Source organism: Pongo pygmaeus, chromosome 8, assembly GCF_028885625.2.
Source record: "Pongo pygmaeus isolate AG05252 chromosome 8, NHGRI_mPonPyg2-v2.0_pri, whole genome shotgun sequence".
In the NCBI taxonomy this organism is placed as follows: Eukaryota; Metazoa; Chordata; class Mammalia; order Primates; family Hominidae; genus Pongo; species Pongo pygmaeus.
Genome location: NC_072381.2, coordinates 30,054,511 through 30,198,689, shown reverse-complemented (window position 1 = coordinate 30,198,689; position 144,179 = coordinate 30,054,511).

Genomic DNA, 144,179 nt, shown 5'->3' with positions numbered 1-144,179 from the left:
CCTGGTGGGTAGAGGCCAGGGATACTCCTCAGCATCCCACAACACTACAGTGCACTGCACAGCCCCTCAACAACAAGGAATTATCTAGCCTGAAATGTCATTAGTGGGCTAGATAATTGAAGTTGATGTTGAGAAATCCTGGGTTATAAGCATGCTGGTAACCTACAAATGAGGATCCCTAAAATCCTCTTTTCATTTTTCTTTTTTTTTTTTTTGAGATGGAGTCTTGCTCTGTCACCCAGGCTAGAGTGCAGTGGCACAATCTTAGCTCACTGCAACCTCTGCCTCCCAGGTTCAAGGAATTCTCCTGCCTCAGCCTCCCGAGTAGCTGGGACTACAGGTGCCTGCCACCACGCCCGGCTAATTTTTTTTGTATTTTTAGTAGAGATGGGGTTTCACCATCTTGGCCAGGCTGGTCTCGAACTCCTGACCTTGTGATCCACCCGCCTCAGCCTCCCAAAGTGCTGGGATTACAGGCATGAGCCATCATGCCTGGCCTCATTTTTCAAAGAGAGACAGGGTCTGTTGCCCAGGCTGGAGTGCAGTGGCATGATCATAGCTCAATGCAGCCTCAAACTCCTGGGCTCAAGCAATTCTCAGCCTCTGGAGTAGCTGGTACTATTGGCATAAGCCACCATGCTTTGCTAATTTGTTTATTTGTTTGTAGAGATGGGTCTTGCTATGTTGCCCAGGCTGGTCTTGAACTCCTGGCCTCAAGCAACCCTCCTACCTCAGGCTTCCAAAGTGCTGGAATGACAGGTGTAAGCCCCCAAATCCTCTTCAGGTCTAAGCTTAGTCATTGCAAGGAAACAAAAAGGGATAGTCCCACAGTTTATAATGACGGATCAGGAAAAAGCAAAAACTAGGTTTACAGTAGTGAAGCAATGGAGAACTTATCCAAGTGTATTTGTTATTAAGTGATTTTTCTCTGCTTTTGATGCTGGAGCTGGGACCTGCAAATCACATTTCTTCAATGCCAGTTGCTTCCTGCTAGGTGCTGCTAACAAAGGACACTGGGGAGAGGCTTGAGGAGAAAAGTCCACACTCCTGCCACATTCTTTCACTCCTACACTTCCTGTTCCCATCAGAATCCCCCTGGCAATGCTGCTTTGCCCTGGCCATGACTGGCTGTCCCAGTAGCAGCAGTTGAGTCCCCTTTGCAGTTTTTTCAACACCCACAGACACTGCCTCTTTGCATCCCCCGAGAGGCAGCTTTCTCAGCAGGACAGGGTCCCCTTTGAAGAGGTCAGAGTTTCAGTCCAAGGAGCCCTCCTCCAAACTTTAAGATGTAATAATTCCAGCCTCTTCCTTTGCTTCCTCAGGCTGAGGGCAAAGTAGCTGCTTCCTTCAGTTTTCATCTCCTTGATACCCTAGTGTTTCATGGTTGCCTTTTCAGTTCTTTAATGGAGTTTAAAATTCTATTTTTTAAGACAGGGTCTCACTTTGTCACACACATTAGAGTGCAGTGACACATTCATGGCTCTCTGCAGCCTTAACTTCCTAGGCTCAAGCAATCCTTCTACCTCAGCCTCCCAAGAAGGTGGGACCACAAGCGTACACATCACACCCTGCCAATTTTTGTATTTCTTGCAGAGACGGGGGTCTCACTATGTTGCCCAGGTTGGTTTTGAACTCCTGAACTCAAAGGATCCTCCTGCTTCAGCCCCACAAAGTGCTGGGATTACAGGCATGAGCCACCATACCCGGCCAAGGATTCTTTACAGCAAATTCCCTCTTACACTAACTGATGTGCTTCCTGGATCCTGGATGACTGCTGCCTGATACAGGAATGAGGCACAATCTCCTTGCCACAGTGAGGGGACTCAGGGAGGTCCATGTCCCACCTCGCTCCAGCTGCCTCGCATGGCAGTTTCCTCGGTGGGAGGGTGTGGGTACTTTGGTCGTTTCTTCTGAGGTTTGCAAACAGCATCATGGTGAGGTGTCATCATCAAAGGTGACAATATATTTCACTCCATCAAAACAGATTTGTGAGGTTGAGGTGCTGCAGACAAGGAAACAAGAAGCTTGTGAGTTCTTGGGTCTCAACATGGTTTCTCTGGACTCTTCTGGCCAGTGGTCTCATTTGGACTTCACCAGTAGACCACATCCAAACACAAAATCACCTCTCAGTAGACACCTTCATATGGTGGGAGCTCCTCTAAACACAAAAGCACCCCTCAGTAGCTCAAGGACTGAGCCTGTGGTCAGTCCTTCTGGGTTTCTCAGAAAAAGAAAGAGAACCTGTTTGTGTGTGTGCCTGTGTATGTGTGTCTGCATGTATGCGTGTGCATCCACATGTGCATTTGAGTTACAGAGAGAGTTACAGAGTCCACAAGACAGGGCAACCCAAAGCTGCCTCCCAGTAGAAATATCCAGCTTCCACCATCTTATCAACAGCTGTTTGTATCTTCTCTCTCTGAGTCTAATATACAGGAAAGCAACTTTGTGTAGAACATATGAAGGCTTCTCTCCATAAAAAAAAAAAAGTTAAAATAAAAAAAAAATCTATGGTAGAAAATCATTCATCTGCCAGATCTATAAAGACAATAAGAAATGCCCCAGCTTTGGAACACATATCACTTGGTTTATGGGAAGAAACGATGAGATACCTATCTTTATTTTCAATAAGTAAATATTTAAAAGAATATACTGCTTGTGTATATTGCTCTGCCCCAGCTGGAAACAGTAGTTGCAAAATAGTCCATGAGCAGCCACCGAGGAATGGAGAGGAAATGAAAAGGAAGCCACAGGGCTCCGTTGCGGTGCGGCCAATGTCCTCAAGTCATTCCTTTCCAGGAGGACAAAAGGAGAAGAAAGTACACACTTGAGGGATGTGAACGTGCAAGTGTGTCGTTCCTTGAAGCCTGGAGTCACCAGGGCTGGGAAGCTGTGGCTCCAAGGCTGTCTCCCGTCCGACATCTCCCCTCTGACAGCAACAAGCAGATGTCTGTCAGGGACCACATCACTGAGGGTCCTGGGCTAGAAAGACCAGAGACCACCTCGGGGTGCAGAACGTGGAGACTGCTGCTTTTCTTCCCTGGACAACTCCCTCCCCATGATAATTTTCAGAGATTCAAGGAGGGGGAAAGCTTGTACCTAGCAGTCTGGCAGCTCCTAGGGAATCTGCGTTCAGCCAGTAGGAACATCCATATGGTGAGACCTCATCTAAACACAAAATCACCCCTCAGTAAATACATCCATATGGAGTGACCACATCCAAACACAAAAGTACCCCTCAGTAGACACCTTCATATGGTGAGACCACATCCAAACACAAAATAACCCTTCAGTAGACACCTCCATATGGTAGGAGCTCCTCTAAACACAAAATCAACCCTCAGTAGACACATCCATATAGAGTGACCACATCCAAACACAAAAGCACCCCCCGGTAGATACATCCATATGGTGAGACCACACCCAAACACAAAAGCACCTCTCAGTAGACACCTTCGTATGGTGGGAACTCCTCTAAACACAAAAGCTCCCCTCTGTAGCTCAAGGACTGAGCCTGTGTTCAGTCCTTCTGGGTTTCTCAGAAGAAGAAAGAGAACGTGTTTGTGTGTGTGCCTGTGTATGTGTGTCTGCATGTATGTGTGTGCATCCACATGTGCATTTGAGTTACAGAGAGACAAACAGCTCTGTCAGAATGCCAGGCTAGTTTCCTCATTATTATTATTATTGTAATCATAATACTTTTCTAAGACTAGAAAAGGAAATAAAAGGCATACGGATTGGAAAGGAAGAGGTAAAACGGCCCCTATTTGCAGATGTCATGATGATCCATCTAGAAATCCCAAAGAATCTACAACAAAACTAAGCAACAAACATGATTCCTCTTATGATTCCTATTTCCCTGAGGTCTGTTCCTCAAGCTCTCTGAGAATTCCCAGAGTCACCCTGTCTGGACCCACATCTTCACTTTTAATTTGAGGCCCTTCTTACTGTTTTCTCTGACACAGTTTAGGGGGAGAGGCTCTCCTGGAACACTGAGGGCTCCTCTCCCTTCTCTCTGAGCAGAAGCCTAGGGCCCCAGGCAGAAACTTCTACCTTTCTCTTCTCACCTCACTCATGCTTCCATAGGGCTTTCCTAGAGGTCGGGGAAGGTAGGCTGGGGGCAGAATGGGCTCTGGGAGTGACCAGAAACACAGTCTCTACACTCTCATGTCTATCCTGGTTAATTTCTGTGCAAGACTTCTGGTAGAACAACTCTGTGATCTCTTGGGGATGCAGCTAATCTGGGGACCCCCAAAGCCACCATACCTACCCTCCTACAGGGATGAGGGTGCCACCCCTGTCAGGCTAGACAGTGCTGTGGACTGAAGGCTTGCATCCCCCACCACAAAATTCATTATGTTGAAACCTAATCCGTAGTGTGATGGTTTGAGAAGGTGGGAACTTTGGGAAAAGATTAGGTCATGAGGGTGGGGACCTTGTGAATGGGACTAGTGCCCTTGAGCAAGATCCTGTCTCAAAAATAAGTAAATAAAATTAAATTAAATTAAAGGGACTGGTGCCCTTATGAAGGACATTTTGGGAGGCTGAGGCAGGAGGATCGCTTGAGGCCAGGAGTTCAAGACCAGCCTGGGCAGCATAGCCAGACCCCCATCTCTACAAAAAAATTTTTAAATTAGCTGGGCATGCTGGTGTGTGCTTGTAGTCCCAGCTACTCAGGAGGCTGAGGTGGGAGGATCACGTGAACCTGGGAAGTTGAGGCTACAGTGAGCTATGATGGCACTGCTGTATTCCAACCTGAGCTATACAGGAAGATCCTGTCTCAAAAATAAGTAAATAAAATAAAATACATAAAATAAAATAAAAGGGACCCTAGAGAACTGTTTTATTCCTTTCCACCATCTGAGGGCTCAGCAAGAAGACGGCCACAGGAAGCAGACCCTTACCAACACCCAGTCTGCTGGTGTTTTGATCTAGGGCTTCCCGCCCTCCAAACTATGAGAAATAAACATTTGTTGTTCAGGCCACCCAGTCTATGGTACTTTGCTATAGCAGCCCCAACAGACTAAAACAGCACTGTAATGGCCTGAATGCCCAGTGAGTCTGGGAACCCAGGTTCTCCCTGGAGGCATAGGCCTGGAGTCCAGGCTGTGCTCCTGCTCACTCCAAACCACTTGGCACTCACCAGTAGGATGGTTTCTGCCAAACTTGTGGCCAATCTGGCAGCTACTGTGAAGTCTGGGAGATTGCTTCTCAGACATCTGGTTCCAGTTTCAGCCTTTCCCCACCAAGGACGGGACTGGTGCATGGTGAGTTCATGGGCTCTGCACTTGCCCCTCCCAAGGGCAGAGTTCGAGTCACACTCCAAATTAAAGGACATTGCATACCGTCTCTTCACCCCAGGCTCATCCAGGTTCTAAGTCCTTTATGTACCTTTATTCCCAAAGCCTCTTGGTCAACACAGGCACTGGGAATAAGTTAACAAACAAAAACATACCTTGGTGCTGCAATCCCAAAGACACAGTTTGGCCATGGTGTATGTGGGGAATGTGCCAATTCTTTATGAGAATGGAAGGTAAGAAAGACACATGCATGAACAGTTTCACCTACTCCAGGGCCACACCAGGGTCTCCTGTTCTAGTTCTTCTACTTTCAATGACAATGTAATGCTTATAACTTGGTCAAAGCAATTTTATATTATTAATTTTACTTTATTTCTGAAATAGGTAAGATTGATAGAGCAGGTACCAGTCATGTATCACTTAATGTTGGAGACACGTTCTGAGCAATGCATCATTAGGCAATTTCATCGTGCGTGAACATCACGGAGTGTACTTACACAAACCAAGGTGGTAGAGCCTATGACACACCTAGGCTGTATGATATAGCCTATTGCTCTTAGGCCATAGATCTGTACAGCAGGTTATTATACTGAATACTGTAGGCAATAGTAACACAATGGTAAGTATTTGTGTGTCTTAACATATCTATATAGAAAAGGTACAGTAAAAACACAGTATTATAATCTTACAGAACCATCATCATATATGTGACCTGTAGTTGACCAAAACATTGTTATGTGGTGGCATGATTGTATAATTCTTAATTGGACATCTGAGTAAACTCAGGCATCAAGTGATTTAGTGACTCCTAAATGTTGATTGATGAGTAGTGGAACTAGGATTAGAACTAACTCTCACTCTGGTCTATTTCTACTATGTTGCCATTTCTCCTTTTCTGGGTTATGTAAGTTTTTGACTTTTATGTTATAATGAAATAGAATAGAATTATCTTTGTATCAGGAGTGCAGGGATCCATGAAAATTGTATGCTCAATTTGACGTACATGTAAGATCCTCCTTATGAGACGACTTACAGCTTTCATGAAGTTTCTAAAGGGGTCTGTGTAACCAAAAAGATGAAGAAAACTGACTTGCTGTGTTATAATGGGACTGAGGTCAAGTCTAGGGTGACCTTCCTATGGACTGTAAATAGGGGAGTCCTTCCTGGTTGTTAATACCCGAAGCCCAGAGAAGATGAATGTTGGAAATGGGAATAATCATTTCATTTCTCAGAGTCAGAGAGTGTTGGTGTAGCCAGCTTCCAGAGAAGGGGATACACAAGCTCACAGCTCCACAGATGCAGACTCATACAAGCTTGGAGCCTTACGTAGATGAAGGAGGATCCTTGAAGATCATTAAACCTGAGGGTCCGCAATCTGGCTACACATTAGAATCACACAGGGAGCTTCAAAAGATATCATGTCTGGGACCAACCCCCAGGGATTTCTATTTTAATTATCCTAAGCTAAGACTCTGGCTTCCGTAATTTTTAAAGTTCCTTAGATAGTTCTCATGTACCAGAGTTGAGAACTACCAGTCTTCTAAACTAGCTGTTCTCAACCTTGGCTGAACATTGAAATCACTTGGAGAGCTGTAAGAAGTCCTCTTGCCTAAATCTCACCCTCAGATCTTCTGATTTAATTTGTCAGGGATGTGCTGGGCATCAGGAATATTAAAAGTGACCCCAGGAGAATTTCATGGGCACCCAAATTTGAGAACCACTGTTGAGATCTATCCCGATATTTTCTACTGCAAAGAAAACCAAGCAGAAGAGAAGAGGCCTAAGGCCATAGGGCTAAGACAGAACCACGATTAAATGCAGGACCCAACTCTAGGCCTGGATTCTTTCTGTGGTTCACCTAGTCACCGTGCATGGAGTTAACTTAGACAGTTTAGGGTGTATCTGGGAAAGGGAGCTCGTAAGGGAGAGGCCTTGCTTCTCTGGTTGATTAGAGAAGAAATCTATTTTTCTAGTTCTAATACCTCTGGGGTACCTGGCCAGCCTGAGAGAGTGTATATACTTAATATAGCCAAGAGTGGTGTATAATTAATAATAATAACCTACATTTAGTGAGCATCTACTACCTGCCAGGCATTCTCTTAAGTACTTTATTACTCCTAGTTATCTTTGATTATAGGTGAGGAAAGAGAAGCACTCATCAATTAATATGCCCAAATTACCAAAGCTAGTAAGTATCAAAATGAGGGTTTCAATTCAGAACCTGCTTTCTTAAATACAACATGCGGTTCAGGGGTCTATTCTATACTGGAGGGGAGAGATGTCCAGAAAAAAATCATGTTGGGATAAGGTTTTGTTTTTAAGCAGTGATGGGAAAGGAAGCTGGTGAGTGACTAGATTTTATAAACTTGAAGTGATAGGGGTTAAGAGGCACACATATTGCAGAGCGAGGGTTATCACCCCTTGTGCTGGGTCAGAATGGGAAACTTGCAGAGAATTTCTTTGCCTTCTCTGCTTCCTGGAATTTCACCCTGTCCATGGGATAATAGGACTAGATCTCCTGCCTCAAAGCTCTGAGGACCCAGATTAAAGTGTGAGTTTGTCTTTGGGGTCTCCCTTCTGCTTTTCTGTCCTTTCTCTGTGCCTCTGTGCCCTCTCCCCTGCATGTATAAATGCGCCTATGCAGGAGCCTCTTCTTACAGGGAGAGAGAGAAAGCCAGGGGCCCCACGGCACTTCAGATGCCCGTTCAGTGTCAGGAGCCCAAGTGTGAAGCAGAAAGCTGGAAATAAATCATCTTGATAGGGAAATCACCACTGGTCAAGTGTTGGAACGCAAGCTCCGGGAGCTAACATCGCATTGCTCTACATTACAAGTACTGGGTCAGGGAGAAAAATCTAGGGTAACATGAGGGACTACAGGGACCTTCTTACCCCTTCATACCACTCCTCTGTGTAATTTTTCAATATCTATTGTGACTCATCCCACAAACATCCACGGAAACAAAGATAAAGATTTATAGTGACACCTAACATTTTGGTATTGGGCTCTGCAGTTTACAAAGCCCTTCTCAAGTTTTCATCTTCATTTCGTCCTTGCAAATATCACAAGGCTAGCATAACATCTGCTTGAATGGGCAGACACTGGGAACCAGTGGACACCAGGGGACGCACAGGGAGCAAGTCATAGGGCTAGAACCCCAGGGCAGGTCTCCTGACTCCAGGTCTTGGGCAACTGTCCACCATGACCTTGATTTTGAAGTCAGTATCCCTCTTAGTCTGTTCAAGTTCAAGCGGATGGACCATCTGAGTCCAAGGGCAGGGATAGGACAATGTTCACGCAGGAGAAGATTAGGAGATCTTACATCCAAATAGAGAAGCCAAGCGTTCTGGCAGTTGCATTTTTTTTCTTGCCTCTAAGAAAGACTAAAAAAGACAAATCTCATTTCAAGCCTCTTGTGTCTATTCTTTGACCCCTCAGTGAAACACTCTGAAATGCTTTTTTTTTTTTTTCCTTAGGAGAGTACTTGTCATTGTGGAATCTATTTGAAAGACTAAAGCTGTATTTGTTGTTTTGCAGCTTATAGGCCAATGTCCAAACACATTTTCAGCGAAAGAAAAGAAATGTGCTAGAATGTGGTCATAGAAACTTCTCAGAGCTTATACCAACTGTGTAAGACTGATAATTGCTTCCAATAAACCCACCCTCCCTCTCTTTCTTTCTTTCTTTCTCTTTCCTTTTCTTTCTCTCTTTGGAATGGTGAAAACACTATGAAAGAAATGGATGCATACTCACAAAGGAATAGCCTAGGTAGGCACCATTTTTTGAAGGATGTTGCTTTTCTGCTTTTCCCACTTGGGGCACCTGTTAAAGCCAACTAAATATGGCCTGAGAAGAAATTCATACTTCTATATTTGAGTCCTTGTGAACTAATAACTAATTGTAACCTAACTTAATAGGTAAACGAGATTGGAAACCTAACTTAGTAGTATGCACCTGTAACAGTAGCTGAGTCTTGGCCAATCCCAGCAACCATACATCAACCACTCGTACACTGCTGAGTGTTCAAACTGTGTTCAAATAAGGCAACCGCTGAGCTGTAAGCAATCCAGCTGTTTCTGTGCCTCACATCCGATTTCCGTACATCACTTTCCTTTTTTTGTCTATAAATTTGTTCTGAGTACAAGGCACCCTTGGGGTCTCTCTGAGTCTGCTGTGATTCTGAGGGCTGCTTGATTCACAGATTATTTTCTTTTTCTTGCTCAATTAAACTCCATTAAATTTAATTTGTTTGAAGTTTCCTTTTAATACACTAGAAGAGAGACAAATTTTGGGTGAATTTACCTACTCCTTAGCAGCCCCCTCTCCTTCTTTTGACTTGGGACCTTAGAAGAAACATTAGAAGCTTCATTGAAAAGAATTGCACACACTGTATGAAATGAATTATATAGTATGCTAAATATATATGGTAAAAATGACAATAGCTAAATCAGTTCTGGTAGAAACTACCAATTTCTACTTTGTCTGGTATTGCTTCTGAAGGTGCCTGTCTTGGATGGGTCCAGACACTCTTCCTTCATCATCTTTGATCTGTGGCACTAATCACCTTCTGCTTCTTACTCTGGTGTGCGTCTTGTTGATTTCCTGATTTCAGAGTTCTAAGTTGAACTGTCCGCAGGTGCTGAAAGTTACATCTGTGTAATATCCAGAAGCATTCTGTTCAATGACATAGACTTCATCAGCTCTTTTATTGCCTCGTCAACTGTATATTGGAAGCAATTATAATTTTTAGGCAATTGATATAAGCTCTGAGAACTTCCTATGACACAGACTTCATCAACTCTGTTATTGCTGAGGTTTTTCTGTTTCTAATTGTGTGATACAAATCACTGCAAATTCTGAAACTTCTGAGCGTATAAATGTACCTACTCATGCCATCAGTCAGATGCCTGTAAAGCTTCTCTATAAAAGAGTCTGAGGACACCGAAATGTCACCAACATGTCTCTGATGGCTCCAAATCTAAGTAAGAAAAAAATGTGTCTTCCTGTTGACTGTTGCCTAGGACACACACATGGAAACACACATACACACACACACACGTTATTCAGAAATCATTGCCTTCATCCTTTATTGTTTGCAAAGTCCCACTTTTGAAGTTGTCCCCTGATTGCAATAGATGGTGTCGGATCTGCCTGTGTTCAACAGAAAGCTACATTTGCTGAAATTTTTTGCTTCATTTTCATTCACTTGTGAGTAATGATGGATTACTCAAAATAATTGACAGTGGTAAATTATTTTTATCTATTTTGTGTATATTAATTTTGAAAAATTATAGACAATAATTAAATCTTCAGATATGTAAATATTTACCCTGTATCTACTTCAAATCCTAGATGTTTGTCTGCTTGTGTCTTTCTCACTGCAAATTCAAGGGTGCAGAGGATGCTATGGGTGCTGTCCCGATGCCCCCTCCAGGTCTGAACGAATCCTTCTCTCCGCTGTTGTGAGTGTGGCTGCCTTGGCTCACAGCTGAGTTCCCCTTAGGGAATCGCCCTCAGCCTAAAAGGAGTTGTGTGTCCAGGATTTCTCCCTTTCTTCCCTGTGATGAGAGCAGCCCACTGGCAAAGGGAGTGAGGAAGATGGGGAGGGGTTTATAAGCCCGGCCCTGACACCCCAATTTGTGACAACACTAAAGGGCCCCCCCCAGGTCCAGCACTTCCTGTTGACACAGCCGAGGCCTCTGTCACCACCACATCACAGCCCACTTTCTCCCCACCCAGTCCTGCTCCTCTCAATCTCTTATAGGCCTTGGTATTGTTCCCTAGAGCACTCTCTCAAATAAACCATTTGCATACAAATCTCCATCTCAGAACTGTTTCCCAGGCAACCCAACCCATGACAGAGCGGAAGCCTATCCTTCACCTGTTGTTGTAGGTAGGTCAACCTGATTATATGTCTCTGCTTTAATTTTGTGTAATAACAAATCCATTTAAGTTATTTGGTTGTTTTCCAATTTGAGGTGAGTGCTCTCAGTTTTAAAACCTATGCCCTTGGATTCCATGTCAAAAACTCTTCCTTTGGAAAGGCTTATACCTGCTGGTGGGAATGTAAATTAGTTCAGCCATTTTGGAAAGCATTTTGGAGATTTCTCAAAGAACTACAAACAGAACTAACATTTGATCCAGCAATCCCATTACTGGTTTCATATATATATATATATGCAAAGGAAAGCAGTGCACTGTACCAAAAAGACACCTCTACTTTTATGTTCATCACAGTACTACTCACAATAGCAAAAATACGGAATCAACCTAGATGCCCATCAATGGGAGATTAGATAAAGAAAACATGGTACATATACACCATGAATACTATGCAGCCATAAAAAAGAACAAAATTCTGGCCTTTGCAGCAACATGGATGCAGGTAGAGGTCATTATTCTAAGAGAAATAACTCAGGAATAGAACACCAGGTACTGCATGTTTTCACTTATAAGGAGGAGCTTAATCTTGGGTATTCAGGGGCATAAAGATGGGAACAGTAGACACTAGAAACTCCCAAAGGAGAGAAAGAGAGAGGGGGGCCGAAAAACTTCCTATTGGTTTCTAGGCTCATGATCTGGGTGACAGAATCAATAGAAGCCCAAACCTCAGCATCACGCAGTATACCTTTGTAACAAACCTGCCCATGTTCCCCCAAATCCAAAATAAAAATTATAATTAAAACATAAAAATAAAACAGGAAAAAAGAGTTTTTTTTTTTTTACTTAGAAAATGGACACTACAGAAATAGAGTAAGATGCAGAAAAAGAAACCTTCTTGGGTTGCTCCTCTGCACAGCCACATGACAAATGACACAGCCCAGCTCTCCGGAGATGTCAGCTTCCTTCTCTGCTATTGTCTGGGAACTTCAGCCCCCAATAAGCAAGTGGCCTGAGGGATTGCAGAAGAAATGCCTGTGCCCTGCTAGCCACGCTGGACCTAAGAAAAGTCCCCCTCCTAAAGGAACTTTCTCCCTCTACGGCAGGATTTTGAATATTTTTCTATTAAGTTGGTATCAACTAAGGTTCTGGTCTTTACAACCTTTGCTTAGAGAGCAGCTCCTCTATAGACTTAGTCGCTACAGAAAAAGAGTAGAGAGAGAGATGATTTTAAAATGTTGTAACTGGAGGGTGAGGAGGAGGATGCCTCCCTTCGTGCGTTCTCTGAGCCTCCTCACATTCCATAGTTTATGTGTGGCAACTGGGACATGTTTGGGGAAGAAAGTCATACTTGACTAAATTGTCCTCCTGACGTAAACCTGTAATTTAAAAATTATATATATATATATATATATATATATATTTAGAGAACAAGTCAAAACAGGAAACGCATTCCCAACGTGGATAAAGCTATTTATGCATTAAAATACCTCCTGTTATCATAGTAGACTTGTGTCCCTATGTTTAAATAGAAAAACTCTGAAAAGTACAGAGAGAAAGAACAAAGAAGTCAGCCTACACTGGCATTTCTGGACAGGGCTGTGGATGCTTTCCCTGGATGGGAGACATTCTCTCTTCGCTTCCTTCTTGGGGGAGGCTGTGGTACCCATTGCTCCATGCACAGGGTTACTGCAGACACAGAGCGTGAGGTCAGGCAGGCACCACAGAAAGGAATACGTGTTTTTATAGAGAAAAAAGGAAGGGGCAGGAAAAATTAATCTAAACTCAAGAAGAGCCAGAGGGGAAGGAAATAATCAAAAGTGGGGCAAAAATAAGATTGTGCCCCTATAAGCCCTTCAGCTAATGATCCCATATTTGTTCTGTGTGTAAATTAGGTCCCTCTGAAAGGGGCATCCAGGCAGAAATCATTTTTGTACATATTCATTGTTAATGAAACTTGTTTGGATGCAAAGAAGGATGAGAATTAACTTCTGCTCTCAGAGAACTTATCTATTAGGGAGACCAGAAGGACACACAGAAGTCAAGTAGGTTGGGTGCAATGACTCACGCTTGCAATCCCCGTGCTTTGGGAGGCCGAAGCAGGAGGATCACTTGAGGACAGGAATTTGAGAACAGCCTGGGCAACAAAGTAAGACCCTGCCTCTACAAAAAAAGGAAAAAATAAAAGTTCAGCCAGGAGTGTTGACATGCGCCTGTAGTCCCAGCTACTCAGGAGGCTGAGGTGGGAGGATGGCTTGAGCCCAGGAGATTGAGGCTGCAGTGAGCTATGATTGCGCCACTGCACTCCAGCCTGAGAAAAGAGTGAGATCCTCTTACAAAAAAAAAAAAAAAGAGGAAAAGAAAACTCAAGTAAAAGTCTAGATTGTAACAATAAATAATATTAGAAACGATGATGGATTGTGCCAGGAGAGATCATCTCTATTTTCCAGTGTCCAGGAACTGTAACCCTCAGTTGTTGTCTTGGAGAAAGAGAATCAATGAACAGAATTGGCACTAGGAACTTCATATAAAACTACTTAAAAAGTGGTGAAAGGCAGGCAGAGCATCTCTTTTCCATTCTAGAGCTTTCCCAAGGTTTCAACTGATGAGAAAGTGGCTGGAAGCGTGAAGGCTGAATGTACACCTGCTCTACCCCGAGCAGATCTGGTTGTCATCGGATGGTGTGTTACATTTCAATGAAGGAGATGACTTGACTACCCAAGGGTGATTTATGCTACATGAATTGTCAACTCTTTTATCTTTGGCCTTGTCAGAGCGCTCCTCACGGTGCCTTGTAAATAGCAGGTATATAGTAAATGTTTACAAATTAGTGAATAAAATTTTTAAAATGTATTTTTGAAAGGGCAGGAAGTGGTGGCTCATGCCACTAATTCCAGCAGTTTGGGAGTCCAGGGCAGGTGGATCGCTTGAGCTCAGGAGCTGGAGACCAGCCTGGGCATGAAATAGTGCTAGTAGACCCCATGAGGTTGGAAGCCACCTGTTGCCTTCCTTGCTCTCCCTTGACTTTCTTTTTTAATCTCTTTATAGAGTGACCATTCAGTACTGAACTTTTTCCCAGGTAATATTATCCCTTTAACAATACAACTTTGTCTTTTGTAAAAGACAGAGATTCCACGCATTCAGTGTGCACAGTAACAAAGTGAGATGCTGAGGCATGGGAGGAAAAGGACTTTCAAATAAGCACATAATGATCAAGTAATCCTCTCTCTACCTTTCATGCTGAGAACAGTCACAGATTTTTCATTCCTGAGAATCTCGTTCCCAAATTGACAGTGCTTCAAGAAGTAACTTCTTAATTACACTTTCTTCTTACTTAATCAAGTGGAAAGAAAAACCATCATAAATACAAGAGGAGTATTTTCCCTTCTAGTGAAGTGTGGAGCCAGGACCCCCAGCATTCTTTCCACAGAGAGAGAATATGGTTCTAAACTATCATTCATGCAATTGAGCATGACACTTAGATAGAGGAATGCTTTATGTCAACCAGGCCAATTTTTAAAAATCGTTGAAGAAATCTAACAGGCACTTAAAAAAGAAGAGGCATCTCATATTGTAACATTCTAAATGTCTAGACATATATATTAGGTGTGCCTTTCTGAAAATCTCTCAAGTATATAATTAAAACAAACCCTAGAGTCTTGATGTCTTCGAGTCCTCATATTCACCGGCCATGATTGGCAAGTTGAACCTGGACAGGTTTCAAAACAAAGACTATTAAAGAAAGGCTTTCATATATTGAGTGGTCAGTAAGTAAGGAACAAGCAGATCTGGCACCAAAAAAAAAGAACTTCCGCTTCTGGGAGAAAACGCTAACTCTAGTACAACATTGCCACTAAACCTATTGCTCAACGCCGATATGGTCTTTGCAGCACCTCAATAGACTCAGCGCTCTGGGCGGGCATGTTGACAACAACCATATCAACAGTGAAATGGATACCAGGAATGAAGCTTTTTAAAAAAACTTAATATGTTTTACTTCAACAGCATTTGGGGGTACAAGTGGTTTTTGATTAGATGGATGAATTGTACAGTGGTGAAGCCTGAGATTTTAGTGCACCCATGACTCAAGTAGTATACATTGTACCCAATTGTAGTGTTTTATACCTCACCCCCACAACGCTTCTCGCTTCTGTGTCTCTCGTGTTCATTATACCAATCTGTATGCCTTTGCATACCCATAGCTTAGCTCCCATTTATAAGTGAGTACATGCAGTATGTGGTTTTGTATTCCTGAGTTACTTCGCTTAGGATCGTGGCCTCCAGGTTCATCCAAGTTGCTGCAAAAGACATTATTTTATTCTCTTTTTATGGCTGAATAGTATTCCATGGTATATATACACCACATTTTCTTTATCTACTTATTGGTCAATTGGCACTTAGATTGGTTCCATATCTTTGCAATTGTGAATTGTGCTGCCATAAACATATGGGTGCAGGTGTTTTTTTATATGACTTCTTTTCCTTTGGGTAGATATTCAGTAGTGGGATTGCTGGATTGAATAGTAGATCTACCTTTAGTTCTTTAACAAATCGAGAGAGGTGTTTTAGACCAATAATCTCATTTATCCCCCACAATGATCTATCTTGGTATGTAAGTTTTACTTTTCCCATTGTACAGGGAGAAAACTGGAGATCAGAGAAGCTGAGTAACTCAGCTAAAGCTGTTTAGCTAGGAAGGACTGAGGCAGGATTCAAGTCCAGATCTCTTTGATTCAAATGTCTGGGTGTTCAGAACTTTGCTATATTGATTCCAGAAATTCTGACTTCGAAGGCAGTGGAGCTTCAGATCTTTGAGTGCATGGCTTTAACCCATGCTGGGACACATAACTGCTCTTGGTAAAAAGAGTATGCATGAAACCACAATGTTTAACTATGTTTAGAAGGACATGATTTTCTGAGAAAAATCACCACAAAAGTAAGATTGAGAGGTGGAAAATTCGAAACAGTCTTTGAGGGAGGACTGTGAGGGATGTGAGAAAGTTATTAATGGGGGTGATTTTCCCAGAGTGGTTCAGAGGAAGAAGCCCAACACTTTTTTCCATTTTTTCCAAAAGAGTTCACATGAAGGTTTAGAATAACATAAGCACATTTTATTAAAAGGCCTTGTTTTCAATCATTGTCTATTCATCCTTATTAAGAATGCTGAATATTTAATATTTCTAACCTCATTGGAGAATAACGTGACTTTTTTCCCCATTAAGGACACTCACTGTGATGTATTGCAACAGCAAACTGCTATTTTATGTGTCATTTTTCCAGCAAATAAAATAGTCTGACTTGCTCCTTAAGAAATTATTAAGATATTCTTTTTCAAGGGAATACTAATGCTTCTTGGACACTTTGTGTCAAAGAAGGAAAAAAAAGTGATAAGTGCTTGAACTAGTTTTATATTTTTGCAGCAATCCTAGTTCCTCTTAGCCGTGCCTCCTAGAATGTTCACTATTATTATCATTGAACAGAAAGTCACTCTACCTACAGGTATTTATTTATTGTCTACTAAAAATCACTTTAATGGACATTATACCCTGTCAGTCTGTCCTATTTATGGTGAATTTTTTATATTTCCTGTAATTCTTCAGGCAATTTTCTCCCCAGACCGTCTATTTCCCTCATTAACTCTTCAAAACCCCTGGGAGGTAAGAGTGTGCATGTAATTTCTTCTTATTCTAAAATACTGTTTAGAGTTTCGCTTTGAAATGGCTTTTAGAGCTAAATGTTTAGCTGTCTTAAGTGAACCTGCAATAAACACTGTTGAATTCTCTCCAAATTATCTCGAAGAATTACCTGCTTATCTGGAAGAACCATCGGTGTAATTTTAAGGGATTTTGTTTTTATTCTGCAGCCCCGTCTTTGAACTTCCCTGCTTTAATTTTTCAGTCTTTCCACAGGAAAGACTGCTGCGAATGAGCCCTTTGCAGGACTTTCCCTCATAAATGCTGAAGAGAGTGTTTTTGTTTCTACTTTGGTACATGTGATTCCAGCTCCAAAGGAAGCAAGATTTCCAAGATTAGGACAGTTTAGTCTGGAAAGGAGACTCGTTAAAAGGAGTGTGATTAAAAGCTACTTAGGGTTTTGAGAATGCTTGTGAAAACTAAATGATCCATTTTTGACCTTTCAAAAAACTCAACAAGGAAACGCTCCATGAACTAAAGGAATGGTAGACTTAAATCCAAGTATAAATTTCTTATGCCACTTTTGGAGGTGGGTACTATTATTAACCCTATTTTGCAGAGCAGGAAACTGAGATGCAGAAAAGCTAAGCAGCCTGTTAAACGTCACAGAACTGCAGCGGTGGAGTAGGCTTTCAAATGTGCTTGACTGGAGCCCAGAGCCCAGGCTTTTAAATATATATATTATTAAAACATATGCATATTTATTTATTTAAACATAAATATTTGTATACTTAAAACATATACATATTTTAATTTTTTTATATTTATTTTATTTTAAGTTCTGGATACATGTGCAGAAGATGCAGGTTTGTTACAAAGTTAGATGTGTGCCATGGTGGTTTGCTGCACCTATCAACCTAGGTATTAATCCCCACATGCATTAGCTATTTATCCTGATAGTCTCCCACCCCCTCCCTCGCCAACAGGCCCCCGTGTGTGTTGTTCCCCTCCCTGTGTCCATGTGTTCTCATTGTCCAGCTCCCACTTATGAGTGAGAACACGTGTTGTTTGGTTTTCTGTTCCTGTGTTATTTTGCTGAAGATGATGGCTTCCAGCTTCATCCATGTCCCTGCAAAGAACATGATCTCGTTCCTTTTTATGGCTGCATAGCATTCCATGGTGTATATGTGCCACATTTTCTTTATCCAGTCTATCATTGATGGGCATTTGGGTTGATTCCATGTCTTTGCTATTGTGAATAGTGCTGCAATAAACATATGCGTGCATGTGTCTTTATAATAGAATGATTTATATTCCTTTGGGTGTATACCCAGTAACGGAAAGCTTTTAAATATTGTGCTCTGTTTCTATGATCTGATCATTACTTTTTAACATCAGCTAGCAGCTATCATAAGGGTTTTTCAGTTAACAATTGCATACAAATTGCTCAGCAATCTTTCCTGCTGATCCTCTAGTTCACAAGGCTAAGCAGAGCCAAGGTGCTCCCTAGGATAGAGCTTGGCACTGCAGTGGGTCAGGGAATGCCATTTTTCTGCAGATATCTTAGTGCAGCAAAGGAGAGGCACCAGCAGACAGGGTGTAAATCATGCCTATTCTAGCTGTGCGATCCTGGAGAGATTATATCATCTCTCTGAGCCTGCTTCTTTATATGTTAAATAAATATATGAATAGTAGCCAGGTGTGGTGGCTCATGCCTGTAATCCCAGCACTTTGGGAGGCAGAGGGGGGCAGATCATCTGAGGTCAAGAGTTGAGACCAGCCTGGATGACACGGTGAAGCCTCATCTCTACTAAAAATACAAAAATTAGCCGGAGATGGTGGCACGCACCTGTAATCACAGCTACTTGGGAGGCTGAGGCATGAGAACTGCTTGAATCCGCAGCCTGGGCGACAGAGCAAGACTCTGTCTCCAAAAAAAAAAAAAAAAAGATATGAATAGTAATTATCTCAGAGGATTCACTGGGAGATGGAGTGAAGGGTGATTATTTTCTCAGAGAGGGAAAGGAAAGAATGATGATGCTGGCAGGTGAGCAGTGGAGACAGTAGAGTCGGGGACATTTTATTCACTGTTGTCAATATGGAATTGGTGTGCAGAGGGCTATGATTTTTTTACAGGTTTTCCTACATGATGGATTTGCAAAGACTGGTGAGAACAGTCCTCATGCCATCTTACAAATTTTTCTTCGGTTGCTGACTGATGATTTAGAACAATACACTGAACCTTCAAGTGAAAGGATGAGTCTGAAGTTAAAGTCAAGTAGTGAGACTGGAAGCACCCACATGGGGTTCAGGTTCGAGCAGCAGCAGTTGTAGCAAAGGAGATGCGAGGTCAAGAACCAAGTTCGACTTATGTCTAACCTAACGGGTGTGGGAAAGCTCACTGAGGCTTCCTAGGTCAAAGTCCAGAACAGCAGTGACCAGAGCCAGGAGACATACAGGCGTCACAGTAGTAGGCAGTTCCTGTGTGAACTTGGGCACCGTTACCCTTCCTAGGCCCATGTTCCTTTGTCTATACAATAAAGATGAGATAGTGTTGCCTTCAAAAGGTCAGTGAATGTGATTCATAATGCCTTGCTCTCAGAAGGCACTCAAAAATTACAAGGGGACCAGGTGCGGTGGTTCACGCCTGTAATCCCAGCACTTTGGGAGGCCGAGGCGGGCGGATCTTCTGAGGTCAGGAGTTCAAGACCAGCCTGGCCAATATGGAGAAACCCCATCTGTACTAAAAATACAAAAATTAGCTGAGCGTGGTGGGACACACCTGTAATCCCAGCTACTTGGGAGGCTGAGGCAGGAGAACCACTTGAACCGGGAGGTGGAGGTTGCAGTGAGCCGAGATCACACCACTGCACTCCAGCCTGGGTGACAGAGGAAGACTCTGTCTCAAAAACAAAACAAAAAAACAAGTCTACATTAAGGAAAATATAAAGTACGAGATAAGGAAGATGACAATGGGGTAAAGGTAAGGACTGACTTGTTAACCACTGAATCACAATGCCAGGCACAACATAGGTGCTCAATAACTATGTTTTGAATGAAGGATTACTCTTAAAAGAGGCAGAAGAACCTGGTTAAAATGAATGTCAAGGGTAGGAATGAGGGGAAAGAGGTATCACGAGAAGGACCCATGCAACTGTGGAGGGCAGCAAGTAGGAGAGAAAGTGAGGCAGGAGAATAGTGTCTGGAGACAGGGAACCTAAGGCTGATTCATGCTGACTGGATAGCAGAGGCTACTCCCTCTTCAACTCCACCTTTTTCTGTGTGGCAGTTGGAAAATGAAAGTACCTGATTAGACCCCTCCCACAACCAATCAGGCTGGTCACAGGCCTACTCTTCCCCTCCTACAACCCATCAGACTGGTTGTGGGCCACTATTCATTTGCATAGGGTGAACCAATAGAAACCTCTACAGGGTATTTAAACCCAGGCAAAAGCTGTAACTGAGGCTCACTGTGCTTTCTTTTAAAATAAATCCCTGCTTTAGCTGCCTTGCTTTGTGTGTGCGTTTTGTCCAATTCTTTGCTCAAAATGCCAAGAACCTGGACAACTACCCTCAACTGGTAACATTTCCAGTGAGGATAGGCTTTCCAGGGAGAAAAATTTTTCATAGGAAAGAGTTTTGCACTGTCTTTTAAAATCAAGCAGAAGTTAAAAATATAAGTTATGTTTTCCATGCTTATGTATGTTTTAGGAAATAAATCAGGAGATTTTTTAAACTTTTTATTTGGAGATAATTGTAGATTCACACACAGTTGTAAAAAATAATATAAAGGGATCCAGAGTATCCCTTCCTCAGTTTCCCTTACCACCAATCAGTTCTTCATTTTTATAATTTTGTCATTTCAAGAATGTTATATAAATGAAATCATACTGAATAGAATCTTTGGAGGACTGCCTTTTTCACTCAAAATAATTCTCTGTAAATTCAACCAGGTTACTATACATATCAACAGTTCACTCCTTTTTGTTACTGCATAGCAAGCCATGGTATGGATTTACCACAGTTTGTTTAACCACTTATCATTGAAAGTTATCTTAGTTGTTTTCAGTTTAGAGCCATTATAAATAAAGCTGCTATAAACATTCATGCACAGGGTTTTTGTGCATACACAAGTCTTCATTTATCTGGACTGCTACATGAGTGAAAAGCAAACTTCTTCAAGCCATTTGCATATTTGGGTCTATCTGCTACAACATGTCTGTATGTGTTACATACGTATCCTAAATAACCCAAGAGTTTCTTCTATACTGGCCACTGCAATGATGTAATAATCACTATCAGTTTTCGAATGCTTATTATGATGCAGGTATTGTGTGTAATCACATGCTAATAACTAATAATGGAGCACTTACAATGTACCAGGCACTATTCTAAATGCTAGATAGACTAATCCACAAAATCATTCTATAAAGTAGGTATTATCTTATCCCTGATTTTACAGATGAAGACACTGAGGAACAGTGATAACTTGCCGAAGGGCATAGCCAGAAAAGGCTGAAATTAGGGTTAAAACTGAAATGGACTGATATCAGAATTAAAACTGAAATGGGGTGGGTTTTTCCCATGCTGCTCTCATGATAGTGAATAAGACTCACGAGACCTGATGGTTTTATAAAGGGCAGTTCCCCTGCACACACTCTCTTGCCTGCTGCCATGTAAGACATGCATTTGCTCCTCCTTTGCCTTCTGCCATAATTGTGAGGCCTCCCCAGCCACATGGAAAAGTGAGTTCATTAAAGCTCTTTTTCTTTATAAATTATACAGTCTCGGGTACTTCTTCACAGCAGTATGAAAATGGACTAATACAATGTCTTTTATCAGTTTTCAAACATTTCTGCTGTATCTCTTCAAATAGTTCTTACGCCCCATTCTCTCTGTCTTTTCCTTTATGAATTCCAGTTTGTTTAGTCATGTGCCACCTAACAACTTTTTGGTCAATGACCGACCAATTATACAATAGTGGTCATAAGATTATAATAAACCTGAAAATTTCCTATCACCTGGTGACGCTGTAGTCATTGTAACATCATAGCACAATGCATTACTCATGTGTTTGTGAGGATGCTGGTGTAAACAGACCTACCTCACTGCCAGTCTTAGTACATGCAACTATGTACAGTGCATACTACTTGATAAAATGATAATAAATGACATTACTGGTTTGTGTATTTACTACACTATATTTTCTACTGTTATTGTAGAGTGTACTCCTTCTACTTAAATAAAAAAATACATTTTAAAAACTTAACTGTAAAACAGCCTCAGGTAGCTTCTTCAGGTGATATTCTGGAAGAAAGCATTGTTATCATAGGAGATGACAGTTCCATGCATGTTATTGCCCCAGAAGACTTTCCAGTGGGACGAGATGCAAAGGTAGAAGGCAGTGATATTGACGATCCTGACCCTGTATAGGCCTAGGCTAATGTATGTGTGTGTGTTCCTAACAACAACAACAACAAAATCAAGTTAAAAAGAGAAAAGCATATAGAATAAAGTTATAAAGAAAGAATATCTTTGTACAGCTGTACAATGTGTTTGTGCTTTAAGCTAAATATTCCGACAAAGAACCAGTAAGTTTTAAAAAAAGACTATAAAGTGAAATATTTACAGAAGGTAATATGGTAGGAGTTATTAACAAATTATTTTAGGTAGATAGAGAGGAAAGCGGTCCTTGGAAACTTTTCATTTTTAAAGCAGCTCCAGAAACATTTCTTGTCTAGTTGGAAAGCTCTGACTCTTAGAGCCAGGCTGACAACCTTTGATATGCAAATGCAAGCCATTAGAAACTGGGTCCACCCAAACATGGTGATTCCCGTGGCCTTCTTGCCCTTGCCCCACACGTGCCTGGCAACATGGCTGCCCCCACATAACCCCACGTGTGTAGAACATCATGGTGCCCTGCATTTGCAAATTAAAAGGCTAGGGTGGGAGAGCCAGTGTTTCACAGGCTACGTGAATGACATGCCTGGTCAAACCAATCCAGTAAACCCTATGCAAATCAAACACCGCCTCCTCCAGCGTTTTCATATACCTGGCTGGTATCAGTGGCATATGGGGCTCCTCTTTTGGCTTTGGAGCCCCCCTCCTTCTGTCTTTGCATGAGGGAGCTTCTTACTTCTTTCTTGCCTATTAAACTCTCAGCTCCTTAAAACCACTCCATGTGTGTCTGTGTCATTTTATGTAATTCAGCTCAAGACAAGAACCATGGTGTTCTTCCACTCATCAGAGCTGAATCAGTAAGTTTAATTTATTACTGAAAAAAAGAAAAATATTTTTATAAATTTGTGTAGCTTAAGTGTACAGTGTGTATAAAGTCTACAGTAATGTAGTAATATACGCTAATGTACAGAAATATCCTAGGCTTTTACATTCACTCACACTCACTTACCAAACACCCAGAGCAACTTCCAGTTCTGCAAGCTCCATTCATGGTAGCTGCCCTATACAGGTGTACCATTGTTTATCTTTTATAGTGTATTTTTACTAAATTTTTTTGTGTGTTTAGACACACACATACTTACCATTCTGTTCCAATTCCCAATGGTATTCAGTACAATAACATGCTGTACAGGTTTGTAACCTAGGTGTGTAGGAGGGGATACCATTTAGGTTTGTGAAAGTACACTCTATTATGTTATACAATGACAAAATCACTTAACAACACATTTCTCAGAACATATTCCTGTTGTTAAACAATGCATAACTGTATATAAGATTGTTGATATTGGCCGGGAGCAGTGGCTCACACCTGTAATCCCAGCACTTTGGGAGGCTGAGGCGGGTGGATCACGAGGTTAGGAGATGGAGACCATCCTGGCTAACATGGTGAAACCCTGTCTCTACTAAAAAATACAAAAAAATTAGCCAGGCGTGGTGGTGGGCATCTGTAATCCCAGCTACTGAGGAGGCTGAGGCAGGAGAATGGCATGAAACTGGGAGGTGGAGCTTGCAGTGAGCCGAGATTGCACCACCGCACTCCAGCCTGGGCAACAGAGCAAGACTCCGTCTCAAAAAAAAAGATTGTTGATATTGTCTCATGGATCTCAGAGACACTTTTCTCTCTTTCTGTTTCCTCCTCTCTCCTTCTTTCTTTATCACTCACACTCTCTTCCCCTTTCCTAAAACTTAGAAAAAAATCATTCTTTCACCGTTAAGCATAATGTTAGCTGGAGGCTTTTCACAGATGTCTTTTATCAGAATAAAGAAATGCATTTCTATTCCCAGATGACTGTTTCTATTAGGAAAGGGAGTGAGATTTCATTTTAAAAAATCTGTATTTATGAAGATGAACTTATGGTTTTTCTTGTATATTTAATAGTTTTTTAATGAGTCACATTGATTGATTTTTTAATGTCAAACCATCCTTGAATTCTGGAGATAAATCCTACTCAGTCATTGTGGTAGACATATCTTAAGGTGGCCTCCAGGATTCCTGCCTCCTGATAGTCACATATGTGTATTATCCCTTCCTTTTGATTGTAAGCATGAACTGTGACTTGCTTCTAACCAATAAAATACAGCCAAAGTGATGGCATATATCATTATGTGATTATATTAGATAAAATTGTAGCACTTGTCCAGGAGTCTCTCACTTCCTTGTTACCGTTCAAGAAGCAAATGGCCATGTTTCTTCCCCACATGACAAGGAATGACAATTGGCCTCTAGGAGCTGAGGCTGACCTCCAGCCAGCAGCCATAAAGAAACAGAATTTCTCAGTCCCATAGCCACAAAGGACTGAATTCTGCCAATGAATGTATGACTTTGGAAGTGTATTCTTCCCCAGGTGAAAAGTTTGCCTCAACTGACCCTTTAATTGCAGATGGACCAACTAACCACACCCAAACTCCTGACCCACAGAAATTGTAATATGATAAATGTGTGTTGTGTTTTAAGCTGCTAAGTTTGTGGCAACATTGTTATGCTGCAGAAAGTAAATAATACAGATTTTATACTGGAAGTGGAGTGCTGATATAATAAATACCTAAAATGGAAGTGGCTTTGGAACTGGGCAGTGGGCAGAGGCCAGAAATATATGAAGAACATTGAAAGCCTGACTTGCCTTGGGCAAGCCGTTAACAGAAATGTGGGCATTGAGGATGCTGCCAGTGAGGACTTGGAAGGGAGCAGCACGTGAGTGGAAACTGGAGGAAGAGGGGTCCTTCTTAGATAAGTGACAGAAAGCATAGCACAATTGTCTCTTGAAATGTATGAAAAGTAGAACTTGAAAATGATGAACTTAGTTATCTAAAGATAATTCCAAGCAAAATGCTCAAAGTTACCATTTGGTGTATCCTTGCTGCTCACAATACATTGTGTAAAGAGAGAGACAGATTGAGGGGAAAAAAACTATTGAACTAATAGGAAGCAAGACTTGATTTTGAAAATTCTCAGCCTTTCCAAATGGCAAAATGTGCTAAAATGGAGAGACAGCTTCCAAGCACTCCAGAAAACCACACACATGAGAAAAAGCCAAGGCTATGACTATACGATCTTTTCCTAAAATCTCAGAAAGAGCAAAAGGCCAGAGAGTTCAGCCACACAAAGGGCTCTTTCAAAAGATTAAGGGTGTGCCTCACAGATCTTCTCAATCAAACCACAGGGTCTCTAGGAAAATGAAATTCATTGTCACTCAGCAACCTCGGCAGAAGCCCAAGGTAGAGAAGGACTTTTCTAAAAAACATCTGTGGGTGAAGATGTGTCTAATGGAGTAAACCCCAGGGAAATTCATGGAAGGCCCACAAAGTTCGTGAGAAAATTTTTTCAGAAGAAACACTGCCAGCTTGGACTAAGAGGGACAGAGATAGGATCAAATGAAAAGAGACCCTTGTAACTCCAATTCTACCAGTAGGAAGCAGGTTGATAAAATGACTCCAAACGTGAGCTGACTTTCATTTAGAAAAGGAAGAATGACTCAGATGGTAGAACTAAGATCCCGGGAAGCAGATTCTAGAGCCATGGAGAATTATTCCCGAAGTTTGAAATTTAATTTAAAAAATCTGAATATTTTCTCAGTTGTATTTTGGCATTATTATGGACCAGTGATTCCTTTTTATCTTCCATTTCCCCTTTTTTAAAGGAAAATGTCTGTAGCTTCTTTCCTATACCTCTCCCAGAATTGTATCTTGGATGTTGGGGGAAGATAATTTGTCTCTTTCATTTACAGATTCATCAGTTGAGAGGAACTATGTGTCCATGGAGCCTCACCCACACCTGGCCTGATTTAGATAATGAAACTCTGGTCTTGGAGCAAATGCTGTTATTAGATTACATTCTTGGGGATCTTGGTGGGGGGGTGAAAGTATTTTGCATGTAGGAGAGACATGAATCATTGAGGACCAGAGGACAGACTACAACCACCACCAGTTAGTATCCATCCCCTTGCATAATTCCTGCTCCTTGAAGGTAGGTAGAAAGTGGGACTTGCTTCTAACCAACTGAACATGGCAAAGGCAATGTGTGATTGGGCACTATATGTGATTGCATGTGTATGACTGCCTTCCATAAGAGTTTAGCACTTGTCTTGCTGGAGTCTTTCATTACCTTGTTGGCTTTAAAGAATAAAATGGGCCAGGTGTGGTGGCTCATGTCTGTAATCCTAGCACTTTAGAAGGCTGAGGCAGGCGGATCACCTGAGGTCAGCAGTTTGAGACCAGCCCGGCCAACATGGTGAAATTTCACCTCTACTAAAAATACAAAAATTAGCCAGGCATGGTGGTGTGTGCCTGTAATCCTACCTACTTAGGAGGCTGAGGCATGAGAATTGCTTGAATCCAGGAGGCAGAGGTTGCAGTGAGCCAAGATTGTACCACTGTACTCCACCCTGGGTGAAGAAACGAGACTCTGTCTCAAAAAAGAAGAAGAAGAAGAAGAAGAAGAAGAAGAAGAAGAAGAAGAAAGAAGAAGAAGAAGAAAGAAGAAGAAGAAGAAGAAGAAGAAGAGGAGGAGGAGGAAGAAGAAGAGGAAGACGAAGAAGAAGAGGAGGAGGAGGAGGAGGAGGAGGAGAAGAAAGAAGAAAGAAGAAAGAAGAAGAAGAAGAAGAAGAAGGAAGAAGAAGAAGAAGAAGAAGAAGAAGAAGAAGAAGAAGAAAGAAGAAAGAAGAAGAGGAAGAGGAAGAGGAAGAGGAAGAAGAAGAAGAAGAAGAAGAAGAAGAAGAAGAAGAAGAAAATGGCCCTTTTGGGGAACCCCAGATGGTCAGGAACTGTGGGTGGCCTCTAGGAGGTAATAAAAGGCTCTACTCAATAGTCATCAAGAAATAAAAGCCTTCAATTTTACAGCCACAAAGAACTGACTTCAACTAAAAATCTGTGTTTGTAAGCAGATTTTTCTCCAGTCAAGCCTCCAAATGAGGGAACCTTGCTGTTACAGGCTGAATGGTGGCCCCAAAGATATGTCCACATCCTCACGACTGGGACCTGTGAACATTACCTTATGTGGAAAAAGGATCTTTGCAGATGCAATTAAGTTAAGAAACTTGAAATAAGGAGATTATCCTGAATTATCTTGGTGCACCCTAAATGCCATCACAAATGTCTCATTATTTTAAAGATTGCCTTAGGGTGTTGGTATACATCTCTAACTTATCATAGTACACCTTCAAGCAATATTATATCACTTCATGTACAATATACCTTACAATAGTGTGTTTTATTTCCTTCCCTACTGGCCTTTGTGCTATTGTCATGTATTTTACATCCATATGTAAAAAACCTCACCTTATTATTTTCATTAAACAGTAAATTATCTTTTAATTAGATTTAAATAAAAAGAAAAACATTTTATATTTCCTATGTATTTACCATTTCCAGTATTTTTCATTCCTTTGTGTAGAACATATTTCCCTCTGGTATAATTTTTCTTTGGTCTTTATTATATATATAGTAATCTTTAATATCCTGTAATGTAAGTCTGGAGGTGATGACTAAAAGAACTAAATTCTCTTAGTTTTTGTAAGTATGAAAAAGTCTTTACCATCACATTTGAATGATTTTTCTTACTGGATATAGAATTTTAGATTGTTTTGCTTTTCTTTTCTATAAATTAGAAGTGTCACTCCAGTTTCATCCCACTTGCATTGTTTCTGACAAGAAATCTGCTGTCATCCTTACCATTGTTCTCTATATACCTTCTCTCTTTTTTTTCCTGCTTGCTTTTCAGATTTCCTTGGTTTTATGCAATTTAATTAGGATGTTATTTGTAGTTTTTGTAGTTTTCCTTAAGTTTTTTTTGTTCTTAGAGTTTGTTGAGTTTCTTGGATTTGTGAGTTTATAGCTTTCATCCAACTTGGAAATTTTTTGACATTATTTTTTAAAATACTTTTTCTGTTCTTCATTTTCTCTTCCTCTTCATAGACAATTACGACTATTTTAGTTTTCTTGCTATTTTCCTACCACTCACTGGTGCACTGTGAATTTTAAATTATTTTATCTCTTTGTATTCCATTTTGGATGATTTCTAGTGGCAGGTCCTCAAGCCTGCTAACTTTTCTTGTGATGTATCTAATCTGTTGTTAATATCACCCTACATATTTTCATCACAGACACTGTAGTTTTCATCTCTAAAAGCCTAATTCAGGTCTTTTTAATACTTTCTATGCCTCTACTTTATTTTTTGATCTATGGAATACAGATGAAATGACTGTTTTAATGTCATTTTCTGCTAGTTGTAACACTTGTATCTGTTCTGGTCAGTTTTCATTGATTGATTTATCTCTTTACTATGTGTTATATTTTTAAGCTTTTGTACATGCCTGGTAATTTTTTATTGTGAGAACTATGAATCTTACCTCATTGGATTCTGTACTTTTTTGTACATCTATAATATTCCTAACCTTACTTCTAGCATACAACTATATTACTCAGAAACAGTTTGAACTTTTCAGTTCTTACTTCTAAATTTTGTTACTCAGAAACGGACCTACTTATTATCCACTTCTGAGACAAGACTCTTCCAATTTGCTATGGACTGACTTGTGTCTCCCCCAAATTCATATGGCAAAGTGCTAACCCCCATGTGACTGTACTGGAGATAGGACATTTAAGGAAGTGATTAAGGTTAAATAAGGTTGTAAAAGTAGAACCCTGATCCAATAGAACTTGTGCTTATAAAAAAGGAAGAGACACCAGAGGTTGGTGTCATATGAGGACACAGCAAGAAGATGCCTTTCTAGAAGCCAAAGAAGAGAGCCCTCACTAGAAACTCAGCCTTGCCGGAACCTGAATCTTGGACTTTCCAGCTTCCAGAACTGTGAGAACATGCATTTCTGTTGTTTAAACCAATCAGTCTGTGGTATTTTGTTATCATAGCCCAAGGTCACTAGTATATAAGTACACTACCAAGTGTGATGTATAAGGCTTTCTTCTCTAGGCTGTGGGGGGAAAACATCATTTTTATCCCTACATGAACACCAGTTACTATTCCTTCTAATATTTTGGGGTGATTTTTTTTCCTCCAAGCCTCAGGAGAATGCACAGACATGCACTGATCAATATTCTCCTTGATACTTAATGGAGACTCTCTGTAGCTCTCCAGAGTTATTTCTTTATTCAATTTCCCTCTCTGGTATTCTGTCCTACACACTCTAGCCAAGTTGGTATCCCAGACTTTCCACTCCATCTCTTCAACTCAGGAGTCTTCTGGGCTGCAGCTGAGTCTCTTTCTCTGTGTCACAGCCTGGAATCTGTTACAAGGCAATAAACTGGAAAATTTGTAGGATTCATCAATTTTATTATCTGTGTCTGAGGCATCATTGCTCTTGTTGTTAATGTCCATTGTCTTGGAAATCATTGTTTGCTATTGTTTGTTTTTTTTTTTCATTTGTTTCACACAGAAGAGTTAATCAAGTCATGATTACTCCATCTCAATCAGAAGCAAAATCTCACTAGCATTTCTTTTACTTCTTTTTCATAGTTTCTATTTCTATACTAAAACTCTCATCTGTTTTCCTACAATGTTTTTCCACTTTTCCACTACATCCTTTAAGCATATTTATTGTTATTTTAAAATTCCTGTCTACACTATCTCTAGGTGTGTTTTATTGACTCTTTTTTTTTTTTTTTTTTTTGAGACGGAGTTTCACTCTGTCGCCCAGGCTGGAGTGCAGTGGCGCAATCTCAGCTCACTGCAAGCTCCGCCTCCCAGGTTCACGCCATTCTCCTGCCTCAGCCTCCTGCGTAGCTGGGACTACAGGCGCCCACCACCAAGCCCGGCTAATTTTTGTATTTTTAGTAGAGATGGGGTTTCACCGTGTTAGCCAGGATGGTCTCGATCTCCTGACCTTGTCATCCGCCCGTCTCGGCCTCCCAAAGTGCTGGGATTAAAGGTGTGAGCCACCACGCCCGGCCTTATTGACTCTTTCTTCTCTTGACTATGGTTAATGTTTATTTTCATCTCAAAGTTCCCACAAATTTTATTGCCTAACAGATATTTTATATAAAAAGACACTAGAAAGGGAAATAAATAATACTCCTAAGAAATGTCATGCCCTTTCTTTTGCCAGGCTTCAAGACTGGAGGGCTAACTCTATCTGATAGTTGTCAGTTTGGGTCTGAGCTTTGTTTCAGTTTTAGTTTCAGTTTCCCACTGGCTTCAAATGTTTTCAGACAGAGGTAAGTTTTTCCCCTTCAGCAGGTTCTAGAATCTGATAATTTGAGAGTCCACAGATTTCTTTATGTTATACACAAAGCTGTCAGTTTTTCCAACAAACCATAAGAGATCTCCCTCTGCCTTACAGCCTGGCTGCAAAGATCACTGATGACCTCTCTTTGCTCTCTGTGCCTGTCCTCAAATTTCTGTTCCTCTGAAATCTGAAAGAAAGGTGTGCCTGCCCCTCCCCTAATCTTTGGTCATTAAAAGCCCATAGTGCCTTAGTTGCTTTTCTCTCTGCTTTCCTGGTCTGTCCTCCACCTTTAGACATCGGCTGCCTTGCGCTTGGGGAAGACCCATCATACTTCGTGAGGATCTCTCTAAGCTCTCTGTTCCCAGTGGTTAACAAAACCACCCATGAACTTGGTGAAAACCTACATTAAAAAGCTGATAAGTGGATACAGATTTGCTCTGTGGATAGAACTCCTTGACATTCTAATTTTTCACATTGTCTCACACATAGCCATTAAAACTTTCTTGCAAGTTTGAAGGGTTTCTCCCTACCATCTAAAGTAGATTTCTCCTGTCCCACTGATTCTTCTTGATTTGGTTTTTAGGGCAAGAGTGGCAGACAGCTTCTTTTGACTTTCTACATCATAACGAGAAATAAAGGTCCCCTAACCCTTCCTTGTAACCCTCTGCCTCATCGAAAATGAAAAGTGCCTCTTTCTTACAGATGTTTCTGTCATAGATGACGTTCCATCTCTCACTGTGTTTGCCTGACTCCCCTGAGGGCTGGGAGGGCTGGACAGAGAACTGGGGATTTCCAGATTTGGAAGGAAACTCTGGAGTCATCCTATCCAGGATGTTTCTTACTTGGGAACTTCTTCCTTGGGCTCTCTCACACCCAGCTACTTTTCTGTCTGTGTGTTTTAGTGTCCATGTGTCATCTTCTGGTTGCAGGTAACCTGGTGATTCCCACCCTACTACAGTGGGCTCAACTTTTTTTTCTCCCTCTGAATTTTGAACATAAAATCAAAACAACATCTAGAAAACTTTCTATGTGCCCAAGCAGCTGTGTCTGGTTTGGCCCACACTTTGGGCTGGGACTTAGTCAGTGCCATCTTTTTATCCAAAGTGGCTCAATCCATCTGAATTCAGTATCCCTGGTCTTATTCGATGATGAAGTGACTAAGTGCTTAACTTGGGTTTGGAGTTTTATTTATTGTTTTTTGTTGTTGTTGCTGTGATTTGAACTATGTCCATTTATTTTGGTTTTGTTTTGTTTTTCACTTGGTAGCCTACTGTGGCAATAAAAGTTTAAAGGAAGCCCAGCTCCTAGTTATAGCAAAACACTCTTTAATAATGACTTTTTACATAATTAAAAACAGGACTTGCAAATTTCTGAATAATTCGTCATTTTATTGGCCAAATGGAACTGTACTATGGTTAATGCAGGAGAATCACTTGAACCCAGGAGGCAGAGATTGCAGTGAGCCAAGATCTTGCCACTGCACTCCAGCCTGGGCAATAGAGTGAGACTCTGTCTCAATTAAAAAAAAGAAAGAAACAAAGAAAAGAAAACCATTAACTAAGAACTGGGATTACCTGGCAGCAGTAATACAGCTACTATCACATATGAAATACCTATTATGTGTCAGGCCCTACAATAGGTGTTTTATTTGCATTATCCCATTTAAACTTCATAACACCCCTAATTAACAGTCCAAATGATTATCTCAATTCACCAACACAAAAGCTGGAAGCATCCCAAGATGACAGAGCTAGTGAGTGTATCTGCAATGCCAGGGCTGTCAACCCCAGAGCATTTCTCTGAGGCCAGGCTGCCTCCTGTCTTAGGGGCAAATTTTTTGCCTCCTTCTTCTCTCCTCCTCTGCACAAAACACTCCTTAATCCAGCAAGATTCCTCTCCCATCCTGGTTACTTGGAATCCAGCTTAATGCCTGCCCAAGGCAGATCAATGGCACTTTAGCTACCATCCTCATCTCTGAGCTTCTTCTCCTCCTCTTTTGTCAACTTGGCTATACACTCTGCCCCCACAACAGGTGTATTCAAGGAAATGCTGTTGTAGGAGCTGTTAAGAAATTATTTTAGGCAGATAGACAGGAAAAAGGGGTCCTTGGGAAGTTTTCGTTCTTAAAGCAGCTCTTAAAGCCAGGTCAACAACCTTTGCTATTCAAATGCCAGCCATTAGAAACTGGGTCCATCCAAACATGGTGATTCCTGGCCTTCTTGACTTTGATCCACGTGTTCCTGGCAACATGGCCGCCCCCACATATCCCCACATGTGTAGAACATCATGGCGCCTGCATTTGCATATTAAATGGCTAGGGTGGGAGGGCCAGCTTTTTCAAGGGCTATGTGAATGTCATGCCTGATCAAACCAATCCCCTAAGCCCTATGCAAATCAGACACTGCCTCCTCCAGCCTCTGCATATACCTGGCTGGTATCCACCACACTTGGGGTTCCCTCTCTCAGCTTTGGAAACCTCCTCCCTCTGTCTCTGTACAGGGGACCTCTTCTTTCTTTCTTTCCCCTTCTTTCTTGCCAATTAAACTCTCCACTTCTTAAAGCCACTCCAGTGTGTCCGTGTCGTTTTATCTAATTTGACTCCAGACAAAGAACCTGGTGTTCCTCCACTCTTCAGAGCTGTATCAACGTGGGCCTGGCAGAGAAGGGGGAGGGTGGAGGGCTAGTTCCATGATGTGAGGGCATGGGATGCAAGCATTCCACCACTAATGTCTACCTGGGTAGACAAAGGCTGTGGAGAACAGAAATCAGAACAATGATCGTCTCTGGGATGGGATGGGGGAGCTGGGAAGGACAGGTGGAAACTCCTGGGGTGGAAATGTCCTAGATCTTCTTTGGAGTATTGATAATTTGGATACATTTGTCAAAACTATAGAACTCTACACTTAAAATCTATCTATTTTATGCATAAAACTATACATCAATAAAATTTTTATTTATTTGTGTATTTATTTATATATTTTTAGAGATGAGGTTGTGCTCTGTCACCCAGGCTGGAGTGCAGTGGTGTGATCCTAGGTCACTGTGGCCTCGAACTCCTGGGCTGAAGTGATCCTCTTTCCTCAGCCTCCCAAGTATCTAGAATGACAGGCACATGCCACTACGTCCAGCTAATTTTTAAAAAAATTATTTTAGAAATGTGGGTCTGGCTATGTTGCCCAGGCTGGTCTTGAACTCCTGGCCTCAAGTGATCCTCCCACTTTAGCCTCCAAAGCATTGAGATTAGAGGCATGAGCCACTGATTACAGCCCAAAATATTATATATATATCTATATATACACACACACACAGACACACACACACACACGCAGACACACATATATATATATATTTTGAGATGGAGTCTCGCTCTGTCACCAGGCTGGAGTGCAGTGGCATGATCTTGGCTCACTGCAACCTCTGCCTCCCAGGTTCAAGCAATTCTCCTGCCTCAGCCTCCTGAGTAGCTGGGACTACGGGCATGCACCACCAAGCCCAGCTAATTTTTGTATTTTTAGTAGAGACGGGGTTTCACCTTGTTGGCCAGGAAGGTCTTGATCTCTTGACCTCATGATCCACCCGCCTTGCGCTCCCAAAGTGCTGGGATTACAGGCATGAGCCACTGCACCGGGCCTAAAATATATATTTTAAAAGAATGCAGGTGCTATGGCACCCAGATGGCTACCTTTCAAATGGCATGGCTTTTGCCTTTGACAGCCTGCTCCCATCCTCACACAGCCCCCTTGCTGCAGTTATACTCTTGAGCCAGTTTGGTGACCCCTGATTCTCATCAAAAGAGCTTTACAAGCTTTTGGGGGAGCGGGATTCAAGGACACCAGGCCAAGAAAGAGCCATGTCCAAGAGCACCCGAGTTCCTGAAAGGAGAAGTGGGCACTGTACAGAGGCATGAATGGGGCACCTACAGTGGACAACCTTAGCAAAAGGTTCTCTGGTCCCTGTTATGACTCAAGAGGGACAGGCCAGCTCTACCTGTGCTCTTCTAGAAACCAGAAGAGGTGAGGGCTGAGGGCAAAGGCTGTGGATCAGAGGACTTCCCACTCATCTGGCCACTGGACTCTGCCCTGAGGAGGTGAAGTCTCCATCATTCCCCTCACCTTCCCTTCTGTGAAATGCTGGTTCTCTAACCTCAGAGGCCTCACGCCCTTGGAAGGAGTAAGTGACCAGCATTGTGAGGCTCCAGATAAAGCCATCCCCTGATTCTTGGCGAGAGTGACTCTGAGGAAGCTGGTGCCTCAGCTGCTGAACAACCCACCGGTGTCTCTTTGCCGCAGTGGGGTCAACCCTGCCCCAGAGCAGTGGAAATCCCAGAAACACCCTTTACTCGGCCCTCCTCTCTCCTACCTCTCTGCCCACCATCTCCCAACTGGTTTTCCTTTGATCTCAGCATAAAAAACTCAGCCTCATTATAAACCTGTTGATACTCTAATGACAAGAATAGAGACAACAGTAATTAATGATGAACATTAAATGGCCCAGCCCAGCTGCCCAGCAGAAACTGGAAGGATAGTCATAGTGAGTCACCAGCTCTGGCAACAGGAGTGTGCTGCAGGCTGTCTGGGATGTGGCTTTGTTTTGCCCAAGGTCTTTTCTTTGTAGCACAACACCTCAGTGAGGGCCACTTTAACAGAACTGTGAAGCCTTCTACCTGCCTCCAGTTTCCCCTTTAAACAATTTCCAAGGACTCCACCAAGCTCTTGCTCCTATTTCAGGGGCCTAGTGAGACACAGGCGTCTTCCCCCTTTTCCTCTCCAATTTCAAAAACAAACTGTGATATCAGACATTTACATCTTAGTGAGAATTGAAAAAATAAAAATAACCACCAAGTCTAATGTGTGATAACTGAGGCAGGAGAATAGGGCCTGGAGGCAGGGAACTTAAGGCCCATCCACACCTTTAGTTCCTAGAACTAAATCAAATGAAAGCACTTCAGCAATGACAGGAATGTGAATGGCTTTGTAAGCTCTCTTCCTCCTCTCCATTCACGCCATTTACACTTTGTAACTTCACATTCATCCTCTCCATTTGCATAGACCACACACTCCAAGTAACAGCCTCTCCATTTACAATAGGGCACATTCTGAGTAAATGACTCTGTGACTTCACTTCGTTTTTTTCATTTACATAGAATATTCACCAAGCAGCCAGGTCAGTGGCTCACACTAGTAATCCCAGCACTTTGGGAGGCCGAGGCAGGCAGATCACCTGAGGTCAGGAGTTCAAGACCAGCCTGGCCAACCTGGTAAAACCCCATCTCTACTAAAAATACAAAAATTAGCCAGGCATGGTGGCACCTGCCTGTAGTCCCAGCTACTTTGGAGGCTGAGATGCGAGTATCGCTTGAACGTGGGAGGTAGAGGTTGCAGTGAGCTGAGATCATGCCACTGCACTCCAGCCGGGGAGACAGAACCAGACTCTGTCTCAAAAAAAAAAAAAAAAAAAAAAAAAAATTGCCAAGTAACCAACCAGAAACCTCTAGAATATTGAAACTCAGAAAATTCTGTAACTGGCCTCTTGAGCCCCTGCGCTTGGGCCCGCTCCCACACTGTGGAGTGTACTTTCGTTCTCAATAAATCCCTACTCTTGCTTTCCTTGCTTTGTTTGTGTGTTTTGTCCAAATCAATTCTTTGTTTAAGATGCCAAGAACCTGGACACCTTCTACTGGGAACAATAGCCACCCAACCAAGTTCTAGGTACCCAGGAGTGAATTAAAGCAATCACTCCACATGTCAGCATCGAGGAGAAAGGCAAGACATTGCAAAGGCACTTCTAAGTGTCTTGCTGGGTAATAGCTGCACAATTCATGTTCTGAAAAATACAAAGCATCAATTTCACTGACACACTAGGCTGGGTATGGTTGATTTCTGTCTTTAGCTGTACTACTGAACCAATGTGCTTTTAATAGGAAGGCTGCACCCTTTTCTTTTTTTTTTCTTTTTTTTTTTTGCACAATAACTTGCTTTTCTGTTCCCTGGGTACTACTCTCCTAGGGGCTCTGTGAGCTTTTATGTTTACACTGGAAGGAAATATTGAAAGCAAAGAGTTTCTTTCTGTCTTTTTTAAAATAACCAAGTATAGCACTATTCCCAATGGTCCCACTCTAAGTTGCTTTCAGTCACCAGGAAAGAGATTAAGCTGTCCCTACCAACTTTGCAGCGCTTTACTCTGAAGCATGAACCAAGCCAAGGTCAAGCTCACAGGCGGCATCTTTCATTACTGTGGGGGCAAAGCTCCAGTCAGACCCATCAGAGTGGAGGCTTCTGGTCTCCAGCAAGTCATTATGTACTTAGGATTATCATTAATTTTCTCTCCCTGAAGTGCTTCTGATGAATGTGAGAGCTAAAGCCGACTATGCATTCGCTAATAAAAGGTTCTATGTTCAATTTTCTAAAAGTGCCCTTAGAGAATCCCCAATTTCCTGCCTCTTCCTAAGAAGAAGCTGAGTTTGTGCTGCCTTCATAAAGGGAGAACTGAATCATCTTGGTGTAAAAGCTTCCTGAAGGTCGGAAGGAGAGGCCCCTGGGACATTCAGGAGACTTGGAACCTTCTGGGGCCTGGCAGTGTAGATAGAGCGGTTATTATTTATTGCAGACTTAAGAACTGTACACCGATGTCTATGTGGCTCCTGTTTCTCCATCCCATTTTCCATTTGCAAGGCTTCAGTCTCCTTCCTGGGAATCTTAAACAAGCTCCTACAAGTCCTGTTGAGCCCAGTGCATAAAGCCCATTTAGCTCTCTATGATGGGGTCCACACTGCCCAGGGGGGTCAACTGACTCAATGCGTTCTTTTGGCTACATCCTCAGTTGTCACATTTCATTGAGGACGTCGGCTGTCTTAGATATGCTAGGGATGGATCTGTGCATTAAAGCAAGCAGCTGGGATGCCTTTTGCTCACCAGGAGGGAAGGACATGCAGGCTCCGAGTAGAAGCAGCTTTGAGTAGACGGTGCATGTGTTCACACCCAGAGCCCTGTAGCATGGTCTTTTATTGAGACATAGAGACTCTGAAGCATTTTTTTGCTAAGCTTTAAAGTTTTAATTAGCTTATTATCATGAGCTGGAATGGCTGTAGACATGTTCAGGGCGTTGAAACAATGCCTTCTGTATGGGGCCCTTTTGGAAGAGAACTCTGGGGCTTAAAGCACAACGGCTTCCTGTGTCCCAGGGCCCTGGTATGTCCTGTTCTTCCACCACTGCCTGGGCCACTCCCAGGCAGCATCCAGGGTGTTGTTGTGGGGTTTCAGCCACTGCTATGAACATTAGTGCCATGCATTTCCTCCTCATGGCACGAATGAAGGCCAAGCTACATAGGCTGGCATTATACAACATCTGCCTAGATGCCTAGCTTATGGCTGCAAACAGCACCACAGATGACCAACAGAGGCAAGCACTGCAAAGAGCTCTGTAGCTAAACAATGAAGTTCCTGAATCTCCATACCTGCTGATAGAGTTCAAATTAATCTATCACACTGTGGAACTAGCAGATTCTTGTCTTTGTTTTTGTTTCATCATCCAAGTGAATACAGTAATTACACTTGGGTGCCAGAGTGTAACAGCTAGTTCTCAGCCCAATAGTCTTGGGATGAAGGATCAAAGTAGGCTCTTTAGGTAAATTGCATGGTAAGGGGAAGGCCTCTGCTCCAGACTGGAGACCTCCATACATTCCTGGGTGCTGTACTGAGTGAGAGTTGCTAAGTAGCTAACATGGGCAGTCTGACTTCGGGAAGAAGTGAGGAATTTCTTCAGAAGAGCTAGAAGTTCAATAGCTACACATTCTGGACTGGATGAAGCCAAGACAGGCCCTATTCAGCCTCTGACACAAATGCACTCCCAGATCTTGTAAGGCACTCTCTGATCTTGAAGTTGAGGTTTTCAACTCTAAATTTGCAAACAGTTTTCTGGTGAGTTGTTGGATTTTTGAAAGAATTTCAAGGATGTGGGAATCAAGACAGAGGACCAGTGAGACTTGACCCAGCTACCCCCTAATTTCAACCAGGCCATCTCCAACCTGAACTCTCTTATAGATTGTGGCTGAGGGGGATTTATTTTAAATAAAGGATTTTACTGCTTAAAATGCACTACCATGTTATAGCATGAACCTTCTGGATTAAACAATCTCAAAGGCCATGCCCCATTCTAACAGTCTAAGATTTTAAAGAGTTCTGTAGTTGTGATACTCACAGGTGTCGGCTGGGCATGGTGGCTCATGCCTGTAATACTAGCACTTTGGGAGGCTGAGTTGGGTGGGTCACCTGAGGTCAGGAGTTCGAGATGAGCCTGGCCAACGTGGCGAAACCCCGTCTCTACTAAAAATACAAAAAATTAGCTGGGCAAGGTGGCAGGCACCTGTAATCCCAGCTACTTGGGAGATTGAAGCAGTAAAATCACTTGAACACAGGAGACGGAGGTTGCAGTGAGCCAAGACTGCGCGCCATTGCACATTGCACTCCAGCCTGGGCAACTACAGTGAAACTCTGTCTCCCTGCCAAAAAAAAAACGAGTTAAGCCAGACCACTGTGGGAGCAGATCATAGCAGAGCTAAAAGACTATAGTCTTAGGGAAGTGAGAAATTTAATTAGACCCCCTCACCTTGCAGAAACTTTAGGTCCAAGACAGAGAAAAAAGGAGAGATTTTTATAGTATAGTTAAGGGGTTTTTTTTTGGATTCCCATTCACCAACCCTCCACCCCCTGCCAGCCTCTAAGTCCTGCTAAAGTGACTATCATGATATTCTAGTAAGTCTGGGATGCTCAGAAAAAGATGTGCTGTTCTACAATGTTGGTCAACAGTTTTTTGTTCTGGATTGCCTGACAAGTCCAGGTAATCTCTTACAAATTCTTTTCCCTAATGGCCTCTACCTCCAGCCCATTCAACTCTTGTCCCTTTACTAACCTGAACAAATCAATAGCTAGTCTAACACCCACAACTTTAAAACTTTACCTCCTAAGTAACAATTTGAAACTGTAGTAATATTTATGACTCTAAAAGCCAGCCTATTTTATCAAATGATTGGTTAGTTTCAGGAAGCTCTTTGTCATATGTAACATCAAGCAACAGATTGATTGGCTTGAAAACAATTTTCAGTTAATTCCTTGGAAGTTAGGTAGACACAGCCTGCTTTTGGGAATAGCTGTCAAAAATGCTGTGTCATTAAGGCATCGTGTGTTCAGTATTGGGTACCAAATATACAAATTCCAGGCACAATAGGAAATCTGATACACCCTTTGGAAAAGGAACATGTAGAACTAAACCTTTTATCTCTGCTATGATGTGATTTACATAGTACTTCTATGCTATTGCATACTCAGTTATAATGCTTTGTGAGATAATGAATCTTTTTCATTATTGTAGTTGTGCTTGAATTCAGTACTCAGGGCCAGAAACATGTGACACTTAATGCTTGCTTTAAGATAAACCCATCGGGCCAGGGCGGTGGCTCACACCAGACAATCTAGAAGAAAAAATTGTTAACCAACATTGTACAACAGCACATCTCTTTCTGAGTATCTCAAACCTATTGGAATATCATGACAGTCACTTTATCAGGGCTTAGAGACTGGTAGGGTGTACAGGGATGGTGAATGGGGAAAAAAAACTCCTTAACTATACTATCAAAATCTCTCCTTTTTTTCTCCTTCTTGGAACTAAAGTTTCTGCAAGGTAATGAGTCTGCTTTAATCCCAGCACTTTGCAAGGCTGAGGCAGGTGGATCACCTGAGGTCAGGAGTATGAGAGCAGCCTGGCCAACAAGGTGAAGCCCCGTGTCTACTAAAAACACAAAAATTAGCCCGGCTTGGTGGCATGCGCCTGTAATCCCAGCTACTTGGGAGGCTGAGGCTGGAGAATTGCTTGAACCAGGAAGGCAGAAGTTGCAGTGAGACGAGGTCAAGCCATTGCACTCCAGCCTGGTGACAAGAGCGAAACTCTGTTTCAAAAAAAAAAAAAAAAAAGATAAACCCGTCTTACTGTAGAAGGGAAAGAACTATGAGTCCAGTGACACAGATCCCAATCCTGGATATTACAGTGTATCTGCAGAGGGAATTGCTCCATTTCTCTTGGTTAAAAGCCTTGCTCAATTGTAGTTAGGAGCACAAGGGTGGAATCAAACAAAGCTGGGTTTGCATCACTTATACGATGAGTGATCCCTAGCAAGATACTTAACCACTCCAAGTCTCAGTTTTATCGCCTTTAAAGTGGGCATAATAATTATACCTGTCTCATGAGGCTGTTGTGAAGATTAAAGAACATAGAGTGAGTGCTGAGTAAGTGTTCATTATTCTTATTATTGTACCTGATTTCCTATAAAATGATTTTGTATAACACTACTTCTAAGATTATTCTCCATTTTAAAATTCTATGATCCTTAGGTTTGTGGAGATCAGGCTTCCTCCTCTAGAGTTCAAAGCATCCAGCTGGTCCTGGGAGCTGTGCTGAGGATAGCCTGTTTCTGTGTCTTCTTACTGGGGTGACTACAGTGAAGTCGTTATGAACCTGCCTTCAGACGCTCAGAACAGGCTGGCCCAAGGCACCTAGAGGAAGTGGAGATCAAAGTTGACAACTGTGCACCAAGTTTCTGGCTAGTTGGAGACGCACAAGCACAGAGGTCTTGAGCGATGCCTTAGAGTGTTTGCAATTAAATTGGGCGAGAGAGAGTGCTGGTGTGCTGCTACTCACAGCGTGCTGGACCGTGGACCACAGCATCAGTATCATCTGGGAGTTGACTGCAAATTTAGTATCTCAGGCCTTGTCCCAGATCTACTGAATCAGAATGTGCATTTTAAAAGGACTTGTGCCTTTTAAAAGGACAGAACGTTGTGTCCTCCCAAAGTTTCTGCTTCGAAACCCTACCACCCAATGTGATGGTATTAGGAGGTGAGGACCTTTGGAGGTAATCAGGATTCAATGAGGTTGTAAGGATGAGCCCTTGTGAATGGAATTAGTGCTTTTATAAAGTTCATGAGAGAGCTTGACTCCCCTCTCTGCTCCCCACCATGTGAGGGTACTAGAAGTCAGCAGTCTGCAACCCAGAAAGAGATCCTCACCAGAGCTCAGCCGTGATGGCATCCTGATTCAGACTCCAGCCTCCAGAACTATGAGAAAGACATTTCTGGTGTTTACAAGGCACCCAGTTGATGGTATTTTGTTATAACAACCCAAACAAACTAAGACAGGACTCTGCAGTGGTTTGCTGATATACTATTTTATTCCACTGAAAGTAATGGCAAAAAACACAATTACTTTTGCACCAACCTAATAATGTTTGAGGAAGTGCTTATTCAGTGGATTCTAGCAGGAAGTGTCTGTTTCACGTTTCCACCCCCTAAAATCAAGATGCTTCAAGAATAAGGCGCAACAGTGGTCATGAGACATGAGCTCAGAATTGCCTTTGAAGTAAGAGGATCTGGCGGCCTTCGTTTGGAGACCTTTCTGCTCAGTGTCATCTGGAGTGTACTTTGGGGCAGAAAAGCTCTTAAGGCACAACCATTTTTACTCCCATTATTGGATGTGAGGGGTGGCATTGGAAGATGAGTGAAAATTTCACCAGCATCCTGCTTCATGGCTGGATGAGAGGTATTATAGGAAGGAGTGGACGCAGCAAGCTGCCTCAATCTTCTTGAGGCAGAGACACTTATATTGAAAGAGGAAAAAAAAAAAGTCAAGTAGGAACCATATCCTAAGTAATAAGCACTCAGCCAAGAAACTTAAACAGAGAAAACTATGTTGGGTTTTGTTTTCCCAAAAAACAAAATTTGAAAGGTATCTTCTAAATGTTTTTCCTATGCAGTGCAATAAACCATCCCTACTAGTGGATGTTGCAGAATGCAACCAGTATCAGATTGTCTGTGATTCTAAAAAGGGATGGAGATGCCTGGCAGAGAAAACCCAAATGCAATTCTGCTCAATGAGCCCACAACTGAGTCTCTGCTTTCTTTCTATAAAGGAGCTTTCTGGAGGACACCAGCAGTCAGATTCTCGTCATCAGCAGTTAACAACCTTTAGTTTCAGGATGCTTTGATGGAATCCATCCAGGGCTTGTCAAGAGGAAACATGAGTTTTGCCTTCTCTGTCTTGCCCCGTGTCTCACCAGTGCTCTTTTGCTCATGACAGCCTCACCTATCTTATGGGTAAGGAAACTAAGTTTAGGAAACTCGCCCCATGTGACAACTCCTGTGGCTTCCAGAACTCGGACATGAATGAGGGTCTCTGTTTCTGCAAAGCCTGAAGTCTTGCTTCTCTGCTGTATTGCCTCTCACATCATTTGTTCATTTGGGGTTAGACAAGGTGGCCATCCTCAAAAAGCTTAAAATTCTTGTTCCAAACGTTGTTCCAATTTCAATAGAGTAGACATTTGTTTCACCTCCCCGCTTTCAGCATAATCCTGTAACCCACATGTAAAGACATGAAATAACCAAACCACAGGGCCCTGAAAAAAGTTCTATTGAGCTTCAGCTCAGAGACAAGGAGTTCCTTTGAGGTAGAGATGCTTATATTAAGACAGAAAAACAGTCCCATAGGAAATATTTTCTGAGCAAAGAGAAAGCACAGAGTCAAAAAACTTAAAACCATTGAGATCTGAAAAGATCATCCCATCCAAAGAGTCCAGGACAAGTTCACTTTCCTTCATGGGACTCTGTAATAAGGAGCACACCCTCCAGAAGTTTCTGGGTTGCATCAATTTGTACAACATCAGTCAGGAGCATAGAGTCTCAAGATAAATGAACCTTTCAAGGCCTTGCTCCTTAAAGTATAGTTTCCTCACGTAGCATCACCCAGGGACTTGTAAGAAATGCAGATTCTCAGCCCCACCTCAGACCCACTGAATCTGAACCTGAATTTTAACAAGGCCCTTAGTTACCATGAGCTATGGTCGTGCTACTCTATTCCAGCCTGGGCAACAGAGTGAGATCCTGTTTCAAATAATAATCACATACAAAGAACTCTCGACAAAACACAGCAATAAGATAACAAGTCCACAGGTTACTCGTGTACACCTTCAAGTTTGAGAAACTCTGTGTTAAGGCACTGTTATCTATGGGTACCTAATGCTGGTTGATCCTGGTGATACTTGGAATCATTGTCCCGGCATTTGATAAGCAGTGTCCTTCAGGCTTTAATTCCTGAGTGGGGCCTATTCCTACTTGAGTGAGCTGTTTAGTGGGTGAGTGGCTAAAAAAAAATCTAGCTACTGCATTTAGTTTATTTCACATATGATGCCAATTTTGGAAGATCTAAAATATAACAAATGACCTCACAAACTGAAAATTACATTGAAAATGGAATCTGTGATGGTCATTGGGGATTCACAGGATCTTGCAGGGCATTGAAGTCATCTCAGGAACATCAGCTCTCTTTGTACAGAAGATGTGAGAAGCGCCAACCAGTAGAACATCCCAGCTGCTGGAATGCCCAGGCAGAGACAGCTTAGTGCATTGCTGTGAAAGAGCCTGTGGGTGGGTGGTGGGTGCCTAGGGTGGAGGCCAGTATTCACAGCCTGCCAGTAGGAAAGGATAAGAATATTCTTCACACTGAAAGGGCTGGTTTCTCTGGTCAGATTGGTTGGAATTGCTGGTCACCAGGAATTTAACCTAATTAAGGCTAAGCCTCTGAATGGGAATTCCTTTACAATCAAATTCTGCCTGCAGGCTAGGGGTGGCGGTAGGATGGGGAAGAAGGGGGAAAGCCTCCCCTCCTAAGCTCTGTTAGCCTTCATTCTGCTGAGACCCCCATCTATCCTATAGTGCCTTTTGCTATTTTCTCCCTATTTCTGTGGACTTCAAGATTCGGAGATGCCTGGACTTGGCACATCTGAATTAGGATCCTGACACCAGTTCCCTTCTGCTCCATCACCCAGGCTTGCAAAGAATGAATATAACGGTGTAAATTCTGTGTTCAAAATACCTGGATCAGTTCTTGCCTCCAGTGCCTGTTAGCTGAGAAAGCTAATCACCCTTTCTGTGCCGGAATTCTCCCAGCTGGGAATAGAGCTGACTGTAAATAGCCTTGAGAAGAGTTCCTACAAGGTTGTTCTGAGGATTAAATGAGTTGATGTTTGCTACTGTGTTATTATGTGCAATGCACGGGCTAGTATCTGGCACGTGGTGAGGGTGGCTATCATTTTTATACCAAATCTCGAACTTTAACTCAGGCACTTTGTTACCCATGGGGAAAATAGAGTTAGATTCCTCCTAGCCGCTAGAAAATTGAAGCTATTCTCCATTCTGCCCTGGGTCTCGGGATTCTAGGATGTCCAAGAAGAGAATGATCCATTTTTGGTGAGTACAGTCCTGGAGTTTGGGGGGTACCTGAGAAGCTCTGAGGGTTTAACACAAGTTGACTTCCTGCTCCCATGAGTGAACTCTAGGGGCTACGCAGTTAGGCTATTTATAAACAAACACAACATTTTCTGGGGAAAGATTACAGGTTTATTTTAGGTGGGCTCCTGCTTGGCTGGGAAGGCCTGTACTTGTTATAGTTGCTTGGCTTAGCTCTCTGCAGCCTGGCAACACGGAGTTCAGCTTGAGGTCAAGCTCTGTTGAAGTTGGCAACTTGACATAACTCAGGCGGCTGGAGCTTGCGATAACCCCAGGGCTTCCCTTGGAATCTGCTGCTGTCCTGCTCTCCAAGCTGGCATTGCAACCTCAGAAGTTTATCCTGGGATTGGACTGGAACAGCAACATGAATGCCACAAAGTTAAAACAAGCAAGATCTTTTAGGAAGAGAGAACAACTTTAGCTACAGGATAAATCAGCTTAATAGTGGAAGGTCAGGTACATGCGGTGACATTTTCCAAGCCTATACAGATGGGGATGTCTTTGGTATTTTCTGCTTCTTGCTCATTGGACCCTGCTGCTTTGGGTACCATCAAGAGCCAAGACACATTAACCCTGAGCAGACTTAGCAGACTGTTTTTTTTTTTTTTTAATCTCTTTTGGATTTGTTGTTTTGTGATTCTCCTGTTGCGATTTATGTTGCAAACTCAGAAAAACAAAGAAACCCACAGTTTTCCACCTTAGTCAGTCCTTATAACAACTTCACATAATAATAGACAATATTTATAAGAATCTGGCAGAAGTGTCATCTCTCAGAACCCAAATGCAATCAAAATCCCCCATCTACTTTCATAAGGGACAAAGTAATAGTAAAGCCCCTCGCAATAGGATCAAAAATTCAGCAGTTACTATTCTTTGCTTCTTAGAAAAGAAAGAGCTGGTTGGCCGGGCACAGTGGCTCATGCCTGTAATCCCAGCACTTTGGGAGACTGAGGAGGGCAGATCACCTGATATCAGGAGTTTGAGACCAGCCTGGGCAACATGGTGAAACCCCATCTCTACTAAAAATACAAAAGCTAGCCTGGCGTGGTGGCGCACGCCTGTAGTCCCAACTACTTGGGAGGCTGAGGCATGAGAATCATTTGAACCCAGAAGACAGAGGCTGCAGTGAGCTGAGATCACACCACTGCACTCCAGCCTGGGTGACAGAGCAAGGCCCTGTGTCAAAAAAACAAGAAAAAAAGAGCTGGTTTATGCTTCTGGCCCATAAAAACTAGCAGATAAGAAGTCTTGATTGAGACATTAATGCTGAATGATTATGCATGCATAGAAAATTCCTCAGTTAGGTCAACATAACGGTTTCAATGAAGGCTTGAAATAGATGTCAAAACCTGGGTATTCGAGAGCTTCCAGAGAAGGTTGGGAAATCCAAGGAAAGGTCTTGCAGAAGAGTAAGGGAAGAGATATGGGAATATACAGGGCAAAATTTATTTAACTTACCAAAGGGTATGTGTATATATTCATGCCTTTGTCACAACCTATTTGGGAAAAACATAAATGTCCTTGAATGACAAACTTGTGATTATATTTATATTAGATATGCACAAATTTGCATAATACTATTTTTTGGATCAATTTATAGAAAGTTTGAAATAACTCCGATTAAAACTGTCAAGGGTCAAATAGAAAGCCAATAAAAACCAATATGTCAACAAACTGCACTTTCTAATTCCACATAAAAATATAAGTGGACTCTAGATTTAAGGTAAGGTTGTCTTTAACCCAGACACTGAGGGCAGGATTCAAAATGGATTACTAAAGAAAAGGGTGGATCTTATAAAATGAAGAAAAATCAATCAGCATTCACTAAGGATGGATAAGTCCAATCACTTTAATTTCCATTTTGGACAAGCTGACTGCACAGGTGGTCAGGAAACAGGTAAGTCTGACTTTCAGCAAGACATATGACAACATATTTTGGGTTATTCTGCAGACAAGATAGAGAAATACAGACTGAAAGCTAAAATAATTAAGTGCATTAGTAGCTGACGGAGAACAAAGGACATGAATGATGCTGACTGCTGTCTTCTTGCAGAATAGTTACTTTTTATTTTTTGAGATGGAATTTCATTCTAGATGCCCAGGCTGGTGTGCAATGGCACGATCTCAGCTCACTGCAGCTTCTGCCTCCCAGGTTCAAGCAATTCTCCTGCCTCAGCCTTCCGAGTATCTGGGATTGCAGGCACCCACCACCATGCCTGGCTAATTTTTTTGTATTTTTAGTAGAGACACGGTTTTTTCATGTTGGCCAGGCTGGTCTCGAACTTCTGGCCTCAGGTCATCTGCCCACCTTGGCCTCCCAAAGTGCTGGGATTACAGGTGTGAGCCAACATGCCCAGTTGCAGGATAGTTACTTTAGTGATATATTCTTAGTTTTAGGTTTTACCCTGTTTAGCTGTTATCAGTGACTTAGGTGAATATGTACAAGGCATTCTCACTACATTTGCAGGTAACGTGAAGCTGGGAAGGATGGGATATATGTTGAATGAGAGATGTGTTGGCTATTTGTCCCATTTCCAAAAATTCAGTAGTTTCTTTCACATTCCCGAAAAGTTAATGAGATACTTATGCGAGGAGTCAGAAGGTTTCATGAACTACCTCTGTATCTTACACTTTCATAGATAAATCTGCCTTAAAATTGAGATCACTTGTATCTATCATTAACCTTTAGTTAGCCCTATCTTCTCTGGGGATTCTAGGGTCTATGACCTCACTATATGAATTGAATATGAAAGCTCTTGAAAAACCTATATTTTAATTCTACCACAAGAAACAAGATCAACTGGATTAAACTCAAGAGAGGCAAAATATTTCCAAGTAGTGTAAAACATTTGAGTTTTGATTTCTTATTATTCTTACTCTAAGGATTTAAAACTCTTCCAGATTAACTACATGCGTGATCATTTACTAGAGGAAAAAAATATGCCTTTCCATGTGCTATTGATACATTTTGTGAGCATGAACCTGGAGTGATCTTTAAAGTGACTCAATTATTGCCTGAAATACTGACTAATGTTAATGACGACAAAGTTAAAAATCATTATCCTTTACATGTAATCTCCAAATGGCATCAAGCCAGCACTTTCAATTGCCAGAGGTACATTTTGCAGTGAAAACACACAGACAGGTGCAGTGGCTCATGCTTGTAATCCCAATGCTTTGGGAGGCCAAGGTGGGGGGATCACTTAAGGCTACGAAATCAAGGCTTCAGTGGGCTACGACAGCAAGACAGCACTCCAGCCTGAGCAACACAGCCAAACTCTGTAAAAAAAAAAAAAAAAGAAAGAAAGAAAGAAAGAAAGAAAATAAACAAAAACACCCAGGTAAAACAGCAGAAGGCCCTGATGCTCAGAATCAGGTATTCCAAAGGAATGATCTGAGTCTTTTGTCTTCTGTAACTTTCTCCAACATAACAAACTCTTCTTACCTCTGAGCCTTTGCACATGTTATTCCCTCTGCCTTGATGCTGTTCCCCATATTTTACACATCCTTTAAAATTGAGCTGAAAGTGAAAGTCCTTGGGAAGAAATTCCTAGAATTTCACCCTGGGGCAGATTCCCTGCTGAGCACTCTCCATGCTGCCTGTATCTTCCTTTATGACATTTACACTTGTAATTATATATTCATGCACGAGTGTCAGTGCATTTGCTCACTGTTGTGTTTGCAGCATGCATATGCTTCACATGAGGAAGTCATTCAGTGCATAAACAGAAAGGGAAGATTATTCAGACATGTGGTTTGTCCATTCCTGGAGGGACTTTTCTTAGGTCAAGTCAGACCACCCCAAGACTGCCCTGGAGTATGATATTCTTGGCTTTTATTGGAGATTTCCAAAAGAAACTTTTCAGGGTCAGGCACAATGGCTCATGCCTATAATCCTAGAACTATGGGAGGCAAAGATGAGAAGATCATTGAGGTCAAGACCTCAAGACCAGCTGGGGCAACATAATGAGACTCCATCTCTACAAAAAATAAAAAAATAAAAATTAGCCAGATGTAGTTGTGTGAGCCTGTATTCCCAGCTACTTAGGAGGCTGAGATGGGAGGATAGTTTAGCCCAGGAGTTCAAGGCTGCAGTGAGCTATGATCAGGCCATTGCACCCCAGCTTGGGTGACAGAGCCAGACCCTGTCTCTAGATTTAAATAAAAATTTTTTTTCAGGGAAAATATTTCCACCTCACTAGTGTGCTGTTTTCCATCTCTCCAGGGAAGGAGGTCCTACTGTGTTATGAAGTGCTTCATTTACTTTAGCACCTTGGGGATCCAACACTTTTGTGTCTTTTCAACAGTGCCTGACCTCGAGAACGGGAGGCACAGCCAAACACCTGTTGAAATGAAAATGCTTATGCCAAGGCTTAAAAACGATTCTTCTAGACAGCTGCAAAGAGAAATGGTGAGAGCCCTGGATGAGAAGCCCAGTGATCACGAGTCTTAGCTTGTGTTTCTCTGGAACCCACTATCTGATGTAGAAAGCAAGTCAGTGCTGGGTCCCAGTTTCTAAGGCGATAAAAAGAGTGGTATCAGACTAGATAACCTCCCAGGTCCTTTGAGACTCAACGCCTGCGATTCCATAATACTGCTGCCCATTAGGTGTAGGTAAGCTGCCTGGGGTCCTGTCTGGCTCTGTTGAGCAGAGAGAATGACAGGCCAGAGTCCAGAATGCCAGGGGAGAATCAGGGCTTACCATCTCATGATGTGGAACTTTTCCCGTTTTGCTTTGTGTATTAGTCTGTTCTCACGCTGCTAATAAAGATAAACTGAAGACTGGGTAATTTATAAAGGAAAGAGATTTAATGGACTCACAGTTCCACATGGCTGGGGAGGCCTCACAATCATGGCAGAAGGCAAAGGAGGAGCAAAGTCATGTCTTACAGGGCAGCACGCAGGTGCGTCTGTAGGGGAACTCCCCTTTATAAAACCATAGATCTTAAGTCTCATGAGCTCTGATGGATCTTAAAAAACCATCAGATCTCATGAGACTTATTCACTACCATGAGAGCAGCATGGGAAAGACCTGCCCCCATGATTTGATTACCTCCCATGGGGTCCCTCCCACAATGCATGAGAATTATGGTAAGTACAATTCAGGATTTGGGTGGGGACACAGCCAAACCATATCACTTTGGGGGTTTTGTTGTTGTTGTTACATTTATGCCTAAAAAGTAAAACATGCCCAGTGTGAAAAATCTGAAAACTAGAGAAAAACTGAACAATTCAAACAAGCACCTGAAAAGCCATTATCTTAACACAACTATGGATATTAGGTAAGCACATTTCTGCCCTGGCTTCACTTTACACATGTGATTTCTTCCTGAGATTGCACTGTGCATGGAACTGTGTGTCCTGCTTTCTGAGCTTACTATTAAATTCTTTAAAAAATTGTGTATTGAGGCCGGGCGCATGGCTCACGCCTGTAATCCCAGCACTTTGGGAGGCCGAGGCGGGTGTATCATGAGGTCAGGAGATTGAGACCATCCTGGCTAACATGGTGAAACCCTGTCTCTACTAAAAATACAAAAAATTAGCCGGGTGCGGTGGTGGGTGCCTGTTCCCAGCTACTCGGGAGGCTGAGACAGGAGAATGGCGTGAACCCAGGATGCGGAGCTTGCAGTGAGCCGAGATCGCGCCACTGCACTCCAGCCTGGGTGACAGAGCAAGACTCCGTCTCAAAAAAAAAAAAAATTGTGTATTGAGTATCATCTGAGTGCCTGCATTGTACTGCTGGAAAGCTCAATGAACAAGACAGTGCTGCTTTAGGGAGTTCACAATCCCGCCTTTTCCATACCATTAAGAACTTTCCATAAGCTTAACTTGTAATGGCTACAACTGACTCTTAAAACAATTTGTAGCTCTTGATATTTTGCTGTGTGTCGCACTGGAGGAGAAAATCCAGCTCATAAGAGAGTAGAAGGCTGAGTAAAGGACAAAGGGTGAAGAGTGATGAGGTGAAGTCAAAGTTGAAAACAAGAAAATGAGAAGGAAGACAGAAGGCAATCAGGAAAGGGAAAAACAACCAGTAGAAGCAGGGAAGGTGACCCACTTTAAGACCAACTGCTCTGACCCCAGGAATTCACTGTTTGATTTTGCACTGAGAATGAAGAATGCAGGCTCCAGTACCACACAGGCTGCCGGCTGTGGGCTCTTGGGCAAGTTCCTTCACACATCTGTGCTTCAGTTTTCTTGTGTGGAAAATTGAGATAATAATACTTACCTTCCAGGTGGGTAATAATAAAGATTAAATGAGACAATGCATGCCAAACATCTAGCACCTAAGTACTCAATACATGAGATTATTAGCCCTCATGAATTACCACCATATTTCAATATTGCATAATACATTGGACCAAAGGGATAAGGAATAAACCAGATGAAGCAATGAAAAGTCTGATTTATTGATTTTTTTAAAAGTACAGTTACCCCCTTTAATCTACATAGCTGCATGTGCCAGAAAAAGAAGACACTCAAATGTGATAATTAAACAGTTGTTTTAAATAAAAGGAGGTTATATGAAAGTAAGGGCAAGGAAACCAACAAGGCTCCGTAAAGCCCCTCTGGGGCTAGCAAAAGGGAAGTGACTGCCACCCTTAAACCTACAAGCAAGGATGCAGTTAGTTACAGGACCCACCAAGCTCTAAGACCACCGGATAGGAGCTGTGGTTTTCAGCAGAATGAGTCCCCCTCTGCTCTGCTACAGTGGTTGTCATTGGCTGAAACCACAAGAAAACCAAAGGAAAGGGGTCTCAGACCCATTTGATGCAACCTGCAGAGGTCAGCTTCCTGAGCTCAGAAAACAAGACAGAAATGCGGACAGGGGATCTGGAAGGAGAATGGAGAAAGTTCAGCGCACCACCAGTTTCTGGGACATCGAATTCTGGTTATCCGTTGGCACTTATGAATTTACCTATTGAATACCATTTGTAAATGTCCTCATCATTTACCTAGTGCCCGAGTGTCACTGCAGACCACGTGCCTTCATCCCTGTACACATCTGTGCTGGATGCAGCGAACAGTGACCCAGATCACTATTTTAAGAGCTACCACCATTCTTCTGAAATGGAAAAGGTTCCCTTGTTCCCCTCCCAAGGCATGCGATGAGGGTGTGCGCCGCTGCTCCAACCTCTAGGGGAGCACACAGATGGGCAGGCTGTGGGGCTCCTACCCCAAGAGTGTCTAGGGTGAATGTTTATAGCTGAAGCCCCAGTGGGCATGTGTTACAGGGTGCTCTTTTAGCTTGCCATCTTCAGGCGGCGTGTGCTAACCAGCTCAATGAGACCCCCTTCCTTATCAGAAGGACAGAGGGATTTCAGTATCCTGGGGTTTCTTGCCTTGGTGTACCAGAAGAATCGGATCACACGTGGGCTGGGAGAATGAATGTAAGGCTTTGAGTAGAAGTAACTCTCAGCAAGGATGCAGATGGGGGGAGCCATCAGGGAGACGGTTTTGTCCTGGAGTCAGGCTGCTGGGCGGCCTGGGCTCTCCTCCGACTGCCCCAGCCAAACTCCGCGTCGTTCTGCCAGTCAATGGACTCCCGGCCAGCCGGTGCCTGTCCTGCTCTTCTGCCCGTGCTCTCCTCTGGAGACCCTCTCCACAATCAGCCGCTTGCGCATTCTTCCGCCAGTATGCTCCTCTCCACGTCCAGCGGCTTGTGTCCCGGTTGTCCTAGGGTCTCCGGTTTTTATAGGCCCAGAACGGGGGCCTGGTGGGCCACAGAGGTCTTGGAAAATGCAACGTTTAGGGGGCGGGCGAAAGCAGGAGGGCCTGTCCTCACCTAGGTCCGTGGGAGTGGAGCCCTAGCCAGGGACCACACCCTCCCCTAGTCAGCACTTCCCTTCCTCGGTTCCCTATCATTTAAAGGGACCACGCTCTTCCCTTCCCAGCGCTCCCCACATCACTTCTAATGGCAGGGAGAAATCATGGATGTAGATTGCAATAAAAACATGGTCAAGTGCTGCAACTCTTGTTGGTGTGAGGTTGATTTAGTATTGTAAAAACATACAGTTGTGTGAGAAAACTACTGTTTATACTTAAATATTCCTTATGCTAGACCAAATGTGTTTATTTGTAAAAAATATTAATATAGGGGTTCGGGAATATGTTGATCTATATTTAGGTTTTTTAAAAGAAACTCTAACCTCTCGCAAGTTACCTTTGAACTAATAAGTCTGTTATTAATTTAGAGAGGGTAGAACGGAGCTGTGCATTTCAGGAGCTTGTTTTAATTTGTTGGGTTTTTTTGGTTATTTCTGTTTTTATTTCATTTATATATTTACTGCCAACATCAGTAGCCTCTGCCATCTGAGAAGGCCTGCTCCTTCATTTCCAGTTTGGATAGAAGTAAAAGATGACAGAGTTAGTAGAAAGCACATATGGTAAAAGGGAAGGCTCTTAAGAGATTTCTTCCTTCTCACACTGCCAGTCTGCCCTCCAGGGCTGGCAGATAGGCCTCAGGACTTTGTGTATTTTGGTTTGTGTTCAGAGATAAGGGTATTTCTGCCGTGATGCAGGAATGAGTGGAATTTAACCACTGTATTCATTACTGGAGTTTCAAATAACTTTGTTCTATGTTTATTAAATTTCCAAAATAGTCTCTAAGTTATACCAAATGCAAACTGTTTTTTTCCTGAAACCTTCTGATTGGTTACCAATATCCCAAATTCTCTTGTGACTGCTCTTAATTTTTTTCCCAAGCTCTTTGTTATAAAGAATGATTCACTGACTATATTTTTTTCAAAAGAGATGTTAAGCTTCAGCATCGGATTCTAATCATAATTCATGAGCTATTTGAACATGCTATTATTTACCACACAATTACAAAAAGTTTAAGAACCCCACCAATATGTACCACTGGTCTAAGAATGTGATAGGAGGTGGGCAAACTGATTTAATTTAAATACTTGCACAGATTCTTCCCTCTTTCCCAGGCCTTTACCCATGATTGAAATGCAAATGTTTGTTTTTAAAGCTTTAAAGCAATTTGGTTGGCTTTGACTGTATTTTTTCAGCCCTTTGGAATTTGCAATATCAGATGTAACAGTACTAATACCAGAACTGAAAAGTCCAACTTGATGACATTTTCTACCTCACTAGAAGCCAGATAGAACAAACATCTCTTGGTAAGGAGGACTTAAATAAGTTTTTTGCCCAGTTATTCATACCCAGAACCACATATGGCAAGGCGGGGACCCATACTGGGTGCTAGTCAGAGGCAAAAAATTCTCCTGGACTTAACTCAACATTTGGGAATCTCTTAGAAAAAAAAAAAATTGAGAACAAAGTAGAAGTTTTTGCTCTCCAAGCCCAACGGACAAGGTCATTGGAGAATCAAATCAGAAAGTAGATTTTCATCAAGAAATCAAATTCGTGGCTCATGACTGTAATCCCAACACTTTGAGAGGCTGAGTCAGGAGGATCACTTAACGTCAGGAGTTCGAGACCAGCCTAGCGAACATAGCAAAACCTCGTCTCTACTAAAATATACAAAAATGAACAGGGCATGGTGGTTCATGCCTGTAATCCCAGCTACTTGGGAGGCTGAGGCATGAGACTCGCTTGAACCTGGGCGGTGGAGGTTGCAGTGAGCCGAGATCGTGCCACCGCACTCCAGCTTGGGTGACAGAACGAGACTCTGGTTTTTTGGATTTTTTTTTTTAAGTCAAATTCAAAATGGACTTTCTACTTTTCTCAATTTGGAGTGTTTATGCATAAGAACAGAGTGGATATGTAGAGGCAATTCTCCCAAGTAACCTAACAGATGATTGTTCTGTGGGCTCACATCTAAAATAACCTGCACATTTCAGTGTAATTGGAGTTGGGTCTTGTTTTGATTTTTGTTTTTAAAGAATAACTTATATTCTTCCTTCTGCCAGAAAATATTTCAGGCAGGTTTCAATAAAACATTACATACACAGTAAGTTTGTTAAAATAGACAGAAAATCAAAAAGCATATAAAAGGGGAAATTTAAGATAGTTACTGCAACTGAACATTACATTTAATTCTGAGCTTCCTCACAGTTTAGGGAAAGAGTAAAAACAATGGGTTACATTGTTTTCTGCCTCCAGTGAAAGGAAGCATTTCAGTGCTTCAGAAGATACTTGCTTTTTTCCTGCCACTGATTTTTAAGAGGGTTGTAGCCAATGAGCCCTTATATGCTTTACAGAAAATACAAAAAAAGGCCTTCATACGACTTTTTTCATCCCCAAACAAAATTTGGAAGCAAAATACTAAAAATAAACCCAAGGAAAGTAAAACATTGCCACCCATAGGGGTGGGACTAATGAGATTAATGTGTTCTTTAAAAATCATCTCAAGGCACTAGGGAGTATATATTCTAGATTTACTATAAGATAAAATGTCCCTGATAGCACTTTTTAAGTATATACAAATATTCTTTTTCATTTACTTCGAATAAAAATAATGGCAAAAATAATGGCACTCACTTTCTGAATCGGTATTTTTAAAACTTCTGAGAAAACTAAGAATTCTATAATAAAGGTAACCCAAAGTAGTCATGATAGCACATAACAAAACATGAAGCCCCCATGTGTGCTTAATATAATATAGAAATGAGTTTTCTCCTATATTATAGCTTGTCACAGAACTATTTTTTGTTGGGGCTCCTTTATTTTTGAGAATGTAGTGAAATAATGAACACCATTATCCAGGGTTTGTTGACATAGAAAAGGGGAATGCTAAATTTATGAGTGGTCAGAGGAGTTTAGTGATCTCAGCAGTACTCCAGGTCGTAGCAGAACCAATTTGGATTTCTATTCTGAAGGCACTATATCGAAGGATCAAGATGGTTTCCCGTGGGCTCAAGCTTAGCTGTAGGGGAAAAAGTGACTCGGCTGTCCAAATTTAACTTAATTGGCATTGTGGGAAAACTTCTTTTCCACAAAGCAGCCCACACTGTGTACCCTTTGTAAACCAAGGACTGCTGTTGAGGGAGCTAAAGATGGGGCGTGGCTTTCTACCCAGTTTCCATGATCCACCATCTTGGGCAACAAACTCACTCAGCAAAAGCCAACACAGCCACATCACACCAGGACAGAATGCTGAGGAAAATAATATTCATTAAAAGAAGGGTTAGCTTTTAATTTATATATATTTAAAGGATTCCATTGTTTTTCTTTTGGGGCTGTTCTGTCTTCATTCAAAGCTGCCTTATTTTAATATTTCTTTGAATTCCCAGAACAGTCATTCTTTTAGTTCTTTAGATAATCTCTTAGGTCATGATAACTTTCCAACAGTCACAGTACTTTGCAAGTTATTGAAGGATTTATTAAGGCATGTCTTATGGCCAGGTACAGTGGTTCACACCTGTAATCTCAGAACTTTGGGAGGCTGAAGTGGGAGGATCACTTGAGGCCAGGAGGTTGAGACCAGCCTGGGCAACATAGCAAGACTTAAGTTCTACAAAAATTTTAAAAATTAGTCAGGCATGGCCACCCCGTCTAGGAGGTGAGGAGCGCCTCTGCCCGGCCGCCCAGTCTGGGAAGTGAGGAGCGCCTCTGCCCGGCCGCCCTGTCTGGGAGGTGAGGAGCGCCTCTGCCTGGCCGCCACCCCGTCTGGGAGGAAGTGAGGAGCATCTCTGCCCGGCCGCCCCGTCTGGGAAGTGAGGAGCGCCTCTGCCCGGCCGCCCGGTCTGGGAAGTGAGGAGCGCCTCTGCCCGGCCGCCCCGTCTGGGAGGTGAGGAGCGCCTCTGCCCGGCTGCCACCCGGTCTGGGAGGAAGTGAGGAGCGCCTCTGCCCGGGCGGCCCCGTCTGGGAAGTGAGGAGCGCCTCTGCCCGGCCGCCCCGTCTGGGAGGTGAGGAGCGCCTCTGCCCGGCTGCCACCCGGTCTGGGAGGAAGTGAGGAGCGCCTCTCCCCGGGCGGCCCCGTCTGGGAAGCGAGGAGCGCCTCTGCCCGGCCGCCCCGTCTGGGAGGAGAGGAGCGCCTCTGCCCGGCCGCCCCGTCTGGGAGGAGAGGAGCGCCTCTGCCCGGGCGGCCCCGTCTGGGAAGTGAGGAGCGCCTCTGCCCGGGCGGCCCCGTCTGGGAGGAGAGGAGCGCCTCTGCCCGGCCACCCTGTCTGGGAGGTGTACCCAACAGCTCCGAAGAGACAGCGACCATCGGGAGCGGGCCATGAGGACGATGGCGGTTTTGTTGAAAGGAAGGGGGGGGAAGTGTGGGGAAAGGAAGGAGAGATCAGATTGTTGCTGTGTCTGTGTAGAAAGGGGTGGGCATAGGAGACTCCATTTTGTTCTGACTAGGAGAAATTCTTCTGCCTTGGGATGCTGTTGATCTATGGCCTTTCCCCCAGCCCCGGGCTCTCTGAAACATATGCTGTGTCAACTCAGGGTTGAATGGATTAAGGGCGGTGCAAGATGTGCTTTGTTAAACAGATGCTTGAAGGCAGCATGCTCTTTAAGAGTCATCACCACTCCCTAATCTCCAGTACCCAGGGGCACAAACACTGCAGAAGGCCGCAGGGTCCTCTGCCTAGGAAAACCAGAGACCTTTGTTCATGTGTTTATCTCCTGACCTTCTCTCCACTATTATCCTATGACCCTCCCATATCCCCCTCTCCGAGAAACACCCAAGAATCATCAATAAATACTTCATAAATTAAAAAAAAAAAAAAAATTAGTCAGGCATGTTGGCATGTGCTTGTAGTCCTAGCTACTTGGGAGTCTCAGGCAGGAGGATTGCTTGAGCCCAAGAGTTGGAGGCTGCAGTGAGCTATGATCACAGCACTGCACTCCAGCCTGGGTGACAGAGTGAGACTCTGTCTCTATAAATAAATAAATAATTAATTAAAGCATTTCTTCTTTCAAGTATTTATTAAATAAACTTAAAAATATCCAACTAATACTAATTTTGGGGGACCTTGCCCTCTTTTTTGGTATCTCATTCTATGGCCATTGACTATTCTTCATTGGGCTCCCTGAACCATTCCGTGTGTATTCTAATGCAATTTCATGTTTTTCCTCATTGAATTTCATTCATTGTTTTGCTAGTTTAGTGGTCAAACTGTGAAACTAAGTACTGAGGCTTTCTTTACCACGCAACATAATGGCTCCTGATTAGCACTGCTTTAATTCACACTTCACCTATTTATTAAATATCTACTATGTGTAGGGCACATTTTATTTGCTAAGTGAATTTTAGATTTAAAAAGTATTCGTTGTAATTGAAACTAAACTCAAAAGCATATCTATTACATGAACTGTTACAGTATCACCTTCACCCTAGCAGATAACAGTAGAAAGGAAGAGAAGTGTCATTGCGCATAAAAATATTTTAGTAACCTCTTTGGATGGTGAAGGCTGTTTCTGCAATGACCCAGGGCAAGACAAAGAGGGACCCTAATTGCTGTGCACAAAAGTGTTGTGAGAATATTAGTTTATAGCAGCAGCCAGGAAAGGAGTGAGGTGAAGCTATAAGTAGTTCCAGAGACTAACAGGCTGGAGGCAATATCAGGTGCCTACAATACGTGTTGGGAGTGAACAGCCAGTAAGAAATTCCCAGCAACAGAAATGGCCTAGGTGTTTTTAAAAACAGCATTGTCTAACATTCATTTGAAAATCATTTCTCTGTCAAGTGGAATGTGATCTTCCTATTACCCTTGAACCTTCAGAACTTAAATCCGTATATTCAAGAAAGCCCTGTATTTACAGGAGTTTTATGGAATTTATGAATAAGGGGTCTGGGACATTTAGGGTGGGGTGAGATGGAAAGCAGTGACCTGTAACTAGAAACAAGATCTGATGGATCAAGAATTAAATGGAAACAGGAAACTCGAACAATGGACAACTTAGAAACACACGTTCAAGAATCCGTTGGTGTTGGATCCATGGAGTTTTAGGTGGACTAGAGTACATTGCATGTAAATTACATGTAACCATCAAATATGCAAAACATTGTGTATCAACCCAAAATATATATGTATAATTTTTTTAATTTTCAAAAACTTTAAAAGAAGATTCACCCGGAAAGTTTTGAGGCATCAAGAATGCTGATATTTAGAAACCACTTTGGATCTCTTTAAGCCTTGACTTCCTCATCTATAAAATGGGTATAACACATTAAGGTAATTATGAGAATCAAATGGAGTATTATAAACACACTGTTTTTGGACAGTAGGTAAACTATTAACTGCTTTATTCCTTCCTTAAGATCTTCACATATAGGTAAAAAAAAAAAAAAAAAGCCCAAATGATGGTTTATGTCTATAATAAGGCTAATATTAATAGTTATTGACAAGTTTGGTTAATGCCTGGGTAAAAAAACAGTTCAACGTGTAGCCTATCATACTGATGTTAGTGAGTCAGCTGACATTAATATATTTAGGCGATTTTGAAGTTTAGCAGTGGTGGATTAAAAATGGCTCCGTATTCTTCAATACTTCTCCCATGAAGAGGTGGGGTCTCTGTTCCCTCCCTTTGAATTGAGGTAGGCCCTTGGTTAGTTTGAACAACAGACTATGATAAATATGATACTCTATCCGTTTCTTGGTCCAGGCCTTAAGAAACTGGTAGATGTCACTTCCTTTTCTTGAAATACTTGGAACACTCTGAAGCTCTGCTGCCATTTAAGATGTCCAACTAACCTGAGATTGCCATATTGTGAGGAAGCCCAAGCTTGCTATTTTGGAGAGAGAGAGACAGTGAGAGAGAGAGAGAGAGAGATAAAGGCAGAGTAAGAGAGAGATACCCATCCAGCCTTCAGCTGTTTCAGTCCCCAGCCATTCAAGTCTTCCCATCTGAGACTCCAGGCATTGCTGAGCAGAAGCAAGACATCCTGAGGCATGCAGAGATGTTGGTCAGTGGGTACAAAGTTACAGTTAGACAGAAGGAATAAGTTCTGGTGTTCTGTTGCACAGTAGGGAGACTATGGTTGATAATATTGTGTTGTATATTTCAAAATAGCTAGAAGAGAGGATTTTGAAATGTTCTCATCACAAAGAAAAGATAAATGTATGTGGTGATGACTATGTTAAATACCCCAATTTGATCATTGCACAATGCATGCATGTATTGAAACATCACACTTTACCACATAAATATGTATAGTTACTACGTGTCAGTTAAAACTTAAATAAATAAATAATAGCAAAAGAGAAGAAAAGAAGTATGCTGTTGCACTGTGTTCCACCTGAGTTTTTCATCCACAGAATTATGATTATATTAACAATAATAAATTATTATAGTAAGGCCACCACACTTTGGGGTAACTTGTTATGCAGCAATAGATAATCAGGATATCAGTGTCTTAAGTTTAATTCCCAATATTGTTTTTGGTTAGCTTCAGGATTAGGTGGTCCCTAAATTTAACTTTAATACCTATTTTAATTTTTTTAAACTCACATAAAGTAATCAGGCAGAAAGTCCACTTGAGGGAACATGAGTGAACTATGAAAGCAGATCCATTTGGTGTTAAATCTCAGCTCACCTACTTATTAATTATGTAAAGTTGGGCACGTGAAAACGTATAATGTACCTGATATAGACCAAGTACTGGGCAGATGCCAGTTCCTGCCCCCTTTCATCTCCTGGTCCCTTTCTTATAATATATTATTGCTGTTTTAGAGCTAGGAGGTGTGGACTAGCATGGACTCTGTAGTCAAAGACACATGGAATTCAAACCTATGCATTATGTACACAGCCTTAGAAAAATCACTTAAAATCAGAGTCTCAATTTTCTCAACTAAATTACTGAGAAGATTAAGTGAAATAATTCATGTCAAGTGGCTAGCACTGTTCCTGGCACAGAATAAATGTTCTTTGAAAATTTCCATTGTCATTATTATAATGAATCATGTCAAGCATATATGTTAATCAGATTATATCAGGAGGTTAAACATACATTTAATGATGCTTTGGGGGAACGGAAAAGAACGTTTCAATAATTTCACAACTTTTCTGTGATGTGATTCTCTTCCTCCTAAAATAAAAAAGAGATTAATATGTGCTCCCATAGATTCAGCTCTATGGAAACTGCTATCTCTTTGGAAGCAATGTCTTACATCATCAGAATATAAACATAGTTATGGGGTTTAGCGCCTCTGCAAGGCAACTGTAAAGAGGGAAAAAAAAAAAGAAAGCATTCCCATTTTCATCAGGTCCTTTCTTCCTCCTATTTATCTGTTGTGACCACTGTGTTCATTCTTATGTCAACATCTTAGCTTAGTCCTGCAAACATGTTTCTTTTTTCAATTGGAGTAGCCAAGGGACTTTTAGGACACATATTTCTACAGAGAGCGACATTCCTTCTCTATCAGAAAAATAGGGAATTAAATCAGGATGACCAAATACAGACCATGTAGCCCTCTAGAAACCTTTAGAGGACAAAGTACTTGCTTACTATCGGCTGATTTTGAGTAGAGCCAACTACTGTGTTGTTGAAAAGCTTTAGAAATCCCATCATTTGCACAAATAAAACATTGGACAGAACATTCTTCCTCCTTTTGTATTTTCTAGGCGTATGTTCATGCTGAAATGGGGCATACCTACATCCCTTTAGGAAGAGTATGGGGTCTGTCTGAGATATCTTTTGCTCCATCCATTTAAGTTTTTTTTTTTTTTTTTTTTAGAGAGGGTCTCACTCTGTCACTCAGACTGGAGTTTAGTAGTGCCATCATAGCTCACTGCAGCCTTGAACATCTACGCTCAAGTGTTCCTCCTGCATCAGCCTCCTGAGTAGCTAGGACCACAGGCATGCACCATCATGCCCAGCTAATTTTTTAAAGTTATTTTTTTATAGAGACAGAGTCTCCCTATGTTGCCAGGCTGATCTCAAACTCCTGGCCTCAAGCAATTCTCCTTCCTCAGCCTCCTAAATGCTGGGATTACAGATGTGAGCCACTGTGCCTGGCTCCATTTCAAGGACTGATTTGGAAAATATTTCTCTAATGAGTGGTTGCCTCCTTCCTCACTTACCATTCTACTTACATCCTCTGAAAGCTGTGTTCATGGTGGAGGAGGACAACCTTAGTCAGAGGTGCACATGTCCCTATGATCCTCTACTAGAACTGTCACATCCACAAAAGCCTTGCATGCACAAGCGAAATGACAGCCTTGGAAAGGAAAACACATCTAGGGTATGGCACACAGTAGACAGGTTCTTAGTGTTGGTTCTTTTCCCTAGCTACTATGAGCCCTACCCTGTACATGTCTTATGTCATTTCATACTCACAGTAGCAGGATGATAACTCTGCAGTCATAAAGAGCGATGTTTGTGTTCCAGATTTGCCACTTGGCATGCTGTGTGAATGCTGTGAGTGTCAGTTCTCATGCCTATAGAATAAGGAAATCATAAGGGTAAAATAAAATGATGTGTGGAAAGCTCTTAGCGCAGTATCTGGCACATAGTAAGTGCTCAATAAACATTAGTTAAAAGTGATGAGTTAAATATTATTGCCTCCACTTGAACCATGAGACAACAGGGTTCAGAGAGTTCCAGTAGCTCATCCAAGTCCTACATACATAGTTAAAGAATGGGAGGAGGGGGACAGAACTTTGATTCAAGTCTCCGTGACTTCAAAACCCCATGATGAATCTGCACTGTGTTTTGGGATCTGTTGTCTGCTGATATAACAGCAAGGATAAGCTATCTCTGTATCTACCAACTAGAATAGAAAGTGCTTCCTATGGCCAGGCATGGTAGCTCATGCCTGTAATCCTAGTACCTTGGGAGGCTGAGGCAGGAGGATGACTTGAGCTCAGGAGTTCGAGACCAGCCTGGCCAACATGGTGAAACCCCGTCTCCACTAAAAATACAAAAAATTAGCCGGGTGTGGTGGTGGGCACCTGTAATCCCAGCTACTCAGGAGGCTGAGGCATGAGAATCACTCGAACCTGGGAGGTGGTGGTTGCAGTGAGCTAAGACTATGCTTCTGCACTCCAGCCTGGGTGACAGAGTGAGACTCTGTCTCAAAACAAACAAACAAACAGAAAGTGCTTCCTACAATGCAGTAAGAACCTAGGAATGGATATTGATTTCTACTTTATTGTCTTCTACTCCCTTTCCTAAGCTGACTTGCTGGAAACTCCATATTTTGACACTGCTTATTGATGGGATCCCAGTTTGCCAGCTCAGAGAAAGCAAGGTTCAGCCTGAAGGTACTAAGGTCCAGGATGCTCTATGTTATGTTACACTCTTTCTCCTGTTTTCTTAGACTATTTAACAAGGCCAGCAAATTAAAAAAAAAAAAAAAAGAGGAAAAAGAAAAAAGGGAAAAAAAAAGTTAGCAAACGTAAGACAGAATTAGATTTCACGGCAGTCCCTGTGGACTTTTTTGAGTCTAATTAATGGGATTCCTTGATTGGATAAAGACAAAACACTCGCCCGGAATATCCATAAAATGTCTTTTGGAAACAACAGTGGGATGCGTTTAAATATACATGAGTCAGGAACATCCGGATTACATTTCCAGGGAATTACCTAGGAATTTTAAAACTTAGGGGAAGAGAGTCTTGGCAACTAGCATTCCGGGTTTCATACAAAGCTTTCCAACCGATTAGACCCTGGGCCTTGCCTTGCACAGAGATGGTTCATTAAACAGTGCCACCTAGCCCCAGGTGACGGCGTCAGAATGGTTCACAGTCACCATTTACTGTTCACAGCTTCATCCATACTGCCAGTCAGTGTGAGCTGATGGGAAGAGGAAGAGGACGTGTAGGAGCCACACCCTCCCCTTGCTCTGAGAGGCAGCTCAGAGCTTCATTAGACTTCAGTGAAGGACCACTTGTTCCCTGAAGGCATCTTTTGTTGATCTTGCTGTTCGGAGACAAAATTATCCTGGAACAGATTTTTTTCTATTTTTAGGTACATTGTTGATTGTGAAACTGGAGTCTCCAGTGATCTTTTCATAAACATGCCAGAGACTGTCTCAAGAGACAAACAGACTGATGTTCTTGCCCTGAGCAGTTTAGGGTGAGCTCAAAGGAATCTTGAGGAATCTGACATCTCGTGTTTCTGGGAGGAGAAGGGGACCGTGTAGAACTAACCTAGGAACCTATGAACTCTGTGGATATCCCTCTGGTTTTGTTATTTTCAGTTCTCCAGGAAAATTATGGGTGGCAGGAAGGACAAACTTTCTCAGCGTGAATGAAGAAACCTGCAGACGAGGCCCCGGCTTCATGGCTCTCCTGAGCATGAGTCCACTCTACAGGCTCTAAGTCTTCACTAGCCTCCTGCCTGCAGAGGCCCTTGTAGAAGTCCCAGTGGCTTGGCCAGCCACCTTGGCCCCACTGCTGAAAGGAGAAGGCAGATGAATGTGAAAGTCAAAATCAGATCCCTCCAACCCTCTAATTCATGTTCATCTTCAAAATGTCTTTCATCTGCAGCTTCATTTATTCCATCCCGGCCCGGTCTGTTTGTTTTCATGATTCAGAGGAAGCAGCACAGAGCTTATCATCCACGCACAGGCAGAGCTGCAGTGGCCCTGGGAGGAGGCCCCAACTGGGCTCCTGCTCTGCAGGGGCCCTGGCTTCGGGCCCAAGCCAATTGTGACCACTTTGTCTTCTTGGCAGTCCCCATGGGTTCAGACTCTGTTGTAATTTATGGGCAAAACTCCTGCCTCCTGTCCACATCCTAAATCTCAAACTTGGTTTCTTCTCAACTCCAGATACAGGATAAGCAAACTGAAACCACCAAAAGAATCCAACCTGGAAAATTTCGGCCTTCACCCCACCATCCAAACATAGTGTGCATTAGAAGAAGGAGCTATGTTCCTCAATCCTGAAATCTTTTCTTTTTAGCAGTCACCCTTTGTGGGATTGTGTCCAGATACCCAGGACCACATTTTGAGACCACAGCACTTTCTAGAGGAAAACTCCAGATTGCTACCAGATTCCCTGTTGTACTCCATGGCCAGCTTCTTTTGGAGATGAAGCATCTAAGCTTTAAGTCAACTCTGCAAGTTTGAGCATGATTCACATGTTGAATAAAACCTGGAGATGACAACTTTAATTATTAGGAGGATGCATCACTTTTATATTATATTCAACAGTACTTAAATCCAATTACAACCACGCAGCTTACAGTACTTTTCTTCAAAGCTATTTCTGCAAGGTAGCAAATGAACCATTTTGTAACCGCATCAAAAGGACGGTGAGGCCTTCCTACAGTCAGCTGAACCTTGGCCTGACTTTGACCTGTGCTTCATGGCCACCTAAGTATCTAGGACATATGTACTTAGGTGGTTGTGTCCAATAGTCTGTCCTTGTGTGCAATTGTGATAAAACTTAATGACATCTTATACAATCTGTTTAATTATCTTCAAAGAGACAATGGTGTACCTGGCCAGGAATGGTACCATTTAGGAAGCGAACAAAGGCAGGGAAGGACAAAGAAAAGAGCACCATTTTTAGCTGGGTGCACTGGTTCACGCCTGTAATCCCAGCACTTTGGGAGGCTGAGGCGGGTGGGTCACCTGAAGTCAGGAATTCTAGATCAGCCTGGCCAACAGGGTGAAATCCCATTTCTACTAAAAATACAAAAATTAGCCAAGTGTGGTGGCGCACGCCTGTAATCCCAGCTACTCAGGAGTCTGAGGCAGAAGAATCGTTTAACCCTGGGAGGTGGAGGTTGCAGTGAGCCCAGATCGCACCACTGCACTCCAGCCTAGGTGACAGAGCGACGCTCTGTCTGGAAAAAAAAAATAAAAAAGAACACTTTTTCCAGAACAACTGGGGCAATTCTTCTCATCTTGCATAAGAGGACAAATTGCTGTTGGATGGAGGGTTTGGTGGAAGTGGGAGGTAGTGATGTTAGCCCCATTTCTTTTTTTAGGATAAAGAGTAGGCAAGCAATATTTGACCACAGCAGGTAGTAATGAAAGGGACATCAGCTTTCTTAGTTTCATTCCACCCACTTTTGTTGACAATTATGGTCAGAGCAATCATTTTATACATGCATCACTATTGTACAGTAATCCATTCCCATGTCAATACTGGGGAATTCACATGTATTTTTTCCTTCTAAAGAGGTTTCAAAAAGTAATAAAACTAGAAGAAATACTGATTTACTGAGTATGATGCACCTGATTCTACCCTTAGAATATCCCACTTTAGGATGGAAGGAGGTCCTTCTTTTTGCTCCCTGGGGGTCCACTGGGGACCTTTCCTTTGAACTGGGAAGAGAATTTAGTCAAATGGCCCCTAGTGGCCTGAAGGAGTTACTGCAGTTTCCCTAAAATACACATCTTCATTATTGATCCCTGAATTCAACAGATTTCCAGTGTGTGTTTACTAAGGATAATGAACTTGTTACACAACAAAGAAAACAAATGCACCTGGAATTAGTATGCTGCACTGACTTGCAGTATCACTAGGAGGAGCCCTTGCTTTTCGCTAACAGTTATAATGCCAATGGTTACAAGAATAACTTTTGTGTTTTAAAAAAAATGTAAAAATTGGCCTGGTGCGGTGGCTCGCGCCTGAAATCGTAGCACTCTGGGAGGCCTAGGCGGGTGGATAGCCTGAGCTCAGGAGTTCGAGACCAGCCTGGGCAACACGATGAAACTAAAAAAAAAAAAAAAAATACAAAAAATTAGCCTCGCCCTACTCGGGAGGCTGAGGCAGGAGAATTGCTATAACCCAGGAGGCAGAGGTTGCAGTGAGCTGAGATCATGCCACTGCACTCCAGCCTGGGCAACGGAGTGAGACTCCGTCTCTTAAAAAAAATGTAAAAATTAATTTCTAACACTTATCAAAATAATAAATTTATATTCTTGCTTGTTTCAGAAAGATTTTAGGATCATACAGGAATATGTAAATAACAAAAGAATACATAAAGACGAAGTAAAAATATAAGAAGAATGTAAATGAAAGCTCTGAATGAAGTTAATTCTCTAAAAGATAGTATGCCCTTCTGTTTCAGAAATTTCTCTCTGAGATTATGATTTTGTTACTCATCCAATGAGCTTATTGTCAGATTTGCCCAGAAATGAGGCACACAACTATTAATATTATTCTCCACTGCCCCATTAGAACACTTACTCTGTTAAATACATAGTAATGATCCTAAGTTTCATAGTGTCCACAAAACTCTATGGCATAGCTTAAATTAAAAAAACAGACAAACTATAACAACAAAACCCAATATGCCCCTAATTTCTTCCTTATGTTACAAACATATTAAGAATTCCTGGCCACGAGTGTGGCTATCTGTAAGCATTTTGGGAGGCCAAAGTGGGAAGATCTTTTGAGGCTAGGAGTTTGAGAACAGCTTGGTCCACGTAGCCAGACTCTGTCTCTACAAAAAAAATTTTTTTTTTTAATTTAACCGGGTATGGTGGTGCATACCTATAGTCCCAGCTACTCAGGAGGCTAGGGCACGAGGATCACTTGAGCCCAGGAGTTCGAGGTTACAGTGAGCTATGATTCCACTACTGCACTCCAGCCTGGGCAACAGAGCAAAGCTGTCTCTTAAAAATAAATAAATAAAAATAAAATAAAGAATTATTTAGCTCACACTTAGTTAGGGTTGGGCTAAAGAAGAAATGAACTCACTTTTTCACCTCTTATTTCCAGAAATCATGTATTAGGCAAGAGTATAAGGCCGTATTTTTCATTTTTCAAAAATCACAAGAATAACACTCTAATCCAGAATAACAAGAAAGGAAGAACAAAACTGAAATCACAGGGCTTAAGAAGACTTTGTGAACCCAAATTCCTAGGTTTTTCACAGTTTTCCTTTTACATAAGCAAATACTTCCCGACGAACTTTTTATTCTGACTCCAGATTTTTTGATTCAGGATTATAGGCAGACTTTCTGACTTCTGTGACTTTTTTCTCTTAAAAACTCTGGTCATTCACAACGACTAGGAGGCTTTTTTGTGTGTGTTAAAACAATTGTCTCTTTTCACAAACTGGCATTTCTGCCATTTTGCATAACATTACGGAGCTCTTTCTCTATGGATATGAAAAGGTACGGCTAGAATTGTATTCTGTCACTTCTCTTTTTTCCCTCTGTGAACTTTGAAATTTTCTGACAGGTCTCCAGTTAATTTAGACAGTTTATTTTGGGCTGGGCGCAGCGGCTCATGCCTGTAATCCCAGCACTTTGGGAGGCAGAGGTGGACGGATCACCTGAAGTCAGGAGTTCAAGACCAGCCTGACCAACATGGTGAAATCTCGTTTCTACTAAAAATACAAAAATTAGCTAGGAGTGGTGACACGCACCTGTAATCCCAGCTACTTGGTAGGCTGAGGCGGGAGAATTGCTTGAACCTGGGAGGCAGAGGTTGCAGTGAGCTGAAATCATGCCACTGTACTCCAGCCTGGGCAACAGAGCAAGACTCTGTCTCAAAAAAAAAAAAAAAAAAAAAGAAAGAAAGAAAGTTTATTTTGCCAAGGCTGAGGACCTGCACCGGTGGCACAGCCTCAGGAAGTCCTGATGACGTGTGCCCAAGGTGGTCAGAGTGCAGTTTGGTTTTACACATTTTAGGGAGACATGAGACATCAATCAATATATGTAAGAAGTACATTGGTTCTGTCCAGAAAGGCAGGGACACCTCGAAGCAAGGAGGGGGCTTTCGAGTCACAGATAGGTGAGAGACAAATGGTTGCATTCTTTTGAGTTTCTGATAAGCCTTTCCAAAGGAGGCGATCAGAATATGCATCTGTCTCAGTGAGCAGAGGGATGATTTGACTAGAACGAATGGGAGGCAGGTTTGCCCTGAGCAGTTCCCAGCTTGAATTTTCCTTTTAGCTTAGTGATTTGGGGAGCCCAAGAGATTTTCCTTTCACACCTCCCTATCTGGTCTCTTCCCTGTTTTCACTTGTTGACATACAGCATATCGGATTTGAGATCAACAGCACATTGTGCTGAGACACAAGCTCCAGAAGCAGTAAAGAGCGCACGAGGTGGCATCTCTTGGCCAGAGATCACAAGACTGCAATCTTCACCCATCTCCTCAGTGAGAGTCGAGACCACCAATTCTCAATGCATTTGGGAAGAGTTAGCTTTCTTTTATTCCTTTGTTATGAATAAATAATATGTTTATGAAACATAAGTTGTTTAGAAAAGGATCTACTTAATTAAATTTACTGCTGCTATTCTCTTAACAGGATAACAAGCTGGTGAAACAAAAAATACCAATATGCAACTCCAGATCACATGAGAGACACAGAATATTTTTCTACAGTGAAGTATCTAAAAGTGTTACCCCTCTGTTAGAATTAAAACTCTTGTGTCTCTCTGAGTCCATCTGAAAGGCAGACAAAATCAATTAGCAACCCTTTCACCCTCTGGCAAAAGAGGAATTTCTGCAAGAATGCCTTCCAGAAGCTATCGGTTGTTTGGTTATTGGCTGTTTGGCTGTGTGTAGGCTTAGACACAACTTTGGGCTTCCCTGGGGGACAGGAACTGGCTCCATCCTGTCTCTCCTCTACCTTTGTCGGCTCAGTTCTCCACCCCTGGGGCAAGGACCACTGCTCGTCCCTATTTGGGGTCAGCTGTCAGAAGACAGATCTGTTTAATATTTAGCTTTGAAGGAAATTGGCTGAATCAAAGATGAAAGGGGTCAGCTCCAAGTGATGGGGAAAAACAAAAACAAGTCTCAAGTGTTTCAACATTTCCATAGAAAAATAAAACGATAAAGTCAATGTAGGTGAAAGAGATAGAGAAAAAATGGAAAGAGAGAGAGAACTGGAGAAGAGAAAGAAACAGAGAGGGAGAGACAGAGATTGAGAGAGAGAGACAGAGAGACAGGGAGACACAGAGAAAAAAAGATCTCCAAATTCCCAAATATCATGTCGAGCTGCAAGATTGGCCATTATTTCCAATGAATAAACAATTCATTGTAATTAAACAGATCTCATTTTATTATTCTCATGTGTGCCTGGATGCAGGCATAAAGATCAGAAACACAAGTGATTCTCAGCTCTTCAATGACAGTCCTAGAACAGAGCTTCTCAACTTTAACACGCATACTAACCACCAGGGAACCTTGTCAAAATGCAGATTCTGAATCAGTGGGTCTGGAGTGGAACCTGCAACTCTGCATTTCCACCAGGACCCCAGCTACTCCTCCTGCAGCTCTTCCCCCAGAGGACCATCTAGATACATTGTTTTCCTAAACAGCAAATGCATTTAGAGACTGCTTGTGTATGACGACTTGTTTTAAAGTCATCCTCAGAAAAAGGTGAAGAAGTAGACTATAAAGCTACATACATGACAATACTATGACGGGAAGGAAAGTGGTTTTTTTTGTTATTTTATTTTATTGTTTTCTTTTTGAGATGGAGTCTCATTCTGTCACCAGGCTGGAGGGCAGTGGCACGATCTCGGCTCACTGCAACCTCTGCCTCCCGGGTTCAAGCAATTCTCCTGCCTCAGCCTCCCTAGTAGCTGGGATTACAGGCGCCACTACCACGCCCAGCTAATTTTTGTATTTTTAGTAGAGACAAGGTTTCCCCATGTTGGCCAGGCTGGTCTCGAACTCCTGACCTCAGGTGATCTGCCTGCCTTGGCCTCCCAAAGTGCTGGGATTACAGATGTAATTCACCACGCCCAGTCCCATTTTTTTTTTTTTAATGAAGGGGCCAGGCACAATGGCTCACACCTGTAATCCTAGCACTTTAGGAGGCTGAGGCTGGAGAATTGCGTCAGCTCAGGAATTGAAGACCAGTCTGGGAAGCACAGAGAGACCTCATTTCTACTAAAAATTTAAAAAATTAGCCGGGGGTCGTGTGGCACGCGCCTATAGCACCAGCTACTGGGGAGGATCACTTGAGCTTGAGAGATTGAGGCTGCAGTGAGCTATGATTGTGCCATTGCACTCCAGCCTGGGCAACAGAGGGAGACCCCTGTCTCAAAAAAAAAAAAAAGAAAAAAAAAAAAAGAAAAGAAAAGAAAGAAATAAAAAAGAAAAGAAACAAAGAAAGAAAGAAAAAATAAATATTTTTCAAAAAAGTTTTGGGGCAATTTTTTATGCAGCAATAGATAGTGAATACAATGGCTTGAGGTATTTTAAGATATGTGGAAAATAGGCCGGGCGTGGTGACTCATGCCTGTAATCCCAGCACTTTGGGAGGCTGAGACAGGTGGATCACGAGGTCAGGAGATCGAGACCATCCTGGCTAACACAGTGAAACTCCGTCTCTACTAAAAATACAAAAAATTAGCCGGGCATGGTGGCAGGCACCTGTAGTCCAAGCTACTCGGGAGGCTAAGCCAGGAGAATGGCGTGAACCTGGGAGGTGGAGCTTGCAGTGAGCCAAGATCCCACCACTGCACTCCAGCCTGGGCGACAGAGCGAGACTCGTCTCAAAAAAAAAAAAAAAAGATATGTGGAAAATAGAAAGAACTCGTCTTACTAGACAATCTGCCCCATCCCAGTAACGACTGCTGGATGATAGAGGTTTATGTGCCTGTGGCCCTGGAAGGGTCACCTGCCCTCTTAGATGCCTTTTGTCCTGCCCAACACCTCCTTGAGCAAAGGCCCATCTCCTGGCTCCTGATCCCCGTGATATTCTAGTGCCCGGGGAGATTTTTATCAAATTTGAGCTGCCGTGTCATATTTTCTGACTCTCGGTTCTGTTATTTCTAACAGGTCATCTGCCTGGTAAATAACCATGTGCCGGAATAACTGGAAGAACCAACATTTGTATCATATCTGACAGCTTTATTTATTTTCCAAATGTTTATTTGGAAACTTCTAGGTCTTTGGAGAGAACTGAGGTAACTGGCTAAGGTCATTCATTAAGGGAAAGGGAGATTTAAAACAGAACCAGGTATTCAGCCTCTGAGTCCTAACTCAGCAATGATAGGAATAAATGATTCACGGGCTAAGAATAAATAATTCATTGTAATTAAACAGATATTATTGACATTAGTCTGGCTGAAATTATAGTGAGAATTAAAAGTAGTACAACTCATTTTATGTTTTTAAAAAGTTATCATTTCAGTGGTTACCAATTTAAATTGCTCCACCTCAGATATATGAAATTAACACAATTTTACTACATGTCTAAAGGAGTTCTGGGTTGCCTGTTTACGTCATTCTGATCTTCTTTTTATTCACCGTTGATTCTTTTCTTGAAATGACATTTATTATAAGTCAGAAGTCAGGCTTTTTTTTTTTTTTTTTTGAGAAAGGTTCTCATTTGCTCTCCCAGGCTGGAGTGCAGTGGTGCAATCATAGCTTACTGCAGCCTCAAACTCCCGGGCTCAAGCAATCCTCTTACCTCAACCTCCTCTATAGGAAAAAGCCACCACACCTGGCTAATTTTTCTAATTTTATTTTTTGTAAAGATGAGGTCTTACTATGTTGCCCAGGCTGCTCTCAAACTCCTGGTTTCAAGCAATCCTCCCACCTCAGCCTCTCAAAGTAATGGGATTTCAGGCATTGGGGCACTGTGCCTGGCCAGTCAGGCTGTTTTCCAAGTACTTTACATATCAAAACTTCTTTAATTCTCATTAAAACTCCATGAAGTGGATTTAATTGTTTTCCGATTTTATATACAGAGAAACTGAAGCACAAAGAAGTTAAATTGACACATCTCCTTATCAGTAATCTATTGCTACATAACAAACCAACCATATTTAGTGGGTTAAAACTATTGCAGCAGGGTGCGTTGGCTCACGCCTGTAATCCCAGCACTTTCGGAGGCCGAGGCAGGTGGATCACAAGATCAAGAGATCGAGACCATCCTGACCAACATGGTGAAACCACGTCTCTACTAAAAATACAAAAAATTAGCTGGGCGTGCCGGTGTGCGCCTGTAGTCCCAGCTACTCGGGAGTCTGAGGCAGGAGAATCGCTTCAACCTGGGAGGTGGAGATTGCAGTCAGCCGAGATTGCACCACTGCACTCCAGCCTGGCAACAGAGCAAGACTCCATCTCAAAAAAAAAAAAAAAAAAATTTGCAATTGTTTCTTTTTCTCTCTAATCTACAATTTTGGCAAAGATCCACAGGAATCACTTGTACCTGCTTTCTGTGGTATCAAGACAAGCAGCTCATCTGGGGGCCAAAGGACCCACTTTCAAGATGGTTGACATGGCCGGTAAGTTGGTTTCTGATCTCCTGGGAGCTAGGGACCTCAGTTTTCTCTGTGTCAGCTTTTCCTCTACGGCAAGTTGGGCTTCCTCATAGTGTGGTGGCTGGATTCTCAGAGGGCGTGTTCTCAGAGGACCAGGTGGAAGTGCATAGCACTTTTATGACCCAGACTCAGAAATCACAAATTGGTGGAAGCTGTCACAAAGGCCAGCCGAGATTCAAAGACAGAAAAAATTGTCTCCATCTCTTGTTGGGAGAGTGGCAAGGTTCTAGAAGATTCTACAAGAGCATGCAGAATGGGAAATATTGCTGTGGCCATTTTTTGAAAAAGACATTTTTGAAAAATCTGCCACACACTGCTAATTGAGATAGGGTGTATTCAAACTCAAGTCATCTCACTTCAGAGTCTATGCTAATCACACCGTAATACTCACTCCTCCTTTGATGCTTCTCCTGTGAAGAGAAGAGCGGGCACTCATCATTTCTCTAGTCCAGAGCAGAGGACTTTCTTATTGAGAGATACAGAGATTTTGATCTCTGACTGAGAAAGGTATAGCTGTCTTCCTTTCAATTCCAAAAGTAGATAAAATAAAAATTTTAAAGTCCTTTTGAAAATAAAAACTGTGCAGGATGACCAGGCGCAGTGGCTCACACCTGTAATCCCAGCACTTTGGGAGACCGAGGCAGGAGGATTTCTTGAGCCCAGGAGTTCAAGCCCAGCTTGGGTGTCTCTATTTAAATAAATAAAACACAAAACAAGACTGCGCAGGAGTGTTCTCACTCTTGAGTACACATCACAATCCCCCAAGGAGGCTGCGGAAAATGTAGGTTGCTGCTTTCACTGCAGATTTTAATTCATAAGATTTGGGGGTTGATGACCAGATGCAATGGCTCACGCCTATAATCCCAGCACTTTGGCAGACTAAGGTGGTAGGAGTGTTTGAGCCCAGGAGTTCAAGACCAGCCTGGGTAACATAGCAAGACCCCATCTCTACAAAAAAAATTTTTTAATTAGCTAGATGTGGTGTTGCATGCCTGTAGTCATAGCTACTCAGGAGGCTGAGGAGGGAGGATTTCTTGAGCCAGTGAGTTTGAGGCTGCAGTGAGCCATGATTGCACTACCGCACTCCAGCCTGGGTGACAGAGTGAGAGACTCTGTCTCAAAAAGTAATAATAATAAGAAGAAGATTTGATGATAAAGCCCAGTAATCTGCATTTTTCTTCAGCATCCTGATATATTATGATGTAGATGATTAGCACCATGCTTTGAGAAATGATTTCGACATTTTCCATTCTTTTTGGCTAGCCAGCAACTTTAAACACTCTTCCTGTGTTTTGAATTCCCTATCTTTCAAGTCCGCACCTTCCGACTTGCCCTTTCTCCCTTGCAGAGAAACATTCTTTTCAGCATCATTGGCAGCTAGGGTTCAAGGGATGTAGTCCAGACCTAGGCAACCAGATGCAGCCCCATAAAACTGCATCTGAAGCAAATGTGTCCAGAACCCGTGGTGCAAGCAGATACCCTTGGGGTTCCAGAGACAGAAGTAATGGCATTTCCAAGAGTAGAGTCCAAAACCCAGCATCAGAGGGCATTTTTTCAGTGTCCGTGCCCTCTACTAGGCCACTGTGTTCTGAGTACTCTTCCTGGATCCATTGCTTCTAAGACTGTTTTTCTGGCTCTTCCAGGGAACCTGTGAGTGGTTATATATATGTTTTTCAATGAATTTCATTTACTTAAACTTACTGCAGATGGTTTCTGTTGTTTACAACTGAAGAAGGCAACTACTTGTACAGAGTATTTCTTGCCTTGAAGTTCTCCTTATAATCACCCTCCCTAACACCAAAGTTTTTGCTTCATTTATAAAATGCTTCTGCTTTGGTATTGGTTTATGGTTGGTTGCTTCATATTGGTAAATAGGAAAGTATGTTTTTAGGATTTTTTTTTTTTTTTTTGAAAGTCTCACTCTGTCACCTAGGCTGGAGTGCAGTGGTGCAGTCATGGCCGACTGCAGCCTCCACCTCCTGGGCCCAAGCAATCTTCCCATGCCAGCCTCCCAAGTAGTTGGGGCCACAGGTGCACACCACCACGTCCAGTTATTATTATTATTTTTTTTTTCCTAGAGACAGGGTCTCCCTATGTTACCCAGGCTGTTCTCAAACTCTTGGGCTCAAGCGATCCTCCCACCCCGGCCACCCAAAGTGTTGGGATTACAGGCATGAGTCACTGTGCCTGGCTGAAAGTATGTTTATATCTATAAATGTTAGTACTTGTGCTGATTATTTTAAGTGTAAATTTCTAAAGCACAGGGCTTCTGTCCCTTTGACTGGTTTTGAATAACCCTGAGCACTCCACTATACATGAACACCTCCTTTATTATGAAACAAACATCAGTTACACTGGGTCTCAAGGTAACATAAGAATTTCCAAAATCAATTAAATGCTTAATTAACAACAAATGGTACTTGGTATAACATATTCCACAATAATAAAAATAACGTATCCAGGCACAGAGGCACATATCTGAAGTCCCAGCTACTTAAGCATCTGAGGCTGGAGGATGACTTGAACTCACGAGTTAAAGACCAGCCTGAGTAACACAGTGAGACCCCCACCTCTAAAAATAATACTAATTGAAGAAGAAGAAGAATTTAGACAACACTGCAGTTTGTCATAATGAAATCTGATCTCTGACTCTATTTGAGCCAGTCCTTCCATAGTGACAAAGAAAGAAAGGGACAGATAAATTCAGGGAACTGAAGCTGAAGAAACTTTATTTGTTTATGAATACCTAGATTCATCACAGTTCACCTAGGAAAGGCTGCCTCAGAGTCTGTCTGTATTTAGATAGGGGCTTATGTTAGAGTATGACTCATGGAAAGCCCCAGGGCCTCAGGAGAGTGAGCTGACGTTTCAGATGTTGCTAGTGTTGGAATATGGGACAAGAACTGTTGTCCGATGGTACATTACGAGACAGAATGTCACTGAACAGTCTAAGTTAAGGTTATTTCATCAAAGAATAGAATAGAGATAGGTTGAAAAGGAGAACAGAAGAAATAAGCCTTTGCTTCTTAAAATGGCTTTTTCAATGATCCCTCTGAAGGTCCACTTTCTTTTGCTAGACAGTATTGTACTCACATTTCTTTTTCTTTTTTTTTTTTGTTTTGTATTGTTTTGTTTTTTGTTTTTTGAGATGGAGTCTCACTCTGTTGCCCAGGCTGGAGTACAGTGGCACAATCTCCACTCACTGCAACCTCCACCTCCTGGATTCAAGCAATTCTCCTGCCTCAGCCTCCCAAGTAGCTGGAATTACAGGTGCATGCCACCACGCCCGACTAATTTTTGTATTTTTAGTAGAGACGGGGTTTCACCATGTTGGCCAGGCTAGTCTCTAACTCCTGACCTCAGGTGATCCACCCTCCTTGGCCTCCCAAAGTGTTGGGATTACAAGCGTGAGCCACTGTGCCTGGCCTCACATTTCGTTTATAGACAAAATAATATAAACTCCTGGGGCATAAACACAGCTCATTATCCTAAAACTCCAATAATCCATAGTGACAGCATGATAAAATAAACTAGACCTCAGTGCAGATGGTAAACATGGTGTGCTGGTTATTAAAACATAGGCTATCGAGTCTAAACCTATCCTATTGTCATCGGCTTCCTGAGGCTGGGTGGCGTTTATCCTTTGCCAGCTGACTTTGTCTGAGGCTCTGCCATTGGGGGGCGGTAGAGAGGGGCTGTGAGGCTGGATGAGGGAGAAGAGAAAGGCTGCTTCCTGTTTGCGTCTTTCTCTGGGCAGGAGCAGTTTGTTCCAGTAGCAGGCACTGATTCTAGTCGGCAGCTTTTCCAGCACTCCCAGAACAAGCTTTATTATGCCTTCTGAGCAGCACCTGGCAGGGACTGTCCTCGGAGGCTGAGTGTCAGCCCCTGGGGCCCCTCAAAGTTCCCGAGGCACCAGCATGGCCCCCTTTTCACAGGTCTAAATTTTCGCTCCATGGACTCTTCCTCCAAACTTCTATGTTTTAGTCATTTCATCCTCTTTTCTTTGATCTTCCAGCTTTAGGGGCTGTAGCTGCCACGAAGCAGTTGATACCTTAGTATTCCCTTTTTGCCTTTAGAATTCCTCAATACCTGGCTAACAATTGCTTCTATTAAATTCTCTCTTCTAAAAAGCTGGTGTGGTTCCTACCTCCAGCATGGACCCTGATGACACAGATGGTCTCCTCTGTCCTCAGGTACATGAATATTGAGATCAGCACTGGCTTGAATCTCAGGACACAGTTTCTTGACAAACATACTGGAATTAGAGGCAGGCTTAATGCAGGCATGTTTGTCACTTTTAGTCAATTTAAACTTCCATGAGTTTAGGCTGGTTGCAATGGCTCACACCTGTAATACTAACACTTTGGGAAGCTGAGGAAGGAGGATTGCTTGAGCTCAGGAGTTTGAGACCAGCTTAGTCAACATAGTGAGTCCCCACCTGTATTTAAAAAATTAAATTCAATTTTTAAAGTTATAAATAAACTTCCATGAATTAAAGAACTGTGTTCTCAATGTATTATAATTTTCTCCTTGAAAAGTCCTGAGCCAAGAAATCATTGAATTTCCTGATGTAGAAGAAGAATGCCATCCCAAAAAGCTGAGGTTATTTACCCAAATGTATACTGTGTATTAGTACCAAGGACAATAATTCTATATAGTTCTTTTACTTATACCATTTATAGAACCTCAGAAAAAAGTCTCAGTGGAAAGTTTGACAATTATATTACTCTTGGGATAATTTGGACAAGTTCTCTTGCCGAAGACAATCAGAAAATCTGGGGAAATTATTTTTTAAATCTCCCTGAAGGTACCAAAAAGCTAACCAAGATAAGATTTAACTAAGCCAAATCATGAATAAGACAGAAGCCTCATGGGTGAGGGAGGACAAAAATAGGTGTTCCAGGCTCATGAAGTGTGGAACACTCTGGTAAACCCTTGGATCTTTAATTGAGACCCAGAAAGGATGAACACTGGAAGAAAAAAAAGTCCTCAGATAGATTTCTGCCTAGTTTCAAATAGGATGACACAAAAAATTCCAGTCCCTGAAACTGGATTCAGATGATTCAAAAGTACCAGCACACTGAGGTACCTGGAAGAAGAAAAAAACTTCATATAAAACATGAAACAGGAGATTTGAAAAGGAATCAAATAGAAATTCTAAAACTGAAAAATACAAAACCAAAATTATGAGCTCAATGAATAGATATAATAGCAGTTTAGACAGAGCTGAAGAAAGTATCAGTGAAATGGAAGATAAACCAGAAGAAAATATATAGCATGAAACACAAATAATCAAAAGGAGAGAAAATACAGAAGTGAGGATGAGAAAGAAAATAATCTCCTAAAGAAGGTTAGAGATGCAGGAAGAAATGAAAAATGACATAGAATTAAGTGGGTAAATCTAAAGTAAAGTTGACTATACCAAGATCAGAGAGGGAATGAGAAGATATAGATCAAAGTATACAAAGTAGCAGATATGTAGGATTGAGAAGTTGAAAGATCTAATGTTCAACATGAAGACTATAGTTAATGGTATACTGCATTCAGGATTCTTGCTAAATAAATAGATTATAGCTGCTCTTGCCACAGTGGGAGGAAATGTGTAACTATGTGAGATGATGGATATGTTAATTTGTTTCACTATAGTCACCATTTACTTTCTCTCTCTCTCTCTGTTATATATGTACAAACCATCATATTATATACCTTAAATATATACAATAAAATTTATTTTAAAAATAACTAAACAAGACAACACTGTTAAAGTTTTGTAGTCTTTAAAATATGTATAGAATTACAATTCCCACCCCCTCCTCATTTTCATTTTTTATTTATTTTTATTTTTTATTTTTTGAGACAGAGTCTCACTCTGTTGCCCAGGCTGGAGTACGGTGGTATGATCTTGGTTCACTGCAACCTCCACTTCCTGGGTTCAAGCAATTCTCCTGCCTCAGCCTCCCGATTAGCTGGGATTACAGGTGCCCACCTTCATGTCCAGCTAATCTTTGTATTTTTAGTAGAGATGGGGCTTCACCATGTTGGCCAGGTTGGTCTCCAACTCCTGACCTCACGTGATCTACCCACCTCTGCCTCCCAAAGTGCTAGGATTACAGGCGTGAGCCACTGTGCCTGGCCTCATTTTCAAAAGAAAATAAAAATAAAAAGAAGAAGGAAAAGAAAATTATGCCTAAAATATGACCTGATCAGAAATTCCTTTGGGTTATCTTCCATGGGGAGAGCAAAGGCTTTCCTTTTTTATCTGCCAGTGACTCTTTAGCAGAGTTTAAGATTAGGTTCCAGAAAGTCTGGAAAATACTCAGAAAGCTAAGAAGTAGAGGTGGAGATCTTTCTTGCTCCCAAGGAATAGTGAAAAGAGTTGCTATTATTAAGTGCTTACTATATTTCAGGCACTGTTGTAAATGCTTTGCAGATATTATCTCATTCAATTCTTATTGCAGTCTGATGCAGTAAGGTTTAATTTTCACAGTCTGTTTTATAAATGAGGAAATGGAAACAAAGTGTTAGTAAATTATTAAAGTGACAGCTAGAGTGAGTGGGGACTAGAGTCTGAAGCATCTTGTACGGCTGCTATTCACAGATCCCCTTCCAACTTCATCCCCTTCCAACTTCACTCCTTAAAATTCTTCGCATACAATATCCCTAGTAGTTTCTGCAACCTCAGACTATTTAGCACCACTGCTTCCATTGGAAAGGGGGCTCTTGTCTGGGTTTTCAGAGGCCATGGATTCTGACTCACGTTAGTTTTCACATTAGGGAAACTGTGTGTGGGTCACTAGCATTGAGTAGATGGAGGTTGCCAGCATCCAACTGATTGGTGGTCATCAGGGTGAATCCTAGAGGCATTTGAGACCAGTCATGATGCCCAGAGTATCATTCCTCTTATGCTAAATACTGCCTTGGCAACAGAAGGAAGTCATTCTTCCCTATCTTCATGGGATGATAAAAGCCAGAGAGAGAGACTAAACTTCCATATATTTTTGTAGCAGGGGATGAGGTCTTCTAATTTTGAAGATGAACTCCATTGGCCTCTGTTTGGAGACAAGACCTGGGCTACTGATGTGTTCTCTCCTGTTTTGCATTCGAGTATCCTAGAGATGTGCCCTTTGCTGTGATACCACTAGTCATTTGTGCACATATTTACTAATACTTATATCTCAGCCTGTTTTGCGTTGATAGAATGCCTGAGGCTAGGTAATTTATAAAGAAAAGAGGTTTATTTGGCTCACGATTCTGGTGGCTGGGAGGTTCAAGAGTGAGCAGCTGCATCTGGGGAGGGCCTCGGGCTGCTTCAATTCATGGCAGAAAGCAGAAGGGGAGTGGATGTGTGCGAAGAAATCACACAGCAAGAGAGGAGGCCAGAGAGTAACTGAGGAAGCCAGACTTTAACAACCTGCTCTCTCAGGAACTAATCCATTCCTGTGGGAGCCAGAACTCAATCTCTTCATGGTGAATGGGGAGGAGGAGGCATTACTCTATTCATGAGAGATCTGGTCCCATGGCCCAAACACCTTCCACTATGCCCCACTTCCCAACACTGCCACATTGGTGATTGAATTTCAACATGAGTTTTAGCAGGGTCAAACCACATCCAAACCATAGCACCTTGTATCTAAACTGAACTGAACTTTATTAAAAATTGAATGCAAGGAGGAAAGAATAGGATCTAAAAGTTTGGTGGGGGCCTCTTCCCTACCTCCATCCTTTAATTCAGTTGCTTGTTGTGTTTGCGGTTTTGCCTGAGGACACACAATTGCCCTGTCATGGCCCTCACCACTCAGGAACTTCCAGATTCCTTCATTCAGGTGGATCTGCCCTGCTAGGATGAGGTTGGCCCCTCTGTCTCAGTGCTCCCACAAAATCCTGTAACCTCAAAGAGATAGGGGAGTTCTTCACACTGAGGGCCACTGCCAAAAAAATTGTAATTTTGTTGGGCATTTAAAATGCATTTTTTTAGGAGTGAACATCTGGAAACTCTTTCCCCAGAAAGCTGCATGGCAAGAGCTATTCCTTCCACTAGGTCTTTGGCAAATGCCTGTCCTAACCACTCTATCAAAAAGTATAAGCACCCCCCAACTCTCAGTGGTCTACATCTGACCTTGTTTTAGTTCTCTACACAGAACTGATCATGGGATGACACATACAATATTATACTTGATTATTCCCATCTCCTGCCTACATAAAGGAAGGATTTTTGTTTTGCTTACTGTCATAGTCGCATAGCACAGAGGAGTGCCTGGAACTCTGTAGAAACTCTGCAACTATTTGCTGAATGAATTATTGTATACTGCTCAGAAATTAACCCAATATTATGCTCATTGAGGCACACATGCACACACACACACTTTAAAGTGCAAGGATGTTTGTGCCTCAGCATAGTTTGGATGTTCTGCATGTAGATATATTTTAGTCTTGGAAAACGCTGAAATACTAAGGGTTTATCCATGTAACTATGGAGTCTCATGCAGGATCATCTTACCTCGTTGGAACAACGTGGTCCCTCTCACCATGGCCCTTTGCTTGAGGTGAAATGTATTCACCTTCTCTTTTTCTTTCCTCCAACAATCTATTTTTTCCTCCCGACACACACAGTCCTTGACCTTTTACCCTTGGTGAAAGTACTAATTCAGCCTTTACAGAGGATCTGGGTGCAGTGAAAGAGAGGGACGGCCATCTCTCAGTCTGGGAGGTGCAACCAGGATTGAGTCTGAAGGCGCTTCAGAGATGTGAGAAGGTCTGTGATCATGCCAGACACTCAGCATGGCACTGGACTTGAGTCCAAATGCCCTCACATTAGTCTGACCACAATTCAAGCAAAGGCTTTGAGGATCTAATTCTGCATTCATAGATCAGCCTGGTTTATAAGGCAGCTCACAGTTCAATGAATGTCATTCTCCCCCAGAGAGGTGCGTTGGGCACAGAAAACCAAGTTTGGCAGCGTGCATCTCTCAGAGCAATAAATATCTGACACACAAACAGATGACAGCAACGAAAATGGTGCTCTCTTTGGGGAAAGAGGCAGATAGCAAAAGGACAATTTCGGAAGTGGCCCATTATCTGCTGTGTCCAACTTACAGCCAACAAATACATCAGTTGTTGCTATACCTTTTTCTTCAAAATTCTACCTAGCAGGGACTAAAATGAGTTTTTCCTTAACAAGGAACCAAATTCCTTAAGAATTTAGGAAGATGTAGAGGAATCAAATTTCTCTAGATTCAAATGTAGCTCTTGAGGGAATAACACTCTTCCCTTCATCATGTATTTTCTCACTTATCCTTGAAACTTCACATCAAGGCCTCAAAACTTGTGACAAATGTGTTTGCTCCTACTGCTGTTGGCGCCCTGGGTATCTGGGGTCCCAGCCCTAAAACATCCCTCTAGGCGGCAGAAACAAGGCTGCCCTGGCGACATGGGGGCATGCACTTTGTCTGGGGTTTATGGTTCAATAAGCAGAAGTGACTCACTGAAATAAGAAAGTGGCTCAAACCCGACAGGGGTGCGATCAATATGGATATTTTGGGCTACCCTTCATGCTTCAGCAAGTATCCCGGATGCCTGTTATCGTCCTCTTTGTTCACCCTTATTGTCTGGACAGCCTCACAATAGAAACTGCATACACTTCAGATCCAATCACAGTTTAATAAACCCACTCTTCCCCGCTAGCTCTTAGGAAAATGTATACACTGGCACAGAAAGGCCTGTCTGTTCAGCTCAGTGATAGGAGACGGGAAGGGAAAAAATGCAAAGCCATTTTACTTATCATCTCCTTTTGCTCCTGTTTCTCCAGGCATCCTCTGGCAATCTCAGCTGAAATCTGGCTTTAGAGCTACTTAAGGCAGGCTCCATTTTCCCCTGGTGACACATTCCTGATAGCCCTGCCCCGATGGCAGTCAAACACTGGAGGGCTATGGGCTCTCTGCTAGGCCAGTTGACTTCAGATCTCTACCTTTGTGTTCTCTCTTTCCTGCTTTCATTTATAGCCCTCTCTTTTCATGCACACATACAAACACACATACACACACACACACACACAGAGAGAGAGAGAGAGAGAGAGAGGAAACTTTTTAGGAATATTGCAAACTATTTAACTTCATGGTCAAAATTTTTTTCTTCCTGTCCTTTTTTTTTCTTGTTCTACTATTTCCATCCCCTTCCTATGGTTTTGCTCCTGCCTGGATCTGCATTATGCCGAGTGCAGGGAACATTCTATGCTCTATAGTCGGTCTCCAGCCTTGATGGCAGAGCTTTTTCCCGGCTCCCGATATCACTTGCTCTCCTCACCAACAGAGCCCTTTGAACTTCTCGTTGGCATCTATCAATTTCCTGCTCATAATTTTGTGATTCTGCACACTTGGCGATCTCTTCTTCTAAACTGTAAGCTTCCTAAGGGAGGGAGCAGGATTGTAATCATTTTTGGATCTCCAAGTACCTAGCAACATGCCTTGCTTTTGCAAGTGGTTTTGATGAATGACCAAATGAACATCTACAATGAAACCTGTTCTCTTCCATTTAGCTCTTTCTGTTGTTCTTCAGCATCATCACCAGAGGAACATATAAAATGCAAGGAGGTGAGATTTGTGCTTGTTTAGTATAAATGTGTCAGCTGGTTAAATATATGTACATATATACATATATTTATATGTATATACACGTATGTATTTACATATATACACATATATATTTATATATACACATATGTATTTATATACACACATACATACATACATGCATATATATATGTATATATGTATATATAGAGAGAGGGACAGAGACAGAGGCAGAGAGAGAGAGAGATCTCCTTCTGTCACCCAAGCTGGAGTACAATGGCACTATCATAGCTGACTACAGCCTTGAATTCCTGGGTTCAAGCCATCCTTCCACCTCAGCCTCCTAAGTAGCTGGGACTGCAGGTGTGCACCACCATGCCAGTTAATTTTTTTATATTTTGTAGAGATGGAGGTCTTACTGTGCTGCCCAGGCTGGTCTTGAACTCTTGACCTCAAGCAGTCATCCCTCCTTGGCCTCCTAAAGCACTGAGATTACAGCTGTGAGCCACTGTATCCTGCTGGTTAAATATTATTGTGCCTGACTGTGTTACCCAGTGGCTCTATGAACATGTTAGTCACTGCTGACGTTGATGGGGGTAGCATTTGCAGGACTTGTGGGGCCAGACACTAATTGTGGACCCAGCAGAGCTGGCTCTTGGCTCCCCAACTACATGGGAAGCCACCTACGTGACCCTGGATAAGGCTCCTGTCCATCCTCAGTTTTGTCACTTGTAAAATAGGAATAACAACAGCTATCTCATGAAATAGGAGTGAAGATTAGAACTGAAATATATAGAGTACCTAGTACAGTTCTTGGCACAAAATTGGCCCCCAATAATCCAAATCCATTTTTACTTTACTTATTTGTGCTGTCTCCTTCCCCATGACCATGGGCAATGACAGCACTACCAAAATGCCAGAGAAAAGGTACAGAAGAGAGGTAGAAATGGACAGAACTTCCCGCCTGCCTCCTTTTTGCCTCTGATATCCAAGTTTTGTTAATAGAAAGAAAATGATGACTTTTCCAAAAAATACAGGTGAATTCCTAAATCTTCAAATATAGACTTGAAGGTACATTTTAAAATTGTCAGATAAAGTCACATGTTGAAGGGTTTTGTGGAAATATTTTCAGTCATCAAACATCTTGCAGAAATAATAAGTACTCTGAGGAACTTCAAAGAAGGGAAAAGATATGGCCCCCTACTTTTGAGTTTATATTAATAAACATGGCCAAAATAGCTTTTCACTTCCTGAAAGACTATGACCCAGCTCAAGCACTTGCTCTCAATGGCTACCTTTCTTGCTAGAAGGTTCCATGATTGCAGGTCAGCACTTGGGCCAGGGCTCTATTTCTCTTGGCTAAGCTTCCTATAGACAATCAGACCATTGGGTTTACATCATGCAAAATAGAATAAGGATCATTAATCCCTCCCACCAGAGAGTAGGTATCTGACTGTCTTTCTGCACAGCAGAGGATAATAAAAAAGAAAAGCAAAAAGGAAGGGAAACAGGAATGAAGAGAGAATGAATGCAATTTCTTTGTTCAAGCATCTATTAAGCACCTGCTAAGTGGTAGACACTTCCTGGGGCAACACTTAGAGAGGTAAAAGAAAAATGAAGAGAGCTTGACATCAGAGAAAGCCAGGGAATGAAAGTCTTCCAAGAAGGAAGGGCCATTAGTTATGTGAATATGAATAAAGTTGCCACTGGATTCAATGGTAAGACAGTCAACTGCTATTCTAGGGTAGAAGAATTTCAATTAAAAGGTGGCAGCAGAAACAAAACTGTGATAGGACAATGAGACTCTCCGGTCCACAGCTGTATTCCCACACCAGCATCGTGCCTGGCAATGTACTTGTTTACCAGCTGATGGTTGTGATGGTGACAGCATATGATTGAAATTCTCCCGGGTCACCAAGAAGTGTGCAGAGGCCAAAAATATATGTCCTTGCTTTACTTAGCAGATGGAAACTGTAGTCTTAGCTGCAGCATTTTATTGAAACTCTTCTACCCCAGAATAGTCTAACTGCCCAATGGGGTCACCTTGCCCGGTGGTGGGTTCCACGTTGGCATTTTATTAAGTAAATGTGACCTAGGGATAGAGCAGTAACTTTCACCAAAGGTAGCAGGCACAGGCAGAAAGGAAAGTTTCTCACAATAGCCTGCAGCATTGCTACATGATAACCTGACCCCAAATTGTCTCCCCAGGGGTAGGAAGTTTTCTGGAAAACCTAGTCAGCAATCAAGGATGGCTGCTCAAATTTCCTGCCCTTCTTTTCCTACCATCCCAGGAAAATTCCCACCAGGACACAGCATTTGGGGTAGGAGATTGACGCTGTGCTAATTAACAGTCCAAATTCACAAGCACCATGAGGTAAAGCTTAGGTACTCTTGGGCTCGTTCAAGGCCAAGTTCAGACTATAAGTAAACCAATTTAACTCTATGGCTAAACCCACCATGGCACTGGTGAACCAGAGTGACCTGCTGCTCAAACATTTTTCCATCAAAGCACGTTTGCCACTTAAATTATTCAACCCAATGGAGGCTGAATTTTGTTTCTTTTTTTTCCAAGTGTCAGAAATATGTTACTCACTTAAAAGAGGACTGCCATTACAACCTCTAAGATTTCCTTGATTTAGGAAAAGCAGAAGGAATTAGCACAAGCGGAAAAGACGCAAGAACAAGGGAGCGAAAGGCCACAGGAGGCAGGAAGGGCCATTTGTGGTTAAGCAGGTATCACATAAAGACGGTCCCGGACTTTGATAATTGAGTGCGTCTGTGATGTGTGAATGAGGCCCTACAGCCGGGGACTGCACTCCAGCTTTGGTTTTTGATCTCTGTCAGTAATGAGATGCCAGCAGCCCCTACTTCAAAGAATTAACTGATACCAATAATCTCCTGAAAGACTCCCAGAATTTCAAGTGATCTCTCAAACTAAAGTTTGGAGGATTACATAGACAACAGCACAGATGATGGAAGAGGCATTGCTTGTTTGATATTTGCTCTTTGATTTCTTTTAAATGTTTTTATTATCAGTTTCCCAAAGGGCTAGTCTGTAGTTTCCAAACCCTTAACACTAAAGATTAGCATTGTCAGATTATCGCTGTCTGGCTACTGGGAAGACCACGGGACATCCATAAATTTTATCTTTCCTTTTTTTAAAAAAAATCCCAATTGTCTGTAAAAACACAGCCACTCCAGATTCAGTGACAAATGTGGTGCAGGGTAACAGTATCCAGCCTGCAATGGAGACACAGCTTTCCTGAAAAATCTGTAGCCACTCCAAGGTTACTTTCAGGTTCTTTTGAGGTTTAATCTCTTTTCTGAAACAGTTGTGCCCTCATGGAGGGGTGGAGTTGAGACAAAAGGCCACAGGCTATGAGAAACATGTAATAAAGCAGCATGAACATTCGTTTCTGGTACCCAATTATGCTTTAAGTTGAAAGCATATAATTTTCAAGACACATTGTACTAAGAAACATATCTGGAGTATTTTACAGCAGACGACCTTACACTCTGGAAGCAAAACAGCAGGGCAAGGTTGTGCTTCATGACCTGGTCTTCTGTTATCTTCAGGCACGAAAAAAAAAAGCAACATTTCAGTGCTCCAAGAAAACACATGCGACCCAGAGGTTAGAGGCAACCATGAATTCATCTGCTCAAACAAAGGTATAAGTACTTTACACCCTCAATATACATAAAATTTACTCTAAAGGATTTCTCAAAGTTAGAATACCAAGAATCCTGCAATATGTCATATTCTGGTCTAAGGATGTGATGCCTCTCAGCTCTATCAGGCCAGGGACCAAACCTCTCTGGTCTACAGCTGTATTCCCACACCAGCACCATGCCTGGCAATGTGCTTGTTGACTGGATGATGATTATGATGGTGACAGCATATGATTGAAGTTCTCCCGAGTCACCAAGAAGTGTGCAGAGGCCAAAAATACATGTCTTTGCTTTACCTAGCCGATAGAAACTGTGGTCTCAGCTTCAGCGACAGCATTCAGTATTCACAGAGGTTTGGTAACCTCACTGATCTGATATGGCTGGTGTGGCAGAGGTTGCTAACACTCACCAACATCCCCTTCCTGGGCCCACAGCTAGACTGCACTTCTAGTCCCCTGGCATCCAGGCAGGGCCACGTGGCTGGTTCTCACCAATGGAAAGTGAGTGGGAGAGATGTAGGACATTTCTTGCCTGAGGGATCTTAAAAGCAAGTGGGTCTTCTCTACCATCTCCCCCTTCCCCCATCTATAACTTAATGCTGAAGAAGATGAGGCCCTAGAATGGGAGAAAGCATAGAAGAAGCATGACTGCCCATATGAAGCAGAACCCCACTGCATTGCACTGGACTGTGTTATGAGCAAGAAGTAAGCATGCCCTAGCTTAGCTATCGAGGGCTGTTTGTTAAAGCATGTAGCTCACCCTGACTGATGCAGACAGTAAGTAGTGGTGGAGGTGCTGTCTGAACCTAGCTCTGTTTCACTTGAAATCTGGGTTCTTCTGCATTGTCGATGGCCTTACAGGTTAAAAATACAACTGCAGAAACTCAGTCAACTTCAATGTCAATGTCACCTCTCCAGGTAGCTTTTCCGTTTCTCCTGTCTGGGTTGGGAACCTGTTGTCCTTGTCCTATTGCTCCTTGTATACTTTTTTTTCTCTAGTCCTTGTCACATAAATGTTGAAAGTATGTTTGATTCATATCTCAGTCCACAGGGGCAACATAAGTCTGGCAAGCAGTAGTTCACTCAAATGTTTATTTATCCAAATCAAACTAAAGGGGATCATCTTGTTCCTTGAATTTTCTGCCTAACAAGGTGAAACAAAGGTAGTCAAAGTAAGACAAAGCAAAAAATAAGACTAGAAAAAGAAAACAAAATGAAACACTCTGGGTCTGATTCCATGGTGCTGAAGGTCCCACTGAAATGCATTGGTCTACAAGTGTACTTCAGTGAAATAAAGTTCATTGTTTCTTTGAGGACTCAATAAATTGCTTGGATTTTGGTTCCCAAGCCCAGCTCTGATCTGGCTCTGGAGTCAGCTCACCTGGCTGTGTTGGACCTGGGCCCCACCGAGTTCTCTGAGTTAGCACCTGTCAAGAATGAAGGACTTGAACATGCACCAGGATGACCCCGACGCTCAGTCCAGGCTATTGGTACAAATGTGGAAAGAAGAGGAAATGTGTTCCGTTTGCCTTGTCTCAATGGCAGGACTTGAGGACCTGGTCCCCAACAGCTGGCCTTAGAGAAGGCCCAGCATATCAACTCAGGCCTCTGCTGGGTTCCAGCTTACTCTCTGGCACCGAAAATATTTAAACACTGTCCCACAAGGTGCCTCTCTCTTTGTCTTCTGAGATGTCTAGCTCAGTTGTAGCCCTCACTCACAGCACTTCAGAGCCACGGATAGAGTGACACGGGTGTGGGTACACCCCTGACAGAGGTGCAGTTTGTAAGACAGGCCCACTGCGGACTAGACAACATTTCAAAACCATCTCAGAACATCATCGGGTGGGATATGGGAAAGAAGTCATCTGTTCTGTTGGGCCAGTGACAAGACAGCACACGTCTTTGCTGGTGCCATCGTGTAAGAACTTCAAGCTTTGATTTTATTTTATTTTTATTTTTTTGAGATGTAGTCTTTCTCTGTCACCAGGCTGGGGTGCAGGGCATGATCTTGGCTCACTGCAACCTCTGCCTCCCGGGTTCAAGCGATTCTCCTGCCTCAGCTTCCTGAGTAGCTGGGATTACAGGCACGTGCCACCACGCCCAGCTAATTTTTGTATTTTTAGTAGAGATGGGGTTTCTTATTGGCCAGGATGGTCTTGATCTCTTGACCTGGTGATCCACCAGCCTTGGCCTCCCAAAGTGCTGGGATTATAGGTGTGAGCCACCACGCCCAGCACGAGCTTTGATTTTAAGTTGAGAAAAGAAAAAGACCTTTAAAAGTTTGGAATTGATTGCTCAATTGCCATTGTGCTGTTACAACAGTAATACCAGAAAGGAGAGATCAGTTATTTATTGTTCTATTGTCTCCCTTTCTCTCTTCTCTTGTCCCTTCCATACCACACACCTCTCCGATGAACAAAGCCAGCTGATATTTACTGTGTTCTGAAGACAGATGAGAAATGTGGGTACAGCACACATCACACAGTTTCCTGTGCAGCCAGCAAGCTGAAGGACTGTTCCGGGAAATCTCCGTGCATCACTCGGTGGAGCTGTTAAGACTTAGTTCCTCTCAGGGCCTTTGTATTCTTTGAGCTCTGTGATTTTGCAAGAGATTAGACCTGTTTCCAAGCAGGTTCTGTTTACCTGGGAGCTACTCTACCTTTCTTAAGTCCAGGAACTTCTCACTAAGACCTCCCCTACAACCCAACACAACACACACAGGAAGAGGAGCATCTAGAAAGAGGGACATGTTGCCTCTCCTGACACCAGTAGTATTTGATACTCACAGGTGAAAGGAACGTAGCTCATGATCATCCCTAGATAATTCAGTCACATAATCTCCTGAATTTCTTTTTCCTCTACTTGGGGGTTCTAAGGGTGAAATGCATTCATGCATGTAGAACAATGTGAATAGTGTCTGGGTAAATACAACATAAGCATTTGCTATGAATGCTATTATTGGTTGCATTTTAGATGAAGTAAAACATTCTGGGTAACTAGTCCCAGGAAAGCCAACAGTAGGTTGCATTTAATGTTGAAACACTTACTCATAGTCATGCATGTAAAGAGGTTGTCCTGAAAAATTTGGGAGGTGGTAAAGATATTCTAGTATCTTCCATTTCCCTCTCATCTTCTGCTCTAGGTTTTCTGCTTCTTTATCCCCATCTGCCTTGTTCCCCTCACTACCTCCACGGCCTCCTAGACAACTCTTCTGGCATGGACCTCACCGTGGAGCCCTAGGGCCCCAAATACCTTCTTCCCCTTCCAATGAAACAATATCAGCCTGTCACATAGCTAACTTCAGCTAGTTCTTATCACTAATTTAAATAAACTCACCCTCAAGGTTTGCATGACTAATGGATTTAAAATGTTGGCCCTTTCAGGGAGAGCTGGGGTTGCAGTTTTTTTCTCCTCAGTTTGGCATCAAATCTCACCATTTATTCAGTCCAGAAATATTTACAGAGTGTCTACTATGTGTCAGGAACTGTTTTATGCACTGGAGATATAATAATAGGCAAGATGGGCCTTCCAGGAATTTCTGTTGTATGGATGAGATAGACAGTAAACAAGTCAACAAATGAATACATACAATTCAGCCAGTTATTTAGGATCTTACATGCTGCTCTCTTTCCAGCAGCTTCTAAGGCTATAGGGCTTGGTCTTGAATTGCTGTGGATAATTCATGTGAGAATATTTGAATGTTGAGAGTCAAGTGTTCAAAGCAGCAGCCAGGCAGAAGGAGAAAAAGAGATGTTTTCAGATACGTCGTGAACAGGTTGCCCTCTGATTTGACCTTGTCCCTGCCTCCCACTGGTGCTGTGCCCAGCTCCAAACATACTGGATTCCTACTGCAGCCTATCAAATATTTACACTGACATTACAAATATATACATTATTTATTTTAGCTTCTATAAAATATTTACACGTCATGCTAAATATACACAATATATTACATTGCACTGTGTTTTTCCTGCTGCAAGTCAGAGAGACTGTCTGGAACTTTCCCAAAATCATGAGAAAAGACCAGTGCGAAGGGAGAGTCCAGGGTGGGCATGTTAGGAGAAAGAAGCTGTGTCTACCTGCATCCAGGGAAAGTGCTCCCCAGGGAAAAGCAGGACGTTGAAAATCTGTCCAAGAGAAAATAATTGTGCACTTTGTCCTCCATACTTTTCCTCTACATTTAGTTCCTGGTTCAAAATAAGCACTGAGACTGAGGTCAGGCAGAGTTCAAACAAACAGAAGCTCTCACTCACCTCTGACATTGGAGATACCAGTTAGATAGGTCCGTTGGATCAAATCCCAGGGCGAGGAGCTCAGAACCCCTTGTAGAGGCTCACAGAATGGTCCACAGAATGCTTTAGAAAATCTTGGCAGCCCTGTTCAGGTGCCCAACACATCACTGTGCTTCCCACCCATAGGAGGGGCCACCCATACCCACTGTCCATCTCACACCACAGGTGAGGTTAAACCATGGTGGCTGTGAAGCTGATGCCTCTGAAATAGACTCTTTTTCAATTACATTATAACACTGAATGTGTATTCCTGCACAAAATACCTCTCAATCTGATCTTGCATCTCCTTTTCTGCTTCCTAATGATCTGAGTGCCTGGCAGACAAGACTGTCTCCAAAGTCTTCGCTCATTCCACTTGTCCCTTTAAAAATGTCCTGATGGGTACATAGATGATCATCTTCGAGCTTTGTATCAGCTGTATTTCCCTCTGCGTTGTGTCTCTGAGATCAAGGTCTGTTTCTCCTCCAAGCCTATTGTCTTCTCCAGGGTCCAAAAACATGATCTTGGCTTAATAACTTTATGATGTTATAAACCAATGTTTATAACCAAAGGTGGACGTTGCTTAGTCAGGGCATAAATGTATCATTTCAGAATCAGTAATGTTCCATGCTTCAGAATCTCCTGCCACAGGGGTCTAGATGAGCCCAAGGTGAAGAAGAAAAGGTCTTACCTTGTGGATGTCACTGTTTCCATGTTCATCTGCTGCATCAGTGTTATGTTATTATGCGAGATGCTGATGGAAGCCTCATCTCAGTGCATACAAGTCAAGATCTCTGTGGTTTTAATAACTTGGTAATGGCCACAGCCACCTTTTCCTGTAAAGATAATACCAATAATCTTGGCATACATAAAAAGAAACCAGTCAGCTTCCAAGCTCTCCAGATTTATTGTATGTCCTTATAAAAGGGGCTTCCCACACCATTCAGCCCTTTTTTGTCCTTTCAGCCTTCTACCATATAGGACACAGTGTTCCTCCTTGTCTCTCAGGAGGATGCCATGTTGAAGGCGCCATCGTGGAAGCAGTGTCTGGGCTCTCACCAGACACTGAACCTGATAATCCCCCAGCTTAGACTTCCCTAGTCTTCATAACCCTGATTTCCCAGTTTCCATAGTTGTCAGCAATAAGTTTATGCTTTTTATAAATTACCCAGTCTAAGATGTTTTGTTATAGCCACATGAATAGACTAAAACAATATGCCTGTCTTTTCTGTTACCAGTCTGTAAATTCCTCTATAGAATATAAAGCCTCTGTATTAGTGGTCTTATTTTTGTGGAAAGACTCTCCTAGAAATCAAAGAATCTACCTGTTGTTGTAACAATAACCCAATGTCTTAGACTATTCAGGCTACTATAATAAAATACCATAAAATGGGAACCTTTAAATAACAAAAATTTGTTTCTCACAGTTCTGCAGGCTAGAAAGTCCAAGATCAAGCAGTCAGCAGATTCGATGTCTGGTGAAGACCTGCTTTCTGGTTTATAGACGGTGCCTTCTGGCTGTGTCCTCACATGTGGGAAGGGGCAAGCTAGTTCTGTGGGGTCTCTTATAAAGGCACTAATCCCATTCATCAGGGTTCCACCCTCATAATCAAGGCTTCACCTTAGGGGTTAGGAATTTAACTCATGAATTTTCACACCATCACACTGCACCTTTGCATTTTCTCCACATTTAAAATGAAAGTACAGAACCTTGGGAAGTTAGAAACTGATTATTTCTCCCAGATGTCAGGCCATCCTTATGCATTCATGGTAGCACTGCTAAGTTGTGGTTGTCTAACCCAGGTCAGCTGGAGTGGGAGCCCGGACAGGCGTGCGGTGCCCTCCTCTCATCTCTCCTCACCATCACCCTTAAACAGCTCTCCTTGTCCAGAACTCCACCCACACAGTAACCCAATCCCCTTAGTCCCTGCGACCTAGCCAGGTACTGACTCACCCTGCTAGGTGTTTAGGTGTTACTACATTTCTCTGGGGATGGAGATTTTTATGGAAAACTCTGAAAGACTAAAACAAGTCTCAAAAGAATAAATGGTTGGAAGTCAGAGGTGGTGACGATTCATTAGAGGACACAATTGGGGATAGATGGCCCTGCCACACTCCCCATATAGCCAGCCTCCTCTGAGGAGGGGGTGCCCAGTTGGGTGAATGCCTCCATCAGTGTGTCAATTGGAAAACAGAACTCGATTTCCCCCTGGCCCCTGGGCCCCTGCCAAGGCCTTCAGATTTGCTGAAGAATGGCACCATTAACTAGCTGTCTGCTTCAGCGTGGGGGAAGGAGGGGATGGTGTCTGAAGCTTTTAGATTGGGGCCAGGATTGGAGAGAAGGAAGAATAAAAGAAGCAGATGCTGTCAAAATAGTTTATTGGCTTGATTCATTGGGTTCAGCAGCTGCCACAAAGAAAACAGATTCCTAGAGAACTACCAGCCAGACAGCGTGCTCTTTCAAGGGAGCTCGATGGAAAGAGAAGATAAGGCTTTGCTTTTAAGGTATTATGCTTACCTTAACTGGGATTCCTTTTAAAAATGGCTCTTAGTGTGTGGGGGTGGGGGGGGTGGGGAGGGAGGTGTGTGGCGGGAAGGAGTCAGGGATGCAACAATACCAGGACACCGGTATACAATGCTATCGCTTTTATGCATTCCTCCTTCCCCAAACTCACACCACCAAGAATTCGGCTAAGGATTGTGATTAAACAGAGCTTTTCTATGTCAGCCTCATTCATACTCAGCAACTTAATTCCAGAGATAAGGGTCCGAAGCACACAGCACAAAGCTTCTGGAAACCACCCAGACATCACCCCTCCCCAGAAGTCCCACCCCAGCCTGAGGTTGTAGGGCTGCAGTGTTCCCATTGCTGGGTGAAACAGGGTTTAAATGCCCACTAAGTGAACTGCTGCTAGAACAATTTGTTTTATTTTTTTTAGACGGAGTCTCACTCTGTCGCCCAGGCTGGAGTACAGTGGCACTATCTCGGCTCACTGCAAGCTCCGCCTCCCGGGTTCATGCCATTCTCCTGTCTCAGCCTCCCGAGTAGCTGGGGCTACAGGCACCCGCTACCACACCTGGCTAATTTTTTGTATTTTTAGTAGAGACGAGGTTTCACCGTGTTAGCCAGGATGGTCTCGATCTCCTGACCTCGTGACCCACCCGCCTAGGCCTCCCAAAGTGCTGGGATTACAGGCGTGAGCCACCACACCTGGCCTTGTCTTTTTAACTCTCTAAGTTCTCCTTCTTTTCTTTATTAAGCTAAATAAAGAAGAGTGCATAAAATATAATGGATTATATAAAGAACGATAATAAAGCAACTCCAGGGTAACCACAACTTGGGTCAAGAAAGAAAACGTGGTCAGTTCCTGGGAAGGCCTCCTGTGGCTGCTCCATCCTGACCTCACAGCTTATATATCCAAGGGGAACCTGGCCATTCTGACCTCACAGCTCCTCCCACCCAAGGGACACCTGCCCCCTCCTGACCTCACAGCCCCCGTCCTACCCAGGGGAAACTGCCCATCCTGACCTCACAGCTCCACACACCCAGGGGACACCTGCCCCATCCTGACCTCACAGCTCCGACACCATGCCCCTCCTGACCTCAGAGCTCCCTACCCTTTGACCTTGGATGGTGGCATTATCTAAATAGTGTCTCCAAAGTGCAGTGCATATCCTAGTGGGTAGCATTTGACATGGTTTTTGTTGGAATTGGGGTGAATATTTAAATTTGAATTATGTATTTATATTACTGTATATGAGGAGGAAATAACCCTCAAAACAGAGATTTTGTAGATAATAGGCTAAAGAAGGCGGTTTTTAAAAAATTCAGAATGATTTAAAGAAAAGCATGAAGGCAATAAGGTCATGGCAAGTATAAATATGGCAAAATCGTGAAGGTGGCACACAATGACCACTATGTGGAAATCCACTTTTTAAGGAATTCGAGCAAGACCCATCAGCAGCAACTTGAGAGTCATGCAAACCAGTGTCCCCCCAACTTCCCTGATAAGACTTGCCTGTTACCTACACTGATTCCTGGCTCCTCCCCTGGCCCACTAATCCCAAATCCTCAAGAGGGGGCCCAGGTATATGAATGATTTGCAGGAATCTCAGGTGACTTGTGACCTGTACAGATGAGAAAGTTTAGATGGGGTCCAATTCCTACAGTTTTAGATAAACCCTGACACTCGTTCATATCTAGACAGGAGCAAGTCCCGGAACCTGGATTCTGACTCAGGGGCGGAACCAGGGTCTTTTCCTCTGTGCGTTGAGCAGAGAGCTCTAGCTTCCAATGATCACCCTCCAAAATGTTAGGACAGGAAAAGGCAGAGACCAGGGATGGAATCTGAAAGCCACAGTCACCTGAGTCTGAGAAAAGCAGAGTCCAAAAGAGGGGTGGACCAAGGACCTTAGACATGTGAGACAGCAAGGAACCCAGGCGTGAGCATGGGCGCACCTGATCTCCTTGATCGTGGCAGTGGGGCAGCTTCATGGTGGTTTTTGAGGGCTCAGCTTCTGGCCTCCTTTCTCACTGTCTAGCTTAGTTGGAGTCCCTTCTAAGCAAGGCACTGTGGTTCACACCTGCAGTCTCAGTGCTTTGGGAGGCCAAGGTGGAAGGATCAAGAAGAAGAGTTTGAGATCAGCCTGGGCAGCAAAACAAGACCCCATCTCTAAAATACATTAAGAAATTAGCTGCACGTGGAGGTGTGCACCTGTAGTCCCAGCTGCTTGGGAAGCTGAGGCAGGAGGACCGCTTGAGCCCAGGAGTTTGAGGCTGCAGTGAGCTATAATTACACCACTGAACTCCAGCCTGGGTGACAGAATGAGACCCTGTCTCTAAATAAATTAATAAATAAAGCAGGGGAGTAAAGTCTCAGAGGGATTAGCTTCTGCTTTCACAACAGAATCAGGTAATGATGCAATTAATCTATCGACAAATTTTTATTAAATTTCTACTATGCTCAGTGAGGGGTGGTAGGGATGGGAGAGTGACAAGAAGAGAATGCCGTCCTTTTCTCAAAGGGCCCACTGTCTACCTGGGCACACAATAATGACCAGGACATGCCCCAGCCAGCTTCTGCTTGCATGCCTTCTTCCTCTGCAGGTGATTTAAAAGCAAGATAATTGCAGGCCCAAGTGCTGGATGTACACGAAAGAATTCAAGGGGGACTGAGAAAGATTTTAATAAGGCGTGTGTTGGTTGGGGGGTGGCTATGCCACCTTTATGGGAAATTGAGGGTGGCCCAACAACTGCAAGGCATCATCAAGGGTCCCTGCCATCTTCAAAGAAGGGCAGGAAGGGTATTCTGAAATCTCAGGCAGGAATTGGAATCCTGTAGCCAAGCACAAATGCTCCTTCCATCGTCCATGTTTGCAACCACGGTAATGAGAAGAATCATCTCTCATTATGTGAACACTTCCCTTCTCTTACCTCATAAACTCAGCAGGTCCATGGGAAACTGGATTTGCAAGTTCAGTTATTTCCAAGTGATCCATGTGTGACTCTGACTTTTTGGAAAGGCTGTGGTGTGTTTTTAATCCTGGGCTGGGCCTACTGGTTTCTGTCCTTGTTTTCCTCCCTACCTGCACACACACACACACACACAGAGTTGAATTAAAGTAAATATCGAGATGTTCTTCACTTTTCAAAAGAAGACATACAAGCAACTAGCAAACATATGACAAAATGCTCCACACCACTAACCATCAGAGAAATGCAAATCAAAACCACAATGAGATACCATCTCACACCACTCAGAATAGCTACTACTAAAAAGTCAAAAAAACAACAGGTGCTGTAGAGGCTGCAGAGAAAAGGGAATGCTTATACACTGTTGGTGGGAGTGTAAATGAGTTCAGCCCCTGTGGAAAGCAGTTTGGAGATTTCTCAAAGAACAGCAATCCTATTATCCCATTATTGGGTATATATCCAAAAGAAAGCAAATCTTTCTACCAAAAAGACACATTCATTCACATGTTCATTGCACTGCTATTCACAATAGCAAACACATGGAATCAATCTAAGTGTCCATCAATGGTGGATTGAATAAAGAAAATACGTCTACACCATGGAATACTATGCAGCCATGAAAAAGGAATGAAATCATGCCCTTTGCAGCAACAGGGATGCAGCTGGAGGCCGTTATCCTAAGCCAATTGATGCAGAAACAAAACCACTGAATACTGCATGTTCTCACTCAGAAGTGGGAGATCAAGATTGAATGCACATGGACACAAAGATGGCAACAATAGAAACTGGAGACTATTAGAGGGGGAGGAAGGGAAGAGGGCAAGGGTTGAAAAACTATTAGGTACTATGCTCAGTACCTGGGTGACAAGATCATTCATACCTCAGACCTTAGTATCACACAATATACCCAGGTAACAAACTTGCACATATACCCCTTGCATCTAAAATAAAAGTTTAAAAAAGAGAGATGTGACAGCATGGTGGCTCATGCCTGTAATCCCAGCACTTTGGGAGTCCAAGGCGGCAGATCACCTGAGGTCGGGAGTTCGAGATCAGCCTAACCAACATGGAGAAACCCCATCTAACCAACATGGAGAAACTAGCCTAACCAACATGGAGAAACCTTGTCTCTACTAAAAATACAAAATTAGCCATGTATGGTGGTGCAGGCCTGTAATCTCAGCTACTTGGTAGGCTGATGCAGGAGAATGGCTTGAACTGGGGAGGCGGAGGTTGCAGTGAGCCGAGATTGTGCCATTGCACTCCAGCCTGGGCAACAAGGGCAAAACTCCATCTCAAAAAAAAAAAAAAAAAAAAAAGAGATGTCTTGGTAGGTGGAAGAAATGATAAAAACATAGCTTAATGTGGGGACGTGGGATGGGTGAAAAAGATCGTGTGAGTGAGTGTGTGTGTGTGTGTGTGTATGTGTGAATCTGTCTTCTTTAAAGGATGTCAGCCATTTTCAGGTTTCTCCATTGAGAGAGCCATCATTTTGAAGCAGATCTTCTTTGTCTGGAAAAGAAAAACCTGAGTGTCACGGCTGTAAGGTGAGTAGGTCTCCGTTCCCCTGGTGGGTGGTTGAAACTGGAACTATTTTGTGGCTTAGGAAAGTCTGCCCCTTCCTGGAAGCTGAAAAGAGGATGGTGATTTAGAAAGGAACAGTTTCAATAGTGTAATTAGACAAAAATAAGGTCTTTTAGGAAATTGAATCAGAAATTTAAAAGATAAAGGAGAAAGGATTGAGGAAGATTTTGTGTTATCTGTTTGTTTCATTTGGGTGAGCTAGGACTATGTTATATGTTCAGAGGCCATGGAGAGCACAGCTGAAGGAGGAGATCTTCATTAGAGTGATGCCTTGAAAAGTGGAAGGCGAGATACAGAGCATAGACTGGTGCTTCACATATGATCTGGGAGAGGGATAAATGATATTTGGTGAGAAAGTAACTATCACTACCCTCACAATGAGTAATGGCACACATTTATTTCATACTTATTATTTGATGGTCCTTGAGCTAAGTTCTTTGCATTCATTACTATTTCACTTAATCCTCAATAATTCTATGAAATAGACAATAATTTTGTTCCCATCTTCAGCTGTGGAAACTGGAACTCAAAGGGGTTAAGTAATTTGTTTCAAGCCACACAGCTGTAAATAGCATCATCTGGATTCAAGTTGATGGCGCCAGACTCCACAGCCCCCAGTAGGTGATGGATCATGACTAGTATGAATTTAAGAAAAAACGAATTTCTGCAGCAACGAAGGTGTCAGAGGTTGAACATCTTGACAGGATTGAAGAAGGAAGACCATGAAGGTCAGTAAGAGAGTAGACAAGAAGGATGGGGGTGGGAATCAGATGGGTCGTGGAAGATTATAGTTAAAGGTTCCAGTGGCAGAACAGTTCCAGGTGATGAGTATCCCATGTGGCTGTGGATGATGTTGGCCAAATGGAAAGGAAAGTGGTAGTTGTTGGAGCTGGAATACGAGCAATCAAGGGTCTATGAGCCTAAGGTGTAGGATAGTGCATGGGACATTTCCCTTTCTGCGTTATCTTTCTCCTTTGAGGTTGAGACAGAGTAGGGACTGTCCTAGAGGCCTGCAGGAATCCCCCATCTAGAACGGAAATAAGGGAAAATCTTGAGTTCTTTCAAGAGAAATTCCAGGCACCTAGCTAGCCCTAAGAAGTAAATGAGCAACTTTGTAAGCAAGAAGGTAATAGTAGCTTAAAACAATAGCCAACAAAGTTAGAGTCACGGGTGTTTGGTTCCCTATTGAAACTAAAGATGACATCTTAACATATGCTTCTGAGTTGTTTTTCAGAAACCTGGAACCCCATCAGATGAATCCACTGGCACACAGACCTCAGATAAGGGGAGACTGAGGACTGAACGCTGACCACTGTCCTTTGTTTTAAATTTCTTCCTGAGGGGACTAGAGGAAGTCACACCCATGAGCCAGAGCTAACATTCTTTATCTGCTGACTCCAGTTTTTAAAACAAAGCCTCTTTTCCTTAAGCAGTTGCAAACCAGGAAATCTTTGAATCTACATATGACCTGTAAGCCCCCACTTCAGGACAGTCCACCTTCTTAAGCCAAACCAACGTGTAACCTCCATGTCTTGATTAACAGTTTTGTCTGTAACCTCCGCTTTCCTGAAATTTACCCCTGCCTTTAAAATCCTTAGTTACAAGCCATCGAGGAGGTTGGGGCTTAAAGGTGAGCTGCCTGATTCTCCCTGCTTGGTGCCCTGCAAATAAATGCCCTCCTTTCTCCAGCTGCAAACCTCGGTGTGGATGTGTGGCCTCACTGCGCTGGGCTAGTGGACTCCAGTTCAGTTTCCTAACAAGGTGTTCAACTCTGCTGAGTTGATGAATTCAGAAGTTTCTGAAATTATTGAGGCACTTGGGGTACAGGAGGAGACAATGTATGAGATGTGCTGAAGAGTGATGAATAGGAGAAAACGACCAGGAAGACCACAGATTACAGCCGTGAGGGATCAAGAATGGTGGTGCGGCCAGGCACAGTGGCTCATGCTTGTAATCCTAGCACTTTGGGAGGCCGAAGCGAGCGGATCATGAGATCAGGAGTTCAAGACCATCCTGGCCAACATGGTAAAACCCTGTCTCTACTAAAAATACAAAAATTAGCCAGGCGTAGTGGCACACACTTGTGATCTCAGCTACTGGGGAGGCTGAGGCAGGAGAATCTCTTGAACCTGGGAGGTGGAGGTTGCAGTGAGCCGAGATCGTGCCACTGCACTCCAACATGGGTGACAGAGCAAGACTCCGTCTCAAAAAAAAACAAACAAAAAAAAAAACAAAGGAATGGTGGTGTGGGTGGATGCCCAAGAGTTTGAAAAGAATGGTGACTTCTATGTGATGGTGAAGGAATCATGGTTTGGAAGCTGATTGGGAGGGCAAAAAGAGACCTACTGGCTTCTGGGCTCTCAGGAGGATGAGTGCCTTCACCCCGAGGTGTTTGGCAGGCAAGTGAGCCCTTAGAAGAGAGCCTTCCTTGTTCTATAAAATACAAAAATAGGGATAGAACACTCTTAAATGTTTGTTTCATAAAAGAAAAAAAGTCAATGATCTGCCCATCTGCTCTATCTGGAGCCACCATGCGGGATGATAATAATAATGCAATGATCAATAAGAAATGCATGCTTCCCACTGTCATGGGTGTCCAATCTAGCAAATGCATTCATTAAGCCAAAAAAATGACCAACGCAACTATTTATTGTTGTGACAAGTGGTATGAGATAAACTTTAGTGTCAAGTGTGGCTATGTATACAAAATATGAGGACTTAATCTGGCCTGATGGGTCATAGAAAGATTCCTCATGGCATGTGATTGTAGCAGAATGCCCTGATCTGGGGAAAGAAGATGATATAGTTTGAGTATTTGTCCCCTCCAAGTCCCAGGTTGAAATGTGACTCTCAATGTTGGAGGTGAAGCCTGGTGGGTGGTGTTAGGGTCATGGGGATAGATCCCTCATGAATGGCTTGGCACTGTCCTTGTGGTGATGAATGAGTTCTTACTCTATTAGTTACCATGAGATCTGGTTGTTAAAAAGACTCTGACATCGGCCAGGCGCAGTGGCTCCCGCCTGTAATCCCAGCACTTTGGGAGGCTGAGGCGAGCAGATCACCTGAGGTCAGGAGTTCGAGACCAGCCTGATCAACATGGAGAAACCCCATCTCTACTAAAAATACAAAATTAACCAGGTGTGGTAGCAGGCACCTGTATTCCCAGCTACTCGGGAGGCCGAGGCAGGAGAATCGCTTGAACCCGGGAAGCAGAGCTTGCAGTGAGCTGAGATCATGCCACTGCACTCCAGCCTGGGCGACACTGCTAGACTCCATCTCAAAAAAAAATAAAAATAAAAATAAAAATAACCTGGCATCTACCCCTCTCTCTCTTGCTTCCTCTCTCACCATGTGACATGACTTATCCCCCTTCACCTTCCACCTGAGTGGTAGCTACCTGTGGCCTCACCAGCAGCAGATGTTAGTGCCATGCTTCTTGTACAATCTCCAGAAATGTGAGCCAAATAAACCTCATTTCTTTATAAATTACCCAGACTCAGGTATTCCTTTATAGCAACACAAAATGGAAAATGCAGAAGAACATTCCAGAGAGGACACATGTCTGGGAGGCAACTAGGAATACAATAGTTTGTCTATTATGGAGCTTAGAGTTACAAAGATGGAGAGAGATGTAGGGGGATAGGCATGGAGGGAGGTTGGGGCATGGGAGAGAAAGAATAGTATGAATAGAAAAGTACAGGAGAAATCAGATAGCCAAAAGAGCTTATGTTCTCTTGAACAAACATGGAAAAAATGTGGAGCTCAGAGAACATAGCTTGTCTAAGGATTCTAGGTAGGACCCTGGGGTCACCTGGCTTCAGGTGGTTCTGGAGGCCTAGTCTTTAAATGCAGAGCCCAGTGGAGGCTGAAACCAGGAAGGGGATCCATGTCCTGGTCTGACTTTATCTTACCTTTCTTGGATCTATGCATTCCTGCTACTGAAGACTTCCTCCTGACTCTTGTTGCTGATGTGGGATCATCACCCTTGGTCTGTCTGCAGAAACCCTGGACAATTTGTCTATTTATTGAGAGAAGAAGTCAATATGCTTACTACAATTTAATGTAACAATTGTTTTGTTTACATGGTAGGTAGCCTCTAAGATGGTTTCAAGGGATCCATGCATCCTGGTACTGATACCCTTGATAATCCCCTCTCCTTGAGTAACTTGCTTCTAACCAATAGAATATAGCAATGTTGACAGGTTCTCACTTTAGTGATGAGGTTCCAAAAGATTAGGACTTCCGTCTTCCTAGCAGATTCTCTCTTGACTCATTGGAGGGGCCCACATGGCAAAGAACTGAAGATGACTTCTAGCCAGCAGAAGGAACTGAATCCTGCCAACAGCCATAAAGGTGAACTTGGAAGCGGATCCTTCTCCACTTGAGACTTCAAATGAAACAGCAGTCATGGGCAATATCTTGACTGCAGCCTTGTGAGAGACATGGAAGCAGAGGACCTTGCTAAGCCATGCCTGGATTCCTGACCCACAGAAACTAAGATAATAGGTGCTTTTAGCCACTAAGTTTGAGAATATTCTTCCTTTTTTTTTTTTGATGGAGTCTCACTGCAACCTCTGCCTCCTGGGTTCAAGTGATTCTCCTGCCTCAGCCTCCCTAGCAGCTGGGACTTCAGGCACGCGCCACCACGCCCGGCTAATTTTTTTGTATTATTAGTAGAGACAGGGTTTCACCATGTTGGCCAGGCTGGTCTCAAACTCCTGACCTCAAATGATCTGCCCAGTTTGGCCTCCCAAAGTGTTGGGATTACAGGCGTGAGCCACTGCACCCAGCCTGGAATATTATTCTTATACAGCAATAGATAACTAGTAACAATCGAGTACTTAAAATACATTCATTATCTATAGGGCATTATTTGGAAATTAATGCATGTGAGCTTATAGTCCTGGATTAACAATATAAATAATTTGTACCCTGGAGGTTTTGATCCTGTGATGTGCTGTAACAGAAAACATTATATTTGGCTACCAGCATTCACTCACTTTCCTAACAATGCTCTGATTTTCTTAAGGATGAATCTATCCTCCATGGGGTGGAATAATGATAGCAAACTGCTTTTTCCATTATCCAAATCTGATTCCAGCTCCTTCCTCTCACCACCACTGTCCATACCAGCAACAAGAGTCTCCAGGACTTTTTAGACTTTGAGAATGAGGGCAGGAAAAGAAAATTTTGGAAGGCCGTGGTGACCTGCCCAGACATGTTAGACCACGAGATTATTGCTCTGGTGTCTGCTTCTTGTCTCTCTGAGGCTCTTTTGGTTTTTCTGTGCTCCCAATCTTAGGCCTTTAGTCCCTCATGGATTGTGGGAGCAAAATCTTCATCATAAATTTCTTTTCACTGAAGTGAGCCAGCTTTGCCTTCTGTTGAGTCCCAAGAGATACATGCATACAATCTTTGGAATCTGGTAGGTGAACTTGTCTCTCACAAATGGCATACTAGTAGTCTTTTACTTGGTGGCAAGGTTACAGAAAAACTTTCTGGAGATTTCATCAAACAGCATCTTAGTGGGTTCTAACAGGATTCCATTGAAAGACATTCTTCTAGCAGAAAATTGTTGAGACAACCTCTCAGAAAAATTACTGCTGCCACAGTCAACTGGAAATTGAAAAACAGTCAACCAAAGGCTATTTGGGTAATGAAATTTCACACAACCACTCTGAGTAATCCTTTCACTGAATTGATTGAATAGTTTGAGCCATTGTAGGCCTAACTCACCCCACATTTGCAAGTGCTGCAGGAGACATTCTTTAACACCAGGAACAAGCAGATCCCAACATGGAAAAATGTCATTTGGAGTGGAACCTGGGACAGGTCAGGTAGCAGCCTCCTTCTGAGACTGTATCACAGGTATAATGATACTTTTTCATGTTTCCATGGAATCTATGCCCCCTCATTCTGAAATCTGAGTGAAAAGATGTTTGTTTCTCCTACCCAAAATCAAACTTTTTAATTGCTTTTCTGCTACTCAGCCTCCTCTTTTTACAAGTACACAATATATTCACTGTTTTCAAGTGAGGATTGACAGTCTGGATTGCTAGAGGGGGAGTGAGAAAAATGATCTACAAAAGTTCAGATCTGAATTATTGATTACCTTTAAAGATTATTTTCAAAATAATTTCATCAGTCCACTTAGATTGGCATAATAAAGTTACTGCCAATGAAAATGGCACTGGAAAATATGTTTGCTGCAGAGCACCTCAGCCAAGATCTCATACCCATACCCCAAACAAACTCAGAAGGCAGAGAAACCCATTCCTAGATGGACATATTACATAAACAGACACAGTCAATTTGCATCAGATTTTCCTTGTGGAGTTTAAATATCCATAGACCAAGTTTATGAGCACTGAATAGGGTTTTTGAAGCCATAGAAAAATGATTCTAGAATAGCATGGAATAATTTGGAGCCAATTTCTTATCTAGAATGTAATTTGGAAAAGGAAAGGAGCTACACGGATCATACTTTGGTTCCCAAAAAGAGTCTGAACACAAGAGTCTTATACTTGTGAATCTGAAACCTGGGAGAATCCAGAAGCACAATAAACGAAGTCTGAATCTATTTCAAATAATCCATTTGAAAGGAGTTTAGTTACTTCTTAATTTTTTAAAGAAAAAAGCAGGGGGAAAGTCCATTGGCTGACTTGATTTTTGTTAGGTTTTCCCAATATACGAGCAGCTGCAATAACAAATTTCTGTCTTTAGATTTTACAAAGATCTCATTCATTTGATCCTCACAAAAATTATGTAAGACAGTTAGATATTTTACATACTTGGAGATAGACACTAAACAAGATAAACAAGGTGCTATAAATACATTAAACAGATACTACCTTAGATGGAGCTGAGTATTAAGTGGAAAAATAAAGCATGCATACAGCTACCTTCTGTGTCTTCACATGATGGGGAGACAGAGATGGGAGAGAGAGATACAGCTAGAGACAGGATAGAGATAGAGACAGAGGGAGAGATAGAGAGAGAGATGGAGGGGGAGATTGAGAGAGAGAGAGTGAGAAGAGGCTGTGGTCTATCTACCTCTTCTTTTAAGAAAAGTAATGCCACTATGGGGGGCCCCATTCTCATGACCTCATTTAAAACTAATTACCTCCGGCCGGGTGTGGTGGCTCACGCCTGTAATCCCAGCACTTTGGGAGGCCAAGGTGAGCGGATCACAAGGTCAGGAGATCGAGACCATCCTGGCTAACACGGTGAAACCCCGTCTCTACTAAAAATACAAAAAATTAGCCGGGCGTGATGGCGGGTGCCTGTAGTCCCAGTTACTCAGGAGGCTGAGGCAGGAGAATGGCGTGAACCTGGGAGGCGGAGCTTGCAGTGAGCTGAGATCACGCCACTGCACTCTAGCCTGGGAGACAGTGAGACTCCGTCTCAAAAAAAAAAACAAAAAACAAAACACAACTAATTACCTCCCAAAGGCCCGGCCTCTAAATTCCATCACATTGCAGATAGGAGCTCCAACATATAAATTATGGGGGGATACTTTCAGTCCATAACACAGTTTAGAAGAAAGGGAGAGGAAATGGACATGGGAAATGTAGTTTGGTTACCTGGCTATTCTGGAGGCCTATATAAGGTTAGTGATCACAATTTTCAAGTAAGAGATGTCAATATGCTGGTATTTTTCACCATCAATGTTTAGCTCGACAGGGGTGGGCACAGGTGGGAGAAGAGCTACATTCAACCATACCTGTGGCTTAGCCAAGACAGTGGGACAAAGTGAGAGCTGGGAAATAAATTTGGTGGTCCCAAAAGGGAGTGATCATGGCTACTGATATGGAATTTACACTGGGGATGGAAGGATGTGAAGATAAGAGGGTGAGAAGAGATCTGAAAAGGTGATGGATCAATGGAGTATAGTTTCCATTGGAGCTGAAAATGGTTGGAGATAGGAAACTAGATGAAGTGATCTGGAAGATGGGAGATGGCAGTTGGAAAGTGAGATGCCTGCAACTGAAATAATGGAGGGGTTTCAGTGAGTGGTTATGACACGGTCTGGGGACAAGAGCAGGGGAGAAGAGGTGGAACAGAAGAGGTGGAATGGAGAATAAGATGATTGCAAGAGATGAGCACAGAGGAATGAGAAGCCTCAGTGTGGACAGACTCATCCATGGTGAATGTTCAGAAATATTATCTAAAACTTGGATTTTAGGTGAATGGAGGTGACAAACCTCTTCAATATCATACTGGAGCATGTTTTACAGGCCCACCTGTGAATCATTTCATTTTCTAAGAGAATGTACCTGGTACCGGTGTTTGACTTTATTATTTATCATTGATTAGGGCCCAGACACTGTAAGGTTACACATTAACTTGTAGAGTCTGTGCAGTAAAAGAGATAGCCCAAAAGATTATAGTTTTATGGCCTTGTAGGACATTAACCGGTTTTGTATCTAACCTAGCAATTCTATTCTAATTTTTTTTCAAAATGTATAAAAATCACCAGTTCCTCAAAGAATCAGCTTTACCATCTTAGTGATTTCTTTGTTCATGAATTGGTAATCTTTGATGTGTGTTCATTCAATATTTTTATGAGTCATGTTTTTAACTTTTTTTTTTTTTTTTTTTTTTTGAGATGGAGTCTTGCTCTGTCGCCCAGGCTGGAGTGCAGTGGCACAATCTCGGCTCACTGTAACCTCCACCTTCTGGGTTCAAGCAATTCTCTTGTCTCAGCCTCCCGAGTAGCTGGGACTACAGGCACCTGCCCCCATGCCCAGCTAATTTTTGTATTTTTAGTAGAGACAGGGTTTCACCATATTGGTCAGGCTGGTCTCAAACCCCTGACCTCATGTGATGCACCTGCCTCCCAAAGTGCTGGGATTATAGACATGAGCCACCACACCTGGCCATGTTTTTAACTTTTCAAAAAATTATGGTTGGAGGAGTATTAAAATTGTCAACAATTTTAATGAGAGTAGTGATGGAGAAAGTAACGGTGAGTCAGGATGTAAAATCTTTTTTAAAAATGAAATGAGCCTGGGTGTGGTGGCTCACACCTGTAATCCCAGCACTTTGGGAGTCTGAGGCAGGCGAATTGCCTGAGGTCAGGGGTTCAAGACCAGCCTGGCCAACATGGTGCAACCTCATCTCTACTAAAAATTAGCCCAGTGTGGTGACAGATGCCTGTAATCCCAGCTACTCAGGAGGCTGAGGCAGGAGAATCGTCGAACCCAGGAAGCGGAGCTTGCAGTGAGCCAAGATCGTGCCACTGCACTCCAGCCTAGGTGACAGAGCAAAAAAAAAAAAAAAAAAGAAGGTAGCAGTGAACTATGTGTTCATAGATAAATGCAGAATATATAGTAAGGTATGGTACGATGGTAGTATGGTAGAATTTGGAGGTGGGGGATTTTGTGGAGGAGAGAATGAGAATAGATTAATAGTGGCAATGAGAGGCAAGGAGGATCTCTAAGCTATCCCAAAGCCTAGTCATATGCAGAGTGGACATCTACTTGAAAGGACTGCAGAAGAAGCTATGTGCTCAGGGAAGTCAGGTTTCAGTAACAGTAGAAGGTGAAGGGACTACTCAGAGAAGAGTTTGAGGATATGGTGGATTTTGCTGATTATGCACTGTGAGTTCCAGAGAGAATGTACAAACACACCACACACAGTGTAGCGGAGTCCTCTCTTGGGGCAAGAACATATATGCATCCTTCACCTTTTCAGTTTAATTGGCCACTGTTCTGGGCTGAATCGTCTTTCCTCCTCACCCCAAAATTACGTGTTAGAGTCCTAACACCCAGTACCTCAGGCTGTGACTGTATTTGGGAATAGAGTCTTTTTGTTCATTTGTGGTGCTGTAACAAAATACCATAAACAGCATAACTTACAAATAATAGAAATTTATTTCTCACAGTACCAGAGGCCAAGAAGTCCAAGATCGAGCCACTGGCAGGTCTAGGGTCTGGTGACAGCCTGTTCCCTGCTTCCAAAATGGTGTTTTATTGCTGTGCCCACAGGGCAGAAGACAGGAGGGGAAAAGGAAGTAAGGCTGTGTCCTCACGTGGTAGAAAAGATGGAAGTCCCTTTAAAGGGGCCCTAATCCCATCTAGGAGAGCTCTGCCCTCATGACTTAATAACTTCCTAAAGACTCTACCTCAATGTGATTAAGTTTCAACACATACATTTTGAGGGACACATTCAGATCATAGCAATTTTTAAAGGGGTAAAGGGGTAATTAAGATGAGACTACTAATGTGAGCCCTACAGTATGATAGGTGTCCTTTTTTTTTTTTTTTTTTTTTTTTTTTTTTGAGACGGAGTTTTGCTCTTGTGGCCCAGGCTGGAATGCAGTAGTGCGGTCTCCACCCACTGCAACCTCCACCTCCCAGATTCAAGCAATTCTCCTGCCTCAGCCTCCCAACTAGCTGGGATTACAGGTGCCTGCCACCACGCCCAGCTAATTTTTGTGTTTTAAGTAGAGACGGGATTTCACCATGTTTGCCAGGCTGGTCTCGAACTCCCGATCTCAGGTGATCCACCTGCCTCAGCATCCCAAAGTGCTGGGATTACAGGCATGAGCCACCACGCCAGGCTGATATGTGTCCTTGTAAGAAGAGACAATTTGGACATGGGCACAGAAAGAGAAACGTGAACACACAGAGAAAAGAAGACTGTCTACAAACCAAGGAGAAGTTCAGAAGAAGCGAATCTCAGATTCCAGAACGACAAGACAATAAAATTCTGTTGTTTAAGTCACCCAGTCTGTGATATTTTGGTAGAGCAGCTGTAGCAAACGAATACAGCCATCTCTTTTTGCTTTCCATGGTCAGGATGATCACTGTGGGAATTTGGTGAGGGGGATTTTTTTTCATGGTGTGACCATTTTATTGAATAAGCTGAACTTAATAGGGGAAAAATTTTTAAAAATTGTATGATTTCTCACCTTTCTCCCTCCCTTGAAGTCATCCCGAGGATTAGTTCTTAACTGTCTCTAGAAGAAACCATAAATAGATCTTATGGCTTTTCCACGCCCTTATAACCCTGTGATTAAAAAGATTTTAATCTCATTTCAGCAATTAAAATATTCAGACTTGTATAGTTTGGTGCAAAAGTTATTGCGGTTTTTGCCATTGAAAGAAATGGCAAAAACTGCAATTACTTTTGCATCAACCTAATACATTATAATAATCAAAACTCCAAATTTCCTCTAAAGCTAAAATGTTTTCCCTCCTAAAGCCGGCAGTGAAGGAGGTGGGTGTGGTTAGCTTTAGTGCAGTTGATCTTTTATTCCTCCTCCTTCTCTCACCAGCTCTTTTCTGACCCTTTCCAGAGCTGGGTCAGTAGTGAGAGGATGAGGTTTTAGGGCAGTCTCATACACAGGCATCCTCTGGCATTGGGGCTCCCCAGGTGTCAGATCATGCTTTTATAATCTGCCCACAGAGCCTCCAGCTGAGAGCTTCCACCTGTGGTTCCTGTGGTGCAAGCCAGCCACTGGGCCTTCGGACTTCCAGTCCTCTCCCGAGTCCCAGAAGAATTCCTTTCTTAGGCAGATTCCTCTCAAGATGTTTCCCAGTCCTCCCCTTCACATGGATCCATTGGACCCATGGGGAAATGTAGGGGTTTTTATCATGCTGTTGATGGAAATAAACTCATATATCAATGAAAGCTTCTTTGTCAGTGCTGCTGGGCATTGCAGTTCTTCATGATTGACTAAGGGTGAGAATCAAATGCCAGCTCACTCAATTCCAGGGGACATTTGTCCAACTCCACAAGAGGTCCTCTTGAAGCCCTGCTCTCTCATTTGCCTAGATTTTAGGGGGAATACTCCTTCCTTTCCCCATGCTGGGGGATCTGCAGTAGCACACCAGCACTTTTCTCTATAAGATCTTCTTGTCTCAGGCCAGGCGCGGTGGCTCACGCCTATAATCCCAGCACTTTGGGAGGCCAAGGCTGGTGTATCACCCGAGATCAGGAGTTTGAGACCACCCAGGCCAATATGGTGAAATCACATCTCTACTAAAAATACAAAAATTAGCCAGGCATGGTGGCGGGTTCCTATAATTCCAGCTACTTGGGAGGCTGAGGCGGGAAAATTGCTTGAACCCGGGAGGCAGAAGTTGCAGTGAGCTGAAATTGAGCCACTGCACTCCAGCCTGGGCAACAGAGCAAGACTCCGTCTCAAAAAAAAAAAAAAGATCTTCCTCTCTCAACCCTTTAGTTCTCCATCTTTCATAAGCTGGAGTATGGTTTTACCTAATGCAGTTTTACAATCTCCTAAGATATGGGGACACATGACACCAATTCCATTGTCAAGAGCCTGCGTGACTTCCACAGTAGATCCACATTTAACATTCTCTTACTCGAACTCTGTACTACATGCCTGGGTGTAAATGCCCAATCTGTGGGTCCAGATTGGATCTTGGCTTGTCATAGCTGCCTGGCAGGGCCAGTCATTTTTGTAACTGGCACTTCCCCAGGTTTCAAGAGCCTGCGAGTTCAAGAAAGAAACATAAACAATAATGACCCACAGCTCATTGACCCTGCCTCCACCTGTTCAGGTAGGGCCCTCTCCTGCTGAAGAGCCTCCTCAAATATTTGAGGGTCTGGTGTCTCCAAGAGGTCAGTATTTGTGAAAGAAAGCATGCCTGGTCCTGCTGGACCCCACACTGCCCTGCGGCTTCTTGGTGAGCATTGACTCAGTACAGCACTGTCTGAGTCCCTTTTCTGTTGCTTATAACAGAATACCTGAAACTGTGTACTTTGAAAAAAATGGAATTTATTGCTTACCATTCCCAAGGGTGAGGAGTCCAAGGTCGAGGGGCCGTATCTGGTGAGGGCCTTCTTGCTGGTAGGGAGTCTGTAGAGTCCTGAGGCGTTTCAGGCATCACATGGAGATGGCATTGAGGATGCTACTCAGATCTCTCTTCCTCTTCTTTTTTTTTTTTTTTTTTTTCGTGAGAGGGAGTCTTGCTGTGTCACCCAGGCTGGAGTTCAGTGGCATGATCTTGGCTCACTGCAACCTCCGCCTCCCAGGTTCAAGTGATTCTCCTGCCTCAGCCTCCCGAGTAGCTGGGACTACAGGCATGTACCACCATGCCTGGCTGATTTTCTGTATTTTCAATAGAGATGGGGTTTCACCGTGTTAGCCAGGACGGTCTCGAACTCCTGACCTCAAGTGATCTGCCCACCTCAGCCTCCCAAAGTGCTGAGATTACAGGAGTGAGCCACCACACCTGGCCTCTTCCTCTTCTTATAAAGCCACCTGTCCTTACTCCCATGATAACCCATCAGTCCAGCACTGGATTAATCCATTTGCCTGAGAGCAAAGCTCTCAAGACCCAATCATCCCTTGTTTTTTTTTTTTTTTTTGAGATGAAGTCTCACTCTGTCACTCAAGCTGGAGTGCAATGGCATGATCTCTGTTCACTACAACCTCCACCTCCCAGATTCAAAAGATGCTTCTGCCTCAGCCTCTTGAGTAGCTGGGATTTCAGGTGCACGCCACCACGCCCAGCTAATTTTTGTATTTTTAGTAGAGATGAGGTTTCACCATGTTGGCCAGGCTGGTCTCGAACTCCTGACCTGAAGTGATCTGTCCACCTCGGCCTCCCAAAGTGCCAGGATTACAGGTGTGAACCACTGCGCCCAGCCATCCACATCACCTCTTAAAGGCCCTGCCTCTCAATACTGCCACACTGAAGATTAACTTTCAACATGAGTTTTGGAGGAGACAAACATTCAAACCATAACAGACATTTTGCACCCACACATTTCAAGATAACAACGCAGCACAGGGCTGTAAAGAGGCACAAATGCCTCTCTTCCCTTTCAGGGGGCTGCAATCTAATATGCGAATCCAGTGTAGTTTGGACCCCATTGTTCAGTGGGACTTTTTACACCTATATGCCACTGCACACACTTGTCATACACTCAGACACGAGTTTGACATCGCCCTCAACTTCAGCATTGTGAAATTTGGTGTAATCCTGAGTTTTTTTCACCACTCTTTACTCAGGGCCCTGGCAACACTTGATCCACCTAGCTCCAGTCCCTACAGGGAGCACTCCTTGAGGAGGAAGCATTCAATGCAAGAAGAATCTGAGGGACACTCAAGACCGCTGCAGCTGCAGAGCCAGCGAGGACCATGCATGTGCACCCTCAGTGCTCTGGCCCTCTGGCCAGAAACTCACCCCCTCTCATCTTAGCTCTGTCACTCAAGCGTGCTGCAGGAATCATCTTTGAATGATGCACTCAAAGCGGTGGGAGCTGCCAGCCTCGGCAGCTGATGTGGTGAGGCAGCTGCCAGGCAAGGCTTGGGGCTCTGAAATGGATTCTGAATATGGCTCTGTGCCGGGCGGTCAGCTTTACTCTCCTAAAACATCAAATCTCAGTGTTCTCCAGTTGGAGACATCCTGAACCTGACACAGCATGTCGGCGCAAAGGAAACCACATGAAAAGAACCTCCCTTTAACCAACGCTGGGCTGGGCTGAGTTGTTTGTTTGTTTTGTGTGTTGTTTTCTTTTAATGCTTTTCAGGATCAAAGCCTTTTGCTGGATTTTTTTTTTTTTGGTGAGGTGGTGAGAAATTTTGTCTTCAAGCAAAGGTCATTGGACCAGACTTTTGGATTTAGTGACGGTGGAGGCTATAATTTTTCCTGCTGGCAGCATGAGGACCGCTGGAGAAAATTATAAAGGAGACATTGTGCCTCACTGGTGCATAGGCTGAGACCAAGGAAGTAGATTGAATGGAAAGTGACGCTTATCCTACTTCGAGTGAGAGGTGTTTGCCCAAATGAGGGCAAAACAACTTTTAGGGCCAAGGAGAATCATCAGGGCAATGAATCAATGGTGCTGAAATTTTTAAGCAGAGCCGTAGAATGTTTTAATGCATCTTCATGCTAAAAATTGGCCCTATGTTAACGTTTTACATAGAAATGTCCTTCAACAGGTTGAGTAGAATCACTTCGCAATCTCATGAGCCCTTAAATGGTGACCCCTGGATCCTGAGCTGGCCTGGACACAGCTGGACTGGACCAGGTTGGGTTGGGCAGGCCCTGCCTGGGAGGGACTGAACAAAAGGAACTCAAGTAGCTGTTCTCTGGAAAGCCAGGGTGCCCAAGCAGAGTGGCCTGAAAAAATATTGCCGTGACAACTGCAGCTAAACCTCAAAGGGCTGCAGGGAGCAGCATGGAGAGCCCGGCCTGGCCTGCTGCCTCTCGACATGGGCACTGGCATGGAGCCCGGGTGTAGATGGGCAACAATGCAGCCCCAGACGCAGGCCTTGCGAGAGGACTGCCCTCCTAAACAGATAGCAGTCCTGTGCATCCTTAGCCCCCCAGCTCCCCTGCAATTTCAATGGCAGCTCTCACCACGAGAGAACAAGTCCCAGAATTTCTTGTATCTGATTTATAAGCTAGAAAACAGATCTGGTGCCTACGGGACTTTTGAAGCGACTTTCACAATTGCTTCACAGCCCCCAGCCCCAGGATCAAATGACTTCCTCACAGGCCAGACAAATTCTCATGCCAAGAACTGCAAAGGATTTTTTTCAAAGGCTGCCAGCTATCGCATCGCTGGAGGCCTCTTCGAGGTGCCAAGGAGTAGAAAATTGCCCTCTTTCCTGATGGAACACTAGTTTTCCTCCCATTACCAATTCAGTGTTAATCCTAGCTTTCCGACAATGAAATTGAAGCCATGAGGACTTTGTGCCCTTGCTGCAGTGGGTCCAATGACGCTATATACCAAGCTAGAAAAGGTGGGAGCCTGGAAGCCTGGAGACCCAGGCCCTGCTTCTGGACACAAAATTAGCATTTCACTGCACAGAACCGTGGGTTTGTCCCCTCGCCTTGCCAGGTCTGGAAGGTGCCCTGAGCCCTGCCCTGAGTTGCTAGGGTTTCTCTTCTGAAACTGAATTTTAAGTGTGTGTGTGTGTATATATATATATATATAAAATATATATATATTATATATATATATATGAAATTTATTTATTTATTTTATTTAAGACAGGGTCGCTCTCTGTTGCCTAGGCCAGAGTGCAGTGGTGCCATCACAGCTCACTGCAGCCTTGACCTCCTGGGCTCAAGCAATTCTCCCGTCTTAGACTCCCAAGTAGCTGGTACTACAGGCACACACCACCACCATGCCAAACTAATTTTTAAAATTTGTTTGCAGAGAAGAGGTCTCATTATGTTGCCCAGGCTGGTCTCAAACTCCTGGCTTCAAGCCATTTTCCTGCCTCTATCTCCTAGAGTGCTGGAATCACAGGTGCGAGCCACTGTGCCCGACCTGAAATTTATTTTTAGTTTAAGTTCAGAATTAAAACACTTGTGGATTACATTACTATATTAATGAAGGTCTTAGATTCTGATCATCTGATATTATTATCACAATCCTTCTTCTATAATTAGAGACTTTTTGAAGCCAATGAGTAAAAATAATAGGAGTCTCTGAGTGATGGAGAATGAATACAGCTCAGGGGGAATACTGAGAAGGAACACATATTTTGGGGGTAGGTAAGGTGATTCCTGGGGCTGGAGGGTCGTCAGATGGTGGCTGCAGCTTTGCTTCACATGATGGTAGCTCTGGTCTGGGCAGGGCAGGTCTGGGAAGGGCTGTAGCTCTTCCCTGAACATCTTGGAAACTTCAGGAGCAGAGGTGTTCCAAGGCTCCTTTCTGCTTCACAGCTTAATTGTTTTACGTAATATTGTTTGGCTGTGTCCCCACCCAAATCTCATCTTGAATGGTAGCTCCCATAATTCCCATGTGTTGTGGGAGGGAGCCGGTGAGAGATAATTGAATCATGGGGGCTGTCTCCCTCACACTCTTCTCATGGTAGTGAATAAGTCTCACGAGGTCTGACGGTTTTATAAGGAGAAAGTCCTTTCACTTGGTTCTCATTCTGTCTCTTGCCTGCTGCCATGTAAGACGTTCCTTGCTCTTCCGCCATAATTGGGAGGCCTCCCAAGCCATGTGGAACTGTGAGCCCATTAAACCTCTTTCCTTTATAAATTACCCAGTCTTGGATAGTCTTTATTAGCAGGCTGAGAACAGACTAATACAATATGTATTTTTCTGCACCAAATGTTCCACTCTCACACAGATGACAACTCCTCCAGCTCCTTATTTCCAGAGCATTAGGTAGAGAAAAAAATAAATTGTATGCAGACATTGCTCTTTATATATTCAAAGTCTTGCCTCACAGATGCAATTGGATGCAAGTCATTTTCCTGTTAATCTACAGGTAAAATTCCTCACTATCTCCTACGCAGGACTGACAAAAAGAGATGAGAAGGGATATCTTACCATAAATGAAGAAACGAGCCCACGACCTTTCAGGGCTTCTGTTCAGCTCGTCATAACTCAATCCCATTTTCCTGAATGGCTTGTTTAACTTTCGGAGAGTATCAGATGTACTGTGGTGAAAATAATATTTGAACAAGAAGGAGATTATTAAGTTGCCAACTAAAAAGGCATTTTAAAGATACCCCCTTTACCCTGTTTAAATACCCCTGACATTAGTGCACTTGGAAACCTCTTCATATTAAGGAGTCATTTTAAAACAACACACATTGTTCGGCCAGAGATACCCAATTCCAGCTTGACATTTAGCACTTAAAGGAGTTTAGAGACTCCAGGCGGTCTTATCAACTCACAGACAAGGGCACTAAAAGTCAGATGGGCTGCTTTTGCCTGGAAACCACAAGCTAGAGCTCAAAATGAACCTAGGCTCCAGTTAAGTGCTTAAAGTATTAAGAGAATCTGAAAACAAAGTACACACCATTAGCCAAATTGGTGCCGGCTTTTGATGATCTGCAGTGTGTACTTGTGGCTTGGTCTTTGTCAAAAGTCTTTTAAAAGAGAGAGGAGAGGGAATGACATACTTATAACTCTTCTACCGGATACAATAGAGTAAGGAGGGCCTATTAATGAGTCGGGGCCAATGAGCATTTCTAAACATCTAATTTCCCCCCTTAAATACAATTAGCTGTAAGAGGCAACCAGCAGGGGGAAAAACCAGCTTTTCTGTGAAAAAATTGCTGGCGTATATTCATGAGACAATCAGAAAGTGCGAATAAATAGGCACTAGACCAGTAAGTGCCTTTTTTCAAATTTAAAACCACAGAAGTCAAGCTTTGATCCCGTCCAAGTATAAGGGATGGAAATTTAATTATCTTTTTTTCTCCAATTAACTTAGAAAATTATTTAGAAGGAAGGAAAAAATACTCTTTTGTTCCCACTGTTTTAATTTGAGCCTCATGAGAGTGCCGTGAACTAGGAACAACTGTGTCCATTTCACATATTAGAAAATAGTTCAGCGCCCTAACCGTCTGCATGCTCCCTAAATTTCGATTTCAAACTTACTTCTTGGGTTTAAGCTAGTTAGAGATAGAATGGGCATTAAAACACAGGCTAACCTAGTAGAATTGCAAAAATACCTAGTAGAATTGCAAAAATTCAAAACAAAGAAAATCAAAACAAATACCCCAGATATTCTGTGGAGATGCTTTTTTTTTTCTTGTAATCCAATGGTATGGATCCCCCAACTGGTGCCACTTAATACAAGTTAAGTCAAAGTTCTGGGGTCACAGAACCTTCACTTAATCCCATGGTGGCCTTGGGTAGATGGCAGTGACCCTCAGTTCCCTCCCTTGAGAAATGGAGATAGCACCTGCTTATTGGCATTTTCATGAAGATTAATTATCATAAAAGTGTTAGATGCCATAATGCGGTTGCTCACACTTGTAATCCCAGCACTTTGGGAGGCCAAGGCAAGCCGATCCCAAGGTCAGAAGTTTGAGACCAGCCTGACCAACATGGTGAAACCCCATATCTACTAAAAATACAAAAATTAGCTAGGCGTGGTGGCACGCACCTGTAATCTCAGCTACTCGGGAGGCTGAGGCAGGAGAATCGTTTGAACCTAGGAGGCAGAGGTTGCAGTAAGCTGAGATTGTGCCATTACACTCCAGCCTGGGGGACAGAGCGAGACTCCATTTCAGAAAAAAAAAGTGTTAGATGCCCGATACATACTATGGATACTATGGGCTTAATGATGAATGGTGTTTCCTTAGTTCCATAGTGCACATCTCCTCAGAAGAGGCCCTAAAAGGTACAGCATCGTTTGCTTGTGCCCGGAACCCCTTTCATTAACAGAAACTCCCTCTCTTACTCAGATGGGGCAGTTTGTAAAGCAATCATGTTATACTGCCTGCCTTCTGACTGTGTGCTCCACATACACCATGCCCTAGTTAACATGGCTTCGGCACCACAAGAAGTAGACATAGTCCCATAATCTCTCCCCAACCCTATATATGCCACCCAAAGAGATAATATGAGGATTTCACTCCCACGCCTATTCCTATATTCTAAATAATCATATTGAAATAAATATATTATACTTAAGTTTTACCCCTTATTGGTGAACTGATCTAATCTTTACCTTAGAAATCAGTTTATCTGATATCTTTCCCTTTTCAGTTCTTCTTTCCAGAGTTCAACACACTATTACAGAGCCACTCTTTTTATGTCTATCTCATCACGACCACTAATTCAACAAGTATTTATTGGTCACCTACTACTGTATACAGCAAGTACGTTCTGCTAGGCATTGGGGATAAAATTATGAACAAGGCTGCCTGCGGTTCCTATTTTCATAGAACTTTCTTGCATGGTAGAGCAGGAAACAATGAAAGGACAAATAAGATAATTATAGGCTCTGATCTGTATGAAGAAAAAAATATAGAGCTGAGAGAGGATTAATGCAGGTGTCTAGTTAAGACTCTATGAGAAGAAAGTGCATGTCTGGAGAAGAGATACTTAAGCCGAGACCTAAAGGACATTTAGGAAAATTCTCCTTTCAAGCCTGAACCTAATGCATATCCTGAACAATTGGCTTCTGAAATCCAGAAAGGATTTGCTATTATTTTAACTTTTTACGCACACACACACGCACACACACACACACACACATGCCTTTTAAATACTCAAATACTGTTTCTCCTTTAAGTAATGGACTGATGTTTCTCTGAGATGGTATTTTTTAAAGTAAGACAAATGTGCATTAGAGCTCAGGACTGCTGAACATCAAATCTTTCTAAAAAGCATTTCTGGAAAACATAAATCCTCCCATTGGCTTTAATGATGGATGTTAACATGGCAAAGTTTCATTCTTTACCTCATGCTCAAGAATTCTCAGCAGCCTCTTCACCACGCAATTGCTGTAACTCCAGGCAGGTTTGAGAGACTCTAGAACACCCCTTAAGTCATTCAGAAACTCCTTCCCTGCTTAGAAATGATTTGTCTAGCTACTTGGGAGGCTGAGGTGGGAGGATCGCTTGAGCCCAGGAGTTCGAGGCTGCAGTGAGCTATGATCGCATGACTGCACTCCAACCTGGGTGACAGAGTGAGACCTTGTCTCTAAAAATAACAATAATAATAATAATAGAAATGATTTGTCAAGGGTCTGTCCAAATGGAAGGAGGAAGCTTCTAGCTCCCCATGGCTCTGACCAGGGAGCCAGAAGGAAATTCTCTCAAAGCCATTTTCCTAGAGTAGATTCCACAGGAATCGACTGGTTGGTGGTAGGGAGTGGGTGTCACAGGATCACAGATAAGACCATAGGGCCAAAATCCTACAGGCAGAAGTTTCACCAGGAGCTGTGCTCTGAGATTAGGCAGATGTTTTTCTTTTTAAAAATTTTTAAATTTTAATTTTTGTGGGTACACAGTAGGTGTATATATTTATGGGGCACCTGAGATGTTTTGATACAGGCATGCAATGTGAAATAAGCCCATCATGGAGAATGGGGTATCCATCCCCTCAGGCGTTTATCCTTTGTGTTACAAACAACCCAATTACACTCTTCTAGTGGTTTTAAATGTCAGGCAGATGTTTTTCTATCAAGACACTGAGTGAAGGAAAGAGCCAATAAAAATTCTATTGCTAGGGTGTCTGCTTCCATTGCTATTCGTGCATTTACTCCATGGAAATTGTTAGCTTTCGGGTGATTATGCACACACCCTGACATAATTATGGCCATGCTTACATATGAAATATTATCAATCTCCATGTGCCCTTTGAAAAGACCAGCCAAATTGGTGAAAGGCCCTGGTTTAAGAAGAAACAGGTATCTCCAGGAGTTTTTGCAATTATTTGACTTTTCCACAGGGAAAAGAGATGCTTGGCTTTGGCTGGACGTTGACCGAAAGGAAAAGATACTGCTAATTTTGGTGTAATATTAGATTATCCTGGGATTGTTTATTTTCCATTGCTTCTCGGACAAGTCAAAAAAGATCTGGAATCCTGGGTTTCATTGACTGTGTCCATTTTCAATTCCTAAGTCTCCATCATCTGTGAATGCTGTCTTTGCAGAAGTTTGCATGGGAACTGGTTGGTGTATTTTGCCCTAAATGGAATTACGACATTCCAAACAAGGATTGAGATCCTTCCCAAGACTGTTTCTCAGTGTTCAATGCATGTGACATAATCAATGACCTGGGCATTTGATTTGATTTTCAGCTCTTCCAGGCCCCAAAATACCAATTCCAGTTCTTGAAATACACAGACACTCAAGTTTTAATGGGCTTGTTCTGCTGTCATATCTAAGCCTGGAATCAAGTTTGACATTCAAAACAAAGCAAGTCACCATAACTCCTATAGAACAACTAAGGACATTTAAGGTTGAACCAGGAATTCTGCCATAAGGGCAGAAAGGTTTTTTAGGTCTCCTTTTCAGACAACACACTTTTTGCATGATAATCGGAACATGGTTTATTTAGCTAGAGGTGGTGAAGCACTGAGTCATCTCTTGCAGCATAAAAAATCTGGGGTTGGCCAGGCATGGTGGCTCATGCCCATAATCCCACCACTTTGGGAGACCAAGGCAGGTGGATCACCTGAGGTCAGGAGTTCGAGACCAGCCTGGCCAACATGGTGAAACCCCGTCTCTACTACTTAAAAAAAAGAAAGAAAGAAAAAAAAATTAGCTGGGAGTAGTGGTGGGTGCCTGTAATTCCAGTTACTGGGGAGGCTGAGACAGGAGAATCGTTTGAACCCGGGAGGCAGAGGTTGCAGTTAGCCAAGATCACACCACTGCACTCCAGCTTGGGTAACAAGAGTGAAACTCTGTTTCAAAAACAAACAAAAACCTGGGGTTTGGGAAGGCCTGGTACAGGGAAACTGACACTCCACAGCCATTGAACTCTGGGGTCACCTCGGCTTAAGCCTCACAGGCACGTTCCCTGAGGTGTATGGACAAACCCCACACCTCCACTGATTTCTGATTGTTACAGTTATGTGATAGGGGGGATTTAATCAAAGCCAGGATTACTCCAGGAGTTGAAAAAACCCTGGGGTTGGGAAGTAAAGGAAGTATTTCTCTGGTTCTTAGCAACCTCTGTAAATTCTAGATGATAAAAACACTTGTCTCACAGGGATATTGTGATTTTTAGATAAGATATCTTTGTGGGTTTTTTGTTTTGTTTTGTTTTTGTTTTTTGAGACGGAATCTCTCTCTTGTCACCTAGGCTGGAGTGCAATGCTATGATCTCGGCTCACTGCAACCTCCGCCTCACAGGTTCAAGCGATTCTCCTGCCTCAGCCTCCTGAGTAGCTGGGATTACAGGTGCCCACCACCATGCCTGGCTAATTTTTGTATTTTTAGTAGAGACGGGGTTTTACCATATTGGCCAGTCTGGTCTCGAACTCCTGACCTCAAGTGATCCGCCCACCTCTGCCTCCCAAAGTGCTGGGATTACAGGCGTGACTCACCGTGCCCGGCCTAGATCAGATGTCTTAATACCTACTTTCCTTCCCTCTTCCTTCATTCCTCCCTCCCTCCCTTTCTTTCTTCTTTTCTTCTGTTTCTCCCTCTCTCTTTTTCTCTCTTCCCTCCCTCTTTCCTTCCTTTCCTACTCCATTTGGAAAGAGATATTTTGGAAAGAGATTAAAAAAATACATCTTCTAGGGCTAGAAGACAGATGAATTCCTTAGACACTGTTATTAGATAACCCCTCTGTGTTAAATATCTGCTGTGTGTTTCACCCTTTGCTTACAACTTCTCATTTGCTACTCTCAGTGCTTCTGCAGTCTGGGTATTGCAATCATCTCATTTAATGATGAGAAAATGGAAGTTCAAGAAGTTTAGCGACTTGCCAAAAGTCTTAACCTTTGATCACTACTGCATCTGAGATTTGAAGCTAGCTTTGTCTCATTTCCTAGTTTATATTCTTTCTAGAGGACCAAATTCCAATTGGTAAAAGCAAATTGTATATTCTAATCAAAATCTAAAAGAGAAGCAAAGTCAGATGGCATCTATTAGTGATTATCAAATGTACTTGCATGTAAGAGAAATGTGGGATGCTTATGAAAAGGAAGAGCCCCATGACGGAACCCTGGAGATTCGGACTCAGCAATTTTAAAGAGCGAGGAGGGCCTAGGAATCTGCGTTTTAAGAAATGCCCAAGGGGTTTAAGTGGATCCAGGCTCACAATTTAACAAACACCAGTGGAGATACCATTTGTTAACATCTCCCCTCATCCTGCTTCCAAGATGCAAAAATAGTACACACCCGAAACAACAGCTTGCTCCCTGGGAATGACGCTAATGCTAAGCAGCCATCTGAACACGCCTACCTCACAGGTGCTGCTGAAAGACAGGGCACCGTCTCTAACCCACTGCAGCCATGGAACTTGGGAAATCATTTCCATAGTGCAATCACTTATGGCTGTAAATCACTAGTAACACTCAATCAATGCCCAATAAGTAAGTGAGGAACTGAAAAAAATAGCTAGATTCAGACTTTCATGAACTTTATAGGTTATTGGATTTTTCTTTGTTTTCTAGAAAATGTCTGGAAGACTGTTAAGTCACTTGAACTCTGGAAGCTCTGATCATGAACAATAGTAATATTTCTATCATCAAGATATCTGGGCATAGGCTAACTTCACTTCTGAATCAGTGATGTCATGAGACCCGCCTGCAGGTGAGGCTTCCGCACATCCATCTGCATCTGCCTGCAGCAGCTCCAGACCCATTCTCTGAAAAAAAATCTGCTTTAAAAGGGGTGCTAAAGACCCACTTCTTCTGGACTGCAGGTTCTGAGGACAGTGGTTCTCCAATTTTGGCTGCATCAGAATTCCAGGGCGTCTTGTTCAAACACAGACTTCTGGCCCTACCCTTCCAGATTCAGTCTCAGTAGGTCTGGGGCAGGGCCCAGGAATTCTCATTTTTCACAAGCTACCAGTCGATGCTGATGCTACTGCTCTGGGAACACTCAGAGAATCATTGTCTTAGGCATTAATTGTGCTTCAAATCAAGACCTTTGGATTTCCACAGCCATAGGGAAATACAGGTCCTTTGCCTCAATTTTACCTCGTGGGGAGAAAGGCTTAGTCAGTTAACTTCTGTTACATTCCTAGAAAAGTAAACTAAGAATTCACAGTAATAGCTGGGCATGGTGGCTCACACCTATAATCCCAGCACTTTGGGAGGCCAAGGTGGGCAGATCACTTGAGGTCAGGAGTTCAAGACCAGCCTGGCCAACATGGCAAAACCCTGCCTCTACTAAAAATACAAAATTAGCTAGGTGTGGTGGCGGGTGCCTGTAATCCCAGCTACTCGGGAGGCTGAGGCAGGAGAATTGCTTGAACCTGGGAGGCGGAGGTTGCAGTGAGCTGAGATTGCACCACTGCACTCTAGCCTGGTGACAGAGTGAGACTCTGTCAAAAAACAAACAAACAAAAAACAAAACAAACAGAAAAACCAAGAACCCCAAAAAGCTTGGGATAGCTATAATAGGCTTTAAAGATTTTAAAATTCTGGATTTTTGGAAAACGTTTGGCTACTGGCCAGCTAGAAGTATAACTGCTCACTACTGTGAGGCTGAGTGGTAGATAGCCTGTTCGGCCCTGGGCATAATAAGCATTTTCTGCTAAGGCTGGTTTTTCACTCAAAAGAAGTACTGCAAAAACCAGGTATAGACTGTGGCCAGACATCCTATAGAAAGATGATCATTTCAAACCTTTAAGTCAGCTCTTTGAAATGCCATGAGGTGGCCATTGGTGGAGCAGATGGTTCTGCTTGAAAACTGCACCAAAAGGCCACGTTCCCTACACATTTGTAGCTACTGGGGACACATTCAGAAGCTGGAAGATGAACCAAGTAGCGAGTTGGCATTTTGTCTCATGATGTAAAGCTCTGTTCCCATTGCAGGCAGAGGCTTGGGGACATTATGCATTTAGGAAAATCTCTCTTCATTTGCAAACAGCCTAAATTGTCCCTTAGAAGTAATATATTATCAACAGATTTGTGTGTATGCATGCGTGTTTGTGCTAATAATTTAACAGTTAGAATTTCCTTGCAAGTGACACAAACCACTCTGCCCTGTTGACACTGGATCAAGAAAGAAAACAGAGGTTATATTTATTAATCCATCAATATGGTTTGGCTGTGTCCCCACCCAAATCTCATCTTGAATTGTAGCTCCCATAATTCCCTCATGTTGTGGGAGGGACTCAGTGGTAGATAATCGAATCAAGGGGGTGGTTTCCCCATACCGTTTTGTGGTAGTGAATAAGTCCCATGAGATCTCTTGGTTTTCCATACCGTTTTGTGGTAGTGAATAAGTCCCATGAGATCTCTTGGTTTTATGAGGGGAAATCTTTTTCCTTTGGCTCTCATTCTCTTCTCTTGCCTGCCGCCATGTGAGATGTGACTTTTGCCTTCTGCCATGATTGTGAGGCCTTCCCAGCCATGTGGAACTGTGAGTCTATTAAATCTCTTTCTTTTGTAAATTGTGCAGTCTTGGGTATGTCTTTATTAGCAGCATGAAAACTGAGTAATACATCTATGTTACATTATCATTCAGAAGTATTCTGGCTTCCAATTTGGCTTGCTCCAGAGCTCAAATAAAGTCAGCAGCATGAAGTTTCTCTCTTTTCATTTCTTGGCCCTACCTTTCCCAGTGGAAATCCCAAGGAGTCCTCTGTAATAGTCAATGCCCAGCTCTTAAATAACCTCTGAGGCCAGGAGCACCTGAACTACAAGCTCACCCAGGCAGCCTGGGCTGAAAGGAAGCAGAGGTGAACTCCACAGTAAAAGTGAGAGCTATTGCTGGAAGAAAATGAACAGAGAAATGCAAATAAAGGATAGCTACTATAAATGGATAACCATGGATGGATGATCAGAAAGAATGAGGAGATGGGAAGAGCTCAAAGGGAACTAGATTTGAAGAGCCCTAAACACCCTCAACTCCGAAGCTTTTTGGGCATCTATGATGCTTAAGCAACTATGATGCTTTTTTTTTTTTTTAATTGAGATGGAATTTCGCTCTTGTTGCCCAGGCTGGAGCGCAACGGTGCAATCTCGGCTCACTGCAACCTCTGCCTCCCGGGTTCGAGCGATTCTCCTGCCTCAGCCTCCTGAGTAGCTGGGATTACAAGCATGCACCACCATGCCCGGCTAATTTTTTTGTACTTTTAGTAGAGACAGGGTTTCTCCATTTTTGTCAGGCTGGTCTGGTCTTGAACTCCCGACCTCAGGTGATCCGCCCACCTCAGCCTCCCAAAGTGCTGGGATTACAGGCATGAGCCACAGCACCCAGAGCAACTATGACGCTTTTTAACCCTCCATTTTTTCAGTATTATTGGGGGACTGAAATTTTCAGCCTTTGGCAAATTTGAGTCATTTTGTCTTAAGATTTCATTGTTGGTTATAAGGAACAGGAGAGGATTCAAAGGTCATGTTTCAGGGTATTACCTTTATAAAGTTAGGTTTGGCTAAGCAAATTTCTTCCTGTCTTTCCTATCTTATGTAGTAAGATAATGTCCCTTGTTTCCTTAATACCATTTTCTTAAGGCATTTCAATGTGTGTTATAATTCCTTGATTGCAGCTCCAGTCATGAGATCCTGCTGCTTACTTAAAGTTGTGACCTTAGTTAAGTCATTGAAACTTTCTGGACCCCAGATTGCTTTTATGTAAAATGGAGGAGTTAGTTAAATAATCTGAAAATCTCCTTTTCAATAAATAAATGCAGCAGAAATCCCAGCCCCAGCCTAAATTGTGTCCATCCTGGGGATTCAAGTATGACCCACTGAATCTGGGAAACTAGGAATACAAGTCTTGGAAAATCCTAAGGAAAAAAGCAGCCGGATAGAATGAGCCAGAATCATGATCTCTATCACCTGAATTTTCTCTCAGTCCCCATCCCCCAGCAACTCCTCTGAAATCCTTTGTCAATGGTGAGAGCTATAAGTAAAACTCAAAAGACATGTCCCACTAAATTGCTGTAAACATGCCTAATTCAGAAGGGAAGAGAGACTTTCTTTCCTCTGTCCCAACATACCAGGCAGCGTCGGCATATCGAAGGCTCTGGAATATCCTCTCCAATTAAATATGCAATGGAACAAACAAAAATCCCCCTCACTGGAAACTCACCAGCCACCTCTGCCAACCAACTTTTCAAAAATCTTAAGATCTAAACTTCTGGTTAAAGATAGTGAATTAAAAATATACACTTAACTCTGCCCCTTCCTAAAACACCCCTAGCCTGACAGAAGGGAATTTTCTAAAGGGTCACAAGGTTGGGAAAGGAGATGATAGCAACTGAACTTTGCATGCGGAAAAGTTAAAGAATGACTGGAGATTGATTCCGAAGACCAAAGAATGCTGAACCCTCAGCTCCTGCTGAGAAAGATGAAGATAACCACATTTGCACCGAAGACGCCCCCACAATGGCTCTGATAATGATAGCACCGCGTACCTCTGGGAGTGGGGGTGAAGGAGAGACTGAAATAAGAATTGGTTAAAAGTGGTTAAGACACAAAAGCAGATTCCCTCTGTCATCACATGCAGCTGAGTAACCGCCTTTTTCCTATCCTGGCAGAACACTGCAGGTTTATTCTCTGCGTGGAGTAAAAGTTGAAGGGACATCAAATCACTTGAGACCTGGGGGAGAGGGGGCAATGGCTGACACACTGTGGGAGGCCGAGGCCGGAGGATGGCTTGAGCCCAGGAGTTCAAGACCAGCCTGGGTAACACAGCGAAGACCCCACCTCTACAAAAAAATACAAAAATTAGCCAGGCATGGCAGTGCTTTCCTGTGGTCCCAGCTACTCGGGAGGCTGTGAGGTGGGAGGATCACCTGAGCCTGGGAGGTTGAGGCTGCAGAGAGCCATAATTGTGCCACTGTATCCAGCCTAGGCGACAGAGTGAGACCATCTCAAAAAAAAAAAAAAAAAAAAAAAAAATCAGCTGAGACCTGGGGAACCCTTCTCAATGTTAAAAACCCACAGCTTTCTTCACGCCTTCAGCTTTAAGGCCCAGACTTGCCATCCAAATAGAAGAACAGAATCTGACCAGGCCAAAAGAAAAGACTTACAGATACAGCTGTTGTTCAGGCAGACCCTCCCACACTGAAGCCCACAGTGACAGGCTCCTCCAACAGCCACAGACCCTCCCATCAGCTTTGTAATAGCCCAACTTAAATAGGAGCAGAAATCCTAGGCTCGCCAGACAACTGAGCCTAGCCCACTCAATACAATATATATATATATATTCATTTGTAAATGTTTGTTTTCTCTTCCCCTCAGCAAGATATAAATCCATGAAAATGGGCCAGGATGCATCAATGTATATTTGGGTAACACAGAGCTGCTTAATCATAGGTATTTCACACACAGAGATGAATGAGTGATAATGGCTGAAATCTGCAAGAAACAATGTGGCAGAAGTTGATTGGTGAAAATAAGAAACAAATTTAAGTGTACTTGGGGGCCTCCCTGAAATATTCAGAGGAGAGAGTACTTTACAGGTTGCATCAGAGGTCCTGTGTGAGCACGTGGTGGGCAAGGACATAAATTTAGCGATATTGATGTTAATGAGAGTCATTTATATGTTACAGATAGCCTAATGAGTCTCGGTGACATTTGGGTGACTTAAATAGCATAGTTGATTTACTGAATGTTTTCTACATATTAGGTCCTTGGCAAAGCACTTTACATACAATCTCTTAATTAAACCTTACAACAGGCCTGTTAACATATTATCCCCATCTTACAGATGAGGAAACTGAGGTTCAGAAAGGTTAAGTAATTTTTCGAAGTTAATTTGCCGATCAGTGGAAAGGTTGGAATTCAAACACCTGTCATCTGACTCCAAAACCCATTTTTGCCTTTCGCACTCCATGCTGTCACAAAACAGGTCAATTTTCACTTAATATAATGTGATCCTGCCCCATAAATCAAGAAGTTCTGACAATGTGATTTTATATAAAATAAATTATATAACTAGATTCTCTTATAAATATAAATTATTTAACTAGATTTCTAATATTATGCAGCTAATGATTCCATTTTTTCAAGTGTTACAAATAACATTGCACAGAACATCCTGGCACAGAAAAGTTTTTGCATGCTTCCCTAATTATTTCCTTAGGATAAAATCCTGGAAGTGCTCTTACTTCAAAGACCAGAAACATGTTGAAGGCTTTGATAATGCCCCAGGCTAAGTTTGTACACATGTAGGCTCCCAACAGCCGCCCCCAACATGCTCATTTCATCACACTCTTGCCAGCATGAGTCATTATAATCCTTTTCAGCTTTTGACAGTCTGATATGTAAAAAATGCTGTCACTCTTTCATTTGCATTCCATTGACTGAAAATGAGCTTGGAAGTATTAACTATACACTTATTGAATTTTTCTGCTTTTTGGCAGAGATTTTCCCCACTTGTTCCTTGAGTTGTCGATCTTATCCTTGCTAATTTGTGTTAACTCTTCATATAATAAGAATACCTTTTGCTTGGAAATGTTATCTCCCCATTTGCCACTTGTCTTTAAAGTCCCTTTAACTCCCCAAGAATCTCTGCTTTACATATCTGTATTCCTACAAATGGTGAAATTGATTCTCATTTTGTCTGGATGGTAATGACAGTGTTGAGATTGAAAAGGAACATTTTATCAGTGAAAGGGCAGCATGAGCTTCTGGAATCTGGAGTGGGGACATGGATCAACGAGAGACATCAAGGATCATGGGTTCATGGGTTCAAGACAGAACAGAGATCAGAAGGGTGTGTAACCGAAGAATATGGACAGGGGAATAGAGAAATAAATAAAGGATGTATTCAAATAGCCATGAATAACCTTGTAAAAAGCTTTATATCTACCTGGTAAGAAAATGTTGGCAATGAATTCAAACATAGGCTCCCAAGAAAAAAAACCAGGTATAACAGTTTTCTTCTTTCTTTCTTTAGAGACAGGCCATTGCTCTGCCACCTAGGCTGGAGTGCAATGGCACAATCATAGTTCACTGTAACCTCAAACTCCTGGGCTCAAGTAATCCTCCTGCCTCAGCCTCCTGAATAGCTAGAACTACAGAAGCATGTCACCACACCTGATTATATTTTTTCAAAAAAAATTTATAGAGATGGAGTCTTGTTATGTTGCCCCAGCTGGTCTTGAATGAACTCCTGGACTCAAGCCATCCTCCTGCTTCAGCCTCCCAAAGCATAGGGATTACAGGTGTGAGCCATTGCAGCCAGCCAAGGTATAATCGTCTTCTTCACTTTTAAAAAAACTGGATCAATATAGAAGCAGTTTCTTTAAAAGGATCTTTAAAAGGGGGCCTCCTCCCTCTGCACTACTTGGTCAGTTTATAAGTGCATCTGCATAACCTTGGAACAGAAACAAACAAGAGCAGGCCCTGTATACACCCAATCTGAAGTCAACTAGCTTGTTTGCCAACTTGAGGGTCCAGATTCTCAGCTACAAAAATCATTTGCCTCAACCCATTTCTGCACCCCTGGAAGACTTGTACTTTTTTTTTTTCAAACTTACAATTTTGTTTTTAAATAAAGACCAAAAAATTAGTTTAGAAGAACTGAACCATGTATAGAATGAACTATGTACCATTTACTAAGTAACCACACATAATAGAAAGGCGTAGCATGCTTGCTATGAACCTTTGCAAAATACATCAAGAAGGCCTGGACCATGTTCTTTTCCTACATCAACATCCCAATATTTCCTTCATCTATGTAACTGTCTTTATGTCTGTTCCATATTTGTCTATATCCTCCTTTGATATGAGTTTGTACCTTAATGTCCCTTCCTATAATCACAGAGGATATGTTAGCAGCACAGACTTCTTAATTCCCATAATCAAAACTTTGTCTTGAAATTTAAACATATGTTATTTATCCTAGTTTTCATTGATTTGGCTAATACTCTTTATATTTGCTGCTAAAATACTGAAATTCTGGAGATTCCCTTATTTTATTTTATTTTATTTTATTTTATTTTATTTAGAGACAAGGTCTCACTCTATAGCCCAGGCTGTAGTGCAGTGGTGCAGTCATGGCTCATTGCAGCCTCAACCTCCCTGGGCTCAAGTGATCCTCCCACCTCAGCCTCCCAAGTAGCTGGGACTACAGGCATATGCGACCCCAAGCCCAGCTAATTTCTGTGTTTTTTGTAAAGATGGGGTCTCACCATGTTGCCCAGGCTGGTGTCAAACTCCTAGGCTCAAGCGATCCCCCTGCCTTGACCTCCCAAAGTGCTGGGATTACGGGTGTGAGCCACTGTGCCAGGCTAGATTCATTTTCTTCTAAAGCAAACACACTCTTCCTTCTAAAAACTTTAGCTGGGCATGGTGGCACGTGCCTGTAATCCCAGCTACTCAGGAGGCTGAGGCAGGAGAATCTCTTGAACCCGGGAGGCAGAGGTTGCAGTGAGCAGAGATCACGCCATTGGCACTCCAGCCTGGGCAACAAGAGCAAAACTCCATCTCAAAAATAAATACATAAGTAAATAAATAAATAAATAATGAAATAAAAACTACAGCCTTCCTTGTACTAAATAAAGGAGAGAGTTTTTAAAAGCTTCCTAATTTTTGGAGGGAAGACATCACATTTTAGTCTAACCTTCACCCCATTAATCATGTAAAAGTTATTTAGTTGGTTGTTTTGCAAGCCCTACCATGAAAAGTTTTCTCCCCTAAGGCAAATGGGAGCAAAGGCAGTTTGCTTGCTGCTCACTGGGTTTTACTTTTTAACTGTTCAAGTTGCACTCTGTGGTGTCTACACGTACGATTTTATAGAGCAAAAAATATTGTTTACCTTGGTTTACAGATTTCTAACTTGCCAAGTTGATACATTAGAGCACAAATTAATTTTCTAAAACCAAAATCCTTCAGACAAAAGGACGTTGAGATGTGAATAGATGTCTGATTGCTCTAGTTCCTATCCAGACTGAACCTTTCTTATCCTGTTAGGCCATACAGTACCAAGGGTTAACGTGACTGTGATGCAATCTCTCAGACATTCTCCACTCTCAGACAAAAGAAGAGAATGAGAGTGCAGGGGCAGAAATGATAAGTATGGAGTCAGACAGATCAAAGATTTGCAGACTTTGAACAAAAGTGGCGACCCAAGGAGGACAGATGGTGAGTCAGGAAAAGCGTCTGCAGTTACAAAGCATTTCCAGAAGGACGAAGTGTTATATCGCCCAATATTTTGTGGACTTGATCCATTGCTTAATCACACTCTTACAAACTGTTTTAAATTCAGACTACAGGAAAATGTTGGGAAAGCTTATCATAAAATAAATCAAACGGAAAATTAGATTCACTTCACCAAAACTCAGCTTATAGTTAGTTATGAGTCAATGTGAGGGAGACCACACCATGACCTGGATTCCAGTTGAAATCAGATCTGAATCCAGAGGTGTTGAGTTACGGAAAATCCAAGGCAGGGCACTTGCACCTTTTTTTTGATGATTCATTTTAATTATTACTGACTTTGCCATTGAGAACTATGCTCTAGGGTCCCTCTCCAATATGCATTGCCCCATTTCTTTCTTGCTAACAGTACCTCTGTTTTGCTTATCCTTATCTAAACAGTCACTTCCTTTAGGGGAGGCTGCGCTCTTTCTCATTCTTCAAGGATGAAGTTGACTGATGTCAATAATCAAGGTGTTCTAGGTCCCCTTAACACTGTAGTATTCTGGGGTTTTTTGTTTTTGTTTTTTGGAAACAGAGTCTCACTCTGTTGCCCAGGCTGGAGTGCAATGGCACAATCTCGACTCACTGCAACCTCTGCCTCCTGGGTTCTAGCAATTCTCCTGCCACAGCCTCCCGAGTAGCTGGGATTACAGGTGCCCACCACATGCCCAGCTAATTTTTGTGCTTTTAGTAGAGATGGGGTTTTACCACATTGGCCAGGCTGGTCTCAAATCCCTGACCTCAGATGATCCGCCCACCTTGGCCTCCCAAAGTGCTGGGATTAGAGGCGTGAGTCACCACGCCTGAGCGTATTTCCAAAGCGTGGGGCCAGGGGATATCTGAAAGGCATGTGAGAACATACCCCAGCAAGGCACTCTTGAGGGGTGCTCATGACCCTAGAACTAAGAAGCTATCTGGCAATCATGAGATGCCACACCTAGAGACCTGGACAACACATTAAAGATGTAGAAAGAGTGACAGCACCCAAGTCCTTGATGACAGTGTTGAGACATCCAGACTTTCGGTTATGTAACAAGAGAAAAGTCTTTATAATTTAAGATAATTTAATTGGGTTTCAGCTACAAGCATCCTTCTGCTACAGTCAGCGTTAAGTTTAGACACTGGCAGTGGGTAGACCACTCCATTATTTTATTGTCTGTAAATTTTGTGGTAGAAAAAATTATTCAAATGTATCCTATAGCATGAGGTTTTTCAGTGATCTAATTAACAACAGAAAACCTAGCTTGGCATCTCTATGAGATATTCACTCAACTTCTCTCATCAGACTTTAACTCAATTTCAGAAGAGCAGAATTTATTCTCTTTTTAAAAACAATTTTTTGGGCCAGGTGTGGTGGCTTATGCCTGTAATCCCAGCACTTTGGGAGGCCGAGGCAGGCAGATCTCCTGAGGTCAGGAGTTCGAGACCAGCCTGGCCAACGTGGTGAAACCCCGTCTCTACTAAAAATACAAAAATTAGCCGGGCATGGTGGCGGGCACCTGTAATCCCAGCTACTAGGGAGGCTGAGGCAGGAGAATTGCTCGAACCTGGGAGGCGGAGGTTGCAGTGAACCAGGACCACACCATTGCACTCCAGCCTGGGCGACAAGAGTGAAACTCCATCTCAGAAAAAAAAAAAAAAATTTTTTTTTGGTAGGAAGGGCAGTACTTCATTCCATAAAATAGAATAAGTGGAACTTATTCTCTATTGCATATTCAGTCAAAAATTTATTTATTTTTATTTCAATAGGTTTCTGGGGAATAGGTGGTGTTTGGTTATATGAATAAGTTCTTTGGTGGTAATTTCTGATAATTTGGTGCGCTTATCACCCAAGCAGTGTACATTGTACCTAACGTGTAGTCTTTTATTCCTCACCACCTGCCACCCTTTTCCCCAAGTCCCCAAAGCCTCCAAATTAAAATTTTGATTTTATGTTTAACTCTGAAATTGTTAGCACGCTGTGACCTAACATTGCTAATTGAATTCATTCAGCATATTTTTAAAAATTAAAAAGATATTTGCAACATCTGATATTATCATAATATATTTAAGAGCTATTTCTTAGGTGAGATGTCCTTACTGGCCAAAGGAATTTTCATGTGGAATTTACTCCATCACCTTTCTGTAAGCAACCAATGAACTTCCAATTTCCTAGTTTGACCCATACAAAATGGTCAATTTTATAGGTTAAAAATAGTTGAAGACCTTCAATTTTATATGATTCAACCTATAAAATCTGAAACTTATTCTCCATAACATCACATACCTCTCTGAAATGTCTGAAATGTAAAGACCATTCTTTAATACAATTGATCATTTCTAAGCCATTCATCAACAGAATTTTAAAAGGTTTTGCCAACAAATGACTAGTTAACCTATGGCCATTCTGCTGTTGAGGATCTCTCATTGGCAGGATGTTTGCCTTGGTCTGAGCCAGAACTAAGTTTGAACTATCAAATTAAAAATAGAAAGTAAGTAAATATAAGATTAAATGGTAGAACACATCAGTGCTCTTGTGAAGATGTTGGAGAAACTCAATGAATGTCAGTGATCTCTTTCCTGGGGAAAAACTTATAACTATTTTTTTTATTTTGGGAAATTCTAATATTATAATCAATTACTATTAAGGTAAATCTTAAACTTATAATATTTGACTTGACCAGGCATGGTGGCTCACGCCTATAGTCCCAGCACTTTGAGAGGCCAAGTCAGGAGGATCACTTGAGCCCAGGAGTTTGAGCCCAGCCTGGGCAACATGGCAAAACCCCATCTCTACAAAAACAAACAAACAAAAAAAAAACAAAAAAACACACAAAAAACAAAAACAAAAAAAATGAAGCAGGCTTGCCAGTAGCCCCAGCTACTCAGGAGGCTGAAGTGGGAGGATCCCTTGAACCTGGGAGGCAGAGGTTTCAGTGAGCTGAGATCGTGCCCCTGCACTCCTGCTTAGGTGACAGAGTGAGACTCTGTCTCAAAAATAAAAATAAAATAAATAAAAATAAGAATAAATAAATAAAATTGTTAAAAATTTGCCTTAGTAATTTAACTTCTAGAAATTTATCCTAAGAAAACAACCAGACAGGTATTAGATAGATGATAGATAGATACATAGATAGAGAGATAGATAGATAGATAGATAGATAGATAGATAGATAGATAGATAGATAGTTAGATAGATATAGATAGATAGACAGACAGACAGACTAAGCCCAGTGGTCACGCCTATAACCCCAATACTTTGGGAGGCTGAGGCGGGAGGATCATTTGAGGTCAGGAGTTCAAGAGCCTGGCCAATATGGTGGAACGCTGTCTCTACTAAAAATACAAAAATTAGCCAGGTGTGGTGGTGTGTAATCCCAGCTACTTAGGAGGTTGAGGCAGGAGAATAGCTTGAACCTAGGAGGCAGAGCTTGCAGTGAGCTGAGATTGCACCACTGCACTCCAGTCTGGGCAACAAAGCAAGACTTTGTCTTAAAAAAAATAGATTGATAGCTAGATAGGCATATAGATAGATAGATAGATAGATGATAGATGGATAGATAGATAGATAGATAGATAGATAAATAGGCAGACATATAAGGTGTTCATTGAAGCTTTTTGTATAATAATGAATTTGGAATAAATTAAATTGGTAATAAACTATGGTGCTTCCAAATGATGAAATTCTTTGTAGCCATTAAAAATGTTGCTATAGATCCCTATTTATGCTGTAACCTGCTCCATGCTGAACCACATTCCTGGTCCCCCTCCCTGCATTACTTTTTCCCCAGCACTAATCCCTCAAACATGCTCTATAATTTACTCCTTCAATATCCTCATCCTTATCTGTAACTACCCTCTAGAATATAAGCTCAGAGAGGACAGTGGTTAAGTGTCTTTCTTCTTGGATGTATCTCAACTGCCCAGAAAAGTTCTTGACAAGAGTTCTTGAGTAGGCACTCAATAAATATTTGTTGTAGGAAAGCAACTTAGAACCAGAATTTCTGTGTAAAGAAGTATAAACATGTTCAAAACCTCTAGGGCATTCTATAAAATTGTTTCTATGGAGATATATATACATTCACACTTTAAAAGGGACTTTTTAAAGCACCATGAAACATGCTCAGAGATGATAGATCATCAATATTTTTCCCCCGTTTTAGGATCTCCAGCAAAGTATAATGTGTTTTTTCTATCAGAACTTAAAAGAACACTTTGTTCTTCCACAATCTTTTTTTCACTGTACAAACTTAAGACTGTTTTTTAAAAATAAGCTCCTAGGATTTCCCTTTACAATCCAAATAGTTCCCTGACCTAGTCTAAAAGTCCTAATAAAGAGTTATTTTGAGATTGACTTTTCTTTTGTAGTTTTATATTTATTGTGTTATTGTGTTTTAAGAAATCATCTCCCAGAAGCATTGCATTAACAAAATAAAATCTAGGCCAGGTGTGGTGGCTCACATCTGTAATCCCAACATTTTGAGAGGCCGAGGCAGGTGGATCGCTTGAGCCCAGGAGTTTGAGACCCGCCTGGGCAACATAGGGAGACCCTGTCTCTACAAAAACATATAAAAATTAGCCAGGCATGGTGACACGCAACTTTAGTCCCGGCTACTTGAGAGGCTGAGGCAGGAGTATCGCTTGAGCCTGGAAGGCAGAGGTTGCAGTGAGTTGAGATTGCACCACTGCACTCCAGCCTTGGTGACAGAGGGAGACCTTGTCTCAAAAATAAATAAATAAATAAAATAAAAATAAAAAAGTAAAATATACTAGCAAGATTGGTTCACAGAGGATAGTTTTTATATAACTTACTCATAATATTCCACTTGGTCCTTTGTCATTAGTGACAAAATGCCCTGTTCTCTGTACAACTTAAACAGTCCCCCAATCAGTGGCAGAGGGTCTCTCATAAGGGAGGAGTGCCAGCCCAGGAGTATCACTATGAGACTATCTTTAAGACAGAACTGGAAGGCCAGGGTTCCATGTCCACAGGCCTGGTAGAGCTAAAACTCAGGAAAATGCCAGGTTGAAAGGCTGTGAATGGAGAACCAAACCAATTACTTGGAGAGTTCCAATGTGAGGAACACATAGAAGTCGATTCCTGATGCTACTCAAAGCCAGACCTGCACTGGGCTGAAGGAGCTAGAAGTCCTGTTCTGAGTTAAGCTCCCTCTCCCACTATTGCTAGGAGCTCCCTAAACTTGAACATTTATGTGCAGAGAGCATCACTGGTGGGTACGGAGCATATGCCCCATTGTTCAGACCTGAGGTTTGGAGCCTGCAATAGTTTTTCTCACATATTAAGGTTTTTTAAGGCCTTCTTCTTTTTTTGTTTTTGGTTTTGAGACAAGTTCTTGCTCTGTCACCCAGGCTGGAGCGCAGCGGCACAATCATAGCCCACTGCAGCCTCACACTCCTGGGCTCAGGTGATCCTCCCACCTTAGCCTCCTGGGACTACAGGTGTACACCACCACACCTAGTTAATTTTTTAATTTTTTTGTAAAGACAGCATCTCACCATGTTGCCCAGGTTGGTATTAAACTCCTGGTGGTCTTCTTGAAGTTGGTTTCTGGGACTCCTCAGGCCGGATCTATGACAAAAGAAATAGTAATGTATTTTACTTTTATTGAGCTTTTATTTTATGTTATAATTATCTTGTACTAGGTGGCTTTACAAACACAGCCTCATTAAATATTTACAACAGAGTCCTATGAGGTGGCCATTATGATTTCTCTCTATTTATACTGGAGGAAAAATAAAACACAGAAAGGTTGATTAACTTACCCAAAGTCACACAGCTAATAAAAGATGGAGCCAGGACTTAGAAGTCAGCTCTGACTTAGCCATTGTGGTATTCAGTGCGTCCGAGTTAATGCAGCCCACCCAGAACTGATGAGCATTTTCTCCTCATTCAAAAACAAGAATAGGAACAACTGCCCCTCACTCTGCAATAACCAGAGGAAGCAATTTACATTTTATATGCTTGCCTTTAAAACTCTGTCTTTTGAATATTTTAAAAAACAGTCCTGAAATTTCAGTGAAATTAAGACATGTTTAAAATAGGTTGGCTCTCATCCTTGGGACCCTGTTGTTGGCAAAGTGGTTTCACGATTGCCAGTTGTTGAGCGAGTTATCTTTTATGTCCTAAAAGAAAAGACTCTTTTTCAAATGCAACTTCACTTCTCACGTTCTGCCTAGCCAAAATGTATTGCTATTCTGTTAGTCACTAGTGAATTGAAAGGGTTGTTTAAAAAAGAACCAAAATCTGCATAAATACACAGATAATTTTAGAGATCAAGTAAAAGCTCTCAGAATCATTCACTGTGATGCCTGAGAGCTGAGATTTCCCCCATAGGCAATCCAATAAAAGAAACTTGACTACTGAGATAAAGCCCAGACCTGTGTCCTGTGCCGGCTCCTGAAATCAGTGGGACTGGCATTTTCACTCTCTGGCATTGATGGGAAAGAGAAAACTCAACCTAGATTATCATGAAATTATTCCTGATGCCTGGTCACGTGAATTCCTTAGCCAACAGATGCCGTTAACAAAGAGGGTTGCTGAAGCTGGGACTTGTGCTGTCAGTCTGCTTTCAGAATACTTTTTAACAGTAGATGGGGTGTGGTGGAGGAGGGAAGACTTGGAGGGGAAGTTAGCAAGGTCAGAGAATGAAGAGGCTGTATGCTGCAAGAAGCGAGTGTTCTAATACTCTCAATACACTTTGAAACTTAGTCGTATCATAGCATATTTATTTTGAGTTTTCCATAGTGCATTTTACTGAGGTCCTTTGACAACAGAATATTTCAAATGTGTGTGTACAAATATGGTTTTGCTCTTGCTGAAAATGGTGCCACAACCTGAGCCAAGGGGATTATTCTTTCCCATTGTCCTTTTCCATTGTCCAAAATATATATATATGTTTTGTGTGTATGGAGTGGGGGAGGGGGGTGGTCTTACTAGCTGGTTCTACTTTCTAAATCCTCGGGAAAAAAAATCTCACAGTCAGTTGAATTTGGTTATACTTAAAAGCTGTTTAAGGACTTCTCTGTTATAAGTTGATTTGGCCAGGTGCAGTGGCTCGTGCCTGTAATCCCAGCACTTAGGGAGGCCAAGGCAGGCTGATCACTTGAGGTCAGGTGTTTGAGACCAGCCTGGCCAACATGGTGAAACCCCGCCTTTACTAAAAACACAAAAGTAGCTGGGTGTTGTGGCAAGCACCTGTAATCCCAGCTACTCTGGAGGCTGAGGCAGGAGAATCACTTGAATCCGGTAGGCAAAAGTTGTGGTGAACCGAGATTGCTCCAGGCTGGGTGACAGTGAAACTCCATCTCAAAAAAAAAAAAAAAAAAAAAGGTGATTCAAACGTCTGTCCAAACCTGTGGTCTTGTTACCGTACTCTTGTCCCACTTCTTCATCCAAGCAGGCTCCTAGAAAGAAATATACTCTAGCTGTCTCAACTCCTTCATGTTCCATATGACACCTCTGCCCACTGCAAGCCAAACTTACACTCCAGTTACTCTGTAGAAACAGTCTGGCAAAGATCCCCAGAGACTAATGTGACCATATGTCCTTGTTTGCCCACGAACACATGTTGTCCTGCTGTAATTATTAATAGTCCCTCTCTATTCACTCTCAAATGTGTCCTAGTTTGCAGATAAATTAGTTGATCTCTCTACCAATTGCCAAGTCCCAAAGACTCTTTCCTGTTTTCATATTGCTTGATCACTGCAGCACTTAGCACTGTTATTCAATCCCACGATAATAGAACTCTTCTCCTTTGGCTTCCACAGTGTCTCTCCCATATCTCTGTTCCATCTAGGTTCTTTTTGTGAGCTTCTCTTCCTTTCCAAGCCTCTTAAATGTTGGTGACCCTAAAAGTTTATATTATAGCCTCTTGTCACTTTATGTAATCATCTTAAAAGATCATCTATTCCCGCGTCCTTAGCCCTAATGTACAATCTTATGACCCTCTAGTCTCTCTTTCTCTCTCTCTCTCTCCCCAGGACGGTTCTCTTAGGCTCCATTTCTTCACCTGATTGTTCCACTAGCATCATAAAATCAATGTCTTGGCCAGGTGCAGTGGCTCACGCCTGTAATCCCAGCACTTTGGGAGTCCGAGGCAGGTGGATCACCTGAGGTCAGCAGTTTGAGACCAGCCTGACCAGCACGGTGAAACCTGTCTCTACTAAAAATATAAAAATTAGCCAGGCGTAGTGGCAGGCACCTGTAATCCCAGCTACTTGGGAGGCTGAGGCAGGAGAATTGCTTGAACCCGGGAGGCGAAGTTTGTAGTGAGCTGAGATCGTGTCATTCCACTACAGCCTGGGGGACAGAGAGAGACTGTCTCACAAAAAAGAAAAAAAAAAATCAATGTCTCCAAAGCTGAGCTCCTTACCTTTCCCTTCAACTCTGCTGTTCCCCTTTTTTATAAACCATGGTGAGCAGTAGGCATTCTGCCTCTGCATCTTAGCCATGGCCTCACTGTGTCCAGCCCAGCACTACCTGATCAACCCTTTGCCAGACAACTCTCAGATCCACGGGGATAAAAGAGTGTTGTTTTAAGTCCCTGAGTTTTGGAGTGACATTTTTGCAGCAATAGCTAACCAAAGCAGAAATTTAGTCTGGGAGTGGAGTCCTTCCATAAGTAAAACTTGACATATGTAGTATTGGCTTTAGGACTGGGTGGCAAAAGGTGAAGAAGTTATTATAGGCATCTGGAAGATGGTTATCGAAGTATTATAAAGGGCTGAAACAATGCTGACCTATTGTATGTGATGGTAAAAAAAAAATCGGTAAAACCTATGATAACTTGGAAGATACACAGGGTACTTAATGAATTTATGGACTCGGGCAAGGTAATTTTTTGAAGTGTTAAAATTATGAAATGGTTACATTTAGCTGTATATGAATAAAGATCTAAAGGAAAGATCTAAAGGATTAAAAAGAGACCAAGACTTATCCAAATTAAAGTCTCTCACCTTCTCTGGAAAAGATTGCAGTCTTGAAAAACAGCTCTGCCACCAAAACAGGACGTTTCTAATGCCCTCTTCCAAAATGGTCAAGAAAGATGATGGAAATGAAAAGGCATCCTAGAATGGGGAACCAAGAGCCATGACTACAAAAGGAAGAGGAAAGAAGCAGAGCTCGGTCTCGTCAGGGAACATTCCTCACTGAGAGCAGGAAGTCCTGGCAATGTTTTGTAAGTGAGATTTCAAAACTGCTACAGGTCAGTGCTATGTGCCTTCCCTTCTTCCCTTTTCTGATGAGAGTGTTTGTTGTGTTTATCTTGTCCCTGTTTTCACAGGACATGTATGCAGCAGACAACTTGTCTATCTAATTCATATAACTCTAAGTTCAGAAGAGCCACATTTGGACTTGATATAGATGATGGAATCTTGGACTTTGTGCCTCATGCCATGAATTGGTGAGACTTTCAGGGTTCTGAGATGCTGGTGAGTACATTTTGCATGTGAGAGGGGTGTTATTAATGGTGGCCAGAGGGCAGACTATTGCAAATGGCATTACTGGCCTCAATTCCCCACCCTTCCTGCATCCACAGCACTGTTGTAGACTCCTTGTGGGAGTAATGCACTTCCTCGCCCCTTGACTTTGGACATAGTTACATAGCTTGCTTTGGCCAATGAAAATGGGTGGAACAGACAATGTGCCCACTCGAGCCCAGTCAGGGCTTTGTGTGTTTCTGTTTGCCTCTTGCCCCTCTGTCACTGCAATTAGAAGTATGTGTCTTCTGTAGCTCACTAGTTTCAGAAGGATGAGGGATGCAAGAAGCAGCACTATTTCATCCAGACCACAGACCTTCAGCGAGAAGCACAGCTGCATGGCCTGAAGCAGATCCACTCAGCTAAGCCCAGCCTGGATCAGCCAAGCCATACCCAACCTTGGGTCCATGAGAATAAGTAGTTATTTCAGACTCTGAGTTTCAAGGTGGTTTGTTACACAGCATAGTCGTGACAGGAGATAATTCATTCTTGCTGCTACCTACTCAGTGCCCCTTCCCAATCCAACTTCTCCTCTTTAAAACTCAAGTGTTGTTGATCCTACTGCCTCTCCTCTCTGTAACCACTGTCCTTGTCTTAGTCTACATCTGAATCATCTCTCACCTGGTTAATACCAAACTCTCCTTACTAACTCTCCTCACTCTCCTTTAATTCATCTTCCTCATTGCCACCAGAGCAATTTTTCCACAATGCATGTGATATTAGGAGATACACCATCATCACTTACAAAAGTGTCTTGAACTTGTAGCGATTATGTTAAGAAATAAAGTTTATATATTTTATTTTTAATCTTTTAATTCTATTTTTCTATGAGCCTTTTGAAGTCCCCTTGCACGCGCCTGCATTGCACACACGTGTGTGCATGTGTGTGTTTCCTTCTACAGTTCCTGCAGTTCCTGGCTCTTAACTCCCACAGCCTTTGTTACAGTCTTTTGTTATAATATTGAAGCACTTTAGGCCTCAGAAGCACAACTCAGAAAACAGAATCTCTCGCTCTGAACTTCTTTTGTTTTCCTCTCACCTGCTTCTTGTTCTCCCCAAGACAGGACTCAGATCTTCTCCCACCTTTCCATAAAGAAATTCTGTGACCTACTTTGTCTGATTGTAAGTCATAAGACCCCCATTTCAGAAGGGGTCCTGTCCCATACCTTAAAGGAAGGAATGCTGTACAGAAAGGCCAAGAGGAATCTGAACAGACAGGCCTGGCTGGGTTTCCCCACTCAGTCTATTAGTATGAGATCATACTCTTTCATCCAGTTATATTTCTACATGGTTGTCCATGTAATAGATCCAAGAGGCTGGGGTTCATAGAGCTTCCTGATAACTGAACATGTGGAGGTTCCTGGAGGGTGGAGCTCCCAGTAGGGCATGGATGCTCCACATCCTTACCTTCATACCTCCCCCTATTCATCTCTTCATCTGTATCCTATGCAATACCTTTTATAATGAATGTAAGTAAATGTAAGTATTTCCCTGAGTTTTGTGAGTCGATCTCACAAATTACTGGAACCATAGGAGGGGGTTGTGGGATCCCTGATTTATAGTGGTTGGTCATAAGCACAGGTAAAACAACCTGGGAGTTGTGATTGGTATCTGAAGTTGGAGGAGATGGTCAGTCGTGGGGACTGAGTCCTCAACCTGTGGAATCTGATGCTATCTCCAGGTAGATAGTATCAGAATTGAATTGGGCTAGAGGGTGACTCACTGGTATCTGCTGCAGAACTGATTGCTTGCTTCTTGGTGGGGAGAAATCCCCACACATTTGGTTACAAAAGTCTTCTTTGTTCATTGCTGTGAGAGCAGAGGAAAAAAAAAAACCAAAAACCTCTTACAGTCTGTGTTTCTTCTACTCAATGCAAAACTAATATCAGCATTTAGCTTAAAACTCTTGAATTCCTCCCAATGTGTAGTTGAAGTCATACTCTTGGGAGCTGATGGGTCTAATTTGGTCCACAGATCCTTTGTTTGCTGCAGGTCCTGTTTCGACAATATTTGAATGTGAAGATGAACGCAAGTTCTCTAGTTTGCCACAACGCCTCCACTTCCCATTGTTTTACCCTTGGCTCACTTTATACAGTTACACAACAATCCTTGTCCATACAGGTACTTATGTAAACACCTAACAAAATACTAAAAATTAGGTAGCTTAAAGCAATAGAAATTTACTATCTCCCAGCTCTGGAGGCCAGAAGTTCAACATCAAGATGTAAATGGGCCCATGCAACCCCTGAGAGTCTTAGGAGAATCCTTCCTTGTCTCTTCCTCCCTTCGAGTTGTGGCCTCAATCCTTTGAGTTCCTTGGTTTGTGGCTGCATCACTTACTCCAGTCTCTGTCTCTGTCTTCACATGGAGTTTTCTTTTTCTTTTTAATTTTGTAGAGCTGTGGTATTGCTATATTGCCCAGGCTGGTCTTGAACACCTGGCCTCAAATGAGCTTCCCACCTTGGCCTCCCAAAGTGCTAGGATTACAGGTGTGAGCGACTGCAACCGGCCCAATACTAATATCAATAACCAAGCATTGAAGGCTGGCCTTGTGACATCCACCTGGTGACTATATACTCACTGACTTTATTCCCTTTGCTCCCTGCTTGTCATCCCCTCGATCCTCTTGTTAGCAACTGTAGGATGGATTACCACATTGGCTTGGACAGACTCGTGAATAAATCATTAGGGGCAATTTCTTTTAATAGAGATGGAGCCTCACTCTGTCTCTATTCTAGCTCAGGCTAGAGTGCAGTGGTGCAATATAACTCACTGCAGCTTAGAAATCTTGGGCTCAAGAAATCCTCTTGCCTCAGCCTCCCAAGTGGCAGGGATTGCAGGTGCATGCCATTATGCCCGGCTAACTTTTAAATTTTTTTGTAGAGATGGGGTCTCACTATGTTGCCCAGGTTGGTCTTGAACTCCTGGCCTCATGTGATCCTCCCATTTTGGCCTCCCAAAGCATTGGGATTACAGGTGTGAGCCACTGCACAGGGCTGCATTTTCTTTTTCTTATAAGGACACCAGTCATATTGAATTAGAGCTTACTCTAACAACCTCATCCTAACTTGATTACATCTGCAAAGACTTTATTTCCAAATAAGATCAAATTTTCAAGCACCAGGAGTTAGAAATTAAACATATCCCTTTGGGAGATAAAACTTTACTCCTAAAAGGAACTCACTCCCAGTTTATAGGAGGAAGCACAAAGTCCTTGGCATAGCATAGACAGACCTTTCTGATCTGTTCTCCAGCTGTATCTCTACCTTGTACTCTCTAACAAAATCTTTCTCCTTGCTCACTCTGAATGGACTAAGTGATTCCTCAGTCGCTTTCCTTGTGCTTCTCCTTTTGCTTTGAAAGCCTTTTTTTCCTCCCCTCCTTCACTTGTGAATTTTTATCCCACCTTTAAGACTTACTCGAATCCTAATTTATCAGCAAGTCAACTAGATTTCTCTTAGTCTTTCGGAGAACTGATGACCAATTCCGCTTTCACTCTGACTTCATAAGAGATCTCAATGTGCTATGTTTCTACATTCTCAGAATCTTCTCTCAGCATCATTTGTCTTCCAACTTCTTCCACAGGACATATAGTTCTACTAGGATGGGTTTCACCAGATTTCTTTTTGAAGAAAATTTGCCCTTAACATGCCAAGTGTCTATTTTTGAATGATGCCACTGGTCAGCTGGTCAATCACATTGCAACGTGTTCAGTCCTCTCGCATATACTGTGGGTATTCTTCTTATTAAAAAAACAACCAGCCTGACAAATGTGGCAAAACCCCATTTCTACTAAAAATACAAAAAAATTAGCCAGGTGTGGTGGTGCATGCCTGTAGTCCCAGCTACTCAGT